This window comes from Daucus carota, chromosome 2 (assembly GCF_001625215.2).
Source record: "Daucus carota subsp. sativus chromosome 2, DH1 v3.0, whole genome shotgun sequence".
NCBI lineage: Eukaryota > Viridiplantae > Streptophyta > Magnoliopsida > Apiales > Apiaceae > Daucus > Daucus carota.
The window spans coordinates 50,686,362-50,813,026 of NC_030382.2; the positions used below are offsets into that span (position 1 = coordinate 50,686,362).

General features: G+C 34.6%; 13 protein-coding genes, 1 long non-coding RNA gene and 3 other non-coding genes across 22 annotated transcripts; 5 read left to right on the plus strand and 12 right to left on the minus strand.

Moving 5' to 3' along the window:
- Nucleotides 1-574: 574 nt before the first annotated feature.
- Nucleotides 575-1,717, minus strand: LOC108206917 (protein CDI-like). Its single transcript, XM_017377348.2, has 2 exons — nt 1,578-1,717; nt 575-1,492 (listed from the first exon to the last, which is right to left on the minus strand). Exons 1-2 carry the CDS (start codon nt 1,682-1,684, stop codon nt 700-702), a joined length of 900 nt encoding a protein of 299 aa, XP_017232837.2. The 5' UTR covers nt 1,685-1,717; the 3' UTR covers nt 575-699.
- A 6,580-nt stretch (nt 1,718-8,297) lies between these two features.
- Nucleotides 8,298-10,639, minus strand: LOC108206552 (auxin-responsive protein IAA1-like). Its single transcript, XM_017376888.2, has 4 exons — nt 10,245-10,639; nt 9,093-9,392; nt 8,687-8,748; nt 8,298-8,561 (listed from the first exon to the last, which is right to left on the minus strand). Exons 1-4 carry the CDS (start codon nt 10,457-10,459, stop codon nt 8,521-8,523), a joined length of 618 nt encoding a protein of 205 aa, XP_017232377.1. The 5' UTR covers nt 10,460-10,639; the 3' UTR covers nt 8,298-8,520.
- Nucleotides 10,640-14,591: 3,952 nt separating this feature from the next.
- TRNAY-GUA (transfer RNA tyrosine (anticodon GUA)) lies at nt 14,592-14,679 on the plus strand. Its single transcript is given in 2 exon segments — nt 14,592-14,628; nt 14,644-14,679. It is a non-coding gene; the product is annotated as a tRNA-Tyr (tRNA).
- Nucleotides 14,680-14,748: 69 nt separating this feature from the next.
- On the minus strand, nt 14,749-15,962 carry LOC108208379 (auxin-induced protein AUX22). Its single transcript, XM_017378909.2, has 3 exons — nt 15,458-15,962; nt 15,229-15,322; nt 14,749-15,059 (listed from the first exon to the last, which is right to left on the minus strand). The coding sequence occupies exons 1-3, from the start codon at nt 15,810-15,812 to the stop codon at nt 14,936-14,938; spliced, it is 573 nt and encodes a 190-aa protein (XP_017234398.1). The 5' UTR covers nt 15,813-15,962; the 3' UTR covers nt 14,749-14,935.
- Nucleotides 15,963-18,257: 2,295 nt separating this feature from the next.
- On the minus strand, nt 18,258-23,884 carry LOC108210216 (protein MLN51 homolog). Of its 2 annotated transcripts, XR_010289142.1 has the most exons (11): nt 23,109-23,884; nt 22,414-22,516; nt 22,035-22,315; nt 21,126-21,943; nt 20,874-20,982; nt 20,237-20,362; nt 19,467-19,522; nt 19,332-19,377; nt 19,007-19,226; nt 18,753-18,839; nt 18,258-18,611 (listed from the first exon to the last, which is right to left on the minus strand). XR_010289142.1 is itself a non-coding variant. In XM_017381513.2 (9 exons), exons 1-9 carry the CDS (start codon nt 23,645-23,647, stop codon nt 19,199-19,201), a joined length of 2,103 nt encoding a protein of 700 aa, XP_017237002.1. In that variant the 5' UTR covers nt 23,648-23,796; the 3' UTR covers nt 19,053-19,198. The 2 variants fall into 2 exon arrangements, 1 of the variants encoding a protein (XP_017237002.1); XM_017381513.2 differs by lacking the exons at nt 18,258-18,611; nt 18,753-18,839 and having other exon boundaries at nt 19,053-19,226; nt 19,467-19,519; nt 23,109-23,796.
- A 1,234-nt stretch (nt 23,885-25,118) lies between these two features.
- Nucleotides 25,119-28,336, minus strand: LOC108206035 (nuclear pore complex protein NUP50A-like). Its single transcript, XM_017376199.2, has 2 exons — nt 28,158-28,336; nt 25,119-26,861 (listed from the first exon to the last, which is right to left on the minus strand). The coding sequence occupies exon 2, from the start codon at nt 26,809-26,811 to the stop codon at nt 25,528-25,530; it is 1,284 nt and encodes a 427-aa protein (XP_017231688.1). The 5' UTR covers nt 26,812-26,861; nt 28,158-28,336; the 3' UTR covers nt 25,119-25,527.
- Nucleotides 28,337-29,082: 746 nt separating this feature from the next.
- On the minus strand, nt 29,083-40,139 carry LOC108208635 (coatomer subunit beta'-2). 2 transcript variants are annotated; one of them, XR_001804360.2, is made up of 26 exons: nt 39,995-40,139; nt 39,822-39,842; nt 39,657-39,718; nt 39,460-39,514; nt 39,350-39,386; nt 38,928-39,253; nt 38,715-38,846; nt 38,480-38,628; nt 37,659-37,727; nt 37,122-37,272; nt 36,957-37,022; nt 35,796-35,984; nt 35,224-35,364; nt 35,047-35,121; nt 34,753-34,929; nt 34,568-34,659; nt 34,364-34,480; nt 33,418-33,532; nt 33,184-33,255; nt 32,682-32,878; nt 32,506-32,599; nt 31,742-31,848; nt 31,334-31,463; nt 30,677-30,880; nt 30,219-30,285; nt 29,083-29,407 (listed from the first exon to the last, which is right to left on the minus strand). XR_001804360.2 is itself a non-coding variant. In XM_017379170.2 (26 exons), the coding sequence occupies exons 1-25, from the start codon at nt 39,995-39,997 to the stop codon at nt 30,257-30,259; spliced, it is 2,736 nt and encodes a 911-aa protein (XP_017234659.1). In that variant the 5' UTR covers nt 39,998-40,139; the 3' UTR covers nt 29,083-29,407; nt 30,219-30,256. The 2 variants fall into 2 exon arrangements, 1 of the variants encoding a protein (XP_017234659.1); XM_017379170.2 differs by having other exon boundaries at nt 30,751-30,880.
- Nucleotides 40,140-45,644: 5,505 nt separating this feature from the next.
- Nucleotides 45,645-48,801, plus strand: LOC108207717 (protein neprosin). Of its 3 annotated transcripts, none has more exons than XM_064088020.1 (6): nt 45,645-46,100; nt 46,620-46,721; nt 46,806-47,200; nt 47,459-47,512; nt 47,639-47,785; nt 48,457-48,801. In XM_064088020.1, exons 3-6 carry the CDS (start codon nt 47,027-47,029, stop codon nt 48,463-48,465), a joined length of 384 nt encoding a protein of 127 aa, XP_063944090.1. In that variant the 5' UTR covers nt 45,645-46,100; nt 46,620-46,721; nt 46,806-47,026; the 3' UTR covers nt 48,466-48,801. The 3 variants fall into 3 exon arrangements, with proteins under 3 accessions (XP_063944090.1, XP_063944089.1, XP_063944088.1); XM_064088019.1 differs by having other exon boundaries at nt 46,623-46,721; XM_064088018.1 differs by lacking the exon at nt 46,620-46,721.
- A 6,611-nt stretch (nt 48,802-55,412) lies between these two features.
- Nucleotides 55,413-59,320, plus strand: LOC108208637 (probable sulfate transporter 3.4). The gene is made up of 13 exons (XM_017379171.2): nt 55,413-55,871; nt 56,029-56,077; nt 56,182-56,389; nt 56,785-56,956; nt 57,046-57,111; nt 57,195-57,308; nt 57,399-57,515; nt 57,712-57,838; nt 57,956-58,242; nt 58,318-58,508; nt 58,620-58,705; nt 58,790-58,866; nt 58,995-59,320. Exons 1-13 carry the CDS (start codon nt 55,503-55,505, stop codon nt 59,136-59,138), a joined length of 2,007 nt encoding a protein of 668 aa, XP_017234660.1. The 5' UTR covers nt 55,413-55,502; the 3' UTR covers nt 59,139-59,320.
- Nucleotides 59,321-59,418: 98 nt separating this feature from the next.
- LOC108208639 (uncharacterized) lies at nt 59,419-62,979 on the minus strand. 2 transcript variants are annotated; one of them, XM_017379176.2, is made up of 3 exons: nt 62,292-62,979; nt 61,018-61,244; nt 59,419-59,844 (listed from the first exon to the last, which is right to left on the minus strand). In XM_017379176.2, exons 1-3 carry the CDS (start codon nt 62,513-62,515, stop codon nt 59,837-59,839), a joined length of 459 nt encoding a protein of 152 aa, XP_017234665.1. In that variant the 5' UTR covers nt 62,516-62,979; the 3' UTR covers nt 59,419-59,836. The 2 variants fall into 2 exon arrangements, with proteins under 2 accessions (XP_017234665.1, XP_017234663.1); XM_017379174.2 differs by having other exon boundaries at nt 59,520-59,816; nt 62,292-62,657.
- A 977-nt stretch (nt 62,980-63,956) lies between these two features.
- On the plus strand, nt 63,957-65,913 carry LOC108208638 (trihelix transcription factor ENAP1). Its single transcript, XM_017379173.2, has 2 exons — nt 63,957-64,181; nt 64,555-65,913. The coding sequence occupies exon 2, from the start codon at nt 64,610-64,612 to the stop codon at nt 65,759-65,761; it is 1,152 nt and encodes a 383-aa protein (XP_017234662.1). The 5' UTR covers nt 63,957-64,181; nt 64,555-64,609; the 3' UTR covers nt 65,762-65,913.
- A 187-nt stretch (nt 65,914-66,100) lies between these two features.
- Nucleotides 66,101-66,175, plus strand: TRNAI-UAU (transfer RNA isoleucine (anticodon UAU)). Its single transcript has one exon. It is a non-coding gene; the product is annotated as a tRNA-Ile (tRNA).
- Nucleotides 66,176-66,528: 353 nt separating this feature from the next.
- Nucleotides 66,529-66,612, minus strand: TRNAL-CAA (transfer RNA leucine (anticodon CAA)). Its single transcript has one exon. It is a non-coding gene; the product is annotated as a tRNA-Leu (tRNA).
- A 433-nt stretch (nt 66,613-67,045) lies between these two features.
- Nucleotides 67,046-72,812, minus strand: LOC108209143 (heat shock 70 kDa protein 14). The gene is made up of 10 exons (XM_017379904.2): nt 72,550-72,812; nt 71,128-72,302; nt 69,696-69,923; nt 69,479-69,574; nt 69,126-69,329; nt 68,508-68,702; nt 68,284-68,430; nt 68,068-68,217; nt 67,848-67,978; nt 67,046-67,491 (listed from the first exon to the last, which is right to left on the minus strand). Exons 2-10 carry the CDS (start codon nt 72,295-72,297, stop codon nt 67,284-67,286), a joined length of 2,529 nt encoding a protein of 842 aa, XP_017235393.1. The 5' UTR covers nt 72,298-72,302; nt 72,550-72,812; the 3' UTR covers nt 67,046-67,283.
- Nucleotides 72,813-76,460: 3,648 nt separating this feature from the next.
- LOC108209783 (protein ROLLING AND ERECT LEAF 2) lies at nt 76,461-81,272 on the minus strand. The gene is made up of 4 exons (XM_064088021.1): nt 79,830-81,272; nt 78,360-78,535; nt 77,654-77,877; nt 76,461-77,337 (listed from the first exon to the last, which is right to left on the minus strand). Exons 1-4 carry the CDS (start codon nt 80,878-80,880, stop codon nt 76,542-76,544), a joined length of 2,247 nt encoding a protein of 748 aa, XP_063944091.1. The 5' UTR covers nt 80,881-81,272; the 3' UTR covers nt 76,461-76,541.
- Nucleotides 81,273-82,006: 734 nt separating this feature from the next.
- On the minus strand, nt 82,007-85,637 carry LOC108205614 (uncharacterized). Its single transcript, XM_017375590.2, has 6 exons — nt 85,365-85,637; nt 85,125-85,257; nt 84,770-84,873; nt 83,983-84,127; nt 83,747-83,887; nt 82,007-83,203 (listed from the first exon to the last, which is right to left on the minus strand). The coding sequence occupies exons 1-6, from the start codon at nt 85,403-85,405 to the stop codon at nt 82,265-82,267; spliced, it is 1,503 nt and encodes a 500-aa protein (XP_017231079.1). The 5' UTR covers nt 85,406-85,637; the 3' UTR covers nt 82,007-82,264.
- A 1,671-nt stretch (nt 85,638-87,308) lies between these two features.
- On the minus strand, nt 87,309-97,987 carry LOC135150815 (uncharacterized). The gene is made up of 5 exons (XR_010289144.1): nt 96,869-97,987; nt 94,916-95,115; nt 90,501-93,993; nt 88,548-88,747; nt 87,309-87,625 (listed from the first exon to the last, which is right to left on the minus strand). It is a non-coding gene; the product is annotated as an uncharacterized LOC135150815 (long non-coding RNA).
- Nucleotides 97,988-126,665: the final 28,678 nt, after the last annotated feature.

Consider the following 126,665-nt stretch of genomic DNA (forward strand, 5'->3'; position numbering starts at 1 on the left):
AACATTTTATAATTAGTATCGGAATAACATTTTCTCTTGATTAATCATGGTGATAATCTGATGGCACTGACGTCAAAAAATCTCGTCGAAAAGACAAACGTATACTCTAATACTACCTGATAACCAATTAATAAGTCAGCTTAAATAATAAACTAAATAGAAACAAAAAAAAAATCCTGTGTAATTTAAAATACAACGCACTTGAGGAAGTAAAAGTAAATGAGAATATTCTAAAACAAAGTAAATATTCCAAAAGACTGAAAGAGTGGTTATATCATTATATGTCCGGACAGAAATGGACAATAAGTTCTGGTTTGGTGGGGACATTGACACCCTCAAGTCTTACTCGCTGTCCCCGTGCAGCAGTTGAGCTTGCACTTGCAATTACTCCCACTCTGGATGCAGCAATCAACAACACATCAATAAATTCATATATGTTGTCTGGAAACCCTGAACCAGCCAGATATTATCCAAAATCTGAGTCATTCATTCCCAAATCGGAAAATATTTGTAGCATAATGGATACTCCTCTGAACGATTTATTTCACCCAAAAAAAGGTATTATAGCAAGGCATAACAGGAAGCAACTGTATTATTATTCCTTGGTGTTTGGAACTGATATGGAAACAAATGTAAATGCATTACAACGATACTTAAGAATCACAAAGCATATGACTCTTGACATAAATTAATAATAAGCTAATATACAGTACTCTTCTCGGCCGCCTTCTGATACTCTTCCAATTCACTGAGCCACAAGTCCCCGAACTCACAGTCCTTCCAGTCCTCGAACCAAGGCCCTCCCAGCGTGTAATGTATGGCCTTCGGATACGTACTCTCACGATCATCCTCCACAACCTTGTTATGCCCTACAAGAAAATTCCACACAAAAGGAACGGATCCGATCTCGTGATCCTCCAGCCACTGGAACCTGTGAAGATACGCACCCGACTCCGAGTTAACAATCTCCGGAGTCAGAACCTTGTTCTTCGGATGCCCACAGTTGTACAAAACCATTGAGGACCAGTTCTTCCTCGGATAAGCTGTCTGCACAGCTCCGTCCATTTTAGTCGTCTCCTTGGGCGTGTAATCATGTTGAACGCACATTATAGCGTACTTATCATCGATCAAGTCAGCGAGTTCCTTCACATCCCCTAAGTATAAGACATCACAGTCAACGAACACGGCCCAGCCCTGGTAATTCGCCAGGTAGGGCGTTAAGAACCTGGTGAAGGAGAATTCAGTGCTCTCCACTTTTTCTCTCTCGCGCCAGTACAATCCCAGCTCCCTCATTTCGGTTTGCTTAATGGGGATCACCTCTACCGGTATCGAAGATCTTTTCTTGATCGAATACTCGCAGACTTGGTAAGCGAGATCTTCGCGGGAATCGTAGCCCACGAACACCTTGAATGTCTTTGGATTTGTTGAATGACCGTTGCCATTAGTTGTAGGCGCCATCACTGTGGGTGCCATTTGAGTGGGAGATCTGGTCCTGCACAAACAAAAACCAAATAAATTTTTAGTTAAAATTAAATATCAAGAAGAGGGAAAAAATGTGTCGTAGACAAATTGTTTACCTTTTCAAGAATAGATCTAGATACGGGGAGCAATGTATCAAGTTTTGTTTGTTGAGTGTGTGCATGTGCTTGCTTGCGTATATATAGGAGCAATGACTTTTATTCATTTCAAAATAATGAAAATGTCACTAATAGGAATTTAGATTGATGGACAATAAATATATAAGAAAATAAGATTTTTTTAATTTTATTCATATTAATTCTTTTGATTGAATGGGAAACGATTAATTCCAATATGATATATGGCCAATAATCTAATATTATATGAAATTTTATATTAAACTGGCCACCCATTACGTCAAAATATCTCATTTGACCCACTCATCTCACCGGGGACTCATTTAAGCCTCTGTAAACCAAATATATATCATTTTACCCACATCACTATTCATACCTTTTTACTTAATCATTTATCAAAAATTAACCGTTTAACTATTTACTACAAAATCACTTCGAGTACTTTCATAATTTTCTTTAGTATTTATCAAAATAATTTGAGAATTTATAAAGCAACATAGCTAAGGTGATCACATAAATATATATTTATAGCTATATATTTTTGTAACTACATAGTTATGTTGATTTAGAAATTTCCGAATTATTCTCATAAATACTAGAGACAATTATGAAAGTACTCGAAGTTGTTTTGTAGTAAAAAGTTAAACGGTTAATTTTTGATAAATGATTAAGTAAAGAGGTATGAATAGTGATGTGGGTAAAATGATATATATTTGGTTTATAGTGGCTTAAATGAGTCCCTGGTGAGATACATAACCAGTGGCTAGTTTGATATAAAACCCAAAAGATATTTATTCTTTGAAACAAGTAAACAAAGAAAAATAGTAAACATTGATTATATAAATTAACTATTAAAAATATATATATGAAAAAATGTTAAACGTTTCTCAGGCCATCTTCAGCAGTTCTGATTCAAAAATCCAAATTTGGATCATCAACTGATCCAAATTTCTAACCAACTCCAGCAGCGTGATCCAAATTCTGATCCAAATTACTTTTTGTATATTATATTACATAAATTTTACATTAAACTATATAATCTTAAATTTAATTTTTATTCATTATTAACTACTTATATCATATTTAATTAATTAATTTAATTATTTTTTTTAACATCGATCAAAGTATCTCTAAATCAAGGAAATGGATCTCAAAATGATATAAATAGTTACGGACAATATTTTGATTATCTCGGAGCTAACAGAAATAATATGTTCGACTAAATCAAAATTTATATTCATCGCACTGTTTTCTAGTCATTTCCCGGTATTGTAATTTTATTTTATGCATTTTATGTACTTTTGATTTTATGCATGTAATGTACTCTTTTTTAATTTCAATGAAATTTGTTTTCCTATTATTTTAAGTTTTTACTAAAACATTAATTATATTAATTATTAATTATAAACTATTATTAATTAAATATTAATAATCACAAATTAATTTTAAGTCGATAAACGAAAGATATAGAAATAATCATTATTTTATTTTATAATAAAGTAGGTGATCCAAACTTGGATCAGTGAACAGTGGTGATCCAAATTTGGATCAGTACTATTCACTGATCTAAATTTGAATTACTTTTTGGAAAGAGAATTTGGGGTAATCTGCCTCAAATTTGGATGTTTGCCCTCAAAGAGCAACGGGATGAAGGGAATACTGCTGCTCTGTTTCCGCAGCAGTCGGCGTATTAATTTAAGTTTTTTTTGGCAGCTAGGTCCCCCCTTAAGCTACTTTTCAAAAGATCTGATGAAAGCAATAATTGATGGAGATCATAACTCCGATATTTAATAAACACGGACCTTATTTTTGGCTTATTAAATTAAAGATTTATTAAACTAACTGTACTACACACCAAACATCACCTAATTAAATTGGACCCTTTTCACGATATCACACGTACCTACTACATACATAACGGATACTCCTTGTACTTGAGTTCGCGTACCTACTAGTCTGCTGCGCCTTCAGTGACATGGTAAGAAATACTACAGTATATACTACGTGTGCACTGTGCCTACTTGACACGTTTAATTGACATACATTTTGCAAAACTGCCAGTCGACCTTGAAATCTACAGTGACAGAAAACTAGAAATGAATAGCCACCTACCAGTCCCCTGTCCATGGTCTACTTTAACCTTTTCTTTTCCCCACTTACCATTTATGCTCTGTTTTCATAGACATATCAGTATGATTTAGCACTAGTATGATTCAGCACTAATATGGTACTCAGTACTCACTCATCTTTGCCGCTACCTATTTTTTTAAGTATATACTAGTTGTCAATTTCAAATAACAGGCTGTATTTGTGCAGCCATCAATCAGATTGATTTTGAGTCAAGCTAAAATCACTTAAAATTGATTAAAACTGAAAAAATGAAATTCTTAAAAATGAAATTCTAATTTCTTATCATTTCAGGTTAATCGGGTGATTTTAGAGTTTTGTCTCCGTAAATAAAGTTAGGGATTGAGTCGGATCTAATATTGCCGCTAGATATTACTGTGAGCTTCCTCCGTCATTAGTTAATATACTTTGATAACTATTCTAGAAAAAAATTATGGATTCTTAAAGATTTTAAAATCAAATATAACTTCTATACATATTCGTATTATTTGTTTTAGTTAAATGAGTATATAACGGATTTTAATACTCTATCTTCCTCATTTAAATTGCTTCAAAATTATTAACTGATACAGTATTATATATGATTCTGAATATAGCAATTATATTTTTATACATGTCAAAAAGTAAGTTACAGTCGAAATGAGAGCGCGAAACTTTGACTCAATTATGACTGAGAGTGCATAACTCGACTCATAAACAAATAAGGGTTTTATATCAAAGGGGTTGTCGGACTCGTTAAAATGTATCAAGTATGTACGACTCATTTAACATATTAAAATCAAATCATTACAGATGTCAGGCTGTTAATCTCTTATAATCTCTTAACAAAAAATGCTAAGTTCAAACTTTTACTATATGAAACTTTTGAAGACTATGGTTGTTGCCAACATTGTAAATCATCTTTTTAGATTTCAATGAATTTTATGATATATGATTATTAATTAGTGAGATCTTTTCGGAACGGGGAAAGCTTGGATGTGGAATGGGTTTGTAGGATATGTCATTTGAGTTTTGAGCAATCGCTTGAGAGTGCGAGTACTAGTAGTCAAAATTAATAGCGTCATATATAGGGCTGAGCAAAACCGAACCGGAACCGAAGAACCGAACCGAACTGTGAAAATTCGGTCCGGTTCGGTTCCAATTTTTTCAGAATTTCGGTCTATTCGGTTTTTCGGTCCGGACCGAATTAAATTTCGGTTCGGTCCGGTTCCTTTTAAAAAAATTCGGTCCGGACCGAATAGACCGAATTATTTATATTTAATATATTAAATATAATATATATTACTGATTTATGTTGTATCTCTTGTAATTGTAACCACATACTCCATTTTCGACTCCCAGATTCAATGACCCCGACTCATAAATCATAGATGGCAGAACAGACATACAGATTCAAGAATCAAGATTCACAAATCACAGTGAGTGTTGCAGATGTGTAGCAGCAGGCAGTAGCCATTGCAGATTGTGTCGAGTTATTGTTTTGCAAGTAACAATTGCACATCTGATATACTAACACAATCTTATGTGTTCTCTGATTTGTTTGTTCACTTTATGTTCACTAGCTGCGATATACATTTTTACTCGTTGAACTAATGCATCAGCTTGTTTAACATAATTACGGTTCTAAAGGGAAGAACCGAACCGAACCGAATTATTTCGGTTCGGTTCCGGTTCGGTCCATATGACAATTTCGGTCCGGTTCGGTCCGGGAAAATTTACAAATTCGGTTCTCGGTTCTTTCGGTTCGGTCCGGTTCTGGACCGAACCGACCGAATGCTCAGCCCTAGTCATATATATAACGATTTTAATATGTTAAAAGATTGAGTAGGTACCTTATACATTTTAACGAGTTCGGGGGGCAATTTGATATAAAACCCAAACAAATAATATACATTAAAAACTTTTTTTCGGAATAAGCATAAGTAGTGGATATTCAATTAGCAAAACTATATACAAAGTAAATACGAAAACCATCGTATTTTTTTTTGGAAAAAGGTCTCAACTCTACTCGGAGTTATTAAATCATGTGGGGCGTAATATTTAATTTGAATTTGTTACTTCACACATTTAAACCATTATATTAATATTTATCTATAAAATTATAAAACTACGGTAAATTATTCCAACCTTCTTCTATTATTCTCATAATTTGAGTTAATTTCTAACTTACTTATAAATTTGATAAGCCTTCTACAAACATCTTATTTAGTTAAAATCAAAAAATTATTTTAAAATCTAAGCTTAAATATCACGAATATGTTTGACAATAATTACTTTAATAAAAATAAAGTCTTATTTTAAAAAGGAAATCGCATAAAAAAATTTCTTATTTCCAAAACAGGTAATAGTAATAAATATTTTAAAATTTTGTACGCAATAGATTTTTAATATATTTTCTTTACTTAAAAAAGTCACTTTTTTTTAAAAGATACGTATTTTTTTTAAGATTAATAATTTATTTCTAAAAAAAAGAGATAAGCTGAACGGGACTCGTATAGGGCGGAAGTTAGGGCTGCTCATGGGTTGTCCAACCCGCTCAAACCAACCCAACCCAACCTTGAACTAGGCCGACTAACCCGTCTCATTCCAAACCGTGGGTTAATTAGGTTGATTTTTGGTTGAGCCGTTTATAATGGGTTGGGTCGAAATATGACTTTTAAAAACCTTAAACCAACCCAACCCGGTCAAAATATATCATTAACACTCTGATACTCCCTCCGTTTCTTTATTCTTTTCTCGTTTGATATGTCGGGACTGTGCATAACATGAGACTAATTACTAATTTACGTCTAATCTATAAGACTAAATGTAGTCGTGAGTGATCTTGTTGGATTCGTATTCACGAGTACTTTAATACAATGAAATTTTTATATTTAATACTAATACAAAATTAATGATATTAAGAATCAAAAGTGTGTATTGGCAAACATGCTAGAGAGAAACATGAAAAGTAATAAGAGACGGAGGGAGTAGAATATTTTTGGTTGCTCACGGAACTATATTTACTTATTTGATGATGGAATGTGCAGTGAGTGTAGTGCAGTGTGCAGAAACAATTAGAAATAAAGCTTTATAGTTCAAATCAAACGACTCACATTGCTAGTTCTTATGATTATATATCATGGCGGAAACATGATTTTTAATAGTTAGTAGTGTATTAAGATTCAGCTGCCCACCTTAGTATGAAGAGAATATCTGCATTCTAAAAGCACCTGATATTTTGTATCGGTGCAATGTCCTATGTTATTGCTAATTGTATACAACAAAATGGTGCAAAACATATTTTGGATTATGCTTATCTTGCAAATTTTTCAACCCGGTCAACCCTACCCTAACCAACCCAACCCGTCATACAATTAGTAGGGTTGGGTTTCTAATTCTTTTTATGATTAATGGGTTAAATTTTTTAACCCGTACTAAATGGGTTGGGTCGCTTGAATGGCCGAAACCGGCCCAACCCAGCCCATGTGCAGCCCTAGCGGAAGTTGCTCCTAAATGCAAAACAACCAACCCCAATTTAAAGATAAATATAGATAACCTCTAAAATTATCGAACTGATATTCATGTAAAATTTTCCAATCACACTCATATTTATTATCAGTGCAAGTCCAACAATATCATTTTTAGAATAAAAATAAAAAAAATCCAACAATGTCCTATTCTTATAGATATAATAAAAAAATAATTCAATTTTATCTTATTATTTAAGATAGTAATATATTTGAATTGTATATCTATCAGAATCATAAAAAGGGTCAGTGTTCTATTTCATAACTCGACCCAACCAAAACTTACAATTGATCATTGCGTGGAAATAAATTTCAATTAAATAATCAAACATCTAAAAATTTAGAATTTGTAAGTAAGTCATCACCGCTGGCCAGTCTTAATGTATTCTTGTTTGTCAATATTCTTACAATTTTTTGTCTTTATATTAAGCAACTCATTTATCTCGAATATACAACAAAAATAGCCTAATGTTCTTTTAATCGGATAATAAAAAACAGTATAATAAAAATAATAATCAATTTAATATGCAAAACAAGCTAATTCATAAAAATCAAATTAATTAAAAAATAAAAATTACATTGCGGAGCAGGAGGGCCGCGAAGTGGCGATAGAGCCGCGATTTTAGTTGCGCGACTTCTTAAGAACAGAGACAACAGAGGGGTTTACACTTTTAGTTGAGAATCGAGAAGCTGTGCTAGATTGTGGATTCATTAGGTATAAAGGTTTGGACTCCCCGGACTAAAACTTTATTGGGCCAACACATAGATATAATATTTTTATAAAAATCTTAGGTGGAGCTGGCTGCAGCCTCTTAATCACGGATACTTCCGCCTGGTGATACGGTGCGATTTGAACCATGCTAATAATATGTCAAGCTGCAACTCGCGTCGTGTCATATAGAAAATTCAAATCACAAACACATCAAAAAAATTAAAAACCATTTCTTGTGGTTCGATTTAATATAGTGCGGTCAAATTATGCTGTTTTTGTGACACCCGTGCGCATGGGTGAACACCGAACAAAGTGATGCAAGATACCAGTGTACTCTACTGGCTAAGAAAATAGTAATAGAAGAAGCATTGACTAATACTACTATGAAGTTAGAAGCAACTTATACTAATGGTAAAGGAAAATATTTATTGTATAGTTCTCCTTAATCAACCTCCTGCTCAAAATTCCTCTCCCTTAATACATACATACACACATATTATAGATCTATTAAATTGGAGCGTCTCGTCTACACCAAAAGCTACCTACATTTTCATATAGTAACATATACTTCTCCAGTTCAAGAACTTGAGCTTGAGCATTTCGTTTCTGGTCTCGGAGCTGCATTAAATAACCATACATTGACAAATCAAAACCTATGATATAATATAATCCCAAAAATAATATTGAAAATCTTAATAACAGTAACTATTATAATAAGCAAGCAGAGTGTATATAAGGCATACCTAAACCAATTGCCTCGGACCTTGTCATCAACCTCACTCGCTTGCACGATTCAGCAAACATTCTGATACAAATGCAAAAACGAAATAAATACGAATCCAACAACATCTCAAGTATAATCAAGCTGACATTCTGTCGGTAAGGGCTTGAAGTTTAAACTTTTTTCCCATGCATTTCTTCTTAATAATGTGAAACATCTCATCTATTTGCAAAAATTTGAGAAATCTGAAGTGTGTGTTTGTGAAATTTTCACATTCGGAGGTGGATGGTTCGTTTTTAGAAAACATTTAACATAATCAAGACTCAAGTAATCCAAAAATACTTCTCTTCATTTGTCCACTTTTGGAGTCCAGGAAAAAAACACATAAAAATCGGTAAAATAAAAAGGAGGGCAACACGAAAACTTACTTCCATGGAACATCTCCGACTAGCATCCAGTCTCCGTCCTTATCTTCGTAAGTTGGTACATATTCAACTCCATTAACAGGGTCCATTAGTTTCTTCTCATCCAGAACGGTACGAATCTTAAAACAAGTAAACAGTCCCTCTAGCGCGCTCAAGAATTGTTCATAACTGTTGTACAATTCCAGATCAACTTTTCTTAAATACGGAGCTCCGTCCACACCTACTTTCACGTATTTCCCACTTTTCACTGTCATTATGTTCTTCCTGTGGGCTCTCACCGGCGGCCAACCTACCAGTTTTCCCCTGCATTTATAAAAACATCTGTAAGTATCAAGTCTTATACAGAAATCCACCAACGCATGGAGCTAGAGCCGAACACTACAAAAAAAGACCAACCGTAGCAAAACAGAACTAAATATTTCAAGTTATAAAAACTAAAAACGCAACAAATAGGAAGTTCTGGACAAGAGTAACAATTTATTTTTCTTGATAAAATTGTTTCGAAAATATGAGCAACCTTGTACTACAGAGGGGGTATTTAGATGATTGATGATCTTAAATTTCGGACAAACATTTCGGGTTTTTTGACAATTCTTTTTTTTTTTTTGGTCAGGGGTTTTATGACAATTCTAATCAATCAAAATTTCATAAATTTGTTATACAGAGATAGTTTGAACTAAAAATTGTACAATTTCTATTCTGAAACACGGGTATCAGATTTAGTCGGTAAAGACACGAAAAAAGAATTAAACAAAAATCAATTGGCTTGACAGGATAAATATTTGAATAATCAACCAATTCGATGAATTCCGGAATATATATTTATCAATAACTAATCGGCGACTAATTACGCTTAATTAGAACAATGTTAATGCTACTCCATGATATACTTTATCGGTTTTTCTATGGTGTGCTCGTGGGCACATGCTAAACTCGGAAAATTTTGTACTTAGATCATTTTGATTGGCTCCTATCGCTTAATAATGGTGAACCCCCCTGCAAATACACCAACCACACCAATCAAAACCTCCCAAATACAAAAATTTTCGCGCTTAACATGTGCCCATGGGCACACACTAGACAAACCGATACTTTATTTCAGGGCAATTGTCACACATATGGCATACCTAACTAATGATTGAGCATGTAAGTTACCTTGATGTTGCAGACTCTTTCTTCATGGAACTTCCACTTCCCGATGAATCTTTCTTGCCGGAATTCCCTAATTCCAAATCAACCGTCTCGGAGAACACGCGCTTCATGCACGCCTTGCCAACACGTGGCTCCCCGGGTAACCCGAGGGTGAGCTCAGTCTCTTTCAAATTCATCCCGGATTTCCCTGATTCCGATAAATTATTCATCGATGACATACTTGAGGTTGGCTTTGTGTTTTTTTCCTCTTGGACTGCTTTGAGTTGTTGGAGAAGAAACAAGTTGATGGAAAGCGTGAACAAGTAAGTTGCTCCAATGTGTGCTGTCTTATATACGACATCCGAAAAGCGGCCGGCAACTAAGGCTGATCCAGTGGAAACACGACACGTATGTGGGGAAGAGTGGCTAGGATTGTTCCATGTCAGTCCGCTAAGATGAATGATGAAAAGCGTGTGTGTCCATTTTTGAGTGCTTTACGTCTGGGCCCTTTTGGTCGGTTCAAGTTGGTATCAAATGTGCTCTATTCTATACTATATGCGATTAGACACTCGTCCACCGTCTTACTCCGTCCCAATGAATTGTATACAGTTTTCTTTTTGGGACGTCCCATCAATTGTATACATTCCAAAAGTAGTAAATTTTTATAATATAAAACACTATTACACCCACTATTTTCTTCCACTATCTCTATTCTATAATAATATAAACACTATTACACCCACTACTTTTCTCCATTATCTCAAATTTATTATTAAATATAAATGAGTCCCATCACTATACCCATTTTTCATCCAACTTTACTCATTTCTTATCCAATTTCTTGGTCTCCGTGTCCCAGCCATTTGTATACAAATGACTGGGACGGAGGGAGTATGTTTCATTACACCTTTCTACTGTTCTAGAAATGCTTCCCGAATAAAAGATATTATTATTTATATCATCTTAAAACCTTTTTAAATTATTTCTCTGGAAATATATGTACAGCAAAGGCACAATCAGATCCTAATTCCGAAATAAACTTACAATAATATCTCTTGCTATAATACCTAAGTTATGATTCCTTCCTAATCACACGTCCAAAAGAAAAACTAGCTTGCTTACACTAAGCTTCTGGCTTAAAAAATTTCAAAAAAGCCCTACTACTCTTGTTTATTTGAGCATATCTAACAAGGGTTGTCAAAATAATTGTCAAGCTTGCTAAATTATCATATATATATATTAAAATTTAATATTCACTCAATTTTTTTTAATCGACTTGACAACATTCTACTCTAATAATTAGCAACCTTCAAAGTTGTCTATGTGGTCCGGAATTAAATTGTAAATCATGACACTTTTTGCACTTATATATGTATTTTAACTACTACATCCGTCCTTTTTTACTTGTCACTTTGACTTTTTGCACGTAAGTTAAGGTGAGTAAAAAACATAATTTCGCTTATTATTTTTAAAATTTCCTTTTTGTGAATAAAAATATAAACTATAAACTTTAATTTAGAAAAAGAAAATTTTAAAAATAATAAGTAGAAGTTTGTTCTTTAATCACCTTAAGTTACGTGCAAAAAATCAAAATGACAAATAAAAAAAGACAGAGGTAGTATTTTGGAAAGTTGTCACATTTTAACAATCCTGACTACAATCTCTCTACAACCATACAATTTCAACATGATGACAATCAAAATTATCATGTCACATGAGATTGGACACCTCCTGATAATTTCTATTGAAATTGCTCCTGGTACATAAAAAATAAAAACAAATTAAACCCTAAACATAATCACATTGGGGGTGTTTGTATAAAGGAAGTAGAAGCCGCTTCTGGCTTCTACTTTTCTTGACCTGTTTGTGTAAAGAAATAGAAGTATTTTTAAAAAGCTGAAAATACTTAGCTTCTCTCCCACAATTTCTACTTCTTTTCCAAACACTTTATTAATTTATTTATTTCTCACTTCTAATCAACTTCTTTACTTTAAGCATGGAATCACTTTTTTAAATTTGACAAACTATCCCATTATGTTTTAGGTTGACTTTGAGCCTAACACGACTAGTTCGAGACTTGTAAACGGGCTTTCAATCATCGAAAAGAAACATAATTATTGAGCGAGTGCGTAAAGTGGTTAGGTACGTGCGGGTGCATGATAGGAAGCATATGGAAGCCAGCTCAAATAATACTCGACTGCTTTGCATCTACTCCCTCCTTCCCATTTTAATTGCCCACTTAGCCAAAATCACACATATTAAGAAATCATAAATATAACTCATTTTGTCTACTATCATTGCACGGATTACACAAAAAAAGATAAAACTCATCTGCCATATTAATTACTTACTGAATACAATGTTAGACTTGTTCACATATACTCCAGCTTCACAGCCAGCTTTACGTACTGCAGTAGGAAATTTATGGGGATTGTGCATAAGGGGAGTAATAGTCAATTCTAATAGTCAATTCCTGAAACTACAATATTTGCTTTGAATGAAGAACTGGACTAATATTATGGAAATTTTTTTTTTTTACTAAGTGGAGTGGACAATTAAAATGAGAAGGAGGGAATACTGATTTCTTGAATATTGAAACCGCAAAATAATTAGTTTCCATCACTACCGAACAAAGATCGGAAAACAGTGAGATCTGTTTACGGTGAAATATTAAATCCTGGTGAATTACCTGGTTCGAAATCCGGTTGAAAAAAAGTTTATTATTAAAATTTAACCACTGAAATACAATTTATACCAATTTTATAAATCAGAGTAAATGATGTTTTTTTTTTCCGGTTCTTTATCTGAAATACTATATTTAAAATATATTTTTGTTGATGATAATAATGTCTAAATTTTGTTGGACCGCTTGATAATACTATTGTGAAAAGCCGGAGGTACATTACTATGAGGATTAATCTATCAATTAATCAGATTGATTAATTGAATTTTTAAGTGAACTTAATATAATAATTTTTATATAACTATATTATTATTTTGGTTAATATATAATCAATATATCTAGAAATATATAAATTATAAATGATTAAATTTTAAATATTGAGTTAAACATCAAAACTTATGACTTATTCATCTAAAATAATTATTAATTTCTTTTTAAATCAAATTTCTATCTTTACGGATGTAGTTTTTTCTCATTATATTTATTTAACTTTACGCACGATTAGAAAAACTTTTAAAAGAATTTGTTCAATCCTGCTCACGAAGTTGTCAAATAAATCGGGATCAATGGCCGCTTGCTTGCACATTCGGCGCAAGTAAAGTTGTAAACGAAAACATAAACTGATTAGGTTTTGTCCATGTGAATTTGTCTCCTCCGTCTCAATATTCTTCAGACATTTACTAGAACAAATCCCCACGGACACGGTTGCTACATATACTAAGTCGCCAGCCTTCTATTTTCACTTGTTCTACTCGCCATTTTCATCTTCTTACCACTCACCACGCACTGTGTCGAACATCATGGGAGTGATCAATATGTTTCTGCGAAAGTGCTTATTGCCTAACCGTGCATAACACTATCGATTCACTTCTCTACGCATATACTACACACATGTACAAAATCTCTGGTACATATTCAGTGTCTAGTCTATATTTATGTTTAAGTCTTATTGTTTGCTTAATTTGTTTAAACACTGCGTTATATCTTTATCATCAGAATCCACTGGCTGAAACTGACCATTCGAAACATGTGATTGTATTTGTCAACTATACTTATTTGACCTTTTTGTAAATTCATTAATGTTTTGTTAATTATGGAAATTTTTGTTTAGGCCACTCTTTCGTTGTTGGGTCTAATTCTTGCTGTTGTTTTCTGATGTCTCTTGCACAATTTTGATTTAGTGAATAGATTAGTCGTGAAATTGGCAGTTGAATAACTTCATTCACGCGTCAAAATAATTTTCATGTCGTTGGTGGAATATCTCTGGATCATATTAAAGCAGACCAATCTCAATATTTGCAGATGAAAGATGGTCATCTAAACCTTGATCCATCTAACTTGTAAAGGAAAATGAAATTAATATTATATATTCATGTTTTACATTTATAATGTTGTAAAAATTGTTATGTAAATTAATAATAAATAAAGCAATATGATAACAATTAATTGAGTAATTAGAATAAATCAAAATGATTTATTAGATGTCTTAAAATAATATAATAATATTTGGGATTGTTATGCTAATTAAATAAAACTACTTAACACTTAATCAAATTATGAAAACTGAAATGTACAGGAGATGAAATATTTTCAGAACATTAAGGAGTAATATCTGGAGAAGGTGAATATAGTAATATCTGGAGAAGGTTAAATATTCATTAGGTATTTCGAAGCCCAAATTTCAACATCCGACCTTAGCTCAGTTGGTAGAGCGGAAGACTGTAGTAGTTCTTGCAGAAAATCTTTAGGTCGCTGGTTCGAATCCGGCAGGTCGGATTTTTTTGTATTCATGCTTGAGCATAAGGCAGACGCATATCGATCTAATTAAGTTGGCACTGTAAAATCTTATATAAGAAAAATAAATTCGTTTTGGGTTCATATATATCACATCATACTACACAATTCAAGTCATTCGTTCGCAATTTCAGCTTCTGTAAAATGCATCAAGTATCATCATCCCAGCAATTAATTCTTAACAAGATTAAAAGATATTAATCTCTTGGTCTGGTATAAAGAAGTTGTGGACAGAAAGTTATCCATTAAGTTGTGATCGTTGTTTTGGTGAGGCATCATTCCGCATGATGAAATGAAGTCCAGTGTCCTTGATGTCTGCTCTCTTAATTATTCTTAATCTCTTGCATGATTTAGTAAACATCCTGCACCAAACCCACACAAAATAAAATAAGACACAGATGCATCCCGATGATCATAATGCATTTTTATTTACAGTACTTATATGGTATTCATCTATACTGAAAATCACAAAATCAAAATTTGAAATTTCGATCTTTTCTTTCGGTACGAGAAGAGAAATTAGAAACTTACTCCCAGGGGACATCTCCGACGAGCATCCAGTCCCCATCCCTGTCTTGATAAATAGTAACATATTCATTGCCGTCGCCATCCTTCAACTCGTCACCTGCACACCACTTCATATTTTTAATTTTATTTCGATTTACAGCTGAGAGCATGCCAAAAAATTTTACTTTAAATAATATTTATTAGGACTATTTATTTATACAGTATATGTACGTAATTTACGTAAAGTATTTACCGAGCCTAAAAGACGCAAAGAGCTTCTGAAGAGCCAAGCTAAGATGAGCGTAGTCTTTGTGTACACTCAAATCAATCTTTCGCAGAATGGGCGCACCATCCATGCCTACTTTAACGTACATTTTGCCCAAGCCGCTACTCACACTCACTCTCTTGCGGTATGAACACACGGGTGGCCATCCAACCACACCATCTTCACCACTCATTTTGCTAACATTATTAATAATCTCCGCAAAAGCCCTCTTCTTCTTCTTCTTCATCATCTTAGCATTACCATCACTACACTCACCGCGGTTTTTATCAGCACTCCACGGAATCAATCCTAACCTTAGCTCAAGCCCTACCGCTTCCGACATGGCCAATATCCCGAACTCACTCCGAGACTTACTAGTTAGTTATATGTGTTGGAAAATAATGTATCATGCAATATTGTTGCATTTATAAGGATGGAAATAGAAGAAGATAGGATCACAAAAACAACAATGTCAGTTGAAGAAATATATATAGGGTCAATGAGATTCGGGTCAATAGAAATCCGCTATTTATCTAAAATGTGGCGTGTAATGATCGATGAAATGAGTCACAATATTAAAGGCCGACAATGTTTAAACATGTACACATAACACTAGTATAAAATCACACAACCATATCCGTATGCTTTGCTACTGATCTTAAGGCCATTGATCTTTAAAGATTTTGGTGAATTTTCATCATGGCCGTTTGATACGGTGAGTGCAACATGGAACATACCATGTGCTATGTTTTATGAGCAATGCTAGAGACCCCAAATTTTTTCCCCAAAATTTGTTACCAAATGACGTGGATAACAAGTGGCGAAATTTGATTGGGTGATTGATGAATCTGCAGGGGGGCCTCATTATTATGGGAATGAATGCAACCAATAAAATTTCGCCACATCATTTGGGAAAATTTTTTGGGATAAATATTTGGGGTCTCTAGCATTTTCCATGTTTTATTCACCAAGTTTTAATATACGCGTGAATATAGTTATGCTACTTAATCATCATCAACAGTTTTTTATATTTTGCAACTAATATAGTTTCAAGATTCTAGTGTTCACTCATCGGCCATCATCTCTCAACGAAACCTATACAATATATGGGCGATTGGAAATATTCAGAGTGTAACTAGTTTTCAAAGGGAATAAAATCATTGTTAAGCACGTTCTCTTGATCCGAAACTTAATTTTTATATTCAGTTTCGTTTGTGAACTGTAGTGAAAATCTAACACTCCTAGCAGGCTAGCACCCGAATTTTCGCAAGATGGTTCCATTGCAACAACCTTCATGGGCCTATATTGATGTGCCCCAACAAAACATCTGGCTGTATTTGTTTTTCGTGTTCTGGATATTTGTGTTGTGGCCGTGGTTGGATCTGGGTATAACCAATGTGATCCACTATTTTGGATATTTTTCTTGAGGCCCATATCGTGACATTTGGGAAAGATTTTTAACATTGGAACAAATTGAAGAGGGCCCAGATGCGCATATGCTCCCCCCATTATCGTAAACAATGTGCTATGTACAGTTGTAAGGGCCCAGATTGCAGGAATTTATTAAGTTAATCATATATGATTTCTTTAAAGAAGCGAAAAAAAGTAAATACTCCCTCCGTCTCAATTTATAGATCCATTTTGGAATAAACACACATATAAAAGAAAAAATTGGTTATAAGAGTATATGATTTTATCTCATCTATCATTAATTAATGCATTGAGAAGTGAGAATAGAGTTGAGTTTCAAAAAAATCACAATAAATAAAGAGATTTAGTGCATTGAGAATTGAGAATAGAGTTGAATTTCAAAAAAATCACAATTAATATAGAGATAAATTTGTATTGAAAGAAGAGAGGGACAAGTATTTTGAGACAAATTTTTTTCTCAAAAGAGACCTATAAATTGAGACGGAGGGAGTAAAATTATATTTGAAAAAGTACTGCTACATAACAATCGGTGTGCAGTGCAAAAATTTCGGTCATTACTTTTTGGTCCGGGTCTTTTTATAACTAAAATATAGAGTTAAATTCTATGAAGTACACAAAAACATTGGAGTATTGGAGTACAAGTCTTAATTTTTTTAGTTTAATCATAAATAATATATTTGATTATACAAATTTATATACAATCTATCATTTATAAGTTGTCTTGCACATAATTGTCTATCAATCTTTAATATCCTTCAACTTTAACAAGTATTAACATTATTGTTCTGCTTATTAGTTATATTGCAGAACATAGAATCCTGTAATTTATAAAAGTCATTATTCTACTTTTTGATTACAATATTTATGTTGTGTAGAACATAATGTGCAGGTTATTAAATGTTTACGAATATTATTGAACAAAAAAATTGAAATTTAGATGAATAGATTACATTTTATCCAACTTTGTACTCCAATACTCCAATATATTGTGTACTCCATTGAACTTTACTACTCCTAAAATATATGTATGTATTTTATTAATTATTTTAAAAAAATCTAACTAAAAAACGCATATTGTTCCAATATGAAAAAAAACGCATATTATTCCAATATGAATATATGTTCACATAAAGTTAAATCTTGAAATGCACCCGTGCACCTAGTACTAAACTACTGCCCCCTTAAGGCGCATATAAAACATAATTCTATATCTTATTTTTGAAATTTTTATTCAGAAGAAAAAAAAGTTTAAAATAATTTATCGAACTACGTTTTATGAGAGTAATTAGAATGCGTCTCGAGCCCCCGTCTCCCGAGATAAACAATGAGGGGACGGAGGGAGTAATAAGCCAAGATATGAGCACCTCAGTAACTGTATTACAGGAACAACCCATTGAACAAATTTTTAATACAGCAACAAAGATTTAGATAACTTGTCGTTGTACACACTACACAGTACACAGTGAATAACTTTGGCAGGACCCGGAGAACGCCGAGTCGTAAGCAGAAGCAGTCATACCTTACTAATATACTAGTAGTTTCCTGGATATGGAATATCATCAGAAAGAAAATTTTAAGAAATAAACTTAATCAACTTCTTGTGCAAACAGCAGCTACTACGGTATAATTGTTTTATCTTTTTCCATGATTTGAGCACACAACCAAGAACCGGCCTACTGAATATGAAGCCAAGCTGCAAGCCAAAAGAAACCTGAAATATTATCAAGCAAAAACGAAAACTAAGAATTTGAATATATGTTTCAATCGACAAAAGTTCTCAATTTTATTTTTTTTGACACATAAAACCAATATACTGAAGAATCTATTGATAGGTGCTGGTACTTTTACTCACCACAAATTTGAACAAAGAACTGCCACCCGTCAAACTGCACAGCTTTCCCTTGGTAACTGCAGCATGAATGGGTGTTTGTTCACATACCTAAGATGACAAATCGATAAAACATATTTAGCATTAGAATTAATTGATATGGACTAATATCATGGACCAAACCAGATTGTCACACTTATTATTTAGTATCAACATGAAGCAATCAGGCATTAGCAGAGACTCTAAAATAACAAAAATAAAATAAAATGTGTGGTTACCTAATTATGATGGATAATAAATAGGCCCAAAGTGCTCCAGCCTAGATGCCAAAGATCACAAAGGGCCTCGGAGACATCTGTAGCACCAAGAGTACCACAAACCCATTTTAAAATGGAACAAGGTGAGAAGGTTGCTTCTGATCCTTTAAGCTATACTGGCTTACTTCAAAAGGTTCAAGCAATCTACGTCCTTTACTGGTCGAATTTCATCTCTGTATATCTACAGAACATCAAACAAACAATTAAAACTTAGTCTTCTGTTGAAGGTAACAACAGAGAGCACAAGCGGACAACTTGAACAACAAAATTATGAATATGAACTTGCCTTCGGGATTTGTTTTGTCGTTGCCCGAACTCATCATTTGCAGGCTCTGCAGATAAGAAAAGAAATAGTACATCACTGATGATGTCAATGCATACTATAACGACTCATCAATCCAAGAGTTCAATAGACACTTACCTGGTCTCTGAGAAGGCTTCAATCCATTACCAGGCTTAATCACATCGCTCTCTCTGCTACAAATGATTATTTAAAAAGAAAAGTCAACATATATTTTGACAAGAAACCTAAAAAGATTAACTCCTAAAATGACAAAACAGGATTCTAAATAGCAATATGAACCAGCACTAATAACATAAATTAAAAAAAAAGTTGTCAAATTTGGAATCTTAATAGACTCAAATTGGTTTGTAACTCCAAAGCAATATTCGCTATTCAAGATAGTCAATAACCAATTATCGAAGCTGCCACGAAAGGCTGAGTTACTGTGATTTATAATATTCAAGCCTACACGTAATCACAGGACATTAATCTATTATTGCACTCTCTTAGGCTGCATTCACTTGGATGAAATGGAATGACGTGAGAATGGATGAAATTTGTACTCTATTTGGGGGAGGTGTGAAAAATGTTCAGAATTTTTATTCCTTTCATCATTCCATTGTAAACTATCTGAATTAGAAATCTAAACCACATGTTTTGGAAGGATGCTCCATTTCTTCACCATTTTCACAACAATCTTCATCATACAAAATTTAGACTCTTTCATGCTCATTCACTATTATCTCATACATTCTTCTTTCTCCTTTAAATATATTTATAATTTTTCAGTCCATTCCATCCAAGTGAAAGCAGCCTTAGTCTCTAATTTAGTCAAACTGTTCATTCAAAGGAGGTATCTTATCGGTAGATTGTTCAAAAAACCATTCTGAGTCGACCACAGCACTGACCTCAAACCAGCTGCTATAGGAAGAGTTTGGCCTGATGGACGAGTATGATAAGCACTATCAACAGAAAGATATGGATTGCAATAACTTGCGCCCATAGCTCCTGCAGCCCCTGCCAAAACTGGTAACCTACAGATTACAAATCCATTATTAAGATTTCAATTTCAAATGGACAGTAAAGCAAAACACAAGATAACTACTAAAGTATACATATATGAAGAACATCAAAAGAAGGCAAATGTGAATTGTAAAAGGCAAAACAACTTCTCTTTTGAAAAACATTTAGGGCAGTCAGATAACATTTTATTTTCTTTTTACCCAACAAGGCAACTATAATGTACTATTAAGAACAAGAATAAATCTTGGCATACATTCTTATACACTACAAAAACTCACTACCATCAATTTAGGGATGATTTGTGGACCCACTGTTTTCAATATCATTCATTCTGTGATAATTTTATCATTTTTATAAAATATATAAATGGGTAGCGAGATTATAAATCATTCGTAAAATGAAGGTAGTGAGTTTTTGTGGTGAATAAGGATGTATGTCAAGATTTATTCTAAGAACGATCAGGCAACATCTTACAAATTCAAAACGGTTCATGCATATATCAATTTGTATACAATAACATACCAGGTCATCTCAGATTTTCCTGACTCCGGATTGCCAACATATCCAGGGAAGGCCATACCAACAGCAGGTACTCCCATCCTGCCAGGATGCTGGCCTCCAAATTGCATAACTACATGCAAAACAAAAACAGAGAGTACATATTAAAATTTAAAACGCTTATTTAAGAAAATCACTTGGTTATGCTATCCACCATATTATCCTGATAAATAAACCCACACAAATATATAATGCACTCTAGACATGTAATATTACCTGGCAAAAAAGTTGGAGTTGCAGAGAAATTTTGATCACCGGGACCACAACTAAAGTTTCCAGAGGCTCCCATAATTTGAACCCCATCATAAGGAAAGCTTCCCCTAACATGCTCTTTAATGCCGCCTTTACCTTTTTCAACCAATGCAGTTCTTGATTTACCTGATTCTAGCACAGAATCTATTTCCTCAGGTTCAATTGAATAAGAAGTTTGAATTCCACCACTTGGGTGTGGCTCAAACTGCTGACTTGAAGCTTGCGGGGCAATCTGACCTCGAGTTTGAACAGGGATTTGCTGGACATTACTAAGTGAGAATGAAGTAGAGACTCCTTTGACTTGGTTATGAGTAGCATTTGGTTGGTAAGAAATCTGCCTCATGTGAGCTTGATTACTTCCCTGAACCCTAGATTGAAGTGAATGAGAAGGATTGATTAATGATGACCCAGAATCTTGCAACTGCGAGTTAGTCAAAGACTTTGTAGAGTATAAACGTGAATCATCAATATAAAGTTTGTTCATGCCAACTAAATCCGCTACATTCTTCCCCTGCATTGTGTTAGACTGGGACATTATGAAACTTCCATCTCCAACAGATGACTGTTGGTTCTGGCGAGGTGGTGCAGATTGTTCATCAATTTTCTGCCCAAAACTTGTTTCTACATTGGAAGAGGCAGAGGGATAAAATGGAGGAGAAGCCGAATTTAAGCTTGAAAACACATGTCTTGTTACTGGGACAGAATCATTATCTGCACTTGGTTTATGACCAGATGTTCTACCAGCATTCACATGTGAGCTCCTCTCCGGTGACTTTTTACGCCTATTAAATTTTAAAAATTAAAAAAATATCAGTATATCCTGATGAGAAGGAAAAACTAACTGACAAAGAAAAATTAGGCTCTTATGCTCACTGTTTATTTTCTGCTGGAGACTCATGTTTCTTCCATGTAGGCTGATAACTTCTGGGCCCTCTCCCCCTCTCACCCTTGGGCGTGCTTTTCTGATAGTTGACTGCATTCCTTTGATTGTCAAGCGCATTATTGTGATTGTTCATTGTGTTGTCATTATTGTTAGGTTCATTATTTTGATTTTTGTTATGGAATGCCCTAGTCCTGCTTACTCTTGAAAAGACACGTTCTTCACCTCGACCTCTACCACGACCACGACTACGACCCCTAGAACCTCTTCGACCCTGACAGAGAATATAATGTTACCTAAAGCAGATCATAATACAAGGATTGACATGGATATCACTTTAATGTTTATCATTTAAAAGAGAGTTCAGGACACCTCATCGTAGTTCCTTGCTCGCATGGTCACCTCCTCAAATTTGTCATGCCCCCATCTTCTATCATCCTTTGATTCCCATAAACTCCTTCCACCAAAGGTGCGCCTAACATCACATGCATTACTTAACTGGTGATATAAAACAAACATGCTTTCTAAATAATGATGCCACAAGTCCATAACTAAAGGGTGCACCGTGATCATAGTTGTATCTGAAACGAAGATATAAAGGCAACAACACACACAGACGCGCACACACATATAATAGTAGATTCATAATATCAACACAGAACATATAACGGAACCAGAAAATAAGGATGGTGATTTCATATTTCACATATTTAATATGCATATATGTTAAACAATATCATAAGGCATAATATTTTGAAGCAGAACAGGTTAACAATTACACAACTTTTCTAGTGCTATTGTTGTAATTGGAATCATCACTGTAAAAGCATTAAGACAAAATAGAAGTAGAAATCAAGTGTTTATGGAAAGAACGGAACAAACAATACAAAACTCACACTGCTCTTATATGCCATTTGAGTTCCTTTATATGCATAAGAAATAACATCCACACTTTGAAATACAAATACAAGTACAGGATTATTATGTCAAGATGATATCTAAAACAATTATTTTTGCAGAAAAACCATATAGTGATATAGAGCAATGTGAAACTACAGAAACCACACCTGTGGCGCCCTCGTCCACCACCCCGACTCTCCCTAAACCGATCATCGTGCATATAGAATGCTCCAGCTGTTGGCACTGCAAAAGGCTCATTCTCTTTCTTCTCCCCTTCCACTCTTTCATTAACCACATTGTCACCAAACTGATCATATCCCTCAAAATAAACCCCACCATCATTCTCCTTTTCGCCCTCTTCAACCCGATTAATCCCCGGCACCTCATCTAATCCCAAAGCCACAACTGTTACATCACTCACACTCACTCTCTCCTCCACATACTCACCCTCAATTTCTCCATCCAATTCTTCTCCTTGAACCTCAAATTCCTCATCATTATACTCAGCAGGGGCACCCTCATCATCATATTCGCAATTCGAAACCCGAGAATCAACTCTTCTAACAGGCATTCCACTTCCATCAACTAAATCTTTCTCCTCATCTTCATCATCACTAGCTTCTCTCCTCCTCATCATTGTCAGTGACAATCTAGATTCCTCAGGATCACTCTCATACTCCAATTCTTGTTTCTCAACACTTGCCATCAATTCTTTAGCTGAAAAAACCTGAAATTTGATAATAAAAGACACCAAGAAATGCAAAGATCGAAACTTTATGAAATATATAGTGAATTAAGGAGATTAAATCAAAACCCAAGTTGGAAAATGATGAAAATTGGGTATTGAGTGAGATGTTAACAATGTGAAGAAGAAGAAGAAGAGATGGGGATTAGGTAGATAAATATTTCACATATTTATCGTGTGGGATCGGTGAACAACTCTAATCTGATGTACCCCTCTGTCTTATGTTTAAAGAGCCGTGGACTTTATCCTATACATCACTGCATGACAGCATAATAAAAGATTGATATTTCATTCAAAATTTGATTTTTTTTTTCTGAATTAAAAGATTAATTTATATAAAGCATTTTATACTTAAAAAAATAACGTGGATAAGATAATTTGCTGTATCATTCGTGAGTTTTAATAATATAAGTTTAGTAAAACAAATATTTTAAATTTTATTTCATTTTTTGAGGACACGCTTTTAAGTATTGTGAAATTGTGGTTTTTATGAAAGTTTGTGAACTCAGAACGTAAATATTGTTGGAGGAGAATTCAAATTTTTTATTTTAAAAATTCAAAATGCATTTTTTAGTTAACGTGGAGGTTGATCCAAATATCGCATGTAATTCGCGTGCAGACATGTTAATGCCAATGCTTAAATTTATGCCCGTTATATTTTTGATAAACGTTAATAAGCTGGCAACAGCAACACCGTGAAAAATAACTTTAAAATTTAAGGTTTTTAGTGTTAGCAGTTGCATGCTAACATATAAAGAATAAAGAGTCAATTTCCAGTTTTCCACGTTTGTATGGGCGAGGTTGTAAATTATTATGATAGAATCGGACACTCCGCTCACGTTTCATATTATTTTATTTTCGGTGGGTTGAGTTTTGAGTATTTGAGATTGTGTCTCAAATGAAATATGAGAGAGTACAAAAACCCACCTTAGCTCAAAATAACGTAATTTATGAAGTTCTACAATCTAGTTATTACTTTCTCTGTAATTTTTTGTAAGACAGGAAAATAAAAGGCATCCAGAAAGCCTACTTACTTGTGAAGCTTGACGATGAAGCTTCGGTTTTTAGGAGTGGTTCTTTGTAGGTGTTAAGGGTATACAATACATACCATGAGGAGATCTGAGTTTGAAGTCCTGACACTCAAGATTCTCGAAATTTAATTTATGATTGACTTTAAAAATTCGAAATTAAATGTCAAATGGGGATTTGACTTGGCAAAGAGAGTTAATATGAGATCTAACCTTCTCCTACAACCTTCTGGTTTTCCTGGGGAGAGTTTATCAATAAACAAGCTCTTTCCACTGGTTTATAAAAATAAATAAAATAAAGCCCCGACTTGATCTACTGGATACAAAAACATCAGAGGCAAAATAAAAGCAAAGCTAAACAGAGATAGAACTCAGAAATGAATTAACAGGAAATAACATGCAAAGGCAGAAAAAGCATACAACAGCTTAATAGGTTCGATTATATATCTGACATGCAACATTTTAATGTTTAGAACAGACCAACGTTCAATCTACGCATGGACAACATTTTAGGACACCTTAATTTTTCTTCAGTTCACATCTCCCAGGCAGCAAATTATGCAAACCGACTTTATACTGATGTGTTCTTTGAAGTCTACCTTAAAACCAACAGCAAAACAAATTTGCTCTACGAATTGGATTCAGAAGGGCTTACAAATAGCCAGTCCAGAATAATTCTCTCATAGTCATTTCCTCTTCTCAAGAAAATAACAAATGATACAAGGTCAATAAATTAAAGTTTTTTTTTTTTTTGCATTTAAGCACACCTTCGCATCAGTTGGTGCACTACAGGGAATTTTCTGGAGTCTTAAGTCAAGTAGTAGTCTTACATGTTTGTTCAGTGACCGCCTCTCGGAACTCTTCAACTATAGAAGCATCCTTAAACTTCAAAGCAAATGTTGAAAGTTCATCCTTCTTTCCTTCACCATTACTATTCATGCATGCAAAAGTTACTCCCTTCTTCTCCATAGCTGTCAGCTTCATGCCAGGATAAAGACTAGCATTTAAGATCAACCTATAATTTCCTTTTGCTCTCATAACAAGTCTAGCTTTTCCAGTCCCGACCGAGGAAACATTGACTTTGATTTCTCCCTTCCCTCGCTCCTTCCACCCTCCATCAAGAAACTCAAAGAGCACTGAATCAGCGGTGAAAATAGCCTTCTCATTTTCTTCCCCCGTCTCAACAGTAACCTCTTGCATGAATCCATTGCTCTCACCCCTGTTAATAACGGAGGAACCTAGACCACTAAAAAGGGCAGATATGCCAAAACCAGAATCAACAGAAGAACCATCTTTAGAAATTGGACCGAACGAAAATGTAGAGCTCGAAAACCCACTTCCTGCAACCCCAGTAAAAGCATTTTGGCTACTTGAAAGCTGTTGGAAAGAGCTAAATGGTGAAGCAGCATCATTTCGCACATGAACACCTTCACAGCTGTTTCTTTCTTCATTCTTACTCCTGTTATTATTAGCATCCTTTTTAGCCTCATTCTTAGACTCTTCAACTTCTTCTTTCTTCCCACCAGTTGATTCAGGTTTCGTCGGAGTAAGAGTATTATCTTTCCCTTTGGACACCGTGGGTTCAGTCTCTTGCTCACTGACACTGGTTTGCATTTTCTTATCATCATCAACATTCCCCTCAGTTTCAGTTCTCTCATCTTCTACAGTTGATTCAGTCCCTATCTCACCAGCACTGCTTTGCACTTTCTTATCATCTTCAACATTCCCCCCGGCTTTAGTTTTCCCATCTTCAACAGTTAATTCTGTCCCTTCTCCCCCTACCTTGCTTTCTGATTTCTTACCATTTTCATCTTTTATCTTTTCAGTTTCCTGATTTAAACCAATCTTTTCCCCTACATCGTCTGAAACTGATTTAACACTTTGGTCTGCAGAAGTAACCGCAACTGGAGCAGCACTTAAATCAGTAGGAGGGACAAGGCGAATCCCTGCAAAAACGTCATCACTTGCTCTCTTAAAGGTTCCAGTGTCTTGCCCAGAGGTATCTTCATCATCATCTAGACCAAGATTCTCTTTAGTTATTTGTCTTTCAGCCATTCTCTTTTTCAATGATGGAAGGGTATAATCTGCATCTCCCATCGCGCCGTGGAACAAAATATCTACAAAGTGACTGCCTCCTCAACAAGTAACTATAATAAAGATTTACGTCAAAAAAAAAAAAAACTATAATAAAGATTTGTGAAATGAGAATCTATAAACTTTAATGACTCTTTACAGTTTACAGTATCAAAATTCAACACATTATCATTTGAGATAATAACAAAAACATATGCACACAATTGAAGGAAGACATGAAAACTGCACAAAAAAAAAATAATGAAAAAATCTAAGAATAAGTTAGCACGGTTTCACGAAGCATGCATTATTAAATCTTTTTATAAATAAGTTAGCACAGTTTTAGAAAAGAATATAACAAGTTATCTTGAGGACATACTGGCATAAAAAAAAAAAAAATAATAATAATAATAATAAAAAGATGTTCATAACTGTACACATAAGCTACAACCTAGTCCTATCAAATCGCAAATCTTAAAATATACAGGATAACACAAGTACATAGCACAAGAGACAGGATAACAAAAACCTGCATGTAAAAAGCAAACTGAAAAAAGATTTTTTTTTTTTTTTTTTTTATAAACTTGAAGTGCAAATACTTTTATACTCGAACTACAATAACAACATGGTCTTTTATAAAAATAAATAAAAATGTAAGGTAATATTCATCGTAAGCAACCGACAGGCACAATTCCCTCAATTTTAATATAATGAATTCATCCTTTTCACTGATACTGAAGCAACCACTTTTTCCTACTCCAGAAATAAACCAAACTTAAATCAACATAAATTGCAAAGGATTTGGAAGGAACCTAAGTTAATAGTTGTTACAACAATTGTATCTCCTCCATGCTCCCGCTCCATCTCTTCATTATAAATCACCCTTCATTAGCACTCATAACTCGCGACCATATCAATTTCTTTGTATGATATCGTTACCCTTCACTAGAACTCCTGAGAGATGCTCACTCTTAAGTCGATAACTTTCCTAAACCGCACTCTATGAGCAGAATCAACACTAAGGTTTTTTTTGTGTGTGTTTCGAGTTTAAGGTAGCCAGCAATATTAAAATTGAAGCCACCTTGCACATACAGTCTACATGAATTAAACTACATCCCCAGAACAGAATTTATCCCCTAAATTCTAAGATAGACCCCGAAAGCTAATTTCATCTATCGAGAATTCTAAACAACTACCCGAAGACATATTAAGCAACAAACAATCGATGTTATACACACCAAGCTAAATAATAAGAAAATGAACTCATATATGCACCTTAATTGAAACTTAACATCAAATAAGACACAAAACATTTCATACATAATATATATATACATGGAAGTAGAGAGAGAAAGCTGTTACAAATATACCTGGAAATAGGTGAAGTACTGAAGTGTAGAAAACTACAAATGCACAAACATATAAACCCTAAGGCCTCGTAGTAATGATGCTGATTTTGCTTTGCCTTCTGAGTGTTCCGTTCGTAAAGCGAATATATTCAGTGGACCTCTATACCCTTGTAGACGTTTGAGTTTTGACAAGCTGCTGTGCTTTCTCGCGATGGTCCTGTTTGTCAATATATAATTCAAAATTTTATTTTTATAATTTTATTTTAATATTATTATATATGTTATTATAAATAAATTGAAATTAGATTAAAATTTAATAATAAATTAATTATGTTCTTTTAGAAATTTAGATTTCATGATATTTATTTATATATCAAATATGGGCAGTAAAAATAACATATATGTTTATCATCAATTCATAAGCACATTATTAATATAATATGTAATATTGATAGTAATTTTATTTTTTAAATTTGTAATTAATTATTAATTATTAATTATATGTTTCATATTTTTTATTTCTTCATTTGTAAGAAAAGATATTTACATTATAACTTCATATTTGTCGCAAAGATTCATGCTTATTTATTTATATAAATTTTTTGTTTAATTTCTAGTTTATCTTGGATTAGAGTACATTTAATTATAAATATTTTTTTATATTAATATATTTCAATAATAGTTATACTTTTTTCTACTATTTTAACTAATTATAAATAGTATATTTCAAATCTTGAATCTTGATACTTGTTGCGTTGATACAAGTTTCAACTTGCCAAATCCAAATCCGAGAATATGCAAGTGGTCATTGGAATCTTGATGGACCAAGTGCTCACTGCTAAATTATATTCAGGAATCTGGACTGGTTGGAATTCTTAAAAAACAACAGGCAGAGTATATTTATAACCACTGGAAAACTGGTACAAGTCATTGAAATGGATCGAGATGGTAAATGACTAAATGTCTACTGAAATCAGCAACATCAATTGCTATCAATTTACAATATTTGATTAATCTCGCACAAAATTTTCTTAAATATCATAGATATCAGTGACTCGCATTTAATCTGGCTTCTTAAATTTGACCAAAGAAATTGGCTTTAAAATATATAGTAAAAGAACTACCAGTAACTAAACTGGACATATAACTGATGCTGCACATATATATATAGTATGTATTCTGATGACAAAATTCAATCTGCTACAAATCACACCACCGCTGAAGTGACACTCGGTTCCATAATCAACTCTTGAGAACAACCTTTAAATAACCTGGAAAAGAAATAAGAGAACCTAAATACTTATGATTCTGGATAAGGCAGAGCATATCAAAGCGCAAATAAACTCCATGATGACACCAGAATTCTGGATAACCATGCATGAATTGAAAATTTGACAAAATGAATCAGCTCTCTTCCGATCTAAATATGGCTATACACTATTCTTAATTTCTTGGGGCCACAATATCAGCAAATCACAGGCATCACAACAATCTGCCCAAGCCAAAATTGTGTGTAAAACAAATTCAGATTATAACCATCTGTAAAAGAACATGTGGGCACACGTGCGGAAAGAAACCTAAGTAACTCAATTATACAGTTTACCAACAGGGATAGAAAAAAGAGTGAGCAAGAAAACTAATTGGTTTTAACTCGAAGTCGGGGATACAGTGAAATAAAGAAAAAGAGTTCAGACTGTTACAGATGATATAGAAAATATAAACTTAAACATACATAAAAATATTATACCGGGTGAACATCCTGAGGTATGCAGCCTTACTCTTATTTCTTTGTAAAGAGGCTGTTTCCGGGGGTTTAACCCTGTAACCTATGCCTAAAGGATAACAAGCAAGATCTTCAAACTGTATAAAATGAACACATTTGACTCAATATGCTCATCCCTAACAGATTATTAAACTACAACTACATTCATCATCATTATGCAAGCCATATATGCAGCTCTGGGAAGAGAACACCAATTTTTCTATGTTTGAAGACATTTTACTAGACTTGTAAAAAATACATTGCATGATGAAAAGAAGCAAATGAAAAAATCAGCCTATTTTTAAAAAAGAGAATCTCACCTCAAGAGAGAAATGAATACAACTGGAACCAAGCATCGTCACTGATCCTGGTGACGTGGTGTAAGCACTGTGAAGGGAGAAACCCGAAGTTAGACAATTCATATCAAATACAGCTTAAAAGATTCCTAAAGTCTAGCATCAGAACAAAAAAGTTGCAAAAATATATTAAATGAAAGCAATTGAAGGCTATTTTTATTGTGTCTCTGGTTTGGGAAAAGAGGGATCACAGGTGAAAGAACATTTTAGCACAAAACAAATGCCTGAAAGCTAGGTCGCTTCTAGTTTTAACTCTTCAATCGGGTACTTATGTTTAATCAAACAAAGGAACAAAGGAAGAGAGGTCAAGAAAAAGCTTGTATCTTTAGGTGATTCTTTTGAGTGACAACTTTAAGTGGATCAGACATTGGATTGTGGAATGTCATTCAGAGATGGCAGTTAAGGGAAATTCAATTAATCACCGGCAACAAAATTTGGGTTCACATTGGCCCAACCAATTTCTTTTAGGCTGGCGGGTTTCCTGCATTATTCGTACCCCACTGTTCTTCAGCTTCGTTGCCATTGACGAGTACTGCACCATCTGCAGAGTCAGCATCCAACACAACAGCCTCATCATGACCCTCTTTTAGATCTTCTTGCATCTCATTGACATTGTTTTCAGGATTCTGACCAAGTAAAATTAAAGAAAAGAAAACTCAGCATAAAATTCAAAATAATCGAACTAATCAAAAACAACAATAACACAAACTTAACCATTTGCCATTACAAGGCAAACAAACCAAATGACTATTTTTCCTTCTTTCTACTTGCCAATTTATTTCTATGCAAAAAAAGAAAATTCAGCACAAGAAAAGCTGAAAATCCAAGAAACATAAATGCTGACTATACAATACCCGTGTTTGACTCTTTATTATACCAGTGAATAGTTTATCTATACCATATATAAATATGTGATCTAACTGAGCTAGGTCTTAAGCACACTCAATACAAGCTGTAAAATTTTGAACCGCGCATACCAAATCCAGAATGTGTATTTGGCAAAAAAATTGGGAGCTGCTTTGAAGCAGTTTTAGAAAATAAATTCCCTAGGTCATACAAAGATATTTGCATAGAAATACCTCAACATCTGAGCCTCCATTTTCAAGTAGTTCCTCTTCGTCCACATGCATGTTTCTGAATGCCTCCACAAGATTGACATTTGATCTATTGATGTGGTTTATATACTCCACAGCCGGAGGATAATTATTCCTGCAAGGTAATCAGAGGAAAGTTTTTTCATAAATAAATTTTTATTCCTCCAAGAGAACTGATGTTCAGCTGTTTACAGCACTAACACTTCTCAATCATGAGCAAGTACAAATACTACCGGAAATAACCATATTACATGCAAAATATGAGAAATGGTTGCAATGGAGCTATCACTATCAGACTCAGACATGAGACACCCCATGAATACAATGAAATACAGGGAAATGTAGCAGTCATAAAAAATAAAGAAAAGGTAAAAGACATATGGTAGACTAAACCTCGTCTCTGCAACTTTTGATTCAACACCAAGTGCGACTTGCCAATCCTCAAACAAATTTGGATACTCTTCAGGATCAGCCAAAGATTCTGCAGCTTTTTTATTAACCTGAATCGTTTTTGATGAAGGATGGTCAAACATTAGAAAGTTCTACACTTCTATTGTGTGAAGAAATCCAAAACTAGACTAGATGCAATCATTTTCGATCATTTTTATTCACCAAATTGTATGATGCAAGTATGGGGATATAAAAAACAATATGTAAGTAGTTCTGATTTTGAAAAAACCTGAAAGCACATAAACAAACCAGTTCCTAAGAAAATCTACACACTAATCCTAATTACTTCAATTTGCAATTACCATGAAAGCAAATTACCCATAACAATTTATTGAGTAAACTTTACAATGCAATGGTAATATTGCGATCTGAACTTGAGAAATTCCGATTATTTAGATATGATGCCATATGCTTAGATCCATATTTTAATAAACAGTTTACATATTTAATTATTTACTCTCATGACATGTGTCTGCCTGTATCTTGATAAACAAACAATTTAAAAAATCTAATTCTAAATTGACATCATATTTCCAGATCTTCCACATATTCTAAAAATTCTGAGATATCCACATATTTACAACCACACATATAATATGTTATCTACATATAACTTTTAAACCATCTTCTCCATAATATTACTGGCACAGAGTTGGAGTTAAAAAGAAAATGATAAAATAAACAATAAGTAGTAGCACAAAAGTAACCTTGACAAGATCCTTCCTCCAAAGAGCAATTATTTCAGAAACCTTGCTAGGAAGATAAGATCTTGCCATTATAGCAGCTTCGGGTATGCGATTGCTGCCAAGAAATAACAGTTGAAATAATTTTCCCAAGCAGAGGCAAAATATGAAAAAGGAAATCTGCTTTTTTAATTACTAACCTTTCAATTAACAGCTGTAGACACTCTTCCACCTTACCCAACATGAATAAACAAAGAAATGCAACATTGTTTTTCCCAAGATCTTTGGCAAGCAAAGCAAGCTTAGATATTTCCTCAGAATCTCCTAAAGAAGAGTAGAGTAGCAATAAGCCACTCAAGTCATTTGCATGCCTTAAACAATCCTCAGCCATATCCATCTGAAATGAAAATGTAGGGTGATTAAAAGAGACGAAAAAGGCAAGCAATATAAACTATAAAGCAATTACCAACAAAAAAAAAATTACAAAGTGACGTGTAAAGCCTAATCTAATGAACCTTATTCATAAATTTATTACATCCAGATTAGAATATAAGTTTTCAAACTATTTTTCTTTTAGAATTCTCACAGCATCAAAAAAGAAACATTAGAAAATGAAGAAATGACTTTTTATTGCAGAAGCATTTGCTGATATCAACTAGATTAAGGATTAAAAAAATCAAGATTCAAATCTACTTAAAATACCATTCCAGCAGACATAGCTAATTCACCCAATTGCTTCCATTTGGATTCACTCTGTGCTACAGCGGCAATTTCCTGATAAAGTTCAAAGTATAATTTTATTAGGAATATCCAACATATGGAAATTCAAACTTGATAATAAGAAGCATAGTCCTCAAAGCTAAATAATGACTTAAAAATGTTTTTTTAAACTCTAAAAACTTAATTAAGATAAGATCACACAACCACAGCACTTACCTTAGCAATCTCAAGTTTGCCCAGCTGTATAGCTAGTTCAAATCTGTAGTCAGGATCTGTGGCAACTTCCAGGGCATCCTCTATCATTCCTCGTGATTCCAAGAAACGAGCCACACTAGAAAAGCATTCAGTTTGATCAATTACATGATTGAGCAGTATGATTATAGTCTACTACCACACAAAAAAATGGCTCGGATTGAAGTCATGTAGTATAATTCTGATGAATAAAATACCACAGTAAAGTGAGAGAAGGAATAAAGAGAACAAATGGAGCATTACACAGTAAACACAGACAAAGGGGTTGGATTATGGACTATCTATTATACAACAGGATCCACTTGAAGGGATCTCGGCCAACTCAAAGAAACAGTGTGCCATTGGCAGAGTTAACTTTTTGTAAAATGAAGCTATTGGAACAGTAATGGGTACTATATTGATTTAATTATTATTAACTGGTCTGCTGCTAGATGCCAGTAATTTCTAATCCTGGTGTTAAATGAGTAAAATTGGGGTCTGCAGACATTTATAATATATCCAAAGCCGAGGCACATTCCTGGAAAAAGGAAGAAAGAAATTTTTCGATGCCTAAGAAGTCACCAGTACTCTGTGACACAACCACCGACTCCGGTATTATAAATCTGATTGATGCCGACTCAGTATATTATAACAAATATTCTATGACACAACCACTGACTCCGCTATTATAAATCTGATTGATGCTGACTCAGTATTTTATAACAAATTTGCTTGCACTGCTCATACATTTTAAAAATAGAACTTCATATGAGATATAACTAAGGGTTAATTTTTTAAATATTGTCAAGAATTAGAAATATGTCAATTGCAAAGCAGTTTCACTGAGTGCAAAAATACATCATATTATTTTGGAACGAGTGTAAATAATAGTTAATCCACTTCCAAATTTGTTAAGTTAAGGTGAACATACCTATTAAGTTGCTCTTTTGGTATCGAAGGTAGAACCTGATTAGCTTGTTCCAGTTCACCACGCATCACTAGTGTCTTGTACTCAATCAAGCTAAGGAGCAACGTATATCCAATTACACTGCAACAGAAAGGTGTACAAAAAAGCTAAATACAAAATATTATAGCAGTTGGTGATTACAACAATGCTGCCAAATTTTGCTCTCACTTGAACTCTTTATCGATAAGATACACTCTACTTTGATTTGCAAGATATCCAAGCAGATACATAGGCCGGTCCAAATGATACATTGTCGTTACCTGAAAATAAATGTGAAAACTCAAAGTTCTCGACTTACATTTAATATAAGTATGACAACAAAGTCAGCGAAACATGTTTAAATTGTACAATACCTCTCCGCCGACACAGTAATTTAGCCTCCAAGAGGAGTTGTTATAAATGAAACAATCCCCAACCCAAACTCCTGTCCTGACTCGTTCATTTATCTCGTATAGGAGCTCAAAGGCATCTTCTACACCTTCTTCGTCCGCTGATCTTCCACTATCCAGATGAGCCGAAACTACATCTCTCTGCAACAAGACAGAAGTAAGAAGAATGCTACACTTTTCAGGATAAAAGGTAAGTGTATATAATAGAAAATGCCCCACGCCTTTACAAACATTAAATGAGGAATTGAGGATCCTCACATTAAACTTCAGCATGTAGAATGATGTATCACTGGCAATAGCCACCAGGTCGCCACTATCAGCCCAGTAAAGATTCTGAATAAAGACATTATTCAACAATAGAATTCAGGGAGAGTACAGACAGTTCCTCTATTAAGCAGAAGTTTTAACATATGACAGAAGGCACTGAATGATTACTTTGACCGTGACATCAATTCTTCGAATCAACCTGCACTCGGACCAATCATAAAAACAGATAAAATCGTTTGAACACATTGCCAATAAGGTTCCACCATATATGCGCTCAGCAGAAAATGTTGGCCGGATACTTTTCTTTTCCTGTGCAGGTAAACAACATAATTACTTTTCCATGATTATGTTTTACATTAATCTATAATCATGTGAGGCAGGGAGTCTTCTAATCAATTATGACACCAATGCAAATGGTCAACTGTTTAAGACTGTTTGATGAGGAATTGTAGAAGAATATTAAGCAACCCGATATGAGAAGAAAAATGTTGTACACACGAGAGCTACACATTTGGATAATGTTAGGAAGTAAATCTTTCTGCTGGATGTAATTGGTAATAAAATCTCCTCAAACATGCCAGAAAACAAGATTTACTGCATTTCTGCGTTCTATTTAACATTTCCCTCTCTTGGAACAGAATACGAATAGATATTAGATTGAATAATGGTATCAGACTATAGCCTATGCGCAACTGAGTACTGATAGAGAGATCCTAATAAAAGTAGATGAAGTTGCACACCTGGAAATTTTTGCTAAATATTTTGATTCTCGAAGTACTTTCCCTAACAGCATATTCTCCATCAGTTGACCAAACAATCTCCAGTGCTGAACCAAATGATCTATTTCTCCATGCCAGTGCTGTATATATGATGTATTCACCATCTCCACATGCAACAACAAACCGCCCATTGGGATTATGCTTCAAGCTCTGGGAGAAAAGATATAGTGTAAAACAATTATGCAAAGCTGTGAATAAAAGGTCTATATCAAGTAATATATTCATTCAAAACTTGTGACATGTCAGCATATTGCATATAAGTGAAAACATTCATTTCATATTTTTTTTAAATAGAAGAAATTAGATAATGAACGACTACTACCAGCCAAAGAAAGAGAATCTGTGATCCAAAAACAAATTACTGTTTTAAAGGCAGAATATGTACAAACTTCCTCTAAATTATTGTATTAACACAATAAGAATACAATCTTACTAATAAAGAATACTGCGTTAATACTACTTCGGGGAGCCTTATATTTAGAGGCGGTTCTCATATTCCAGCATAGTTGTCAAGGCTTCACCGAGGTGACAAAAGACGGATAGGCGTCCAGCCCAACTTGGCTTTTACGGAATAGGCGACAGTAAGGCCGCCTACTTTTGGTTCGACCAAGCCTCATATATTTTGCGTTAGGTCTAGCCATATTTGGATTATAAAGAATATATGTTGTGTTTAAACATTATGGCCATCTGGGCAAGCATCGCTAGGCGGTACACTGGTGCCCAGAATTGCCTTTACGCCTTGACAGGTATGTTCAGTATCTTCCCCATGCTCAGCATAATAACATCCGCACGAGGTGCAAATATGAAGAAACTTGTGCATTTGGTCTTATTCATTTTTGTATAAAGTTAAGAAATTGTCTATAATGTTCTGCTAAATAAGTCATCGCAAAGCAAATGTAACCAAACTCAAACACACCTAATGAGAGAATATAAAAAAGAACTTTAGAGTCAGTTGTATGGAAGTATCATAAATCTCATGATTAATACAAGTTTTGTTACACAACAGATATACTAAAATGGGGATTCTGCAAGTTTGCATAAATTAAACGTAATACAATTTCCTTTGCTACAATCAAAATCAACCAACATATCAAAAACCAAATAATCAAAGCAGCAACTCACTTGTGGATATAGATCACAGGTGCCCAACTCCTTGACTGCCAGAGGCAATCTTTCTCCATCAGAAACCTGTAATTAGAAGTGTGGAAACTCAAAATTTAGTAGGTTGCCTAATATAACATAGAAAGATATCCATCTCAAAAAGAGAAGACAAGGAGTGAGGCAGACCTCATACTCTGATCCCACGCTTCTAATGTTAACAGTTTGGATCTCGTTATGTTTTGCCCAAATAACTTTTCCGCTGCTATCCATACTAGCTACAGGTTCCTCTCGTCCAATTTTCACCATAATGGTCCCTTCATCATAACCAATTACAACCCTGTCGAGGATAGAGTTATACACAGATATTGTGTTGTTTATAAAGACAATAAAAAATTGGCATACAAAGAACTAAACATAATTCTCTTGCAGTTTTACTTCAACACTCGATCAAGCAAAGCAAACCACGGAGATCAACTGAACTCCAAAATTCAATCACTCGTCTCAAAAATTGACTTCTGTAATGCTCTTTAAGGAAATGCGGGCACTAGAATAGTAGAATTTGACCATACTTAAAAATAAGTAATAAAGATTAAAAAGAAAAAATGATTTGTGGTAAGAAATTAAATATTATAGGATTATAGAGTTTTTATAACATTTTAATGAGATCTGAATATCTGAAAACAATATTAATATGTACAATCATGACATATGAAACCTGATTACCTTCGTGAGCTTTTCATGTATCCAACGGCCCAAACTCTTTCAAGACCATAATTTAGGGTGTTCTCGAGCCTGCATGAGAATGACATTGTGTGATAAAGTTTAGACAAGAGAAGATATAAACCACAACGCTCTAATTTACTAATTACGAAACATCAGGACTAATAAAACAAAATTCTCTTACTGCAAACTAAAACATGAAAGAAACGTTGTGTTATATGAGTTTTTTTTATCTTTATAAATATTTTTCTCAAACCAAATATTTTGACAGAAATGCATACACTCTGCATAAGTTCTAGTATTTCAATATCTTATTGACTAGAATCATAAATTAAATGTGCAATTAGAATTACAATTGCCATACATAATAAATTTCTCCAGATAAACAATGCTATGCTGAATACTAAATAAAATTTACAATTATTTAATCTTGCGTGTTCGTTGGTGACTAAAAAGAAATATGTATAAGGCCAATACAGAAATATACACTAATATATAACAGCTATGCAGCATGAGCTTACCTGTCATCCTAAAGCTATACAATAAGAGTGATAGTAATCTACAGTAAAAATGACAAAAGAGCTGTACAAGGACTGTTCTTTCAGTCTATTATTAATAAAAACAGGGAAGGAATCAAGCTGAGACAAAGTAACTCACTTAACTGATGTTGAAACACTACATAGACCAGTAACACGATGTTTATAGCACTATAGCTAAGAAATTATAGTGAGTTTACACTGTTTTGATCCATCTGACTATTTATCACACAAGAAAAGAAATGGCAATTCCTAGGTGTTTTAGTTTTTAAAAATAAAAAGAATTACCTATAAGTGGTTGAGTGCCATATACGGACAGTACCATCCTCTGAACCTGTAATTATTATGGGAAGTTCAGGATGAAAACAAACAGCAGAAACATTGTGTGTATGGCCTTCTAGCGTCTGAACACAACTCTTGGTTTGGTAATCCCACACCTGTTTCATATAATTTGACCAGAAAATTACTATAGTTTAAAATCAGTAGAAATTAATGCAAAATTAGAAAGGAGAATGTGGGAAACCTTAGCAGTGTGATCATCAGAACCCGTGATGAGATAAGGCTTATCTCCACCAGTGAAATAATCTACACAATTGACACCTTTTAGATGGGCATCCAGTGTGAAATTTGGATCAGGAGATCCAAGATTCCAAATCTGCAGGAGTAAAAGTTACAATCACTTGAAAGCAAATTCAAAAATTAACTAGGTACCAATTACAGAGAGTGAGGTCCATACTTTTATGGTACGATCAAGGGAAGCACTTGCAAAAGTATTGGTGTCTTTCGGATTAAATGTAACTTGCATGACGTAATGTGAATGACCCTCAAAAATTTGAGTGCACACCCATCCCTTGTCCCAGTCCCAGAGCTTTATAAGCATGTCATCAGCTGAAGAGAGCACATAAGGAAGTGTTGGATGGACAGCAACACACCTAATATAGTCAGTATGCGCCTCAAACACTTTGACCTTGTCCATCGTATTGTAATTGTATACACGAATATACATATCATCTGCACCAGCAACAACCCACTGCTTGCGTGGTATAAACTTGGCCGATCTAACTGCAAAGACAATTAGTGGCATTCAATGTTACCAGTTTGATCAATAAGATATCCAGGCTGAAGAAACACACAAATTAATCGCATACATATAAGTACCTGGTAACTCTGTCACCTCGAATGATTTTGACATAGTCTGCAGCAATGAAAGACGAATAAGCAATAAACAAATACGAATATAATATCAGTCATAACAAGCCCATACATACCTGAGACTGGTAATTCCATATGCAAACAGTGCCAGAGTACAAACTCGCGAGAATCCTATAACAAAACCATAACAAAAATCATAGCTAACAAAGACTGGATTATAAACATCAACATTACACATTATTCCAGGTAACAAAGCAGTTGCACGATTAAAACCGCATCAAACTTAACGAAACACAGAAATCGGAATAATTACCATGGCTCAGTTGGATGTAGATCGACAGATTTAACTCTTTCAGACCTCTGAGCAAGTTTTCTCTGATCCAGTAATACTACTTATCAGTAATTTGTTCGAAACAACTAGAAGCATAGAACAAACATATATCTAATCTACACAAAATAATTCGTTCACAAATAGTACCTTGATTTCAAGTCTGAGAGGCTGATCCAAAGCAATGCCATAATTTAAATCGAAAATAGAAAACAATTACAAGTCAGATCTCAGAATAACAGACCGTTAATCATCAGATTCAAATTCGATACAATAGTAACAATAAAATTGAGCAGATCTAAGAAAGATAGGAATGCGCTCACCATTGTAACGAATTAGAATGTAGATCCGAGTGAGATAGGAAATGATCTCCCGTTGCAATTGCACACCGGGTGTTTGATACAACGGGACTCTGTGTAATGAGGAGATCGCTGCTTCTTAAGTTATATATCTCACCTGGAGTATTTGTGCAGTGTTTGTTATGTATTTCTAATTTTTATTTTGGGCTTTGCGTTAGATGGCTGGATTTATTTTCACCGTTTCTATTCGTTTCTTATTTTATTTTACGAATAGCAGCCGTTGTTACGGCGTACTGTGTCATTGAAATAATATAATTAAGTGTAAATGAGAAAAATATAATATTTTATTTTAAATCACACAGTTTTAAAAAATTTTAAGTGAATAATTAGAAATAACATATTATTTTATTTTTTAGGATGAGAATTTCATTAAACCTCCAGAACATTCGACAATATTGTCTCGAACAAATATGATGGAGGATGCGGAAAACAATAAAACAATTAGATTCACGACGAATCCTAACCAGATTACAAATAACATGATATTATAAGTCCTAATATAACCGGTTATATATACTTCTAATATGATAATTTTGTCAAATTAACTTAAAAATCAACAATAATCATTTGGTGAGCGATTTTTTAATTGTTTGATTTGTTTAGTATGGGGCAAAGAATGTTTATATGCAATATAATAAAATATTATGATTAAACATGTGATGACATTCAAATTATGTTTTATTAGATTTTTTACAACAATCAATTTACAAGACCTTGATGTTATGTCAGCGATAGATATGTGATGAATGTTCACTGTATTTTCAGTGTTTTTGGTAATGAATCACACTAAGTCCAAAAAAAGTTATTTTTTTGTATGTGTTTATCCTATCGAGTCAAGTTTTAATTAAAATCGAAAATGAATCGAGTCGGAAAGCTAAAGAACTTGGTTCAACTGGTCAAGTTTAACGTACAATCGTGTTTATTCTAACTCAAGCTTTTTAACAAATCGGATAAGTTGAACCGGATTTTTACTGAATCGAGTCGACATAATGACTGAGGTTCATCACACTCTCACGTAGACCCTATTTGGCAAGATTTAAATTCATATGTATATCATATTGTACGCGTATGATAATTTTATGGTCAATAAATGTGATTTATAGGATTATATATTTATTAAAAAAATTTACCATTAAGATATTTTTTAAAAAGAATATCAAATAATATTATTCATTCAAAATTCAGATATTTGATTCGTTCAAACTAGTCAGATACATTATTCATTCATATATTAATTGTTCAGATTTATCAAATAAGTCCAAGGTGATCTCCGTTACTACGTATCACATTTCAAATCATAAGAAGATTTTAGAAGTATAAAAAAATTTTGCTTGAGACAATATATATTTTAATATTTGATCATTGCGAATTGAACCCTATAGTAAAAATTTATATATTAACTATTAAATGTAAATTTAATAATAAAAATCACAAAAAAAAGAATCAGATCCCTTTTTTTTTAAGCCAGAATCAGATGTTTTGAATACCAATATGAGACATACTTTTGCGAGAAAATAAATCAGACACACACATCTGTGGGCTACTTTTTTCTTCCTTTTGAATTTTGAACAGTGTGACGTTTTTCTGCTTAGTGGACACAGGTAGCCCAGCCACCGTGTCCGGACGGCAAATTTGTATTTTCACGGGCTGTAGATAGATTTGCAAGTGATGGCCAGTATCTTTTACTGTCCATTGGGCAGTAATATATTCTCACGGCCCGTTTACAATAGATCACTGTTGTCTTTCTTTTTTACACAAATAACAGTAAAATTTGGTGGGAGGCCCGTATTTGGGCTTACAGGTGAAATAATTTTTTTGTTATAATTAAAATTTTAAAGAGGACATCACATAAAATGAATACACATTTAAAGTATCATCGGGGAAGTAGCTCAATGGTAGAGCACATAATCATATCAATTGTTTGGTACAATTTCGATAGTATTGTTTCATGCAGAAACAAGGATCGAGGTTCGAATCCTCGCTTCTCCATTGTTTTTTTAATACTATTTTCTAAATCATATTATTTTTTTATTACTATTTTCTAAATCATGTTGCAAGGATTCAACGATAGGCCTAAGTTCAGTGGAAACCTCAATTGTTTGGAGTATTGGAGTCCTCCATCATGACCCTCCATTCAGCTTTAATCCAATGACTGTTATAATTTCATTTTATAATTAAAAAAGAATCTCAATTATATACGTGTGTATCCTGTATTGCTTATATGCCGTATAAAATTTTTATAACCGTTGACAATGTCATTTTAGGAGAGGCAGTTTTTCCGGTAAGCCCGAGTTTAGCAACATGTGTATCTACGAACTGTTCCTCTTGTTCTGTGACTGACGGTAGTTGTTTTATTTCCGATTTGTCCCTCGACTTAATATCTTCTCAACGTTTTAGAAATGGCTATTTGAGAAGAACAATCATTTATGTGTATTAATCTCTTGTTCTTCAGGTTAATTTGTTAGTAATTTAATGCAGAACAATACAAAAAAAAAAAAAAAGCAGAATAACACTAGAGAAAGTGCATAACAACACCAGAAAATGCAGAACTCATCTTCCGTCTCCTGTAGCAATCAATACCAAGAAGACAATCAACCAATGCCCTTTAATCCTTTATCACAGTCCCATACTTATTTTCGAATTTCTTATTACTATCTTCCCCGATTTGATTAAATTTGGGGGAGAAAGTGCAGGACACTAATTAATCGGTAACAATCTACTAATAAGAGTAAAAAGTGGTGTAGTAATTGACAGATAGTATAATTCAATCTCCTGGTTTACATATACGATGGTTATTTTCAGTTTTAAAATTTATACATATCATCCACCTGACTATCGTATCCACCTTTCATTTTAATTTTAATCCAACAATTTGAGTATGGGTCTCCAAGTACTCCAAATTTTTTATATCCAAGGAGCCCAACTCTTAAAATAGGCCTTAAGATATAATTAAACAATTTGATTTTAATATATTTGGGACTAATTTCTAATTGGATTTCTGACAGATTTAATTATTAGAACTTAAATATCATGTTAAAAAAAAAGAACTTATTTACCACTCAACAGAAATGTATTAATTCAACGCCCATATGAATTTGTTTTTGGGCTGCTTCAAAACATTTCATGAGTTTTTTTAACTCTTATATCGAAAACAAATCTTCTCTATGTTTTTGATAGGGCACTTGTATTGACAACCACTCATTGACTATTAACTCAAGACTTCTAAAAATTATCATAAAAATAATAAACTGTTATGAAATTATAAGAAAGTGGAAGAGAATTTAGTTACATTTCTATGGGTAATGTAATTTTAGTAATTATAACATTAATTATCATATATATATATATATATAATATTTCTTATGTGAAATTTACGAAGGGTTAAAAATGGTTTGGATGGCGTTAAACTGAAAATAGTAGATTGAATGTTTCATAAAATATAGGCGCAGACCGCCGGATGTCAGGCGCAGACTGCCGGATGTCGTCGAACTCATGACCATTTATAAACAGGTATTATTACTAGGGTTTTGTCTAGTGTTCCTCTGGGACACATACTAAATACGAAAATTTATTTTTGGATAATTTTAATTAGTGTGTTTCTTGTAAAACTGTTTGGTAAATAGCTGATTGATTATTTTTTTTTCTAACACAAACCAAAACCGTTAATCCAAAAATCTCCCCAAAATAGCTTTTTCAAAGTTAGCTTTTTGGATGCAAACCTCTATTTCAATCCGCTAACTACCAAACACTAATATTAGCTTATATAGTGGTCAAACCTCTAAAACACCTCAAACCTCTAATTTTGCCCCAAACCTCTAATTTCTAAGTAAAGCAGGACCATTATGATTAAACCTATGTAAAATATTCAAAATATGTTTTATTAGAATTTTTACAAAAGTCAATTTACAAGACCGTGATGTTGCGTGAGCAATGGATATAGGATGGATGTTTATTGCATTTTCAGTGTTTTTGGTAATGGATCATACCAGTAGTATAAATTCGTTGCTAGTTGTAAAGAAAATTACTTTTTTATATTTATTTTATATAGCTACTAAATATAATTTTAATAATACGAAAAATAGAATCAGATCTTTTAAATGCCAATATTGAGACAGACTTTTGCGCGAAAAAGTAATTCAGAGTTCAGAATATCTTTGGGCTACTATTTTTTTCGAACACTGGGCTACGTTTCTCTGCCTGGTAGACGCTGGTAGCCCACCCACTGTCCACTGACACTGTGTCCGGACGGCAAATTTGTATCCTCACGGGCTGTAGATAGATTTGTAACTGATGGCCTTAATCTTACTGTCCATTGGCAGTAATATATTGTCACGGCCCGTTTACAATATGATCACCGTTGTGTTTCTTTTTTACACAAATAAATGAATAACACTGAAAATTTGGGGGGAGGCCCGTATTTGGACTTCCCACCAAATTAGCCTCAAATATGTTAAAATAAAATTATTTAAAAATTTTAATATAATAAAAAATCAGTCATGACTAACACGAATTGTAAGATAATATAGTAAAAAATATATTACATTATCAGCTGGAACTTCATCCGTTGATATGTGCTAGCTCCTTTGATCATCCTTCACTTAAATAAAATTACATGTTATTAAATATTTACAGTATTCTATATGTCTGTATCACATGCAGTGGCGGAAGCAGCCTAGTGGCTGGGGGTCCGCTGCCCCCGCTTAACTCGAATATTTTTTTTTATAGGTCTAATCTTGTGGATTAATGTTATTTGTTGCCCCTGCTTTAAAAAATAAAACTGACCCAGACCCTCTACACTCAGTGAAAAATGAACAATATACTGAAATATAAAAAGGTCGATTAATTAGTAGTATAAATATTCATGTAATGAAAATTAGACCATTATAATATTATGTTTCCTCCGTCCCAGATAGTTTATGTTTACCATTTGCATGTATTTTGAGTCTCTTATAAAGTTTAGTTTCATAAGGTTTTTCTAATTTATTTAATTTTTTTGAATAAAAGTTTAAATATCAAATTTTTATTCAAGGAAAAAAATTTAAAATATAATATTATAGAACTAACTTTATAAGTGCCTCAAAATATGTTCCAAAAAATAACGTAAAGAACGTGTCGGCATAGAGAGAGCATTTACATGACGCCCCCCCCCCCCCCCCCCCCCCGACATGAATTTCTAGTTCTGCCACTATTCACATGTCATCGAAATATTTACGATTGATCCCCCTATTTTTCATATTCATTCATGGATAATTGGACAAATACATTGAATTTATCCGTCGATAAAGTATCTAACTGAACATGCTTGTATTTACATATCATTAATGTAATCTATCAACAGATTAAGGTTATCCGTTGATATTTACCATACTTAGACAAAATGCTTAAAATATTATAAATATTATGTTATCATCAAAATTAAGTAACGGTACGTTACACTACACCATATTTGGTCTATCCTAACATTACAAAATGATGTTGCCACCAAAAATGTTGCCTTAGATGCTTAAAATTTGATTGAAGTGGGTGTATACCAACATCATATATCGGTGTTGCCATTGATAAGAAAATCGTTGCCTAAACCACAAAAAAAAACTCAATGCCAACACCTTGCCAACACCTTATTGGATGTTGCCTTACAGAAGAATGAAATTTAAGCGAGGGAAACCAACCCCGCTTTGTTACTCTGAAAATTTTAAATTAAATTTAACAACCGCCCACTAGCGCTCATAAAAAACATATCTCTCAGACAAATTAAAACAAAAACTAAAACCCCTCACTCAAACAAAATACACCTATCTCTCGACTCTCCCGTATCTCTCACTCTCTCTCCGGCATCTCTCTCCCATATCTCTCTTCCGCATCTCTTTCTCTCATCTTTCTCATCTCTCTCCCGTATCTCTCTTCCACATCTCTTTCTCTCATCTTTCCCATCTCTCGCTCTTTCATATCTTTCTCTCATCTCTCTCATCTCGCTCTTTCATCGAAGCTGGGATTTGCAAAAGGTTGGGAATATACAAGGAGCTCAGTTGCTTTTCTCGTAGCTTGCATTTGGTGTAACTGTAACTATAAGGTTTTTCTCTTAATTCATCTTGATAATTTGGGGGGGGGGGGGGGTTAAACCTTAATTTTAAATTGTTAATTTGGGGGGTTTTTTAAATGGGGGTTAATTGGGTGTTAATTAGGGTTCAATTTGCATGTTAATTGGGGGTTTCTTCGGGTGTATATGCTTATGTGAATTTTCCATGTTTTATATGCATATTAGTTGTCTTAACATTTGCTTATTGTTTACTTATTTTTGCAAGTGAATTAGTGTATATAACCTGTTGAAATGTCCTTATTTTCAAGTGAATAAGTATGTGTACAATCCTAAGAATGGCTTCATGTGAATTGTATGCAAAGTGTTTCCTGCACTATAATGAAATGTATGCAACCGAATTAGTGAATTTGTGTGGGGGTGCATATACATTCATCAACCATGGTGTCTTCTTCAATCAATTGCAAGATCTTACCGGCCATGATTCTTCTTTTCTTTCTTTATACTAGTTCCTCTGTTTCTATAGTTTTTTCTTCAAAACCTGACAATTTTCAGCAGTCCAACCAAACATTTAGACTGGGGAAAGAGTTGCATAAGTTGAAAATGATTAGAGCTTATCTTATTATGATTAATAAGCCTTCTGTCAAGACAATACAGGCATGTATTTCTTGACTTAAGCACTGTAAAAGTTCCGAATTTATTTTTTTTTCCACTTTTACTCACCCTTTTATGTTAATGCAGAGTCCAGATGGTGATTTGATAGATTGTGTTCCATCTCATCTGCAACCAGCTTTTGATCACCCTCATTTGGAAGGGCGACAAGCATCGGCACATATCGCGAAAATTGTACTGATAAATTCATATATGGTAGTGTAATAAGTAATAATAACAAAGTATTGTGCCTGTGGATCATTGATTTATAGGATCCACCGGAAAGACCAGAAGGCCGAAATCTAGTAGAGATGTCATCGGAGAATTATCAGTTATGGAGTGTTTCTGGGGAATTTTGTCCAGAAGGAACTGTTCCATTCAGAAGAACAACTGAAAAAGATGTTTTAAGAGCTAGTTCTGTTAGAAGATTCGGACGAAAATTTCAGAGGCCGGTTAGAAAAGATACTTCCAGCAGTGGCCATGAGGTTAGTATTTCCAAACCAGTGTAAAATGCAGAATCTTCGTAAAAGTATTAGTCATCGGAAACTGTTAGAATATACTGATCCTGATAAAAAGTCTATTCTTAACACGTTAAGGTTTTACGAGAACTGATCACTTAATACTCAGTTTGACTATTGTCTTTATAACCCTTTAAAGTAGCAATAACATCTCAACTACCTATGCAGCAGGGAATTTGTAATGTAGCCATTGAAGCTAACTCATTTATTGATGAAATTTCAAAGGTTAGCCCGGAATTGTACGGGGACATTTATCCTAGGTTCATCACCTACTGGACTGTAAGTTAGTAGTCCAATTACTTGTAACATGTACTAATGTGTAGCTCTGTCTGTGGTTTTCAGTTTTGTGTTTTTCCGGTTTTGTCATAACATGGTAACTGGTTCATAATTCAATATTGGTCGCAGGCAGATGCATATCATACTACGGGATGCTACAACTTACTATGTTCGGGGTTTGTACAAACTAACAATAGGATAACAATGGGAGCTGCAATTTCTCCAAGTTCATCTTACCAAGGTGGCCAATATGATATTAGCATTCTTGTATGGAAGGTAAAATTAGCTAGCATTTTAGCTTCTATTCTTCTATAATTTCTTTTAGTCTAATGAGCACACCTCTTCTCTTGATAACAAGAAATCGACCATAAAGTTTCAATTGACCTGAAATCGACCATTACCTAAGAATTAAGGAAATATAACCATGCTTCAAGTGTATATATAACAAGATATCAGAACCTGAAAGTTGCCAAAGGGTTCCCTTCAGTTCTTTCTCTGCTGTGCACATGTATTTTTGTTGCTAATATAACTTGCATTGTTGGTTTGTAGTTTTACCAGCACCACAAACAAATACAGAATCTGGAATTTGCTTGTAAAGAAATACAGATAATAAGAACAAGAAATTGCTTGTAAAGAAATACATATAATAAGAACAGATTTCTACTTGTAATGAAATACAGATAATAAGAACTTAAGAGAAATAACAATATATACGATGAATAGATGAAATTTTATATCAATAATGATGAGTAAATCATCCGTTCTGTAACGTACAATTATGTCTTCTGTTAGTTAGACTTTAGCTGGTAGAAACTAATACCCAAAAGAATGTATATTATGGACATAAAAGATTAACACCAATGACTATAAGTGTAAAAAACATGCATTTTCTTAGAACTCTTAGTGTTCAATCTTTTCTGAAAATCAGCATTGGGCTCTTTGTGCAGGTGATTTGATCCTCGAAACTTGGAATGGATGAGGGAGTCAACATGTAAGCTAGCCGCAGCGGCAACAGTTCTGCTCACCTCGTCCATCTTCGAGCACAAGCCCTTCTAGTGAAGCAAACTTGACTAATAAGGTCACATTGTCAAGATCATTCTCGATGCTAGTAACCAATAAACTTTGATCTATGGAATTTTAGTGTTGTGGTAAAATTTTAGTATCGATGGAACTTTAGTATTTTGTGGTAGAATTCTAGTATTTGCGGAATTTTAGTAATTTGTGATAAATTATGTGTAATAGGTATTGTGGAGTTTGGATTTAACTATGTTATGGTATGTTGGTTTAGTTAATATTGTTTGGTGTTTGGAGTTAGGTTTTGGAATGGATGATTGATTTTGGTTATTATATATACAAACAAAATCTTGCAATTATTTTTAATAAAATACATTGCCATAGATAGAAAAAATGTTGGCAAAAACATAAAATGTTACTTCAAATGTTGCAAAATTGTAAAAAAGATGTTGCCATATATTATACGGCAACACAAAGAAAGATGTTGCCATTATACAGAGATGTTGTCATATGATTTACAGCAACACACATCAGCCATGTTGCTGATGATAAAATAACGTTGGCATATGGTCTAAGGCAACATCAAAAACTGTGTTGTCAAAAAATGGAAAAAGTGTTGGCATAAACTCTATGGCCACATGGATTTTTCTAACACCTTTAAATTTGGACAAAATGTTGCCAAAAACCCAACGACAACATAAATTGCAGTTTTAGCAACTAATTTTGGATGTTAGGATAGACCATATATGGTGTAGTGTTATGATATTTCCATTCTGACAATGACTAAACCATATGAAACTGCTTCAAAATATTTTATGGAGTTTTTTTACTGCTTATATTGAAGACAAATTTTCTCTATGTTTCTCACAGGACATTTGGATTGACACGCACACCCACTCATTGACTATTAACTCATGACTTCTAAAAATTATCACATAAATAATAAAAATTTATGAAATTATAATAAAGTGGAAGAGAATTTAGTTACATTTTTATGTGTAATATTGTAATTTTAGTAATTATAATATTGATTACAGTGTAGAATGATATTATGCTACTCCAGTGTAGAATAATTACAGTGTAGAATACAACCAGTAAATCTTAAATATTATATCTACTTCTTTACATTTTTTGCTAAAAGCGGGCAATATATCGATTGGATAAATGGGAAGAAATTTCCTCCTGGCTCACTCTCCGCACAGTCAGCCAAGGCGGAAAAGAAACTAAAACCACGAGGTACTGAAAAAACGACACAAAATTATAATGTCTGCGAGAAAATGTTTACACATTCCACAGAGGAGTGGAAACGTGAAATTTCCATATCGATATGCATTTACAAGTGGAAACGTGCAGTACTGTTTTCAGGAACAATATTCTCCTACAGCAGCCCCGCCAATAATCTGACTGCCGTTTTTTACTGTGTTAATTCTGGGTGCTCGTTTTGCATTACTACGTACTAGCATAGTAACTTCAACTAAATAAATGTCAAGAGACTCAAGACAATAAAATATAAGCACAAATGTCAAACTATATATTAACCCGCAGACGGACAGTCCAATTCGGAGTCCAACTAAGCGTACAATATTTATCTGGATAGCTAGCTAGCTAATATGATCTAGGGTTGGTTTACAAGTACCCGCGTTTTAGGGTTTGAGTGTGTTCACCACCTTGACTTAAAAAATTAAGAAGATTCGTGGAGGGGGAGATCGATGGTATGCTGTTGAACAATCCATTCATATGTATATTTGAACATTCATGCTCACTTAAGTTGACTTCAAGTTGAAGTTTTCTGTAAAGATCATCAAACAATGAGTCAATAAAATCATGATTAGCGTCAAGGAACAATGGAACATGGATAGTATAAAGCTGGATGTGGATCGAATATTCCAAAGAATAAACTTCCCCACTAACCCCATTTATTTTCCTAATTTAAACAAATTATTTCTAACTACATTGTGATTAGCTTTATTTATTTTAAAAATTATATACCAGGAAGAGTGTAAATGATCGAAAGATTAATTTGGAGATATTATTTGTTTGGATATATAAACATTGATTTAAAGAAATTTTGTTATAATGTTTTTCTTAATTTGTGATAATATTTGTAAGAACAATATCATAGATATTAAGTGAAGTAGTTATTGTTGGACTCGGGTAGCATGTTATATAAATTAGAAAAGTTTATAATAATGTTTTACAGCTTCTTCGGATAATACTACTCTGTTCTGTTTGACTTTTAAATGATCAAATTGACCAAATTTTGACTGATATTTACACATAATATAATTTTTCAAAATAAAAAAAATTATGTCATTATAAAATACATACTACTATAAAATGTAATTTTTTAGTTTTTTAAAATAATGATGAATTTGTTCTTTATATTTAGTCAAAAGTTGATCAATTTGACAGTTGAAAATCAAAACAGGACACTTAAAATGGGACGGAGAGATTATTTGTTTTACTTGGTTAGTATCCTATGAGTCATAATTAGGTACTCCCTCCGTTTCTAAATACTTTTCGTGTTTGTACTTTTCACGTTTGCCAACACACACTTTTGATCGTTCATATCTTTCATTTCGTAGTAGCATTAAATATAAAAAATTTCACCGTATTAAAGTACTCGTGAATACGAATCTAACAAGATCACTCATGACTATATTTAGTTTTATAGATTAGATGTAAATTAGTAATATGTCTCATGTTATGAACAGTACCGACATCACAAACGGGAAAAGAAAAAAGAAACGGAGGGAGTATTTAATTGTAGCTCTATATTACCTCTCGGTCTCACATTGTGCGGGCACTTTAAATCATTTAATTTTATTGTTTACCTTGCTCAACACATACTTAATTTTCCCTAGAAAGTTGAAATCGACAATATTAATAATGCTTCAACCGGCTTTATTTCTCGCCGGAAAGGTGAGGTTTACAGCATGACACCGCAACATTTGTGTTTTTATATTTTAATATATTTATATTTATTTTTAAGTCTAGGAGTCAACTAGCCTTGTCTACTGTTTCATTTTAATTTTAATGATTTTCTTTTTGAAGATGACGAAAAGAGAAACACAAGCGAAAAACACACATGCCGTTCAAGATTGGTCGCCCGACTTTAATTGCACTACTTATACAATGAGCAAAGTATAAATGGATTTCCGACCGCCTCCCAAACTTATGTGTGACACATAAAAGAATCAATCATTTTTAATTTGTGACATTTTGTGGGTAAACATTTCTTTTTTCAGGTTTTCATGTCAAGTTTTAGCGGACATAAATTACGAAAAATACAAGGCTTAGTATTAGAATATATACAATATACTCTACTCCTAATAATTTGAGATTTAAAAGAAATAAAACTGCAACTGTAATAACATGTGGGATAACCATGTGTAAGTGTAAATTATTTGATGCTCTTATGGTATATATAATTCTATTTTATAAATAATGAATGACACAATATTGATCATCGTTATAAATCTGTGAACAATTATATAAACTCTACATTTATGAAAAATTAGATTTTAAAGCGAAAAAATGGGTTTGAAATTAAAACATGCACAGCATAGATAGTGGAATATAGAGCAGTGTACTGGAGATATCTACAGCAGGCTAGCTAGCGCATAACATTTATCTTGCTTGCTCCATGGCAGAGAAGAGATTAGAAGATCATGCAAGATAATATGGATGGCCAGTTCGATTGATGAGGCATAAAATTGATCTTGCACGCATGCTCACCATGCTTGCTTTGAATATATTCTACATTTCTACTCAACTGGCTCTACTAGTCTAGCTCCCTCCATGCATGCTTCCATCGCTCGATCTTAGCACTATAAAATATAATGTTTTAATTAATTCATCTCATTTTGTTTCCTATATTGCAACATTAATAAATAAACAATCTTAATGAGCCACTATGTACATAAATCACCCAAATCATCCCTCCACGTTATTTGATTAAAAGAAATTGATACAAATAAAATCTGGAAAACATTACTCATAAAATTTAAGTAAATAATGATTTTCTAATTAAACCCTAACCGCATCTATCAAACCTGCCGCTAAGTTTCACCAATCTCTTAATATTTTAATAACTAAGAATATTCTTGGCCACTTTAACATAAAAAATAAAAAAGAATTTCGGATATGATGTGGTTGCTGTATTTAAATGCAGGCCGTTGATGGTGGCGAGCAAGTGCATAATTTCTACAACTGTTTATAGCATGAAATAGCCATAGGTTAAAATGAAGCTACTCATCCACCACTACTCGCCGCGTATGATGAGATTCACTTGCACATATATTCTCCCTTTCTTTTCGCCGTATATTTATTTTTCAACGGTACGCCAAATATCGAAACACGGACAGCAAGAGGGTAGGGGAAAATGCTAAAAATCGAAAATATTCCTTTTTCAATAAATTACGGCCCTTGGTGGCAAGCTGCAGGTTGCGAATTATTTGATGGTGCAACATTTTGATTAGTGCATATGCTTTTTTGACTGCTGTGGATTCTCGCTTTCTCATTCAGGTTAACTACATTATTTTATTTTTTATTTTATTATAACCGTCAAGTAATAACTGGTTAATATCATAATACTATATATTTCAGTCCCGATAGACGATAGTAGGAGATTTTAATACTTAATCAGATACTTTTTTGAGAGGCTTCTTTTTGAAGTGATAATTTTAAAATTTTTATTCCATATAATTTAACATGTAACAGTGACTGTAAGCTCGTGGTAGAAAGAGGAAACAGTGACTAAGCTGTCTCTGTTATACCTGGCATGATTCGTTGGAGCGCTTGACGAGACATTTTTACTTGTGGTTGATTATATCGGGAAAAAGAAGTGACAAAATAATGGCTGGTGTAAGAAACCCGGTTGACTATATTCTATGGTATACACTTGGTACATTCTTTCGATCTTTTGTGAATAATAACAAAGCAAATAATAAAAATTGGCGGGTAAAGTGTGTTGCTGTTGTAAACAATTTGGGTGATAAAGTATTTTTGCAAATTGATTATATGGAGATTTGATTATGAATTTTATTACTATAATATATATTATAAAATATATTATTATCAAAACTCACTTGCATTGCATACTACATACTCTCCATAATCTCCGATCTTTTAATAAGATAGTGATGTTCATATAATATTTTAATTTTTCTCATATATTTTACGTACTCAACTAGAAACAAAGAGCCAAGAAAAATGACAGTAAAACTTTCAGTCTTTCAATAAATTGAGAGAGGAAAAAGTAAATATTCATTTAGTCAACTTATTTACTATATTTGTTATAAATAATTATATAATTTTTAAAATCATAACATTTCGTGTATTATAATATATATATATATATATATATATATATAGAGTCCTACTCCAATAGAAACCAAATTAGCATAAAAACTAAAAACCAGTTCCTGAACAGTTTTTTATCACTATTTTTAACTACAGAAATCACTAATTAGTATATAACATATCACTAATTTATATATAGCATATCTCGCGAATATAAATATATATATACACATATATGCAACGTATATGACCATCATCTTCACCCAGATCGTAATAATGGACCTCTTACCATCATTACTAGACGTTTCTATCACTTGCCACCACTGTCTATCATCACCAATAGTCATATACACTTTCCATCATAACTTACAAAATTAACGGACTACTTACCATCATCATACAACTTCTTTTGCGGCTTCCTACCGCCAATAACCTTCCTACGGATGAAATTGATCGTCTATAATCGATTATCAATAGTTTAGATAAGTAGATTATCTCAATTTTGATAATAAAAATCGCTGTTTACATATAGTGATACCCGTAGTTATAAATAGTGGTAGGGAAACTGGTTTCTAGTTTTTATTTTAAGAGTGGTTTCTATTTGATCATGAGCCTATATAGAGTTTTACTCCAATAGAAACCTCCTTATCCTAGAAACTAAAAACCAAACTGAAATATCACTAAATCCTAAAGCAAATACCACTAAATTTTTAAACAAGCCCATCTCCACCTCCATCTTCATCAAACCCACCTCCATCTTCACCAACCCCACCTCCACTACCACCACCTCCGTCGTCGCCTCCTTCATAACCACTACCACCTCTATGCCGCCCACCCCCTCCATAACCACCACCTCCATCTCCATCTCCACCTCCATTATTTCTTTAACAACACAACCTCCACACCTCCATCTTCACCAGGCCCATCTTAATCGCCGCTTCAACCTCCTTCAGATTCGTTCATACTTCTTTCTCCACCTCGACTCAACTTCAAAGGCGGAGCCGCCACTATTCCGGCAACGCTCCAACCCCCTACTTCAAGCCGCCCAAACCTCCGCTACAATCATCTTTCCTCCATCTCCACCTTCACCTCCACCATCTCCACCACTATCACCACCATCTGAATCGAAAACATGAACAGATCTGGAGATTCTAAGCTGGTTAATATCTGGAGATTGAGTTTTCACTAAATTCTGCAGCACAGATCACTAAATCCTAAAGAGATAATCACTAAATTGTACTGAGAATATCACTAACTTGTATTGGTTTCTAGTTTTTATTTTAAAATTGGTTTCTATTTGATCATGAGCCTATATATATATATTTATAAATAGAATAGTTTATCGATACAGTAAATAAATAAAGTGCAGACACACGTGTAAGATGGAAATAGAATAGAAGTAATAACAATGTCGTCCAATTAAAAAAAGAAAAGGTAATAATAATGTAGGGTGCAGCCATGTACATGTAAAATGAAAAAATATATATAGAAGAATTGCACCAGTATACTTGCACTATATTCGTTGGGTGGGGTATACAAATCGAAACTTTTGTTTTACAGTTTTGCTAAACTCCCCTATAAAAGAAACCTGACAGAGTGTTTGTTCCCTCATCAAACTCTCCCATAGTAAAGTTGAAATTTCAGAGTTTTTAGACACCAGGCTGCAAAACACAAAATGGTTGGGAACTCAAAGAGAGTAGAGCATTATGGAGGAACTGAGACAACCACAAACATTACTATATTTTCATCAGAAGCTGAGTACCTGGATGCAATGTCACAGCCACCCCCACCACCCCCGGAAGTTCATAAAGTTTGTTTGCCACCTTCCAGAACCACTTTCCAGAAACTTGTCCAACGACTCTCGGAGATTTTCTTCCCTGATGCACCACTTGACAGGTTCAAAAACCAGACCTGGTTCAGAAAACTTGTACTAGGCCTTCAGTTTTTCTTCCCTATTTTCGTGTGGGCGCCTAATTATAATCTTAAGCTTCTTCAGTCCGACGTCGTTTCTGGTCTTACTATTGCCAGCCTTGCTATCCCTCAGGTTCCATTTCTATCTGGCTAAATTAAAACAATTTATCTAATTTCAGTTAAACGTCGTGCATGCTGATCATATATCTTTTTATCAACCTTTTTTCCCTGTAAATTTTCGTGTGATAAATTTTATTGGAAAAATGTAATTGTGTTCTTTTGTTGTGCAGGGTATTAGCTATGCAAAACTTGCAAATCTGCCACCTATAGTTGGTCTTTGTAAGTCTCAATATACTCTACTAATGAAGTTTGTACTGTCTTTATAGTTGGCTTAACTTTTAGATTATGAAGACTCTAGACTAACCATAATTGAATTTTTACAGATTCAAGTTTTGTGCCACCTTTGATATACTCCGTTCTTGGGAGTTCTAGACATTTAGCCGTTGGTCCAGTTTCGATAGCATCTTTAGTGATGGGAACCATGCTCAGTGAGGAGGTTTCTTATACTGATCAGCCAATTCTTTATCTTCAACTGGCATTTACTGCAACTTTCTTTGCCGGAGTGTTTCAGGCTGCTCTTGGTCTGCTAAGGTAATCAGTCTTTATCATTATGAAAAAGCTTGAACTACTGCTGCTGCTGTATTTGGTAAATGAAAGTGAAAAGAATAATATACTTTAGGAAAATGACACTAATGTTAATGGAGTGGGAAAAAAGTTATTCCCCACAAGAATCTTATGTAATTGGGTGATAAAAGATAGTATTTTTTTACAGTTAATTTTTCCTGCTGTCTGCCTGGCCTGAGAAGCATATTTCTAGGATCAAAATGATTTAATCATGACACAATTATTATTTTTTAACATACAGTTATGGTATCTAATGACAATGATTATGCAGTGTCTTTGAGAAATTTGATGCATACATCATACATGTGTACATGATGAGCACTACCTTGGATCTCCTGTTGATAAAATTAGGTGTTTGACAGGTTGGGATTTGTAATTGATTTTTTATCAAAGGCAACTCTTGTTGGATTCATGGCTGGTGCAGCAATCATAGTATCACTGCAACAACTTAAAGGGCTTCTCGGAATAGTTCATTTCACAACTAAGATGCAAATAGTTCCTGTATTGACCTCTGTTTTTGAGCGAACAGACGAGGTAAGCAACTACCATAAATATTAAACAAAAAGGAAGTTTTTCAATTTTATTAAGGTGTTCTAATATAGATAGATGAATGTTTATTGCAGTGGTCCTGGCAAACCATTGCTATGGGGGCTAGTTTCCTGCTCATTCTACTAACAGCAAGAAAAGTGGTAAGTGGTTGCATGTGACTGGAAAATTTTAACTGATTTATTCTCATTTACTGAAATATTTCATTGTTGGTTAATTTATGCAGAGCATGAGAAATAAGAAGCTTTTTTGGGTTTCAGCAGCTGCCCCATTAACATCTGTTATTCTTTCAACCCTAATAGTCTTCCTCCTCAAATCAAAGCTCCCCATGGTCAAAACTGTAAGAAATTTTACTACTTTGTGCTTACTGTTTTGTTCAACACAACAATCTTGAAAAGACCTCATATTCTTATTCCTCGATTTGTAACAGATTGGACACTTGCCCAAGGGCTTGAATCCGCCATCATCAAACATGCTATATTTTCATGGCTCCTATCTGGGGCTTGCTATGAAAACCGGGATTGTAACAGGAATTTTATCTCTCACAGTAAGCACTTTTGAACTACCTCATCTATGAAACCATACTCTGTTGATCTTGCATCTTGTCATTAGTCATTTGTTAAGCGATATCCCATGTTCAGAAGTTTTCTGTTCACTTGTACAAATTTCATTCCATTCTCCACTCTTTCCATTCTATATAAGTGAACACAACCTAAATTTTTGCTTGTATGTCGGTGTTATAGGAAGGAATTGCTGTTGGGAGAACATTTGCTTCATTAAGAAACTACCAGGTTGATGGTAACCAAGAAATGATGGCTATTGGTTTCATGAACATGGCTGGCTCCTGCTCTTCATGTTATGTTACCACAGGTACTAATTGGTGATCCTTTTTTAATTTTTTATTTTTAAGGCTGGTTTCTGGTATTCGAGTGTACTAACTGTTCAGATAATGAATGTCTATAAAGAAAATTTTGATTGATGCTGCAGGATCCTTTTCTCGATCTGCTGTAAATTACAATGCTGGAGCACAAACAGTGGTTTCAAACGTAATAATGTCAACAACTGTGCTGATAACTTTGTTGTTTCTGATGCCGCTGTTTCATTATACTCCTAATGTCATCTTGGGGGCAATTATCATAACTGCTGTGATCGGGCTGATAGACTACGAGGCAGCATTAAAATTGTGGAAAGTAGACAAACTTGATTTCATCACTTGCTTATGTTCCTTCTTCGGTGTATTGTTCATCTCAGTGCCTCTTGGTCTTGCTATCGCAGTAAGTTGTTCATCATATGTTTGTTTAGTTAACTGCTCGAGTGGATTTATCTAAAATTTTCTTCACAAACATCAGGTTGGAGTTTCGGTTTTCAAAATCCTTCTGCATGTCACTAGGCCAAACACTGCTGCGCTGGGAAACATTCCAGGCACGCACATCTATCAAAGCCTCCGTAGATACAGAGAAGCCCTGAGAGTTCCGTCTTTTCTCATAGTTGCGGTTGAGGCTCCTATCTACTTTGCAAATTCTACTTATCTACAGGAAAGGTCGGTGCAGACTGCATTGTTTAGAATCTAAATTTTCCACTGCTTAACTTTCTTTCGCGCAACTCAATTGCTGAAATGCTCCTCCTGTTCTTACGAAATCTACAATTGCAGGATGCTAAGATGGATCAGAGAAGAGCAAGAGTGGATAAGCGCGAACAATGAAAGCACGTTGAAGTGTGTTATTCTGGATATGACAGGTATGCCAATTAATCATGTCTAAAACTTAGCTAGCTAACAAGAATCAGCTGTCCTCTAATGCCTCCTTTATATTTTTGTTTCAGCTGTAACAGCTATAGATACAAGCGGCGTTGACACAATTTGTGAAGTCGGAAAGATGCTACAGAAACAATCACTACAGGTATAACTTGTTCTCCGATTTCATTAGTTCCTTCCGTTCTCCCCAACCAAACACACAACATAACGAGTACTTGAACACGGCACATGATGATGATTGTTTCTTAACCAATGACCTCCTGGCATTTGTAGTTTGTATTGGCAAATCCAGCCGGAAATGTGATGGAAAAGCTGCACAACTCTAATGTTTTAGATTCGTTCGGGGTGAATGGAATGTATTTGTCTGTCAGTGAAGCTGTGGATGACATTTCATCGACATGGAAGTCTCAACCCTGAACCTAAATATCTGAATTGCAAGGTGAATTTAAGTAGCGAGTAATTATGTATGTAATTTGAGGGATGTGATATTTTGAAGTGCGAGGCCCGACAAATCTGATGGCCATCATGTTCCTGTTTTATTTCCTGTAGCCATTTATAATTTGTAAGTGGTCTTCATCATAAATGACGAGTTTTTCGCATCTTTCATCTTGCACAGAGCCCGACAGAGGGCAATCCTCTTTAAAACTGGGCCAATCCAGTATAATTTGTCTATTGAAATTAAGGAATTGGGCATGAATAATCAAAAATTGGAACATCGATAAGTTATAGGGTTTCATGATATATCTGATCATCGAGAACCCTAAAATATTACAAAGACAGATTCTTATGCATGTTGAATTGCCATTAGAAGAACTAGAAACATAATTGCCTGACAAGGGTTTCCAAAGCATTCACATAGCTGAGAAATAGAATAAAACTTTCAGAAAATTACAGAGTGATGCAACTATGTTCGTTGTTTCAAAAATTATATACCATCTCTAAGCATCTTGTTCAAGTGTCATCGCTTTCCTGCAGATCAGGACCCACAATAACAGACAGCTTCTATGATTGAATTTCTCCGAGAAAAGCAAGTAACGTCGGTATCTTATGACGTTTTCATCGTGAAGACAGCGGCCCGAGATAATCTTTTCTTGCCTGTTCAGGTCTCTGGTCAGTCAAACATCTGCATAAAATTAAATTATAAACAAATCAATATTAAAGGCGCCTGCCTATCAATCATAACGTATACTAACAAGCCAGAATAATAAGAGTTCCATTCAACTATGCCAGTTAATAATCAACTCATAACAGTCATTGATAGAAAGTGGTTTGCAGTATGCATCCCTATAGTTTGATGAAAAACCACTAAACTTTGGCGATTATCCTAAAAAATTAAATAACGTTCCCGAAGGAGTTGACCACATACATAATTAAAAAATTCCAGAGTATTTTGCAGTTACCTAAAGATTATACAAGCCATATGCAAGATTACTACATGTAAATCATCTAAAATAGATTGCTACAAGATCAAATCCATATTATATACGTAAAACTGCGAGGACCAGTCAAAATGAGGAATGAACCAGTAATCTAGACATGATTTACGCAGAGACAAGATATGTTTGAACTAACGAAGTAAGGCTCTGCTTTTGAGGATTCTGGTTTCCCAAATAACGATGCATCTCAAACATGGAAATTTAGCATATCAGTGTCACAAATGAACATATATAATTAAATATATAGTACACAGTAAACTGAAGCTTCATAGATATATTCAATGATAACCAGTCAAATATTCAAGAAATAAAAGTATTACAACTAATGTACTCAAAGCACTGAACAACAATGAATTATGAAAGACTTAATGTTTTCAAATAGATCAGAGTATGAGGTCATGTTAGGATGTCGCCCCAAAAATCTCAATTATCTAAAAATAAGATTAGATATTTCATGAAGACCTGTTCTGGGTCAAAGTTGTCAGTTAATTATTAAATGAACCCTTTCTATCATTTGCCAAGAAACACAAAACCCTTTCTTTACAGATCCACGCCTTCAGTTCAATAAGTAAAATGTACCACTCACGACCTCTATTGTGTTCAAGACAGAGAGGTAATGCTAATGCTTTATAACCAGTTCTTAATAGGAAACATTTCACAGACAATAGCAAGGCCGCCTTAAAATACAATATATTGTAATTTTAAACCAACAATTGATATATAAAAAGTTAAAGCAAAAACTTTGTAAGCTGCTTCCAGAAAGCATGCACTACAAAGCTGGAAGTTAAGTTGTGTCCAGTAGGAGAGAATGGAACGGAAATGGTGGAATGAAAAATTATGAAGAAAGGATTTTGGCTTACTTGATCGAAATCTGGTGATGGGAATTTCTCGGCGTTCACGTGTTATACATAAATACTCGCCTAGCAGCGCCATGACTGCAAGTCCAGTACCATTTACAGCCCACCACGTAATAGATGAAGGCCAGCCGCCATATGCAATGCATATAAAAAGATGAATAATATACAGAGTGGCTGAAAAATCTAAGCACTTCTTTGCCCTCTCAATTGAGTACACCAAATAAACAGCACTGCAAAAGCATGAGAATTTCAAAGAATATCAAGTTAATCAAGCACACTGATAAAGAACAGATACTTTGCAACTTTGTCATATATATGCTATAGTGTATAACACTAACTTTTGGATAAAGTATTTAGCTCAGCTTGCATGCTTACTCAGTGAATAAAAGGATACTAAGGCTCTGTTTGTTTTGTCGGAAATTATTTTTCTGGGAAATAAATTTCTCAAGAAATAATTTGCGTGAAAATATTCTCAGAAATGATTCCTGGAAAATATTTTACGCCATTTGACTATCCTGAAAAAAAATATGAAAATTTGGTGGAAGAGTGATCAATTTGGAAGATGTTTTTGTCGTTTGAAAAGGGCATTTTCCAGGACGTCATGCCATTTTTCGAAGAAATATTCTCCTTCAGAAAACATTTTATTTGTTGGAACCAAACAAATTCAAACGCAGGAAAATGTTTTCCAGAATTTCTGATTTTCCTCCATTTGTTTGAATTCTGGACTTCAGGGATGGTAAACAAATGTCAAAAGAGGAAAATATTTTCCTAGTAAAGTTTTCCGGCAAACAAACGGAACCCAAGTAATTTTAAATATTTTTGAGGAAAACTTTTTCTGGTAAGCAAATGGAACCTAAGTGTTCCTAAATTAATAAAAATATACCAGATTCGTCGCATTACCACAGACAGTGAATTGCATTTATCTACTTTAAAATAATCAAAGTTTCGCATATGCTAGCAAATCTCTCTGCTTATTACACAATATTGCACAATCAAAGAATTTTACTAATCCATGGTGAATACAGAGTGCCAACCATGTCAATAAACATAAGAGTACCACACTTCACACCAATTTTTCAATAAGAGAAATCATATAATTTGTCCATCTTAATTTAAAGTAAATGAAATGGAAATCACGGAATCCTGATGAGCAGCATTACCAAAATGAAGACATAATGCAAATTGCAACCACCCCCACTCCAACCCCGGAAATGAAGTGAAACAAACAAAACTGCATACAAATATGAACTATATACCAAGACAAGTAGTATTCTTACCCTGCTACAGCAGAGAGCAAAATTGAGACAATAACACACCAACCGGTAGCAGTGGAAGCAGTGACCGTTGCATAATCAAAGAAGTAAACTAGAGTCATTCGAGAAACCCGAGTCCCAACAAATATAGTCAAGAAAGCTCCTAGAGTAAGATAGTATAGACATTGTATACCAACAATCTGGGCAACAATGAGCCATGGATCCCACACCACTGTCCCATAGAACATGACTCACTTCTCCTAAATCAATCCGAATTTCTCGCAAACCAAAGAATTCCAAAATCCCCCAAATTATTCACAATTAGGGCCAATGATATATCTTCACTGGCACGCAATTTAATCATAAATTGGGACTTGGTTTGGTATACAAGTACAGACTGAGATAGATTCGATAAATATATGTATGTATATATAGTGATATTCTGCAAAATTACAGCGAATCCTAAATGAATATAGAGAGTATAGAGAATTCAAGAAACTGGAAGTGAGAAACAAAAGTGACACTTATAAGACGGATTGAGATTGACCCGAGAAACATTAAACCCGACCCATTTCAAGAAACGGCAGTCGGAGATGACCCGGAAACTCCTTTCCCAGCAGAGTCTCAACGAAATTCGATCGCTGATGAGCAGAGTCGTCGGATATGCTATAAAACTGCCGGTGTGTTTTGATTGGTTATTTGTTTCTTTGTTTCTTGCTTCATTTGAACTCATAAACAAATGTAAATGCTCTTTTTAATTTTATTTATTTCTTTGGCATTTGTAAATTGCACAAATATTCTATTTTTGATAACGAAAAATAATATTATTTTTGAAAAGTTAGAAAATTCTTCTTCAAAAAAGCAAAAAGAAAGAAAAAACTGAACTCTGTTGATTTTAAAAGTAGTTGTATATTTTTGCATCGAAAAGAAAAGTAGTTGTATATTTAGAAGGATATCCTCATTTATTTATTTGAATTGAAAAATATTTCAGTTATTTAATTTATCTTGAAGTATAATATTTTTCTCATTTTTCTACTTGGATAATATTGAGTTGTTAGTATTATACACAGTAAAAAAATTGAAAGAAATTTTTAAATAAAAAAAATCAAATATGATTATATTAGACCATGAAAAGATCAAATAATATTACTGTTATCTCAACTTTTTTAGTTTATTTTTATTAAAATACCTAGCATTTTTTTAAGACCAAACAACTAGAACGAACATATAAATATAAATTTTCACGTGAAGATACACAATAAATAATTAATTTAAAAATTTTATAAAATATATTTATTTGAAAAATTAATTTAACCTCTAGCTTTTGACCATCCTCTCTCATCTATATAGAAACTCCCTATCAAGTCCCTCAATTCATATAAAATGATACTGAATTATTTTGTGATTCCATCCAAGATTTTCTGATAAATAATTGATAAATAGATTAATTAACTAGTACTCAGTCACCGAAGAAGCGGCACATATTTTAATGTTTTTCTAAAGTTAGTTTTATAATTTATTTTTTGAAAGTTTTTTTCAGAATAAAATTTTATTAAAGAAGAAAAATTTTAAAATTAAATTATAGAATCATGTTTTAGGGAGGTATCAAAGTGATTACAGCTAAATTTTTGTTGTACGGTGTATACTTGAACAGTCTCTTGTGGGCCTTTTTTAAGTCGGATTTAGCACAAGTGAGACCACACCCTACCTCGCTTCCCTTGTACAAATCCCTAGACAGTCGCAGCCTCATCTCATTACCTCCTCAGACCCCAGATGTCTCAAACCACAACTTTTTTTTACTATAATTAGGCCGCTTCCAATTCTTACAATTTAGTGCCTTTTTCTCTACTTGTTTGCTCTTCTTTCTTGCAAAAGCTTGAAGAATTAGCAAATCTCATGCTTGTGTTCAAGAAGGTGAGAATCTTGGGCTTCTCTTTGAATTCATATTGATTACACACTGAAGGGGAAATCTTTATGATAAAATTTGATGCTTTTCCCTATTCAAGTAGTTCAGAATAACTAAGTAGTACTAATTTAGTTATTTTGTGGTACTAATTTGGTAGATCAGTGTTTATTATGATTCTTGTATTCTTTTTTAAGTAGGCTATGCAATTGTGTAACCCTTAGATGAATAATAATCATTGTTCATGGGATTGTGGCTGCATTAGAAACTATAAAGAAGGGAATAGTTAGTTATGAACTAAATTTTGATTTTTGTTGGGTATTGTTGCTTTGTTTGAGTAGATTACTCTATGGAGTAACTCATATGTTTTTGGGGGTTTCGTAGAATCGGGAATAGGAGTAAATTGTTTGTTTATAAATCACATCTTTGGAGTAGTTGAATGGATGAGACTGAGGACCCATATGCTGCAACTCAAGGTTTTGAGCCATCCCCTCGCTCAAAGCTTGCTGTCTGTGATGCATCTTATTCTCAGAATGTTGATGATCAATATGTGGAAGGTGATGATGATCCAGAAGTTGATGAGGAGGATGAGGAAGAAGGAATTGATGTTAATGAAGAAGCTACCATTCTGACGAATGCTAAGGTTGAGGATGTGAATGATGAAGATGATGTCGTAGATGAAGATGGAGATGAGCAAAGTGATGATGACAATTCTGATGATGATTACAGGAGAAGGATTGAAAGTAATGATCAACATAGACATCCCAAGAAAAGAAAGATGATGAGCTTGTTATCAAGTTATGAATTCGCTCCTCGAGTTACAGCTCCTTTAGCTCTGACTAGTGCAGCTTCAAAGCCTTCTCATGGTGGGCGGAATGCACTTTCAGACTGGACTGAACAGGAGACATTTGTTCTACTAGAGGCCTGGGGTGATAGGTTTATTCAGCGTGGGAGGAAGAGCCTTCGGTCTGAAGAATGGCAAGAAGTTGCAGACAAGGTTTCACAGAGGTCAAAACTTGAAAGGTCAGATACTCAGTGTCGTAACCGTTTGGATACATTGAAGAAGAAGTACAAAAAGGAGACGGCGAAGATACATGAAATGGGGGGTACAACTAGTCAATGGGTGTACTTTGAGAAGATGGACATGTTATTGTCACTAACCCCTCAGCAACTAAGACTTTCACGTGAAGTAAATACTCTGAACTCCAAAAAGCATGTCCAAAACCCCGGGGTGTATTTAAATCGTGCCTGTAGATCAGATGAAATGAGTGACAGTTCAGAAAATTCAGACTCTGTTGAGGCTGAGGAAAATGGTTCAAATTTCCGTCCACCAAAGCAAACAAACAGATCTGTTGGAGCTTCTTTTAGATTGATTGCTGAATCTATAACAAAATTTAGTGATATTTATGTCAAGGTTGAAAATAATAAAAGGAAGCAGATGTTAGAGTTGGAGATGATGAGGATGAACTTTCATCGGGACTTGGAAATGCAGAAGAGGCAGATATTGGAGAAAGCAAGGGCTGAAATTGCAAATATTTGGCGAGAAGATGACAACTGGAATAGTGGTTCTGCCGAGAATTTGAGTGGGTGAATTTTTTCTTTTCAAGTGTTGTATTAAAAATCCATGGATGATTCCTTTTATGGATATCTTATATATGAGGAAATAAAGTTGATGGCATAAATGATGAATTGATTGATGTAACAATGAAACTTTTGAATGTAATTTATACTCATTGCAATTTCCGCGTTGTTGATCTATTCTGGAGAGAAGAACAAAAGTTGATTCTGTAAAATATAATATTCTTTTGCAGTTTGCACTATTTACCTCACCCTCACTAGTATGAAAATTGGCAAGTTAATTTGTTTGCATTTTTATCCTCACAAGGTAAGCACATCCCCAATTACAGTAACGTGCAAAATCTGAACAAAAGGTCCCGTAGCTCAGTTTGGTTAGAGCGTTGGTCTTATGAGCCGAAGGTCGCGGGTTCGAGCCCCGCCGGGACCAAGTTTATATTATTTTTTACCCCCAGAATTTGGAGGTTCTCTCTTCTAAATTTCAGATCTATCCTCATCTCTTCTAAATTTCAGCTCCATCCAGGAAAAAGGACCGACTCCTGTAAAACAAAAGCTTCAAATTACTGTTCACTTAAGCTCAAAAACGACTCACATATTACACTAACATTCCTGTAAACCAGAGAGTGGACTGTGGTAAGATCTGATCAGGCCCCTGTACACCGTCTTAAGTTTAAAATACAAGTATACTTTTCGCTGTTCATGCTGACAAATTCTGTCGCTCTATCAGCATTCAGCAACGGAACATGTTTTCTTCGTACAAGGCAGAAAGTTTAGAAAAAATAATGTCAGAAGTGGGATTTGAACCCACGCTCTCTCACGAGAACCAGAACTTGAGTCTGGCGCCTTAGACCACTCGGCCATCCTGACTTCTGTTAGAGATTGCCGTTTTTTCATATTCAACCCCAACCAGTATCTGCAGTGTTTGTGTTTTATACCCGTTTAACGATCTGAAGTTTTACAATTGATTTTGGGCCACCTCGTTAGTCTGTAAACCCCTCGTTTTTAAGATGTACAAGTAAGAACCATCATTGTGCAAATTTATCAGCGCAAGCTATTCGACCCCAGAAAACTAGCATATAGTAACGTCACAAAGATAAAAAAAACTTCATGAGAACTGTTCTTTACGCTAGAATGTGCTTCTTTAGGCCATGACCCAATCATATATATCATGTATCAACCCACTGATGCGGCCATGCCAAACAATTGGCAAAAGACAAAAACATAAATAAATTCTTACAAAAACACTATCAGTTGGTGTCATATCCATTTGCCATACTCCACGGAAGAAAAACAAATGAGGGAAGATTCAAACAAAATTTCTTACATTAACAGAAGTAAATAACGTATTCAGAAAAATGTTTCCGTACGCCTATATTATAGTATATAGGAGTCACAGAGGCTCAACCATCCTAAAAAAATGGACGGCTTTACAGACCATTGTAAAACCCACTCATTCTCAGTTCTCACCCCCGATAGAATCTCAGATTACTTTTACACAACAATGATCACATCTTAAACAAAGAGCAAAAACCACCAGATTATGCTGCAGTCTCTGGTTTTTCAGTTTCCATTGGCTCCTCAGAGGCCAGTGGAACCTCACTTCCAGAAGTACTCTCGCTGCTGTCCTTGCTGGGACCATCAGCATTCTCAGCACCATGGGACTGATCACTGCTTGGGGATGAAACATCAGGTGTGGCTGGCTTAGCCGGCTTTGGTTTTGGCTTTGTCATTATTGGTCTGCAAAGCCTGGAACAAGCAAAAAGCAATTGATGAATGATGAAACTATATATACATAACCCTGCCAACAGTAAACAGGAACAAGAACAGAGTTGTGAATCAGAAGATCATTCTTTGCATTGCATATCCCTGGCAAGCCTTTTTAATTCATTAAATAATGGTTGAACATAAAAGGAATACAGCATATATGGTCAAGTAGGCTGCCCAACAAAAGCCTGGCTCGGACATTCCATCAAAAAATAAGTAGTGGAAAAAAATACGCAGTCATACAAGGCCAACCGATCAATATACGATATACTCTAATATGAAGCCACATGGTATAGAACTTGTATGTGAAGCATTTTCCATAAATAAAGGGACTCTACCTGTCAACAGCTTCAGCTTTCCCTCTCACATCAGCTAACAAAAGAACTGGAGTTGAATGTTTTGGTAATGAATCCTGTTGCTGCTTCTTCTCTCTTAACCATGCTTCGGCTTCAACACATTCAGTCAAAACCTACACATCCAGACAAGTATGAGCTATATGGACTTTGGTTCATTACTCTTTTAATCATTAGAAAGGCAAAAAAAACTATATATAATTACCTTCTGCTTATCAGCAACATCAATGTGATCAAACTTGGAATCATTCGAATTCGCTGCTTCTCTGTAGCTATTAATACAGTAAACTAGTTGATCTATAACAGTTCCTCTCTCTGAGTGTTCCTTGTAGCGGAACTCAATGGGATCACCTCTCTGCAAGTAACATAAATTCAGATACAGAACACAACTGAAGAAAAAGGACTTGGTACAACAACAAACCTTCTTAAGCTCTTCAAGCTTGGCAACATACACACCCTTCGTTTCATCCTCACCATCTTCATACAACCAATCTTCCACCTGCTGAAGGATGGCAGTAAACTCTTCTCTCTCTGGATCGGTTACGAAATCATGGTATTTGTCATTCAGCTGGGGACAAAGCACAAAAGTCAGACTCAATGTCCATGCATACCTCATATTCAGTGTAAAGCAAGACTAGAGCACACCTTGTTTCTCATGTCATAAACATAAGCCTCTACAGCATTCTTTTTGTCTTTAGTTTCTTCCATAACTCTGTCTTGCAGCGCCATTTCAAATTCCTTTTCCACTGCTTTCTGTACATCTGCAGGTGGCATTCCTCCATAAACCAGCTCCTTCAGTGGTATGTTGGTCTTCTTTACCTTTTTCTTTGGGACCTCAACCTATATAAGAAAATATTAATCCACGCACTGGTTGACAATATTTGTATATGTTTTTGTTCTTTTGTGAGTTTTAGAGTAAAAACGGGACAGATATTAAAGATAACAGGTAGATAAACAGTGAGAATCAAGAGAGATTTGACCAGAATTGTAGAGATAGAACACAGAAATCAGATTTATGGGCAGTAACTTGCACAAAAAGATAGAGTTTAGAGGGGGAAATTTAGTTGGGGACTAAAGACAGAAAGATTGGTGGAAAATATTTTACTTCCTTCATATTCAAATTATAACAGAAAGTACAACTCAGACTTCTATTTATAAACTTCTTATTCTGTAAGCAAGATGTAAGTACTGACTGCCCTTCCCTGGTACTATACTACTAATACTGAACTCAACAGCATTTGTACTAATACAATTTATTCATACCTTAGCATCTGTTTCCATTTGGGCAGGGAGATCACCTTGAGCATCATTTTCAGACCCAGGAGCATCAGCAGCACTCTTGGCATCAGGCATATTGACATCACTTTCAGTTGCACTCGAAGGAGCAGCTGCAGATGGAACTTCATCGGTATCCATTTTTGTTGACTGTTTAACAACAGGAATCTCAACTTCTTCTTCTTCCAGTAGCTGAAAAATTTAATAGTAGAAATAAGCTGCTGAACTTCGTTGTCTTTGATTTATAGAATAATAGCAAGACATGCAAAAAAAAAGAGGCGCTTCCTGGAAGTTATAATCAAATCCATAATTAATAAAGCTAGTTAGTGAGTAGAACTTACTGTTGCCGACTCAACTGACACAACACCGTGTAGATTTAGGCGAACTTTAACCTTAACTTTGGCCCGTTCACTCTTTGTCGATTGAAATGGACCAATCTGACCATAACATAAGAATAATATGAGTAAAAATGTAACAACTAATGCTAATTTCAAAAAGAAGAATTCTGTCTGAATCATCCGATACTGCAGTCCAAAAGAACCTGAAATACATTCTTACTGTGTAGGTGCTGATCTTTGCTGGTGCTTGAAGTTCGGTTACATCAGCATAGTGTACATCTACTGCAAATGTCCCAGACCTGTAGAATGTTAGAGCCTTCACACTAGGAATTGAGTTTCCTTTTGGGAAAACAATGGTACTCTGTTGATTATCAGCAGTTCCATTTTGAGCATCTTGAGCAGCGCCTTTCCATGACAACGCAATTGTGAACGGAAAGCTCTCATTAACCTTTGAAACCAAAATCATATTAATGAAGATGCATAATTATTAGACCGACTACAAATTAGCACAAAATACTGAGTGTAGTGCAAGAGGAATTGACTTCAGTTCATTTGCACTCTGAAGCTCAATATTTAGATTTATGCCCCTCGAGAAACTATAACCACTAGCTCAAATAACCAAATGAATGAAGAGTAGTACATTAGCAGACATAAAATATACATTATTTAGGACTCAAAACTTTAACAATAGCAGGTAATAACAATAACATTTTCTAACAACATCAGCAAACAGCATAAGCACGCCCATACAACCTATGTTACCCCAACTCTTCTGTTCGGGTATGCCAAGGTATGCCTAGACACTTGGACACAACACTTATTCCGTGGGGGATCTTTTGACTAAAATGTTACTCACTCCATCCCACTTATTTCTGAACATTTTTTTTTTTTGCATTGTTTGGCACACATTTTAATGCCTTTATAAAGTATATAGTTCTTTATAACTTATTTTTAAATTTTTTTGTTTCTGAATAAAAATTTAAACATTAAATTTTTATTCAAAAGAAAAAAAAATTAAAATAATTTATGGAACTATATTTTAAAGGGGTCTTAAAATGCATGTCAAGCCTCCGTCCCAAATGTATACTTTCTGTGGGGACGGAGGTAGTGACACTTTGACCAACTTTAAAGACCAAATATAAGTTGAATATACAATACAAACAACAACAAAAAATGAGCTGAAATAAAGAAGCAAATATTAAGAAAAAACCAATTGAGATTATCCCTAATTTGAAAAATTCTCTACAAAATTGTATTTAATCTGTATCTGATTGTTACATTTTGCAAAGGGTATTAACTAGCCAGACTTTTTTATTAATGTATTATGTCGTGTCCCGCACCCGTATCCAAAAATAAGACAGTTCCATGTAGCCCCACTTTCAGATCTTTCGAGTTTGTCACTCGGATACGTGTAATGTCTGACACTTCATTATGGAGTCGGAGTAACATAGCATACAAATGAAAAATGCAAGTAAACAACAAGAAACAAAAGGGAAAGAAAAGAAGACACAGATTGCAAAATCTTAATATGCTATAAATGCAGGTTTTCTTGATCGTCTAAGGAAAACAGAACTAGAAGAGAAACGCAAAAAACTCCTCCCTCTTTTGTGTTTCAAGAGAACCCGACAGAATGAATTAGAAGAACTAATTACCTGGAATTCTCGCACTTTGAAAGTGGGGCTAAGAATAGCACATTCCAATGCACAGCCTTTTGCAACGCACTCACTGGCATTCATTGTACGCCTGGGCTCCTTACCAAAGAATTCGGTCAAAATCTTCATGATTGCAGGTACACGGGAGCCTGAACCAACCACCTCTACAGCATAAATGTTTTCTACTGTTAACCCAGCCTCTGAAAGAGCTTTCTCCAATGGCTTCTTAACTCGTTCCAGTATGGGGATGCTGATTTGCTCAAACTCGTCCCTTTTAATAAAACTTCTAACATCCTTATCATCCATCAAGCACTCTATATTCAAAGGTGCCTCTGGATTTGCACTAAGAACCTTCTTGAGCTTCTCACACCCAGCCCGAAGCCTCAGACAAGCCCTTGCATTTTGGTAAACATCAATCTTGTAATCAGTTCTGAATTTTTCGGCGAAGTGCTGAAAGAGCACCTCATCAAAGTCTCTTCCACCAAGAGACCGGTCAAAGGTGTGTGCTAATATTTTTAGCTGACCTTTCTTCAGACTAGCAATACACACCTGCATACTAGCATGACCAATGTCAACAAATGCAACATTGAGTGGGTCATTCTCCGGCAAATCTGTCTTGTAGATACCATATGCAAGAGCAGTTGCCGTCGTTTCATGAATAAGTCTGAGTGGGTGCAACCCCGCAATTGTAGCTGCATCCAAAACCGCCCGTCTCTGAAGATCGGTAAAATAAACAGGAATCCCAATGCAGCAATCCACCACAGCAGCATTCAAATTTTTCTCAGCTATAATTTTCAGATCCGAGAAAACCATTCCCAACACCTGCGTAGGTGTAAAACTCCTCATTTCTCCAAGATACCGTGCATTAATCAACGGATATCCATCAGGCCCTTCAGTAACAGAAAACGGCAACGACTTGATATCCCTCTGCAGCTCAGGATCCGAATACAGCCGTCCAATCAATCGCTTAATCTGAGAAATCGTGTTCTTGGGATTCATCATACTGGAAGCAGCACCAGCTGTTCCAAGAAAACGTTGCTTGTCCCCGAAGCAAACAAGAGCAGGTGTCTCCCTCTTGGACTCATCATTCAGAACAACATCAATCCCCCGTTGCCTCGCAACAGCCACAACACCACTCTCATTCCCAAAATCAAAACCCACAACACTCATATTTCCTAAAGCACATCACATAAACATTCAGAGCCAATTAAAACTAATTAATTCAATCAAATCAGCTTCAAATTTAAATCTACTACAATGTGACAAAATTTAAACACGAGGACTACACAGTATCAATCAATCAGGTTGAATTCAGTATAAATCGATCCAACTTTACACATGATTATATGATTTAAAGAGTTAATTCAAGCAAATAGATTGTAGATCTGAGAAAAAAAGAAAGCAAGTGAGTAAGGATCGAACCTTTAGTTAGCGACGATCTATTTGGCGGCTGCGAGAGAGGAAGCTACAAAATCTCTCTGTACCAGAGAGATGTATAAATAAGACGAAGATTATTAGGAATAATATATGGAGAGGAGGAGAATGAAGAGAAGAAATAGAGGGGGGTTATATAAAGTGGTAATTTCTGAGGAAAAAACAAGTTAAAAAAGGCAGGCAAGAAGTGGTCATAGATATTATTATAGTTGGTTTGGTATACATGGAATTCTAGAAGCGTCTAATAGGGCACAGATCTTACTCTTTGCCTCGCCTGATATAGATCCGCCTTAAAATCAATGAAAAACTAGCATAAAAGCCCGTGCGAGGCACGGGGCTATAGTTTTTGCTGTATTTTAAATAATATTCATATGTCATTATATTGTTCTTGTACGGATCTTGAGTTTGTATTATGTTTTAAATAATATCCGTGTGTCATCATATTGTTTCGAGCGTAACTATTACGTTTTACTTTTTGACAAAATATGTAAACATGAAAAATGTAATATATGTAAGCTAATAGCATTAATAGTAATAATAAGTACTATTCCCTCCATTCCATTTTATATGACCCTTATTCTTTTTTGAGACATCTCTAAAATAATGAACTTACTATACTTACTATTTTTAAACACTACTTATCACTATTACACACACTACTTCTCTATTTTATACTCTTTTATATTAAATAAACACTATTACACTCACTACTTACCATCACTATCTCAAATCTATTATTAAATTTTGATATATTCCACCACTTTACCCACTTTCCAACTAAATTTCCTCTTTTTTACTACTTTTTTCTTAATCTCCGTGAAAGTCAAATAAGGTCACCTAAAATAGGACGAAGGGAGTATATTTTTAAAAAAAATTATAGATCAAAAACTACATTTGAACTGATATTTCTATATTCAAATTCGTTAGGATATAGAGACCATCATCATATTATCAATGTTCAAAATTATATTCGAAACTAATACTGAAATTTTAAATTTTAAATATATTATACCTCATTAAAAGAATCTGTAATTTATTGTTGAAATTATTAAATTATTTCAACTAATATACCATGATTTTGATAAAAACCTGTTTTTGATATGTGAATTACGATATCCTAAATCATGATTAAATGAAGATGTGTGGTCCGCGTTGCCCTACATTTATTTCTTCTTTTTTGAGCGTACGTTTGCATAATTATTAAAGTGATACATGATGGAGCAGATCATCAACAAATTCTTTTTAACATATGTTGCACACATTTTGTATAAATAGAAATTGAAACATATGTTGTATGTAAAAAGACACATACCTTGTTTTATTATAAAAGACACATACCTTGTTTTATTATAAAAGCATCAAACAAATGATTTTATGGAATTTCAAATAGCAAAAAGAGAGTAGATATGAGTTAGGCATCATGAAGTTCATAAAACCATAAAATATTTAGTTCAATTAGTCGTGTAGTTACTTTTTTAGCTTTGTGCAAACTCACATTTTTAATATTTTGATACTCGTATTTATTAGGAGTGATCAATGTCGCATATCATGTTCAATTGTTAAAGATCAAGTTATATATTCGATATTTTGAATCATGAAAAAACTATTCTTGTTCTAGTCCCGTTTAACCAGATATTAGTTTCACCGTATCGCATCAGATTATCCGGTTCAGAATTAATTATATTTTATTAGTTTAATTTGTAAATGATTAATTTAACTGTAGTTTGAATCATTTTATTTAACTGGTATGTTATATATTAGATGATGGCATATTAAAAATTATAGTTTTAAGACTTTAATATATATAACTTATTTCTCTGCGTTATTTTATTTAACAAAGTAAAATTTATAACTCAAATCTTTTTAGTAGTTCTCGTAAACGCGTTTTATTATTATGTGGTTGACTTTTGATTAACAATATAAAATTTCCTTAAATTCACCTTCATATCACAAGTTATAGTATTTCAAATACATATATCATCAAAATTATATCATTTAGATATATTTTCCGACACCAAATTTGATGTATTGTCACTATCCTTATATCTATAATTTTCTTAAAAAAAGATTTAGTTACACATCAAATTCTGAATTCATAAGTTTAAAATAAAAAAATATTCTACATAGGAATATTCTTTCAGTCACCTTATTTCGTGTTCTCCGAAATATTGTAATCTCTTTGTAAATTGCCTTTTATAATAAAAGAAATTAATATGACATAGCCCATGTTGAAAGCCCATCAATTTTTCCTTTCAAAGATGCTCGCTTAAACCTCAGTTTTTGTACTTATTTCTCACATTCATGACTTAAAAATTTCTATAATATTGTATCGGTGCTCGTTTAAACTATTAAGTTAGATTTGAATTCGAATACGAATTATATCTATTTTTTGAAATCCGAATCATGGCACGAACCCGATTATTCATATTTTTTTTAATTTTAAATTTATTTATGTAAATAATTAATTTATAGATATTAATCTATCATGTAAACAATATATGAGACTTAACTGAAATAATAACTCATCTCAAATAAATAAGATATTGAGACGAATATAAATACAAAAGTTTTAAAGTATGTGATTAATGCTTTTGAGTAATAAACTAATTGTTTGCGTAGCTCAAGTGGTTTGAGTGATGTGGTTGTATTGGAGAGATCCCGAGTTCGAGCCTCATGAATAACATCTTTTTTTGGTAATTTATTTGCTCAGGAGGGAGGTTTGACACGAACCTGTTGGGCTACTATATATATAAGTAGATATTCTAAATTTATTCTTCAGAATTTGTTTTTAAATTTTTTATTCAGCTTAATAAATAAATCTAGAAATCTAGCTTCAAATGTTTTTCACCAATTCAGAATTTATCTATATTTTTAATAGTTAAATTGATTTTTAATAGCTAGTAAAATTATTCTTTGGTAAATTTGAAAATTGTAAAAAAATATATTTTAAAATTGATCAAACATGCCTTTTAGACTTTTAGTGATAAAAAATTTAAAATTTTCTTAGATATAAAATATATGTAATTATTGGCTAATATCAGTCAATTTGACCGAGACAAATAAAAACATATATTATTTTGAGATGCAGTTATTATATTGTTAATTTTATTTTTATAATTATTTTGTTATATATTTTCCTAGAACTAACATAAAAGTACTGGTTTGATGATTTGGCATGTGTTTTCTCTGCAACTGTGTTTTTTCATTAATACGGATGAATATAATACATGGGTTTTGGTCCTGACAAGTCGAGGAAGGTTTATCTACGTTACCATCAGATCGTATTTCAAGGGTCCAAATAGAAAACATTTTTTTTAAGTATCCGTTATAATTTTCCTCGGATAGAAATTTTTCCTTTCTCTTAAAATATAGATCCGATACCCCTCGAAATATGTGTTAAATAACCTGTCCCTGACAACCAGTTGTCAAAGAGCAGGACCCATAATATATAAGACATTTTTTTCTGTCAATGTTCCTGGACCCATAATATATAAATAAGACATTTTTTTTTTTCTATCAATGTTCTTTTTGAAACATGACCCAAGATAAGTATTAAATGTAATTCGATTTGTATGTTATATTAGAAGCAACATAATACCATTATAGGGAAATCCAGTTTAAATATTGGTGGTTGCTGACCATTATCCGGGTTGAGCGATTTGGTGGCAAGCTTTAGAGCAGGAGAATGGGAAAGACTAAAGAGCAACAGGCCAGGAAAACATACAAATAACTGAATAAGCAGTGAAGGACAAAGTTTACGTTGTCTTAGGGTATAGGAAGCTTACTCTTGTACAGCTTCTCAAATCATCTTGTCAAAAAACAAAAATTATTGATCAGCTAATACTTACCATTACTATTTTTCCTCAATATTGTACCGCAGATATTGGATACTGTACACATCAAGAACATGTAGTTCAAAAATTATACAGTATATGAGAGATTATATTGAACATAAAATACAAAAAACCTACAGTCTTACACTATGAAATCCCGTTTAAATTGCGAGCAATGGACACCGATCTCAAGTTTCTGTACATTTCTGAACAGGAATAAGAAAACTCTGTCATTGACCTGAATAACTCTGGCAAACGAGTTTTTAGACTTGTTAGAGACTTTTCTCGGACTTGAATACACAGTTTCCTGTATTCTTCCTCCTCGTCTTCCAGCCTCTTCTTTACTACATCTACAGCAAACTGCCGCTCTGCAATGTGATCTCTATCTATTCCACTATCTGCATCCATTTCATCTGGCGCTGTTCTCCGCTGCATTTGCTTGTTATACCAATCCTCTAACTGTTGCTGTTTGCGAGATAGTTCCTTTCGTGAGTCCTCACATCTGTCCCTTTGTTTCATCTCTTCTTCTTGATACTGCATTATAGTGTTCACTACAGCTGCAAAGTTAAATATAGCAGTTCTTGCAAGCTCCTCTGGTAGCTTGTCAAGGTGATCATGCCAGACGTGGAGGAGATTCTGAATTGGAGGATTTTGGGGCCTTTGAGGAGATGAAACCTTCTCCCTCAAGTTGTTATCTATAGGAATGAGATTTATTCCCAGCCAGTTGCTTAATTCTTTAATGTATCGTTTTTGTTGTCCCATAAGCTTCTCAAACTGTAAATGCCACTCTTGACAAACTCCCCACAGCTGGACTGTACGTTCATGGTGGTGATCGCTTGTTTCTTTTGCAGCCTCCTCGGAGATGAACAGAGACTGTAGGGCCTGTACAATTCTTAGCTGGCTTTGGTGATGCATTTGCATTGTCTCCCACATTGTAGCCATCCTACACTAGCACAAAAAATGGTCATGCTTCAAGGTTTTAAAGAAAAAGGGCACATGGTTTTTATTCCTGCTATACAAAACTATATAGATGTCATCGACAAGAAGTGCACCATCATCTACACCAAAAAACAAGATCAAGCACATGATAAAAAGTGCAAAAGTCATTTATAAAAGTATATGGTTTCTCTTCCTCATACTACTAGATGGTACAAACTACACTGTCTAAAAAATGTTGACTACAATAATATGTCTAAATACATATTAAAAACAGTAATCTGCCTACATATGTACCAAAAAAATTGCAGGACATAACTTACCCATCAACAAGTGCTACAAGTTTTGGGTAGAGTTGCTCATCACGAAGACGATTTATCTCCGAAACGGTTGAATCCATCGATTGCATATCAACAATATATCTTGTATGCAGATGACTGACTGATGCTTTTGCTCTTTCCAGTGATTCAGTACTGGCACCACGTTTCTTTAATTTGTTCAGTGAAGCAACTTTTTTTTGATAGTCAAGTTTCATCTGCTCTCCTGCCTGTGGAATATCAGTCAGCATGCAAGAGTAAGCTCTTTTGTAGAAATTCTATTGTTATGATTCTGGCATTTTACATACCAAAGTAAACAAGACACTCTAAGTTACATATATAAAAGCCAAGAGAGGAGAGACGAAGAGCACACTTATCAATGAATGTTGCACATCAAGAAAAGTTAATCAAACAAGATGCTACACATGCACCTTAAGATAACTACTCATCAAAGATGGATAGCTTATACCTAACTATAAGAAATAGGTATTTCACCTTTCTCTATCTAAGTCTATCCACAGTTCAAACTACACCTTATCCACTGTGTGAAGACTGGTAAAAGTTTGTATTCAGATGATTGCCAACTTTAATAACAAAAACAAATATTATATACTAACCCCTAATTTAGGAGATTTCCAGATAAAAGGAAGGAACTAGCATAACGCCATAAACCTCCAAGTAGGTAAGTATGCCTAAAGAAGAATTATCATACCTTGACTTCATCATAAAGTTTTTTTTCCCATGCTAGCATCTTGTCCAAGACTGTAGCATGTGTTTCATGCTCTTCAGAATCAAAGTCATCATCCTTCTCCTCGGTATTTATTAAACCTCGAAAAGACCTATTCCACGTGATGACACGCATGACCCTCGCAGAATGATCAATGTGACCTAAAAAAAATTACCATATTGACATGAATATGAAATTTAGAATTGAAAGATATGCACTACTCATCAACATTATCTATGATATAATACAAGATGTTCTATAGAGCAAATTTGGTTTTAATGGTGGCAAAATGTGGATTGGTTTGGTTTTGGTTCTCATAAAATGGATTTAGTTTGGATAGATGAACCAAAACCAATTTCAAACCATATATTAATAAATGTGGTTATGGTTTTAGTTTGAATTATGGGTAAACTAGTTTAATAATATCAATAGGCCACAGCTTACTCGTCATACAATAAGAATACATGTACATGACAAAACGCGGGAGTGATTTAGGCCCAATAGTCTGGTTTTAATGATTATAAACAGAAGAGTTTAACCAATGGGCAAGTTAATTATAACCAAGTACTGAACCGATCTGTGAGTTTGTGAAGGTGATGAAGGAGTTCGCATTCGGAACAAGTAATAAAAAGCAGCATGCTGGAGTGAGTGGAGTGTGACACAGCGTTGATTGGTGATTGGTGACCACAGGCTGCCTAGAGGCTGGAACTTCATATTTCTTTAAAAATGTGGTTAGATCCATATTTTATGAGAAATGTGAGACTAGAAACCAAACCAAATCCATTTTCCTAAATGTGATTTTATATTGATTCAAATTTATAAATTTGGTTTGGTTTGGATTCGTTTAATGGTTTTAGAACCATATTGCCACCTCTAGTTTTATACAACTCTGCCAGGCACAGAAAAACTAAGGTCTTTTCAGCATTCTTGATCATCAGCAGTGTATAACATTTACAGCTTTGACATCATTACAAATTGTTTTTTGTTGTTCATACGGTTGAGATTAATGTTATTGTCCGACAATTTTGAATTCGTAGTTTGTCACTTGTGAATTCATCCGTCCTAATCTGGAGACCGGTTTAATTAATTGTATATGGACATGTAAGTATGCAACACTGGCCAAGAAGAAATGATAGCCATTTTTAAAATATCAATATCTATATAGAATTGTAAGAAACAGGGTGTCTCATCAATCTACACAACGAGGGTATCACCTTAGGGGGACATGAAGTTTCATATGGATTATTCAAACAAAAATTCTTAAACATGCAACCATTAAGTTTTCAAGACTCAAGGGGTGTCGAATTTTTAATCTATTTTATTTATAGAAGCTTACATAGGCTATGTCCGCAACATAGTAAAGTACTACTACTGTAATGAAAATTACTGGAAAAAGCAAAACAAAACAGCACAAGTCCGGCATTTCAAGTTCAAGTAAAATCAAACTTTGTTTACCTCTATTATCAGCAAAATTAGAGTGGTAATGCAACCTATTGGCCTCCAACATCTTGGAAACCTCATGGGCACTCTCAAAGGCCTTTAGAAAACAATCATCAATATCACTAAAAACCTGCAACAAATTCACACCTCCACCACCACCCTTCCCACTTCTCTTCACGTCCATTGGAGCCGCCACATGCCTCACTTTCTTCACCACCTTAGCAGCTGCCTCTGGTGGAGGTGGCTGCGGTGGCAACTCCAGCTCCCTCTCCCTCTCTCTTTCCCTCTCCTTTTCCCTTTCCCTCTCTTTGGCCGCCTTTTCGGCAGCAGCCTCCTTAGCTTTCCTCTCAGCTGCCTCAGCCATCCTAGCCCTTTCCTCAAAAGCCCTCCTCTCCATCTCCTCCCTCTCAATTCTCCCCTCATCCACCTCCGCTAAGCTCGGATTAGGCACATTCTCCATCGGCGCGAAGAAAAAGTCCCACGACATCCCATTCATCTCAGGGCTCGGCGGCGGCGGAGGCTCCCGGTTCCTCACCGCCACCGGCGGATTCACCGGCAATTCAACACCACTACTCTTCCCACTCTGGACCCCACCCCCAGCACTCCTCGTACTCCGATGCTTCAAATCATGACCACTCTCCTCGTACAAATTCTCCTCCTCCTCGTCCTCCTCATCCTCCTCACCTTCCTCAATAATCGGGTCGGATCTCGGCAAATCCGGTTTCGGTATCGAAAACTCCGGCATCGTCGCCGCCCTCTGGAGCGGAGCAGGCGGGAAATTCGGCAGCGGCGGCGGCGGCGGAGGAAGAGAATCATACGACGGCTGCGAAACCGGCGGAATCACACCGGCAGCGACGGCCGGACCCGAGGATGACGTGGACAACTGAAACTCCCCGTTGGCGTAGTCACTGAGAGCAGCGCCGGTGTTCTTCAACGCCATGGTGTAGAGAGAATGAGCGGCGGCGAAGGCGTTGCGTGCCGCGACAGCTTCTTTCATATGGTGCTTCCGATCCTTGCATCTCGTCACCGTCTCCTCTTTCTCGATCTTGGATTGCGTGCATCCCATGATGCGGAAGAAGCTTCTAGTATTTTTCTGTTTGCTCAATGAAATAAACCAAGTAAAAAAAAAGGAAAGAGGGGATTAAGAATAAAGAAAGTGAGCTTGAGTCTAACGCTACTTTCAATGTGGATCTATCTATCTGAATGTGTCAGTACTGCATTCTACATGTATGTGTGTCTGTACTAATTCCAGCGTCATTCGCTTTGGATGATCAAATTTGTTTATGGCTAATATTATTGTTAAATACTAATAATTTTGAAATTGCAGTTTTTTAAATTAAAAAAAGTGTAATAATATGAGGGAATTAGGGTGGAGAAAGTAAGTAATGAATAGAACACGAAATGGGAAGAGCAGGGGAATAAAGGGGAAATGTGGATTCCACAGCGATAAGAAGGAATGGAATAGAAAAAGAGGGGTTTGCAGCACCGACTAAAGAGGGGGAATACACCACTTTTCTTGGCATTTTGCTATTCGGTGATTAGACACACAGCTGCACTTGTTTTTTATTGTCCTACTCTCTCCGTCTCAAAAAACTTCTCTCGTTTGATATGTCGGAATTATGTATAATATGAGACACATTGTTAATTTATGTCTAATTTATAAGACTAAATATAGTGTGATCTTATTGGATTCATATTTACGAGTACTTTAATATGATGAAGATTTTATATTTAATACTAATACGAAACTAAAGATATTAACGATCAAAAATGTATATTGACAAACGTGAAAAAGAGAAATAGGAAAAATATTATGGGACGGAGGAGTATCACTTGTTAAACAATCTTCATTGGCAATTAATTAGTAATATTTGTTTCTAAAACCTCGAAATTGCAGTTATTTTAGTTTTTTTGTTTTATGAGAAGATAAGAGTGGAAAACCCGAAATTGAAAAGGATAACATTTGCATCACAGAGGGTTGTTTTCGGTGTAAATGTGAGGTGGTCTCAAATTCTGATAAAGCTAAACTAGGGTTGGCCTATAGAAATGTTCTAAAGGTGTTAAAGGTGATTGCATTCAAAGTTATTGACTTGAAAACATTCAAGCAAGTTTTTCAATGGTATCAATTCTTGCATGTCACATTAAGAAACAGACTGAATAATGCTTGTCACCAGACTCTCAAAAATCAAATATGGCATGAAACAGAAGAAATCAAAGAATCAATAACTTGCAGCACAGTATTTGGATAAAACAACACCTTGATTAATCTGTCACAGCTATATGCTACACAATGAGAGTATATATTTTCCAATCACATCATCTGTTTAACAATAAGGCTATAGTTTGTTAAAACTTAAGAACTACAGAAACTAGCAGTTTACTATGGCATGACTATTATGACATTAAAGAATAAGTTTTTGTTTGTAAGTAATAAGAATGTAATAAATACTTCATTTTCCCTCCCCTCTGAAAGCAGCAAGTCGTGCTACGAAATCATCATAGTCCGGTAGCTTAGGATGAATGTGGCAGTTAGCATTCATGTCTGTCTCATAAGAAGTAGCACGAGCGTGTCCCCTTTTGGTCTCTACTGGACTTGTTGTCTCAAGGGGGAGTGAGGCAGCTCGGCTTTCAAGACTGAATTCTCTGTGTCTGGATTTTGGTTCTTTGCTTGCTTCAGGAGCGACGTTTTTGTTACTGTAAAGCATCAGAAGCTTATCCATCTTTCTTTCCTCTTCATCTGACAGGTCATGACCAATTTGGTTTGCATCTTCTTCTGTTGTTCCATCGGAATTCGTCGCTGTTTCATCGCCTTTCAAACTACCGATGTAGTCTTGGCCTGGTGGAGGATTTGGGAGTTTTGCAGGTTTTCTCCTTACTGACTTTGGCTTTGGCTTTGATTCTTTATCCGGTTGAGCATCCAGCTTCCTTGATTCTTCCCCTCTGACATCAGAACCACCAGAAGGAACGTCCAAGATGGGATCAGTTTTGCTAACAGGTTGTCTAGTATAAGGAGGGGGGATCGAACTATAACTGGAGGCAGTCTTGCCACCATCTAATTTTTCCTTGGAAGAACTCCTTACAGGATCACTCGGCCTGACATCTTGATCCATCTTCTTTGCCTGAAAACCGTTCCTGGGAGTTCTCCTGCTTTTTGTAACTTTTTTATCATCATATGTCACTTCTTCTTTTTTGTCAGAACAAATGTCCTGCTCTTTTACTCCTGAAGTTACCCTTTGATCGTTTTGCTTGTTTCTGTCTACAGCACTGGTGTTCTTTGACACATTCACTTCTTTTTTATCAGAACAAATGTCCTGCTCTTTTGCTCCTGAAGTTACCCTTTGATCGTTTTGCTTGTTTCTGTCTACAGCACTGGTGTTCTTAGACACATTCTGCAAAAGTGGTACATAGTTGCATTAGTTTAGCTTGGCGAATATATCATCAACCGCAGAGATCATATCAGATTCATCTTTAACTTCTTATTAAAAACGAACAGTTCAATTGACTCTTAATATCTATCACAAAACTTTTCAGAGGCAATCATGAGGCCTTTGGTTCATGGTTAATTAGAGCGGTTAAAAGAAGCGGAACCTTTATCCCATGTGTTAGTGTTTGGGTTAGGAATTTAGTTGCTGGGATACTCATTCCCATTAAATGGGCAAATCATTCCCTAACAGCACCTTGGGATTTCATATCATTCCCATTAATCCCAATTCCCATACCCTTCATTCCTATGAAGGATCTAAACGCACCCGATATTTAATATTTCCAAATGCAAAAATTGAATTAATAAATAAGGAATGCTTTTCAAGGCACAAAAGAAAATTTTCCTGAAGTTCAAGCCTGATATTGTTGCAATTTTTACCATTCAAAGTTCCCAGTGTTTAGGCTTAGAAGTTTATGATTAAAAAAAATAAGATAAGGGGAAAAATTACCTCCTCAACTGCAGGTGGCTTATACAGCTTCTGCTCTAGAGCCTTCGAATTCCACTCAATGCCAGATTCATGTGCGATATCTTGCAACAACTGTAACTTCTTATCCTTTGAATGAGGCAACAACTTCAGCTTTGCAACAAACTGGAACATGGAAATTGACCTTTTAGTTTTACTTCATAGAAAAATTGGCATTTCTATCTTATGGAGCATGTAATCTGCACTTAAAGGACAATCACCTCTTTATTAGCATAACCATCAACTGACTTCCCATATCTATGCGTAAATAAGCTTCTGAGTTCACGTAGCTCTGGCAAATCAGCAAATCTCGCAGCTGCAAACATCAAAGATGCTACAGCCTCTCTGCAATCCTCAGGGCATTCCCTACAAAAAGAAGAAGAAAAAAGATTGCGTACATTAAGTAATCGGACTTGCAATAAACTGTAGCACGAAGGAAAGCAAACCAAACCAAGAGCATAATGTCATATGACGTGCACGCATCTGTGAGAATTTCCTCAATTATTAAAGGTTTCTCCTTTAGTAACTCTATATTCAGCACTATTTTTTTACAATTTCAAAAAATATATCTTGTTTTGAACATAATGAACCAGCAATAGTAAGGACATTTCATATGGCTGAATGCTTATTGCTATCTCAGGGATTCACAGTCTAAATCAAATATGCAATTATAAACAAAACACCAATAGCAATCTAACTATGATTTGTTTCTGGAACAAAGAATAATATTGAAAATCATACTACTATCAATTCCAATAGATGGTACAATACAAGCAGCACAGCTAATACAGCCTGTCGAAGATAAGAAATAATAAAATAGGTTGTCTAATACCAAGCAAGAACACTTTCTCTTTAATAAAACACATGGATACACAATAAATAAATTCAAAATATGGCCTGCGTCAAAAAAAATTAAGGATTTATATGCTTCAACTAACTAGCATGAAGCAAGTTTAAGAATGAATAATAGAAAATTTTCAAAAAAAAAAAAGTGAAATAAGGTTTTACCTATTCTTACTCATGGCAGCAAGATGAGTAGAGATGCAGGAACAGGCCAACTCAACATACTCATAACAGGATGACAGCTTCATCTCCTTCAAAAACCCTTCAGCCTAAAATCATCATTTATAAGAATACAAATCTACAAATATAATTTGGTGGTGGTACATATATAAATACAAACTATATATTTACATCAAAAACAGAAACACAGAAAAAGTTCTTGAAATTCAAGAACATTCGTGACTCGATGATCAAGTGTCTACTTCCCCAATATTGTCATGTCAAAAGCCTTGTGCAATTAATACACTTTGTAATTGTAATTATAATAGAAACAAGGCTAAACATGAAGAAATAATATTACCCTGGAATAGGCATTAGAATCAAGACCATTTTGAAGAAGATCAGCAATATCATTCTTCAAATACTTCTGCATTGCACTTCTCTTCTTCTTTATCATCTCAAGTCTTGTCTTTGTCATCTTAACTAAAGACTTGCTGCATCAAAAAAAACACCAAGTTAATCACAAAAAAAACTCAAACTTTACATAAATTCACATCAAGAAAAGAAAAACAAATCATGGGCTCAAGCTTTATGCTCTCACCATTTGGTCTGAAACTTGCTTTTCAACAACCCATCAAACATCTTGCCAATTTCTGAGAAATCTTGAAATATGACAACTTTGTTTAATAAGTAAAGAAAATAAACAGAGAGTTGGTTTTAATGAAAAGAATGTGAAAGGAGCAAAATGTTCCTAAAATGTAAAATCAAGGTACGTCAAGAATCAAGCATTGAAGAGCATCAAGAAAAGGAAGGCTTTTCAGAGAAAAAACCCAAAAAAGAAAACCAAGAATCTAAATCTATAGATTAAGAATATAATACAAAACCACCAAGAAAATACATTGCATTTATACAAAACTTATGCTAGAAATGATTGCATGTATTAATCAATACATGTTTTATATGTATGTGTTGATTCGTTTACTAGTGATAAAGAGACAGTTAGCTTAGCTACAATTGGACTCTATTTCTCTTGCTAAGGAAGAATAAAATTTGTTGTTTGACGAAAAAGGACACGGTTTTGTGGAGTAGATTGGGAGAGACGGCGGGAAAGGTGGGGGTAAAATGGGGAAAGAGAAATGATTGTTTAACCCGGGAATATAGGGGCCCAGTGAAAAGAAACGTAAATCTAGCTAAGTATTAGACGGACAATGACATATGGCTCACACAGACCACGAGAAGTTTTCGCTGGAGACAAACGGTTGACGTTCCGGCCGCTTTTAATTTTGATATTTAGTGTCGATTATTTAAAAAATTCTTGATATTATTATTGATATATAAATTAAAAAATTAGTGGATGCGAGCTCCGGTACAAAATACTAGCATTCTAAGATTGTGTTTTACATGTCAAGCAGGTATCTGAAATATTGTATCGAAAATGGTTTCTGTTTTTGGAATGTTAGATGAACCAAGAGTTATGAGATAAATATAAAAAATCAGGTGATGCGATTATCTGTTGGGGATTTATGAGTGAAGATAAGTTGATAAGAACAAGAGTTTGTTCGGTGCATGAGCTTACCCAGGTTACAGGGCCGGCTCAAGACTCTTGGTGGCCTTAGGCGAATCAAATTTTTGAGGCCTATTTTTGCAAAAAATAAAATAAAATTTGACATATGCTTTTCCTTTTAACAATATTATCCTATAGTTTTTTAATATTTCATAATTCTTTGTTTCATCCTAAATTTTTTTATTAAAACAATTGTTTATAAATTGGTAGAAAATATATTGTGTAAATAATTGATATATCTAATTAAATATGAAGATAAATATTTAACTATTTAAATAATTTCACTGTAGATAGTTATGTAGTTATAATGAAATTTGTGAATTTAATTTAATTTTGATATTTATTGACATTTTAGCAAAATATAGAAGTTAAATTTTCAAACAAGTACAGAAATTATAAAATTAACTATTAATTAGTTTTAATAAATAGTAATTAGAATTTTACAAATATATTATAATAAAGCAAATTAAGTAATTTTAATTCTATGTTTTATAAATTTAAAATAGCAATAAAACTACAAATATTGAAAACTGAAAAATTGATAATTCATAAATACAATTATATAATTGAAAGTACAACTACAATAGAAAAACCGAACTTAAGAAATTATAATTAGTCACATTAATATAAAAATTTTATTTTTGTAAATCTCATTCATAAATAAAATCATTATTTTTTTATAATAAAATATAATTTTAATTATATATATATAACTAGAGGCCTTATGTAACCAAAATTATATTTTTTGGAGTTTTCAAATATAAGCATATATATTTTTTTCCAATTTTGAAATTACAATGAAAATATATATATAATTTTTGGTGTGACGGTCCAGGAATCCGGGGGTCTGGATTCTGACGTCACCACACAAAACCCATTTTTAAAACACTTTCGAAAACCTGTAAATTTTTTTTTTTTTAAAAGATAATGAATCCAAATAATTTAAAACCTGAAAACATTTAATAAAAGATTTGAAAGACGTTAAATAAAAGATTTAAAAGAGAACCTCTTCACCCCCAAAACAACAGGATCGCATCCAGGTTACAGTATTGAAATTAGAATCAACCACTAACTATTACACAACATCTCTTACCAATCAGATCATCTTCGATAAGAAGAATCACTGTCAACTATTCCAGCTATGACTTACACTTGAATCTCCATAGCACAGTTCTAGCTTGCACCAACCTCATCAACTTTCCTGAACACTCCTCGACCACTGGATCCTCAACTCTGTCTCCTCGCCTAGCATTAGCCTTATTCACAATCTCAATCAATCATCTCATCTTTAAGCCTTTCTGAAATGGTTAGAAAGGAATAGCAAGGGTGAGCAACAATGCTCAGCAAGTAATAATAAACAATGATAGTTCTGAAATGATATAACAGAAGATCACGAGTTCAAGATATAAGAGGATTCAACCTGAGTTCATGAGTTCATGGTATTGTATAGAATGATTTACAATACCTTGCAGCATTTAAACTGAGAAATTCAATCTTTCCAAAGAATTATTGAATTGGACTATCACATTTTAATTAAAACCAAGGTTAGGCAGCTGATCAGTTCCGCACTAACCCCGAGCAGGCCCCGCCATGCTCTATCACTGGATCCAAGGCACTCATTGGCCTAACATGACCACGAATCTGGTCCACAGGTTTATATAAAAACAATAATCCAATTCTCTAATTCAATTCAAGAAGCCAATATAAATTAGCAGAATATCATCATAAATATCATCAACAACAGAATAATTCCAATTCAAACTTTGATAATAATCTATTCATAAATCATGATCCATCATTTCATAAATCACAGTTCAGGAAATCCTCGACTATTCAGTATCCTCCATTATCGGCTAAGCAACTGAATTTAGCCTGCTAAACCAGCATGACAATGGCGGGTTGAATAATCAAGAAGATCCCAATTCATTCAAAGCTCTAACTATCACTGAGCAACACATGCTTCAATGACAATCTGAACTTCGAATTAATTTGTAAAACGGAAATTCTTTAGAAACTTGAAGATTAGAAAGAATGGGTTAGAATACTCGCACTTTCGAACTTTGAAAAGAAAGGTATGAATACTTGAAACATATACCAAAGGAATGGATCAGAATATTTGCAATATATTCAAGAGAAAGGTTTAGGATACTTGCAACATATGTAAGAAGAATAAATCAGAATATTAGCAATATATCCAAAAGCAGGGTGTAGGATACTTGCCTTAAATCTGACTCCCGTCTCACAGCTCATTCTCATCTTTCCACTTTCACAATCTATGCATATCATAGTTTCTAGACCATCTCTGGCTATACTCTATCTACCGTACACCTTCGCTTCGCTTACTCGATTCATCCCTTATTCGCTTTGCAATACCATTCTGACTTTCTGATGTCTTCAAGCGTACTCGTCACGTCCAAATCCTTTACGAGAATAAAATAATACTATAGTCACTAAACAATATATCGCATATACATATCACGTATATCGATACCCACTTATATACCCCTTTAAACTTATCACATATCACTTAACACGTAATCATGCTTTGACTCTACCATATAGTCAAGTCATATTCCACATAACATATTACCAATCACTTATCATATAAATCCTATCGATAATCTGACATCGTCTCGTCTATTTATTAGACTATCCTCCGATCAACCTATTTCAATCAACAACCAATCAATCAACTCCAGTCACCATAATCCATATATCCTTATCCAATATCAGTCCTACGAATCATTTATCACTTTTATAATATCAGGAATAGACATATATATCACGTAATCATCAATTAATAACAATCCAATAACATATAATCACATTCGGCACATTTAACAACAATTATCACATTCTTGACTCAATCATATTATTATGTCATATCAAACTAGACTTTATAAGCTTTCATCTCTCTTTCGTTTCACTTGATTCCGACTTACGGATCAAAAGTTATGACCAAAACCGTTTTCTGACTCCGCTCTCAACATATAATACCTTACACTGATAGCAGACAACACATTACACATTAAGTCTCCCATCCCAATTGATTTCAAATCAATTCCTGGGTTTAAAATGATTTTTCGGGAATTTTCTGGAATTTTTAAACATTTTTCGGAATTAAAATCGATAAAAGAATCACTTTTCGGATAAATAATCAAGTCCCAAATACTTGAAATTGGACTTGAAATCATTCATAAACAATTATCGAGCCTTGAAAATAATTTGGAAGAATATTTTAAAGCTCGAAACTATTTTTCGGAATTTTTAAATCAAAAAGGATTAATTAAATCCAATTAATTAATCAATTAAAATCAATTAATAATTAATTAAAATAATTAATCAATTAATATTTAAATTAATTGACCAATTAAATAATTAATTACTAATTAAAATTAATTAATAAACTAATTTAGATTTATTTTTGAATAAAGAAATAATTAAAAACTATTTTTGGAATTTAAAATAATTAAATAAAACAATTTTAGAAAATTAAATTAAAAGGTTTATTTTGTAAACTTTTGAAAGTTTTGTCCAGGGTTTAAAGTGTAACTTTTCAAAGTTACAGGGGGTAATTCACAAGTTTCAAAACCTGAGTACAAAAACTTCATCATCTTCAAAACTTCGGTGACCAAACAGCAATAAGCCGCCGGCCACCACACTAACTCGCCGGAAATTCGTTTCCAGGCGTCCTCCACTCACCATCTACTCCAGATCAGTAGTACATACACTCATAAATCAATCCCCCATCTTTAATTAGGCAGAAGTCGCGCGAATTCGCCGGAAAATCCGGCCGAAGTCGGCGACTTTCCGCCGCCGATGGCGGCGATTCGAGCCACCTCCGCTCAAACCAAGCACACCAGCATACTCCCCTTTCTCTCCTCTTTCTATTCATATATACCACCACTGCCCAGATTTAGCGGAACCCATTTTCCGGCCAAAATTCAAACTTTTCCGGCAACAAGCTCAAGAACACCAAGAACACAGTTTCAATAATCAAACTGACTTTTCTACATGTTATTGAACTCCGTTTTTGACATATAATATACCAAAACGACGAGAAAAACATGCTCTACATCATAGAATCATCAAATCACATAAACGGAATCGTTTGCAAAAATTCATCATTTAAATCATATAAACTCGAATTTTAGAAAAATAATCTAAAATCACCTGTTGAATCTGCATATAAACGGGTGATTAAACTTGATTCTACGCGTCGATAGCTTCGTTTTGACTATTTATACGCCTCCATCGGATTCCAATAACACCTTCAAATCTTCGTTTGATTACGAAGAACACGAAGAACGCAGCTCGGTTTCTCTCGGTATTCGTGAAAAGAAACTGGTGAAATGATTTTACGGGTGAAAATCAGCTATAGAAAAGTCTATTTATATTTACAAATAATTGGTACCCCTTTGGATCGTTTATGACATGAAAATACGTATTTAGTAGCTTTATATTAATAAAGCAGGGTCCAATGGGTACTGGTTTTCAAGATAATCATCAGAACGGGGCTTTTTAATCAGTCATTAGTATGCGGGTCCCACTGCAATTATTACAAGATAAGGATGAATCAAAATATCTAGTTTCACGTATATCGAGACAAACTGGATAATTATCAACAATTAAAATACCCGAAAAACTCCGCCGGACCGACTACGGGGAAAACCGTACTCCGGATCGAAAAAGTCAAAACACGAAAAATGTCCGGAATATTGAAATTAGGCTAAAGGTGAGTTTTGTTGAAACTTCCGGGAAGAAAATTTGCTACCTCGTTACGAGTGGACGGTTTTACGGAAGTCAAATAATCAATAATTAAATATAAATATACGCAATTAAATCCGTAAATCGATTATAAAATCATCTAACATTCCATAAATCGAAATGAAAATATCCAAATAAACTATATTTTCTCCTGAGCATATAGAAATTGAAATCTCGCGAATACGAACACATACGAGCATTCAGCTCAATAAACTAGATAACACAAAATTCACAAAATTCATATATTAATCATATAATAATCGTAACTCACCATAATTAATTAAACTAGCAAAACCACAAGTAACACTTAGTCACATACCACATATATTCACATAATATTCATCTAGAATTTTCAAAACAATATATGAAAATCAGTTTTGAAAATACAATTATTTATCAATAACACAATAACCCGAGGTTTAAATATAAAACCTTGAAAACTCATTAAACTGGAATAAAATATTAAATCTTATTCCTCTCTTTTTAAGAAAATCATTTATAATATTAATAAAAATATTTTTAAAATCCGGGTTATTACAATCTACCCTCCTTATAGGGATTCCGTCCTCGGAATCAGAGAAAGAAGGAGAACGCAAAATCCGTAAAATCCATATCAATCCACAGAACAAGTATAATCACATAAAACTATTCACATAATCAATTCGCTTTTCAACTACAGCCAACAATAATATTTAGACAAATAGATTTATAATAATCACATCTAAATTTAATAATATGGGATATTACATTCTACCCCCTTTATAAGGATTCCGTCCCCGGAATCCCCCGAAGAAAACTAAAACGTACACGCTTCGTAATATCACATGCTCATCCTCCTTTGATCAACCTTGGCATACCTTCAATTTTGAAGAAATAGGAATATCAACACTTTCATAATTACAGAATTCATTTTCCAAGAATCAATCTTTGGGAATTTTCGAATAGAACTAGGTGTTTTCAAAATAGGTCACATTGGAATACAAGGGTGACTGGGAGATCAATACGATCAATTGAACTTAATGTTGCGTGTCCATATTAGACACTACTAAAGGTTGTTAACCTTCTTGTAATCACAACACACACAAGTGATGGCGTCCCATCCAACTCCTATCACACAGACAGGTATACCTTGTGTCCCCTATAAATAGGGTTGTTCATCCCAATCAGATTAAAGAAATATCAAAGAATATCAGAGATTGTCAAGGAATATCAAATATCGTGAAGGAATGTTAAAGGATATCAAGAAGTATCAAGGGATATCAAAAATATGAAAGTATATCAAGGAATGTCATGGAATATCAAACAATATCAAGGGACATCACTGTCTTTTTCACATCAAACCTTTATCACCCATCAAATCAATACCAACTCACACCAATAGTCAATATCAATGTCATCTTAGAATTTGAGAAATTGAATATCTCATTTATCAAAACTTTTGTAGAAAAGATATCATGATAATATCTCACTGATGAGAAAACAATCAAAAGAATCTTTAGTTGAAGAGAGGTATTGCCAAGGTCTTCTCAGATTTTTGCTCTGCTTCAATAAATCGTTGTTCGTCATATGTCTTCTTTTTAACGTTCTTGATAATCACTCAATGTTGACTCGTAATAGCCTCGTAAAATTCATCGTCGACATTATCGTTCGTAATAACTCTCGCCCATGTAGTCCACGTTCTTATGCTTCATCCAGTTGCCTTTGAAGTCCATAACACAACACATAGCATATCTTCGATTTTCTGAATTGTCGCCCTGTGGGTTATGGGCCCACCTTGTCCCGCTTAACTTAAAGCGTCGTTGTCGAGGACTAACGTTCTAACTTACTCGCAGACATCACCTCTAATAACTGGACTCAACCCCACATACTTTCTATCATGCACTTCTCATCTATCAACCTCTATCTACCAAATTCTCCTTCTAATCCAACACAACTCATATTCTACATTCACTTTTCATAATTCAATCAAATCGATAAACCATTTCCAGATATACACATAGTCAGGATACTCCGAACTATGCATCTTTATCATTCTCAAATCAATACAATAAACCATTTTCAACTATGCAGTATAGTCAGAATACTCTGAACTCTGCATTTTCACCATTCTCAACTCAATCATTCACTATCAAACTCTTCTATCTAGGTCTAATCTTGACCTTTCGCACAATTCATCATCTCAATTAGTCAACATACTAGAAATCCTATGTCTAAACTTAAGAATCAAAATCTCTCTAAACCTATACACTCAACTTAATCGTCTAACCAGATTCTATACCTCTATCGCATCTCTAGACTATTTTTAAATAGTCTCACAATACCTCTATATGAGGTCACACAATATTCCTCATCAATAGAACTTAAAACTAAAATCTATATTCTAATTTCAAGTACTTATAACCTGTTGCTCTGATACCAACTGTGACGGTCCAGGAATCCGGGGGTCTGGATTCTGACGTCACCACACAAAACCCATTTTTAAAACACTTTCGAAAACCTGTAAATTTTTTTTTTTTTTTTAAAAGATAATGAATCCAAATAATTTAAAACCTGAAAACATTTAATAAAAGATTTGAAAGACGTTAAATAAAAGATTTAAAAGAGAACCTCTTCACCCCCAAAACAACAGGATCGCATCCAGGTTACAGTATTGAAATTAGAATCAACCACTAACTATTACACAACATCTCTTACCAATCAGATCATCTTCGATAAGAAGAATCACTGTCAACTATTCCAGCTATGACTTACACTTGAATCTCCATAGCACAGTTCTAGCTTGCACCAACCTCATCAACTTTCCTGAACACTCCTCGACCACTGGATCCTCAACTCTGTCTCCTCGCCTAGCATTAGCCTTATTCACAATCTCAATCAATCATCTCATCTTTAAGCCTTTCTGAAATGGTTAGAAAGGAATAGCAAGGGTGAGCAACAATGCTCAGCAAGTAATAATAAACAATGATAGTTCTGAAATGATATAACAGAAGATCACGAGTTCAAGATATAAGAGGATTCAACCTGAGTTCATGAGTTCATGGTATTGTATAGAATGATTTACAATACCTTGCAGCATTTAAACTGAGAAATTCAATCTTTCCAAAGAATTATTGAATTGGACTATCACATTTTAATTAAAACCAAGGTTAGGCAGCTGATCAGTTCCGCACTAACCCCGAGCAGGCCCCGCCATGCTCTATCACTGGATCCAAGGCACTCATTGGCCTAACATGACCACGAATCTGGTCCACAGGTTTATATAAAAACAATAATCCAATTCTCTAATTCAATTCAAGAAGCCAATATAAATTAGCAGAATATCATCATAAATATCATCAACAACAGAATAATTCCAATTCAAACTTTGATAATAATCTATTCATAAATCATGATCCATCATTTCATAAATCACAGTTCAGGAAATCCTCGACTATTCAGTATCCTCCATTATCGGCTAAGCAACTGAATTTAGCCTGCTAAACCAGCATGACAATGGCGGGTTGAATAATCAAGAAGATCCCAATTCATTCAAAGCTCTAACTATCACTGAGCAACACATGCTTCAATGACAATCTGAACTTCGAATTAATTTGTAAAACGGAAATTCTTTAGAAACTTGAAGATTAGAAAGAATGGGTTAGAATACTCGCACTTTCGAACTTTGAAAAGAAAGGTATGAATACTTGAAACATATACCAAAGGAATGGATCAGAATATTTGCAATATATTCAAGAGAAAGGTTTAGGATACTTGCAACATATGTAAGAAGAATAAATCAGAATATTAGCAATATATCCAAAAGCAGGGTGTAGGATACTTGCCTTAAATCTGACTCCCGTCTCACAGCTCATTCTCATCTTTCCACTTTCACAATCTATGCATATCATAGTTTCTAGACCATCTCTGGCTATACTCTATCTACCGTACACCTTCGCTTCGCTTACTCGATTCATCCCTTATTCGCTTTGCAATACCATTCTGACTTTCTGATGTCTTCAAGCGTACTCGTCACGTCCAAATCCTTTACGAGAATAAAATAATACTATAGTCACTAAACAATATATCGCATATACATATCACGTATATCGATACCCACTTATATACCCCTTTAAACTTATCACATATCACTTAACACGTAATCATGCTTTGACTCTACCATATAGTCAAGTCATATTCCACATAACATATTACCAATCACTTATCATATAAATCCTATCGATAATCTGACATCGTCTCGTCTATTTATTAGACTATCCTCCGATCAACCTATTTCAATCAACAACCAATCAATCAACTCCAGTCACCATAATCCATATATCCTTATCCAATATCAGTCCTACGAATCATTTATCACTTTTATAATATCAGGAATAGACATATATATCACGTAATCATCAATTAATAACAATCCAATAACATATAATCACATTCGGCACATTTAACAACAATTATCACATTCTTGACTCAATCATATTATTATGTCATATCAAACTAGACTTTATAAGCTTTCATCTCTCTTTCGTTTCACTTGATTCCGACTTACGGATCAAAAGTTATGACCAAAACCGTTTTCTGACTCCGCTCTCAACATATAATACCTTACACTGATAGCAGACAACACATTACACATTAAGTCTCCCATCCCAATTGATTTCAAATCAATTCCTGGGTTTAAAATGATTTTTCGGGAATTTTCTGGAATTTTTAAACATTTTTCGGAATTAAAATCGATAAAAGAATCACTTTTCGGATAAATAATCAAGTCCCAAATACTTGAAATTGGACTTGAAATCATTCATAAACAATTATCGAGCCTTGAAAATAATTTGGAAGAATATTTTAAAGCTCGAAACTATTTTTCGGAATTTTTAAATCAAAAAGGATTAATTAAATCCAATTAATTAATCAATTAAAATCAATTAATAATTAATTAAAATAATTAATCAATTAATATTTAAATTAATTGACCAATTAAATAATTAATTACTAATTAAAATTAATTAATAAACTAATTTAGATTTATTTTTGAATAAAGAAATAATTAAAAACTATTTTTGGAATTTAAAATAATTAAATAAAACAATTTTAGAAAATTAAATTAAAAGGTTTATTTTGTAAACTTTTGAAAGTTTTGTCCAGGGTTTAAAGTGTAACTTTTCAAAGTTACAGGGGGTAATTCACAAGTTTCAAAACCTGAGTACAAAAACTTCATCATCTTCAAAACTTCGGTGACCAAACAGCAATAAGCCGCCGGCCACCACACTAACTCGCCGGAAATTCGTTTCCAGGCGTCCTCCACTCACCATCTACTCCAGATCAGTAGTACATACACTCATAAATCAATCCCCCATCTTTAATTAGGCAGAAGTCGCGCGAATTCGCCGGAAAATCCGGCCGAAGTCGGCGACTTTCCGCCGCCGATGGCGGCGATTCGAGCCACCTCCGCTCAAACCAAGCACACCAGCATACTCCCCTTTCTCTCCTCTTTCTATTCATATATACCACCACTGCCCAGATTTAGCGGAACCCATTTTCCGGCCAAAATTCAAACTTTTCCGGCAACAAGCTCAAGAACACCAAGAACACAGTTTCAATAATCAAACTGACTTTTCTACATGTTATTGAACTCCGTTTTTGACATATAATATACCAAAACGACGAGAAAAACATGCTCTACATCATAGAATCATCAAATCACATAAACGGAATCGTTTGCAAAAATTCATCATTTAAATCATATAAACTCGAATTTTAGAAAAATAATCTAAAATCACCTGTTGAATCTGCATATAAACGGGTGATTAAACTTGATTCTACGCGTCGATAGCTTCGTTTTGACTATTTATACGCCTCCATCGGATTCCAATAACACCTTCAAATCTTCGTTTGATTACGAAGAACACGAAGAACGCAGCTCGGTTTCTCTCGGTATTCGTGAAAAGAAACTGGTGAAATGATTTTACGGGTGAAAATCAGCTATAGAAAAGTCTATTTATATTTACAAATAATTGGTACCCCTTTGGATCGTTTATGACATGAAAATACGTATTTAGTAGCTTTATATTAATAAAGCAGGGTCCAATGGGTACTGGTTTTCAAGATAATCATCAGAACGGGGCTTTTTAATCAGTCATTAGTATGCGGGTCCCACTGCAATTATTACAAGATAAGGATGAATCAAAATATCTAGTTTCACGTATATCGAGACAAACTGGATAATTATCAACAATTAAAATACCCGAAAAACTCCGCCGGACCGACTACGGGGAAAACCGTACTCCGGATCGAAAAAGTCAAAACACGAAAAATGTCCGGAATATTGAAATTAGGCTAAAGGTGAGTTTTGTTGAAACTTCCGGGAAGAAAATTTGCTACCTCGTTACGAGTGGACGGTTTTACGGAAGTCAAATAATCAATAATTAAATATAAATATACGCAATTAAATCCGTAAATCGATTATAAAATCATCTAACATTCCATAAATCGAAATGAAAATATCCAAATAAACTATATTTTCTCCTGAGCATATAGAAATTGAAATCTCGCGAATACGAACACATACGAGCATTCAGCTCAATAAACTAGATAACACAAAATTCACAAAATTCATATATTAATCATATAATAATCGTAACTCACCATAATTAATTAAACTAGCAAAACCACAAGTAACACTTAGTCACATACCACATATATTCACATAATATTCATCTAGAATTTTCAAAACAATATATGAAAATCAGTTTTGAAAATACAATTATTTATCAATAACACAATAACCCGAGGTTTAAATATAAAACCTTGAAAACTCATTAAACTGGAATAAAATATTAAATCTTATTCCTCTCTTTTTAAGAAAATCATTTATAATATTAATAAAAATATTTTTAAAATCCGGGTTATTACATTTGGGGCCTTCAAATATTGGGGGCCTTAGGCCACCGCCTAAATGGCCTGTATGGTGCGCCGGCCCTGTGACGTTACAACGGGCTGGAGTATATGGAAAATTGTTCATACACAAATTCGGTAAAATTTATAAATAATACTCTTTCTGTCCCATTTAATTGTATACGTTTCTTTTCAACTGCTCGACACGCATTTCAATGCTCTTATAAAACATAGTTCCGTAATTTATTTTTCAGATTTTCTTTTTCTGAATAAAAATATAACATCCAAACTTTAATTCAGAAAAAGAAAATTTCAAAAATAAATTACACAACTACACTCTACAGGAGCATTAAAGTCCGTGCCGCGTCCCCGTTCCCCAATGTATACAACTCAGGGGGACGGAGGGAGTATATGTTAAAATTTTGATTGAAATTAATTTTGTATATTTATATAATTAATATTATTAAAATATCACAATTCAGTTATCAAATTATATTTTATAAATACAAGTAACTACTAAAAAATATTTATTCTTATCAATCTATCCTCCAGAAACACTAGTTTTCTATCCTCCATCATTTTCCTTTGATTAGCGACGGCTGGGGCTTCCACCGGATCTCTACAGCCGGAAAGCCCCGAATTTTTTTTATTTCATTTTTTTTTTGGTGTTTTCTTCCCTTTTTCAATAAAATTTTTTTGACATTAGTTTGTTTTTTCAGATCTAAGGATTTAAAGTCATTTCCGATTTGATCTTCTGTTCTTAGATCTTAATTCCACGGAGTTACGGATTTCTCGTTCTTCCTCATGCTTTTATCCTCGAAAGTGGTCCGAATTTTTTAATTTTTTTTTGCAGGTTTGTTCCCCGTATATAAGGATTGTCTTCGTTTAGCTAGTATTTCATTTACGCATTTGGTTGTTAGATTATCACGTTTGGTTTTGATTTTTTTGCCGTCTCACCGTTTTGTATGAGTTTGGTTATTTTCTCACCGTTTGCGTGAGTATGGTGCTTGATTTAGTCATAGAAATTGTTAGGAAACTGTATTCTCAGTCGATAGCTCAAACTATTTGTGGCGAAGTATGTGTATATATCATTTTTAACAAATCACGTGATTTAATCTCCAAGAAAAATGGTTGTTCTTCTCTTTTGTTTGTTCGACGCGATTGTTTATGTAGATACAGTCTGGCTTTATATTATTGAATTAATTGATTTATAAAAAAAAACTACTGAAATATATTTCGTAAAAGAAATGTTGTGTAAGGAGTAGTGGCAGAAGGCAAAATTCTAGTTCTACGTGGAATTGCACCTTGCATCAATTAAATAACCACACACACTTGAACAATTACCATATTGAAAAGGAACAACAAAGTATAGTGGGTGTTTGGGAAATTAGTTTTCCAGCTTTTTCAACGCAGAAGTTGGCTTCTGTTTCACGGCGTGCGTTTGGCTAAACATTTGAAGCACTTATATTATGCTTGAGAAGTTCAGAAAAAAAAGCTACGTTTTGCAGCTTTTTTTCCACTGCAGCTTCTTCTATATTATGATTATGAACTATGTACCAAAAATGTATGTACAGGCAAGATGTACTATCTCCCACAGAACACAAGTATTTTTATCTTAAGATATTATTAAATTAAAGTTGGCATTGTGTCTTGAGTCAATATATTCTAATCATATTTTCTTTTTCTCATAAAGTTAATTATAAGAAATTTAAATAATAAATATATTATTGTAATTTAAATAGTAAAAATCTTTTATTATTGTAATTTATTTTTTTAATACAATAAAACAATTTTATATTACAAATTTATCCGACTATACTAACTTACAAGTTAAGTTACCCAAACACTAAATAATTTATAAGTTAGAGTATCCAAACACTTTTAATAACTTATAAGTTCAAACCGACTTCTCACTTATAATCCACTTCTTCACTTTAAGCAATAAGTCACTTCTTTTAAGTCTAGCCAAACGGCCCATAGATATAGGATATTTTAAGTAAAGGGGTGTTTTTACTCGTAATGCCATTACCAGATTAATGAATAATAATATAATAACCAATAGTTATATACCAGCTCTGAGTTTGACACTAGACTTATCACATAAATCATAATTTCCATTTTTGAAAAAAAAGGATTATTTAAATATAAAATTACTCATTTCAGGTTATTGTTCCAAACCAAACATAACACACCTGACAAAAAAAAAAACATAACACAGTAATAATATGTGAATTTGCAACTTGATTGAAATAATTTAAAAAGAACCCGTAAAAGAACAAGAAGCAGGGCAGGGGGAGTGAATGAGTGGAAAATGAATTAGTAAAAGACTTTTTGCTCCCATCTTCTGTTAAGGAAAAGAAAGGGTGATTACCAGAATACAGCTGTCTGTGACTCACGATTAACGTGGCCGTCACTAAACATTGAATTAAACTACTGTTGTTTTTAATAGTCACTACTCACTAGTCAGCATCACCGCTTGAAAATCTATAATCAAATAATTAAACCCCGGATTTAACTCAAAAAGGTCGTATAACTTTGCCACTTGTTTGTGTCAGAGTATGTTATTATCTTTTGATAAATAATACTCCCTCCGTCCCCCTGAATTGTATACATTGGGGGACGGGGACGCGGCACGGACTTTAATGCTCCTGTAAAGTGTAGTTGTGTAATTTATTTTTAAATTTTTTTTTTCTGAATTAAAGTTTGGATGTTCTATTTTTATTCAGAAAAAGAAAATCTAAAAAATAAGTTACGGAGCTATATTTTATAAGAGCATTGAAATGCGTGTCGAACAGTTGAAAAGAAACGTATACAATTAAATGGGACAGAGGGAGTAATAGTTGTGCCAATTAGCTATTCGATTTGTTATGGGGGGTGAGACCTCACGTAGTCTTGTCAAGATTTCAGGGAAAAGATAACATGGAAGAATCTATTTGGTGGGTTTTTTTATATCATATACTCCGTAACTTACAGTTAAATGGAGTCCATGAAGATTTCACAGATTGAGAGAAAAACTCATATATTGAAGAAAAAAAATGTATGTACAAAAATTAAAAATAAAGCTAGACTATCAGATGGTTTTTATACTAAACCACTAATCTCTGACTAACTTCTAACAACCCTAAGCAAGCCAAAAACACCCTTAATGATTACACATATTTATAAATATTGACATCCCCCCTCAAGCTTGATCCGGATGATGCACTACCAAACCAAGCTTGGAAGACAGAAATCTCAATTGAGTTGATCCTAAAGATTTAGTCATCATATCAGCTAGCTGCATAGAGGACTGTACATGAGCCAACTGAATGAAATTCTGATCAATGTAGTCACGGATAAAGTGACAGTCAATGCGGAGGTGTTTAGTTCTTTCTTGAAACACCTGATTCTCTGCAATATACTGTGCTGAAGTGTTGTCACAGCACAACTTGATAGGCTGAGGAACATTGATATGAAGATCTGCCAGCAAACCATGAAGCCATATCAACTCACTTGTAGCATAACTCATGCTACGATATTCAGCCTCACATGTACTCTTAGAAGTAGTCTTCTTCTTCTTGGTTTTCCAAGAAATTAAAGATTCACCAAGGAACATAGCATAACCAGACAAAGATTTTGCAGTAAAAGCACAAGAACCCCAATTAGCATCACAAAAACCAGTGAGAATAAGATCTGTAGAAACAGGATAAAATAATCCAATATTCACTGTGCCCTTTAGATACTGCAGAACATGAACAGCAGCCTGATAATGTGATAATGCAGGAGCTTGAAGAAACTGGCTTAATTGCTGAACCACATAGGACACATCTGGCCTTGTCATATTCAAATAAAGTAACTTGCCAACAATTCTTCTGTAAGATTCAGGATCCTGTAACAGAGGTGAGTCCTTCACACTTAAATAAAGACCAGCAGGAAATGGAGTAGACACTGTCTTGCAAGATTGAAGTTCACAATCTTGTAAAAGATCAAGAATATATTTCCTTTGGTTTAGCAAAATTCCAGCAGCAGACCTTGAAACCTCAATGCCCAAGAAATATGCCATCTCACCCAACTCTTTAATAGTAAAAGCTCTATGAAGAGAATCTTTAACAATTTGAATGTTTGACAGTAAATTGCCAGTCAAAAGTAAGTCATCAACATAGGCCACCACAACAGTAAAGTTACCATAAGATGAAACCTTGATAAACAGAGAATAATCCTGTTTGGACTGCATAAAACCAAGATTGATCAAATGCTTGCTTAGCTCCACATTCCATTGTCTAGCTGCCTGTCTCAGGCCATATATAGAACGCTTGAGTTAGGCCATATATAGAACGCTTGAGTTACACACCATGCCAGGAGGAACATTATACCCAAGAGGAGGCTGCATATATAATTCCTCATCCACAAAACCATGAAGGAAGGCATTGTTTATATCAAACTGATGTAAAGGCCATGATTTTGCTACAGCAAGTGCAACAACAGTTCGAACTGTAGTAAAATGAGCAACTGGACTAAAAGTATGTTTATAGTCTTTGCCTTTAATCTGCTTATCTCCTCTAGCAACTAGTCTGGCCTTACATTTGTTTAAGCTGCCATCAGGATTGAACTTAGCTTTAAAAACCCATTTACATCCAATTGCAGATTTTCTTGGAGGTAAAGCCACCAATTCCCAAGTTTCATTGCTCTCTAAAGCCTGCAATTCTGCTTCCATAGCAGCCACCCATTTAGGGTCATTTTTAGCTTGATAGTAACTTGTAGGTTCATGTATAGACAAGACCTTGTCCAAAGTAGCTAAATAGGCAGAACTGAAAGTTGACAAATCAGTCTCAGTATAGACATTAAAAGCTTGACAGAAATGTGTTGATTTTGTTCCTTGAGTAATAACAAAATCATCAAACTTCTTAGGAATAACTGATATCCTTGAAGATTTTCTAACTGGCATGACAACATTATCAGATGCCTCAGAAACAGCTTCTGTAATAGGTGGAGATACCACATGGTCATTTGAATCATCATGTGAAGAAGATGATGCAGGAGTGTCATGTTGTGAACCATCACAAGGACTGGAAGATGGAATTTTCTCCAGAAAATCATCTGAAAAATCAACAACAGGCATGGCAGAAGTTGAAGCTTGATTAGACAAATCAGGCTGTTTATAAGGCAGAATATGTTCTTTGAACACAACATCTCTACTCAAAACCACCTTATGATTATCCAAATCATACAATTTATAGCCTTTTTGAGCATAAGGATAACCCAAGAAAATGCATCTTAATGCTCTTGAAGCAAATTTGTCTGTAGACTTAACTGCTGCATAGCACAGGCATCCAATGGTTCTGAGTTGAGCATAATCAGGTTCAGAATCCATTAGAACTTGATAAGGAGATTTCCAGGACAACACAGAAGAAGGCATTAGATTAATCAGAAAAGTAGATGCCATAACACAATATCCCCAGAATTTTAAAGGCAAATTAGCATGAATTCTAATGGCTCTTGCAGTGTCAAGCAAGTGTCTGTGTTTTCTTTCAACACGGCCATTCTGCTGAGGGTTTCCAGGAATACTCCTTTGATGTATAATACCAAGGGAATTAAACAAGGATGTGCAGGACTGTTGCACAATTTCTGTGCCATTATCACTTCTAATGGTCTTAACAGAAGTACCAAACTGTTTAGTGACATAAGCCAAAAAACCAGAAATCACTTGGAAAACCTGAGTCTTTGAATGAAGCAATGTAGTCCAAGTAGTCCTAGAATGATCATCAAGGATAGTTAAGAAATATGTAGCTCCAGACAGAGAAGGAGTTTTATAAGGCCCCTATAGGTCTATATGAATCAAATCAAACTTCTTGACTGCAGTAGACAATGAGTCTGAAAAAGCAAGCTTGTGATGCTTAGCTAACATACAGGCTTCACAATGAAACTCTGTACCTAATTTTGCTACAGAATAGCCAGTCAAATGTGAAAACTTAGACAAAGACATATGTCCAAGTCTAGCATGAAAAGTCTCCAAAGAAATTTCAGGATTATGAACCAGAGAACAACTAGGAGTAACAGCTGTAATAGTTTCTTCTAAGGATGCAGCCAATGACACAAAAAATGTATAAGTTGTAGAATCATCAGTAGAAATGAGTTTATACAAACCTCCATTTCTAATTCCAGAAGCTTTGATCTCATTTGAATTCAAATCCTTGAAAACACAAGTAGATGAATGAAAATGTCCAATCAAATTGTGTTGATCCAGAAGTCTTGCCACAGACAAGTAGATGAATGAAAATGTCCAATCAAACCTCCATCTGGTAAAGCAATGTGGAAAGGATGCTGCAACTGTTGTGTGGCAGAAAATACATCCAAAGAAACAGCCATATGATCACTGACACCAGTATCAATGATCCAAACTTCTTTGTTTGCACACTGATCTGTAGATATAGCATTGAATGCTGAACAAGTTTCAACAAAATTAACTGCAGACTGAGGATCATGACTAGTACTACCAGATTGACTTCCAGACTGATTCATTTGCATAAAACGAAGGAAATCCTTATATAAAGCAGCATTTCCATCATCAATAGGAAAAGAAGAATCCTGAATAGGAAAGTCTAATGGAGACTCTTGAACATTTGCTGCAAATCTTGTATTAGCAGTACGATTACCAGAAGTACTAGTATTCTGTTTACCTTTGTACCACTCCGGATATCCTACTAACTTGAAGCACTGATCCTTCAAGTGTCCCTTCACCTTACAAAAATTACAAAATCTATTAGGCTTCTGCCTCTTACCTGATGCATCCTTTACCTCTCTTCTATGATTTTGAGAAAAACCTGAACTCGCAGAATTGACATTGCTGCTCTTAACAGATAATAAAACACTCATCTCTATAGACTGTGAAGCTGCCAAAGCATTCTGTCGCTCAATCTGTTGCAACATATGATAAACTCTATTGACAGGAGGTAACGGATCCATACTTAGGATGTTTATTTTAGCCTGATCATAAGAGCTATTTAATCCAGCAATAAACTGAATCAACTGCTTTAGTTGAGCAGCATCTTTCAGTTTCTTAACAAAGCCACAGGAACACTTAAGGATTATACCACAAGTACATTCAGGTAAAGGATCTAAAACATGTAACTGATCCCACACTTTCTTAAGCTTGTTATAGTACTCAACAATTGAATCATCATTCTGAACAATTTTCATCAAATTCTTATGAATATCATACAACTGAGGAGCATTAGCATGTCCATACCTCTCCTGAATCTCAAGCCATAATCACGAGCAGAAGGAGTGAAAATGAAGCTCTCAGAGATTGAAGCATCGATTGAATTAATCAACCACACCGTTACCATGTAATCATTGCGGATCCACTTCTGGAGATCATCAGAATCATCAGGAGGACGAAGCAGAGTTCCATTAGCAAATCCGAGCTTGTTCTTAGCTCCAAGAGCTGAAGTAACACTATGACTCCAAGTCACATAATTGTTGCCATTGAAAACCACAGCTCCTAACCGAGCGTTCGAATTATCATTTGAAGACAAGAAATACGGATCATTGCAATTAATTGCAGTATTCGAACCAAGAGGAACCGAAGATGAATCAGATTGAACCATATCTACCTCAAATCAACGAAAAACAAACGATTGAATCTGATATTGATGCAAACTCAATCGAAACAACAACAACAAAAAACACAACTAATCACGAAAAACAGAACCGAAACAAAGCTTAAAGCGAGGAACAATGACGGAAACTAGCTCGTCGCTCTGATATCATATGAAGATTTCACAGATTGAGAGAAAAACTCATATATTGAAGAAAGAAAATGTATGTACAAAAATTTGAAAATAAAGCTAGACTATCAGATGGTTTTTTAGGCTCTGATACCATATGAAGATTTCACAGATTGAGAGAAAAACTCATATATTGAAGAAAGAAAATATATGTACAAAAATTGAAAATAAAGCTAGACTATCAGATGGTTTTTTATACTAAACCACTAATCTCTAACTAACTTCTAACAACCACTAATTCTCTCTATATTTTAAAATATAATTTCTTTATCTTTCTAATACGCATTTTTAAGTTTTCCAATTGTATTGTTAATTTTTTTTATTTTTTTCCCAATATTATAATTAAAAATGAGAATTCATCAAAAATACCAATTTTTCCTAACATTTTTTGCGATTTTACTATATTTGAAAAAAGTTGCAAAAATACTAACTTTTTAAAAAATATTTGCAAAAATACTGTCTGCAACTATATGCAACTTTTGTTGATTAGCCCCGCAGAAGTTGCAAATATGGTTGCATCTGGTTGCAAGTGGTTGCAACGAATTGTATACAGTATTTTTGTAAATATTTTCAGAAGTATAATTTTTTGTAAAATATTTAAAAAAAATATAGTATTTTTGCAAAACAATTTTACACTTAGATATTTATGAAAAAACCATATTAAAAAATATGTATTAAAAAACCAAACGATTTATATTTAAAATAGAAATATTATACGAGAAAAGGAATCCTCCTATCATGGAGATCATGAATATTTTATGTAATACATAACTAAATTAATAAAGATAGTGTATGCATTAGCCCGCATAAACTTCACAGAAGTCATTTGTTAAATCTGAACAAATTTTGCTAAATGATTGAGAATCTGGATGAACGGTGAACAAAATTTGTTATTTGTTAATTCATTTTATCTGAATGGTAAGATTTACAAATAAAAATATTTTTTTATCAAACAAATTCAACTTATTGATTATTATGCATAATATACATAATTTAATTTAAATAACTTGTCTATTTAGAAATAAAACATAATTTTATAAATCATGACTATTTTTTACACAAAATTTATTATATCATATAATATAAAATTCTATTCTATTATATAACATAAAATATTTTTATAATTTAAGAAATATATTTCTATAACATTGTCAATGGAAGATATATTTAAAAAATAGTGGGAACATATATAAATAAATGTAACTAATAAATAAATAATCATAACAATAATGAATATAATTTGCACAATAATAGACATGCTATTATAGATATATAAAGCTCACGGTGAAAATCTCCATCTCTTGGATGATTGAGATAGAATTTTTAACGTGAGCCGTCCAGACTGGAGAAAATGCCCAAAATGTCGTAATTTGATAACTGAAATGCCCGAAATATCAATTAGCGGGATTACTGTCTTTTTTACCCATTCAAGCGCGCATACTTGAAATGCGTGTATGAGAATTCATAAACATGCGAAACTATCCTGTGTTTCATAAATTCATTCATCTGCTCACTCTCTTTCTCTTAAGACTCCTCGGGAGTCGAGTCTTATAGTGCATATAGAGCACTTTGCTTCACCTATTTTCTTTCCAAAAGTTTAAAGATGATGACATAAGGAAAGCTTAAAATGAAGCATCATGTACGCATCTCACGTGTGCGCTTGCAAGTTGTAAGTGGTGTGTGTAGTAACCTGCGGTACAACACCCGCGCATGAGCCACATGCGTGTGTGCACTTGCGCATCTGAAGTATGCGTGCACAGTCTATGTGTATATATTCCAAATTCATGTGTGTTTAATCCAAGTCCATGTGCGTATTTACGGTACACGCATTCCTTGTGTGCGTGTTTGAATAGGTATTTTGGGCACGTTCTGAACATATAGTTATTTTGGGCATCAGTACATGAAAAGTTGTTAGTTAGGGCTTTCACTCTCCAGACTGTCATCAAGCACGTATTTGCAATCTCAAACAGTCTAGATGAACAAAAATGGACTGATTTTAGTTCAGATGGGCTCATTCACTCGTTAATAAACCAGCCCTTAGTGTTAATATAACGATGAGACAGATAATTTAGAAGTTAATACGCTTGAGGGAAGTCGAATATATTAGTTCTTTTTTATTTATTTTGATTTACGGAATTGAATTTTTAATTATATATATACTTATTTAAAATAATTTGCGATTTAGTTTATCAAATTATTAATTTTATATCTGACAAATAATAAATCGTCCCTCTTTATTCTATTGAATAGAAATTTAATTCTTATTTTTTCTTTTAATTTTTAAAAATAAGTTGAAAAATTATGCTTAATATACAACTTAAATAATGATTTTTTTTATAAAAAATGAAAATGACGAAAAGAAATTCACTTAAATAACCTTTTATGTAAAAATACTAAAATAGTAAACTCTTTCTTTCAGACTAAACAAAACAATCCCACTTCAAGCTACTTCATCGATCATTATCCACTCCTGCATGTTCCATCATCTTAATCACCCAATATCGTACCTACTTTCTTCTTCAACACCATCACTAAAGTGGATATATATACATGAATTCGGTGGTACGTTGATCATTTTCCCAACAAATCGGTTGTCAAGTAAAATCGAATTGAAAGAAAAACCGTGTGTTTGTCGCGTGTGTCAAATTCTGCCAGCTTATTACTATTAGCAACTAGACAACCAGCTCTTGTATCTTTTCTTTGCCCCGCCTTGCTTAAAAGTCTCTGAAAAAGCAGCGATCCAGCAGAAGTTCTTTTTATTAATTCCAGCTATTCTACTGCGTGATATTAACAGGGCCGGCTCTACCCTAAAGCAAACTAAGCCACTGCTTAGGGCCCCCAAATATAAAAAGGCCCCCAAAACTTTAACCCTTTTATATATGCGTATAAACATTAGTATTTGTTTTTATTAAAAAAAAACAACAAAATTTTACCAAACTTTTTTATTTTTTTAATATATTTAATAGATATAAAAAAATTGGGTTATTATTTGAAAATGAGTATAATTAAATAATTTAACATTTTTTGGAAGATTTTTGAAATATAAATTATATTTATTATGTTACTATAAATAATATGATATCATATTTATATTAATATTTGTTTAAAAAATTTAAAATATTTATCACGAATAATTGTGATGAAAAATATTATTACATTAATTAATATGTATCATGTATAAAATGTGTAGAATCAAATGTAAAAAAAAAGAAGAAGATAATAACACACGTAAAAGAAGTCAGAAAGACGAGTATGTGTCATAAATACTTGTTTAGGTAAATGTAATATCAAGTTCATTAACCTAATTAATATTAATTAAATCTACTAACGTCTTTTTTTTTCCTTTATCTATATAAATGATCAAATACTAAAAACAGACTCCTTCAGCTTGTCTTTTCACCTTTCACTCATGTGTGTGCATTTATTCATCTCTCTTCCTCTACTGTAAACTACTAAATAATTATAATATTTACCGGTGAGATCTATCCCGTAATCTTTTCTTGTTTTAATGTATCAAGTTGGAGATTGAAGAAAAAGTTGGGATCTTTAGTTATTACTAGCTTATAGCCCGTGCAAGGCACGGGAGCTTTTTAATTATTTATAAATTTTTTAAATATATTATAAATGGTGTGAAAGAATTTAATTTATAAATAATAAATTAAAATTTTCAAATAAATAAAATTTGAAATTATGATTTTTTTTAAGTTAGAATTATTGTAAAAATATATAGGTTCTACTTTTCAGACTTGTTTCTGTAAAAAAAAAAAAAAACTGGTCACACATGTTGGATCATCCGACAGCGGCGATGCAGTATAAAATATACTGTCACAACCATTAGTGGCTTCAAATAAACTATTGTAATCAATCAATTCCTTTTCTCCTATGTATCATGCTAAGGTATTAAATTTTTTCTATCAAATTTTAATATATATTGAGTAGAATATGTGACATCAACTTCCATTAGATTATATATATAAATGTATTTTATATTAGAATTATTATAATATGATTTAAATTTGGCTTACTAAGTTTAAAATATATTAGATAAAAACAATTTTGTGACGGGGCGATTTATATGATTCTACAATTAAAACTGGTAGGAAATATTTATTTGGGATTAAAATATCAGACTTATTAATTTTAAAATATATTAGATAAAAATAATTTTGTGACGGTGCGATTTATATGATTATACAATTAAAGCCGGTAGGAAATATTTATTTTGAATTAAAAAAATCATAAACATGTGAAAGACAGAATTTGTTTTGGATTCGGAAAAGAAATTATAAACATGCAGGTAGATATCAGTTGCCTTATAGAATTAGAAGTTAATTTTGTTTAAATTTAACGGTGCTTATTTGTTCAATATACGATCCAACGGATGATAAAGTTTTGGATCATGACCATGCGACCAAATTATCTCCCTTACGCTTATTATATATAAGTATATAATAGTTTTATTGTCAAAATTAGTTTAAATTTTGTATTTTATAAGGATTTTTTTATTAATAAATTTATATTATATTAAAAAGAATTAAATATACAAGGGCCTCATTTTTTTAAGTCTTGCTTAAGGCCCCAAATTTGGTTGAGCCGGCCCTGGATATTAACGAGCACCAACTAGCATAATTTATAGTTCCATACAGCACTGCGTGATATCTGTAACAAAAGGATGATACTAAGATTCTAGTATAGTGTAGTTTATTTATTTAGTGCAGTTGGAAATAATAAATAAATAAACGTGAACAACTTTTACGGGTAGTGGAGTTGGGAATGTATAATTGCGTTGTTAGTAAGTAAACTCTGTTTCTGTTGACTCCATCGACCTAATTGCTTTACATTATTAAATCTGTAAATCTATTTTAATCATTTGTTTTAGGTAAGAAGATTCGAATGAGACGATGATTGACTGATATTTTTATTATGACCTACATTCACTACGGTTAACGGAGAAAACTGGTAGGTTAACAAAGGTGAGGTTCGCGGCGTGGATCAAGATTTCTGTTGGCGAGAATATTGGAGATGGTTGATTGTTTGTTATGGAGGTGGCTGCAATTGTAAGCAAAGGGTTCTAGATTGCTAACTGGAATAGCTCTCAAGAATGATCGATGCCTACAATCTGCCTACGTACCCCTATTTATAGGGGATCAAGCCGTTACGTAGTTCTTTCTCCTAAGAGACCCATGTGGGCTGGGCCTCCCCTTCTAGAATCTTCCTCCTGGAAGGGGCCCAATACGATGAGGCCTAGCCCTTTGGCTTACCCCAAATGCAAGGGCACTCTCCTACTCCCCGACAGGGACAACCCGCCAGACTACAGAGATAGGACCTCCCAGGGCGTCTTCCTCTCTATCCTCTACCTCCCAAGGAGGACAACTCCCTAGACTACAAGGTAGGGTCTTCTTCATACAACAATGAGATCTACTCATGCTCAAGGGCGTCCCCCTAAACACAAGGTACCTCTCACTGCCCTTCAGAATTATGACAAAAATGAACTTTCCCGGGCATGTGGGCGCGCCTAAAGATAGGGCGCGCCCTAGCTTTTGACAGGGTTACTCTGAGACTGAAGTGATCTTGACTTTCTTGGGCTGAACAAACCTCCTTTGATGGGCTCGGCCCATTTAGCTGATCTTGACAAATTCGCATATAACAACTACCCCCCAGATCTTGGTAATATTGAAAATGTGGGCGAGATCTTTCTGTCTTCTGTGAACATCTTTCCTCTTCCTATTTAACTCTTCTTCCCTTTACTTTTGTACGTCTTCTAACAAATTTGGGCGTGACCAGATTGGGCGCGCCTTGTGTTACCGACCGTTTAAGCCCTAACGTGAACAGCTGTTTTCCACTATTTTCTGCTATTTTTGATTTATTTTAATGCTCCCTTTTTACCCGAGTATAAATACGGGTTTTCTTTTTTTACTTCTTCATTTTCATCTCACTTTCTTTTACTTTATAACCATCTCCCGTCGCCGTCGGTCTTCACCGAGCTACTCAGGTCGCATCCGTGCTCCATTTCAAATTTCGAGACCAGCCCAGTGTTCCTCTCTTCATAAGGTACCTTCTCATACCTGCATCTTCTTATTTCGCCGAGTATTTTAGCAGATTCAAGCATGTGACTCTTCATTTGCTTTGTTGTTCTTCGTATGTTTTTTGTATATATATGTATGTATATGTGTTTGATCCTGTTTCAATACTCTTTGATTTTGAATATCTGTTCGTGATACCCTGATGGCTTGATGTAGACTAGACGCGCCCTGTAGTGGTAGTATACACCTATTGACTCTTTATTATATAAATGCATGTCATATGATTAGATCTTTCTGTTTTGTCAAACTCCCCCTTTTCTCCTCCTGGCGCGCCCTATCTCTAGGCGCGCCCATTATCTTTAGCTATTCCTTGATCACCTCTGTTCTGTGCTTATGCATAGTCTCTGTTTGCGTTGTTGCGGCTAAAGGTAAAAGCTTTCCTGTGTTTTCTATTCATTCTTCCTTCTTCTCTTTCCTTATGCTTCACTTCTTTTAAGACATTCATTCAACAGATGTTTTCTTCTCCTATTTTCTTTATCCTGGCGCGCCCAGTTGTCACAATCTGTTCCTTTTTTTGCAGCTGGCTATCTTGGGCGCGCCAGATCCTCTTTCACCTGTTCCCCTGCGTTCTTTTCCATCTCAATTTACCACAATTATGGCCGAAAGTGGGATTCCCTCCCCTGAGTTGTTAAATACCAGCCAAGTTGACATAGACGATCTGCTAGACCAAGATGAGCAAGACCTTCGTAATTTTTCTGGGAAGGATCAGACTGGTGAATTTGATGGTAATCAACCGGATAATTCTGGAGAGGAGGAGGCGAAAGATGATAATGATGATACTGAGGAAGATTCTGACGAGGCTGCAGCCGAGGAGGAGGCCAGAAACTTCTATCATGCCATGACCGAAGATAACTCATCTGATGAGGCGCGCCCTACTTCTCCACTTCCATCTCCTAATCCCTATGCTCATCCCCAGATACTGGATAGTAAATTAGATTTCGACTGGGAAGAGGAAGAAGAGGTTCGTGAGGCATTGAAGGCGAAAAGACGTAAGAGAGCGGGCAAGTTGGCTTGTGTTGGTTTGTCTTCTACTGCATCTAAGGCAGAAATTGAATGGTGCCTTAGATATTACGATAAAGGTTGCATCTGGGCGCGCCCTCACCCATGGATGAGGCCCCACATTTTTGATTATAATCCTCGACTACGCATCCCCAGGATGGTACTTACTCCCAAGTTGGTGAGGCTTGGCGTTGGCCCCCCACTTCATCCTTATTTTAAATCTATCATAGAGTGGTTTGATATTGCTCCGATCCAACTATCTCCTAACGGATGGAAGTTAGCGATTGCTTTATACATGCTCTATCGTGACCATAACAACCGCGCCCCCACCATGGAAGATTTAAGTTATTTCTTTAGATTGGGCGCGTCCAGCCTGGGCTATTATTATTTAGTGGTTTGGAAGACTCATAATTCTACAGGCTGGTCTGAAGGAAAAACTAGCAATGAGAAGAAATGGAAGGAGCCATTCTTCTACACTTGGCCGGATGAGAGAGTTAGAACTCAGTTCAACACACAACCCAGTAAGCCTTTCTTTCCTTATCTAGGCGCGCCTTATTTTCTATATTCTTTTTCTTTATAACTTATGTACTTAAGTATTCTTCCCCCTTTTATGTCTAGTTGAGAGAAAACAGTCTGTTCTGTCTGGGCGCGCCAAGAGGCGTGCTGAAAATATTATTAATCTCCCTTATGAGGCCAAGGTAATCAACCATTTGGTAACCACTGATCGTCTAATAGAATATGGGTTCTTGAGTGAAGCGGTAGGGAATATTTGCTCATACCAAGATTTTTATGGGGGTCGCCCCATAAAAAGAAAAGCTAGAACGGTTGAGGAACCTGAAGTTGAGGAAGAGGAAGAATCCGATGAGGTCGTAGATCAGGGCGCGCCTGATTATGGTTACCCTTTCTCTCCTTATATTCTTTCATGTTCTCTACTATGCATATCCCCATATTTGCCTTACTTGTCAAACATGTTCATATCTATGCTTTACTCTATGCTGTTACTGATAATGCTCTTCTTTATTTATTATTCCTTCAGATATGTCTCTTCCTGCCGGGTTTGGTGTAAAGGGTGGGCGCGCCTCCAATGTTGGCGCGTCCAGTTCTAAACAGGTACCTAAAGTATCTGTCAGCCAGCAAGTCACCAAACCTCCCTCTCCTAAGAAGAAAGGTGTCGACAAGAGGAAGAGTCAGGAAGGGGATACACATAACCCGAAGAAGCTAAGAATGCAATCATCATCATCTGGGTTCCCTTATGAAGCACCAGTAACAGCTGCAGGGGACTGGTTTGCCAAAGTTGCAGATGGCTACATTGAACCGTCCAAATTTAGCAACTGGCAACAAAGGAATGGTGATCAGGCGGCTGACGCATGTAGGCGCGCCGCAGCTGAGCTTTTCTTTCACTTAACTTGTAATCCATCTGATACAGAGATGCTCAGGGCGCGCCTAGATGCTGCAAACGAAGAAACTGCTAAGCTGAAAGCTCAACTATCTGAAGCTGAGAAGGAGAAGGCGGAGTTGGAGAAGTTTAAGAGCAGAGCCGAGAAGGATATCTCCAGGCTGCAGACAGATGCAAACAATCTCAGGATAGAGCTTAACCATACTGCTGGAGAACTGTCCTCGTCTAGCGAGAAGGTGGTCTCCTTGGAGGGTCAAGTTGCTGACTTGCAGAGCCGACTGGCGACAGTGGAGACCTCTTCTTTTGCTTCAGGCTTCAGAAGCTATGTTACTGGATTCTTGGTTGTCGATCCAGAGTATGATTGGAGCAAGTTCCTTCCTGCTACCAAAGCTTGGATTGAAGAGTTCAAGGTTGAAGAGGCCAAAGCCATAGAAGAGAAGAGGCTTGAGATTGAACTGGAAGCTGCAGGTGCTTCTGCTAGCAAATTTCTTCAACAGCCTTCACCACAGAGGGCGCGCCTTGAAGACGAAGTCCTCCAGCTGGAACAAGCTGTAGATGAAACTCCTCTTCAGACCAATTCAGTTTCTGAAGCTGTTCTGTCTCAGCAAGGCAACCTAGACTCTTCCCAAGATCCTTGATTATTATGATTGTTTACTTTGAATACTCTTAGGGTGCGGGTCCCTGTAACCCTGCAAGTTGTTTTAACTTATAACTTTCATAATTCGCTTTTCTGATATTTGGGGCGCGCCCTTCCGTAATGATCCTTTAGTTATTACCTGTCGGTTGTCAAGTATCTTTCCCCTTGATTTGTCTGTTCCTTTTACTCTATCTTGTATATGGAAGTACTCCTCACTCATGCTGTGTTATAAAGTATTTATAAATAACAATGTGGCGCGCCGTATGACTTGGCGCGCCTAATCTGGATGCTTATATTTATTTGATAGGTGATGATCGTTTTATTGGACTGTTCCACCTGCAAACGTTTCTTTAGTACTTAACCTCCCTTATTATTAGGATCTGGTGCGCCATGCTTTGTCTGGTGTTTTAAGTATCAGTTTTCCTGTTGACTTGTCTTGTCTTTTAATTTCTTTTGTTTGAAAATACTGAGTGACCAAGTTGATAACAGTAGGGGCGCGCCTTAAGATGAGGCGCGCCGTATGTTTGCAAATGGCAGAATCAAGCAAACTACACTAGTTTTATCATTTCATCAAAGGATCAGCAAATACATTCCATCTTCTATTGTTCTCAACAATTACAGGTTGCTTCTACTGATAGTATTTCTTTAAGTGCTCAGCATTCCATGCCTTAGAGATGGGCTCCCCCTGCATGTCCTCCAAGTAATATGCTCCTCCAAAAATCTCAGCTCGAACACGGTAGGGTCCTTCCCAATTTGCTCCGAACACTCCGTGACCTGGCACTTTCATTCCTGGCATCATCTTGCGCAGTACCAGATCTCCTACTTTGAATGGTCTGGGCTTGACTCGACTGTTGTAGAACCGGGCTGTCCTTTGTTGATATGCTGCCAACCTAACTTGCGCCTCTCTTCTAACTTCTTCCAACATATCTAGATGTAGCCTCTGGTTGACAACATTGTCCTCTTCCTGGTAGTGGTCTCTCCTGAAGGAACCTGCTCCGACCTCTACTGGCACCATTGCTTCACAGCCATAGGTCAACATGAATGGCGACTCTCCAGTGGTGGTCCTTGGCGTAGTGTTGTATGACCATAGTACCATTGGAAGTTCCTCCGGCCAATCACCTTTCTTTTCTTCCAACTTGGCCTTTAGCGTGTGTTTGATGATCTTGTTGATTGCTTCAGTCTGTCCATTGCTTTGTGGATGGTACACAGCTGCAAAATTCCTCCTTATATTCAAGTCATCACATAACTTCTTCAATTCTTTGCTATCAAATTGTTTCCCATTATCAGATATCAACTTGTACGGGATACCAAATCTGCACACGATTTGTCACATCCTGGTCCAAAAAAAAAAAAAAAATGCTTATATAATATTTTTGAATGTATTAAAATAGTTTTCGGGATTTTTAGATTTAACAAAAATATTTTGTTTTAGGATTTATAAGGAATTTGCGAATAGTAAGGTGACCCTATAAAGGAGAAAGGACATGAAGGGGTAAAAATAAAAGTCTCAGAATAATTTTTAGATATTTTATAAATTACCGGAGCGGAGAAATAGTGAACAGAAGTACGGTCAGAATTGTATGATTTTGCACCGAACTGTGATTATAAAATCCAGTTATTAGAAAATAGGTGAAAATAGAAAAGACACAAAATGAGCCAAGAATTTTCCTAGAGTATCTAAATAAATTGTGGAACTCATTTATGAATTTTCGGAAATTTTACGAAGCTCAAGGAAGTTATAATGAAAAGGAATAAAGGAGCCGGATACCCAAGATTTCCGAACTGCAAAATGACCTTTAAACTAAACCAGCAGAATTTCAGAAGGAATACTGAAGAGAAGGTTAGTACGTTTATGATCTTTGGAGTCTCTAGAACATTCCTATATTGAGTTTGAAGAAAAATCTCGGGATTAAGACTGGACAGGGATCAGTGGAATAATATCAGACCGATACATCCCTAAGAAAAAGTGAAATATTTTCGGACTCCAAATGAGCTCATTTTATAGTCAAAAATTCCCAAATAATATACTAGGAATTATTATATCATCAGAATTCGTCAACGAGATCAAGAATGGGGAGATTTAAATTAAGATTTTAACAGAAGTAATTAGCTTAAATGGATAATCATCCAGAATTCTCCCGAATGCATGTTGGCCAAGTCAGGAGGTGACACATGGCAATTACTTAAAGATAACTAACATTTAACTTTCTAAAACACCGCCCCATCATCAGCTTTCATTTCATTTGGTCGAAGCAAGCAGTGAAGATAAAGAAAAAGAAAAAGAATTCAAGAAAAATTCATAGAAAAAGATTTCTAGCTCAGATTTTCGTGTTCTATAGCTTGTTGGAAAGATATCTTCAAGACCTTTAATTCAAGAGGTATGCTTCTTATTTTTGTAATCATTAGCGTGTTCAAAAAGATGGTTGATTCTAGCTATGAATAGTGATGTTCTTGGTGGAAGAATTTCTTTAAATCCTAAAATAAGTACTAGGAGATTATGGTGTTATAATAAGCATGTTTACATGTTTGGATTATTGTTTAAGCTTGTAAAGTGGTTGTTCTTGATTGGGTTTGGAAGGAGGATCTGGTATAAGTATTATATGGTGATTTGGAGGTTGTATAATTGTTTGGGCTGATGATTAACATAAGTTTAATTAGGGAAACGTTAAGATTATAGCCGTTATCATGGCCAAGTTGAAATAACAGCCGCTGTTACTGTTCATCCGAACAGTTTAGTTTCTACTTTAAGAGGTTTATTTATATGGATGGCTAGAGTTTGATTAGTAGATCGCGTGAGCGCTTGAAGCATGCAAAACGGATTTACGGTTTAGAAGTTATGGCCATTTTAGTACAGGACGCGCAGAATCCTAGTTTCCGTAAGAAAATGAACTTTGAGGTTACAATTCGGCTAGTTCAAAGATGATATAAATCATGGAATAATTTGAGTAAATACTAGGGACAAATTGGGAGGTATATGAGTTGGTTTCGTAAGAAAAACTCGAATGATTTATAAGTGAAAAGTGTCAGAACCTAAAGGTGTAAATAGTAACAATAATACGTGAGACGAGAAACAGTTAGTACCAAATCTCTTTAAAATGAAAGGATTGATAATAAGACTGATTAGAAGGGACTTTAAGGGTAGGTAACACGTACACACACTATGATATAGAGTTATAAAGGATTTTAATGATTAATTATGTCCCTTATAGGTGCACAGAAAGGTGCAGAAGAACTTTAAGGACCAGGAAGTTGTAACTGAGTTGCTGAAGTAAGGTGAGTATACATCAACACTACTTATATTTGTCTGATATGTGAATTACGTGCTTTTATATGTTGAGAGTAATATATTAGAATATTGATTTGACTATGTAATTCTATACATGACTGAAGTTCTTTGATGTCAAGGTAGTGTGATGATATATCAAAGTACATGTATATATGGAATGTGTATTGACCTGTGATTTCACGAATGATACATTAGCATAGAGTCTGCATATAGAATAGGTCATATGCACGTCCTACATTCATTTGACAGTTACAAATTAAAAAGTCAAAGTGACAGTCACTTGTGTAATGGCCACCTTTATATATGGAACCTACGGGTAATTACGGAGCAGACTATATGTCAGCCATAGACGGGGCCGACTTGTGTCGGACATAGACGGAGCCGATTTCCATAGTCGGACATAGACGGAGCTGGCCAGACACACATGGATCCTTTGAGGACATGTGGAAACACGGGCATTATACAGTGAACTGTTCACAATAGCAAAAGAAAGAGAAACAGAGATGCATGCATGCATAGATACAAGTTCATACTTTCATGGCATATATGATTAACATATGTCAGTGATTTATAATTAAGTAAAATATATATATGTGATGATGTTATATCTTGGTGTGATTTGGGATGATGATAATATTATGAATGAAAGATATTAATTGCTCTCATATATACGAACAGGAAATATATATTAAAATGAATATTTTCTTACAATTGTTTCGAGAACCTTACTTTCTTTTATGTTCTGGAAGATTTTTCAAAGACGCTACAAGTTATTTTCAGACAATCTCAGTATCTTTTAAAAACTAAAGTTGATGTATATTCATTGAGCTGCGACTCATGGAAATCGCTCATTTTTCCAGGATATGAATAGTTAGTAGTGTGTTTTGTATGAGTGCTCAGTGGAGATTGTAGATAGTGCCTAAGAGACGGTGGTCCAGCAGGATGCTCCAGACTCCTCCATCAGCCGATGCACATATATGTAGTTTGAGAGATTGTGTTTATGTACTCTAGACTTACTAAGTGTGCAAGAAATCACGAAAATAAATTTATGTTTAAATTCTGAATATGTGGGGTGAATATGGATGATGGAAATGTATTGAAATGTTATGTTGCTTGGTAAATGTTGTTGAAGTAGTTGAGATTTTCTGTTCTGGTGGAGATCAAGATATAGCCAAGCAATAGCTGATGGTTATATTATCCACTTATACAGGATAAGATATTTCATAATATTATTAAATTACATGATTTTGCTAGAAGTGCGTGAAAATGATTATATGGTACAAGGGTGTTACATTTAGTTGGTATCAGAGCGAGGTTATGACCTCTAGGGCATAGAAGTACGGTTAGGATTTTTGAGTGATATAGTATCTAAGATATGTTTATATGTGCAGAAGGCGATGGAAGGAGCATCCAATGAACAGGCTGCACAAAGGAGTCCAGCTGACCACCAACCATCTGGTAGTGGATCACATACTCCACATGAGTCTAGACACGAGGAGTCTATACCTATTCCACAAGAATCTAGGCATGAGGCCACTGTAGAAGTAGAAAGACAAGTACCTGAGCAGCAAGCTATGTCAGAACCCCAAGTTGTACGTAGGAATGCACCAGTTAAACGGAATTATAAAGAACTTAGGAAATTGGGGGCGACTGATTTCTATGGTACTGTAGATCCAACTGAAGCTGAGTCATGGTTAAAAAGGACAAAGAGAGTGTTTAATATGATGCATTGCGGAGACGAAGAGAAGTTTGATTATGCAGTATCCTTACTCCAAGATGATGCTTATGACTGGTGGGAGACTGTTCCTGACTCAGATGCTCAACCACCAAAACTTACTTGGGATGATTTTCAGCGAGAGTTTAAAGATAAGTATATGCCAGAGATCTATAGGGATGAGAAACAAAGAGAGTTTTTGGATTTGAAGCAAGGAAATATGACGGTAGCTGAGTACGAAGTCAAGTTCACCCAATTGTCTCGATATGCCTCATCAATGGTGGCAACTGAGAGGGACAAATGTAGACGTTTTGAGGAAGGTCTCAAGTATGAGATCAGGAGTAAAATTACTATTGGAGAACTTAGGAGTTATACAGATTTGAGGGCTGCAGCGATTCGAGCTGAACGCTTGATTAAAGAGAAGCCTGTTTTCTTCTCAAAGTCAAAGAGAGAAGAAACAAGATTTGCTGGAGAGGCTGGTGGAAGGCCTAAGAAGCGTCCAAATGTTAGTGCACCCACTAAATCTATTACAAGAGGAGGTTTTTCTGGAGCTCAAGGCGGGAGATTGAATAACCCTCGATCAAATCCAACTCTTAGCCGAGGTTCAAATGTACAAGTGAAGCCTACATGTCAAACTTGCGGAAGGCAACATTTTGGGCAATGTAGAGCTCAAACGGGAGGATGTTATTTGTGTGGGGAACAAGGCCATTTCATTAGAGACTGTCCCAACAAAAGGGAAAATGTACGGGCTGTATCTGAACCGAGTGTTCAGAATGTAGAAGTGAAAGGAGTTGGTACATCTTTTGGAAGAGGTAGAGGCAAGAAGGGTACAGGTAGCACTGGGGGAGGCATTGGAAGATCACAGGCTCAAAGTTCAAATCCACCAACCCAGGCACGAGTCTTTGCATTAACGAGAGGAGAGGCAGAAGCTGCACCTGAGGTTATAACGGGTAAAGTTCTCTTATATCAATTAGATGCGTATGCTCTTATCGACCCTGGTTCAACACATTCATTCATATCATCTAAAATGACATCTCACTTGCATAGAAGTCATGAAATACTAGATCTCAAAGTAAATGTTCATACACCACTAGGAGAAGTGGAAGTAGTAGATCAAATATATAGAGACTGTCCTATCGAAATAGGAAATACGGAATTAAAAGCAGACTTGATAGTATTGCCTTTTCAAGAGTTTGATATCATACTAGGCATGGATTGGTTGACAAGACATCATGCTAAAGTTGATTGTTACGCTAAAGAAGTTACGATCGAGTCACCAGGACAAGGGAGAGTCGTATTTCAAGGAGAATGTAGGATGATACTTAGTTGTTTAATTTCGGCTATGAGTGCTTTTAAGATGATTAGAAAGGGCTGTGAAGCGTATTTAGCACACGTGGTAGACCCGAACACTAACTCAACTAAACTTGAGACTATTCCAATAGTTCGAGAATTCCCAGATGTGTTTCCAGATGATTTGCCAGGAATGCCGCCGGATAGAGACATAGAGTTTAGTATTGAGACAGTTCCTGGTAGTACCCCTATTTCTATTCCTCCTTACCGAATGGCACCCGTAGAGTTAAAAGAGTTAAAGAAGCAGTTGATAGAATTATTGGAAAAAGGTTTTATCCGCCCAAGTGTTTCACCATGGGGAGCGCCAGTATTATTTGTCAAAAAGAAGGATGGAACTATGAGGCTATGTATCGATTATCGAAAATTAAATCAAGTCACGGTTAAGAACAAATATCCATTACCAAGAATAGATGACTTATTTGATCAATTACAAGGGGCTCAAGTGTTTTCAAAGATTGATTTGAGATCAGGATATCATCAATTGAAGATTGCCAAGGAAGATATCCCAAAGACTGCTTTCCGAACTAGATATGGTCACTTTGAATTTCTAGTTATGCCGTTTGGGTTAACAAATGCTCCAGCTGTGTTTATGGCACTTATGAACAAAGTGTTTCAACCTTTTCTGGATAAATTTGTTATAGTATTCATCGATGACATATTGGTATATTCAAAGAGTAAATCTGAGCATGAAGAGCATTTAAGAACAGCTTTACAAATCTTAAGAGAAAACCAATTATATGCTAAGCTGAGTAAATGTGAGTTTTGGTTGGACCATGTCGTATTCCTAGGACATGTTATTTCTAGTAAAGGAATTGAAGTGGACCCAAAGAAAATAGAGGCTATATGGAATTGGGAAGTACCCAAGAATGTTACAGAAGTGAGGAGTTTCCTAGGAATGGCTGGTTATTACAGACGTTTTGTTGAAGGATTTTCTAGGATTGCCGGACCAATGACCAAATTACTCAGAAAGAATGTTCCTTTTCAATGGACTGAAGAAGCTCAACAAAGTTTTGATGAATTAAAGCGAAGATTGACATCCGCTCCAGTGTTGACTACACCAACAGGACAAGGTGGTTTTGTAGTATATAGTGATGCGTCACAACAAGGCTTAGGATGTGTCCTTATGCAATATGGAAAAGTTATAGCTTATGCTTCAAGACAGCTCAGACCGCATGAAAAGTCATATCCTGTACATGATCTAGAATTGGCAGCAATTGTTTTTGCATTGAAAATTTGGAGGCATTACTTATACGGGGAAACATTTCAGATTTTTACAGACCATAAGAGTCTAAAGTATTTAATGAGTCAGAAAGAGTTGAATATGAGACAGAGAAGATGGGTGGAACTTTTAAAGGATTATGATTGTACGTTAGAATATCACCCAGGAAAGGCCAATATAGTGGCAGACGCTTTAAGTCGGAAATGTAGTAGCGTAGCAAATCTTCAAGGATCGACGTTCCCATCTTTAGTTGAACTAAGAAAGATGAATATTGGGTTAGAGGTTGACACCTGTGGAGTTTTATTAGCTACACTAAATATCCGACCGGTGTTGAAGGAAAGGATCCAGAAGGCACAAATAAATGATCCTAAATTAAGAGACGCAGTCGAGAGAGTAAGAAAAGGTCAAGAAACTCAGTTCACGTTATATGAGGATACTTTAATGTTAGGAAACAGAATTTGTGTTCCAAATGACGAAGACTTAAGACGGGAAATTCTAGATGAAGCTCATAATTCTCCATATGCAATGCATCCCGGAGCAACAAAAATGTATAATACGATGAAATCTCATTATTGGTGGTCGGGAATGAAAAGAGATGTGGCAGAGTTTACAGCCAAATGTTTAACGTGTCAACAAGTGAAAGTGGAACATCAAGCTCCAGCTGGGAAGTTACATCCGTTGTCGATTCCTGAGTGGAAGTGGGAAAAGATCACTATGGATTTTGTAACAAATCTACCCAAGACAAGGAAGGGAAATGATGCAATATGGATCATTGTTGATCGACTTACCAAATCAGCTCATTTTCTACCAATACGTTGGGGTTGCACACTAGATCATTTAGCTCAAAGGTATGTGAATGAGATTGTACGATTACATGGAGTACCAATATCCATTGTTTCAGATAGAGATCCAAGATTTACTTCTAGATTTTGGAAAAGTTTACAAGAAGCAATGGGTACAAGATTGAATTTTAGTACAGCCTTTCATCCTCAGACTGATGGGCAATCTGAAAGAACCATTCAAACGTTGGAGGAAATGTTAAGAGCGTGTGTGATTGAGTTTAAAGGTTCATGGGATGAATATATTGCTTTGATGGAATTCGCCTACAACAATCATTTCCATAGCAGTATTGGAATGGCACCTTATGAAGCCTTGTATGGACGGAAGTGCAGAAGTCCCTTGTACTGGGATAAAGAAGGTACTATCATTTTAGAAGGGCCAGAACTTGTCCAGAATGCAGTAGATAAGGTAAACATGGTAAAAGCAAAGTTGAAGGCTACCCAAGATCGACAGAAAAGTTATGTGGACCAAAATAGAAGAGAGATGGAATATCAAGTAGGTGATAAAGTATTTCTGAAAGTATCGCCATGGAGAGGGGTGATGAGATTCAGCAATAAGGGAAAGTTGAGTCCTAGGTATATTGGACCATATGAAATAATTGAAAAGATAGGACCACTTGCCTATAGGTTAGCATTGCCCCCAGAACTTTCTCAAATCCATGATGTATTTCATGTAAGCATGTTACGAAGATATAGGTCAGATCCTACACACGTTTTGAAGGACCCCGGGATAGAAATCAATGACAATTTGAGTTACATTGAAGAACCTGTCAAGATAATAGGGCACAAGACCAAACAACTGAGGAATAGAGAAATACCGCTAGTCAAAGTACTATGGAGAAACCACGCAGTGGAAGAAGCCACATGGGAGACAGAGGAGCATATGAGAAGCAAGTATCCTCACCTATTCGACAATCCAGGTACATTTTTGAATTTTGAGGACAAAATTCTTTAAAGGGGGGAATAGTTGTCACATCCTGGTCCAAAAAAAAAAAAAAAAAATGCTTATATAATATTTTTGAATGTATTAAAATAGTTTTCGGGATTTTTAGATTTAACAAAAATATTTTGTTTTAGGATTTATAAGGAATTTGCGAATAGTAAGGTGACCCTATAAAGGAGAAAGGACATGAAGGGGTAAAAATAAAAGTCTCAGAATAATTTTTAGATATTTTATAAATTACCGGAGCGGAGAAATAGTGAACAGAAGTACGGTCAGAATTGTATGATTTTGCACCGAACTGTGATTATAAAATCCAGTTATTAGAAAATAGGTGAAAATAGAAAAGACACAAAATGAGCCAAGAATTTTCCTAGAGTATCTAAATAAATTGTGGAACTCATTTATGAATTTTCGGAAATTTTACGAAGCTCAAGGAAGTTATAATGAAAAGGAATAAAGGAGCCGGATACCCAAGATTTCCGGACTGCAAAATGACCTTTAAACTAAACCAGCAGAATTTCAGAAGGAATACTGAAGAGAAGGTTAGTACGTTTATGATCTTTGGAGTCTCTAGAACATTCCTATATTGAGTTTGAAGAAAAATCTCGGGATTAAGACTGGACAGGGATCAGTGGAATAATATCAGACCGATACATCCCTAAGAAAAAGTGAAATATTTTCGGACTCCAAATGAGCTCATTTTATAGTCAAAAATTCCCAAATAATATACTAGGAATTATTATATCATCAGAATTCGTCAACGAGATCAAGAATGGGGAGATTTAAATTAAGATTTTAACAGAAGTAATTAGCTTAAATGGATAATCATCCAGAATTCTCCCGAATGCATGTTGGCCAAGTCAGGAGGTGACACATGGCAATTACTTAAAGATAACTAACATTTAACTTTCTAAAACACCGCCCCATCATCAGCTTTCATTTCATTTGGTCGAAGCAAGCAGTGAAGATAAAGAAAAAGAAAAAGAATTCAAGAAAAATTCATAGAAAAAGATTTCTAGCTCAGATTTTCGTGTTCTATAGCTTGTTGGAAAGATATCTTCAAGACCTTTAATTCAAGAGGTATGCTTCTTATTTTTGTAATCATTAGCGTGTTCAAAAAGATGGTTGATTCTAGCTATGAATAGTGATGTTCTTGGTGGAAGAATTTCTTTAAATCCTAAAATAAGTACTAGGAGATTATGGTGTTATAATAAGCATGTTTACATGTTTGGATTATTGTTTAAGCTTGTAAAGTGGTTGTTCTTGATTGGGTTTGGAAGGAGGATCTGGTATAAGTATTATATGGTGATTTGGAGGTTGTATAATTGTTTGGGCTGATGATTAACATAAGTTTAATTAGGGAAACGTTAAGATTATAGCCGTTATCATGGCCAAGTTGAAATAACAGCCGCTGTTACTGTTCATCCGAACAGTTTAGTTTCTACTTTAAGAGGTTTATTTATATGGATGGCTAGAGTTTGATTAGTAGATCGCGTGAGCGCTTGAAGCATGCAAAACGGATTTACGGTTTAGAAGTTATGGCCATTTTAGTACAGGACGCGCAGAATCCTAGTTTCCGTAAGAAAATGAACTTTGAGGTTACAATTCGGCTAGTTCAAAGATGATATAAATCATGGAATAATTTGAGTAAATACTAGGGACAAATTGGGAGGTATATGAGTTGGTTTCGTAAGAAAAACTCGAATGATTTATAAGTGAAAAGTGTCAGAACCTAAAGGTGTAAATAGTAACAATAATACGTGAGACGAGAAACAGTTAGTACCAAATCTCTTTAAAATGAAAGGATTGATAATAAGACTGATTAGAAGGGACTTTAAGGGTAGGTAACACGTACACACACTATGATATAGAGTTATAAAGGATTTTAATGATTAATTATGTCCCTTATAGGTGCACAGAAAGGTGCAGAAGAACTTTAAGGACCAGGAAGTTGTAACTGAGTTGCTGAAGTAAGGTGAGTATACATCAACACTACTTATATTTGTCTGATATGTGAATTACGTGCTTTTATATGTTGAGAGTAATATATTAGAATATTGATTTGACTATGTAATTCTATACATGACTGAAGTTCTTTGATGTCAAGGTAGTGTGATGATATATCAAAGTACATGTATATATGGAATGTGTATTGACCTGTGATTTCACGAATGATACATTAGCATAGAGTCTGCATATAGAATAGGTCATATGCACGTCCTACATTCATTTGACAGTTACAAATTAAAAAGTCAAAGTGACAGTCACTTGTGTAATGGCCACCTTTATATATGGAACCTACGGGTAATTACGGAGCAGACTATATGTCAGCCATAGACGGGGCCGACTTGTGTCGGACATAGACGGAGCCGATTTCCATAGTCGGACATAGACGGAGCTGGCCAGACACACATGGATCCTTTGAGGACATGTGGAAACACGGGCATTATA

Bases quoted from the DNA above. Each gene is read 5' to 3' on its own strand.
- LOC108206917 (XM_017377348.2), bottom strand. From the start codon at position 1,684: ATGAATAAAAGTCATTGCTCCTATATATACGCAAGCAAGCACATGCAC. The intron at 1,493-1,577 runs GTAAACAATTTG...TTGTTTGTGCAG, and splicing joins CTAGATCTATTCTTGAAAAG to GACCAGATCTCCCACTCAAA.
- LOC108208638 (XM_017379173.2), top strand. From the start codon at position 64,610: ATGGATGAGACTGAGGACCCATATGCTGCAACTCAAGGTTTTGAGCCA.
- LOC108207717 (XM_064088020.1), top strand. From the start codon at position 47,027: ATGTCATCGGAGAATTATCAGTTATGGAGTGTTTCTGGGGAATTTTGT. The intron at 47,201-47,458 runs GTTAGTATTTCC...GAAATTTCAAAG, and splicing joins CTTCCAGCAGTGGCCATGAG to GTTAGCCCGGAATTGTACGG. The intron at 47,513-47,638 runs GTAAGTTAGTAG...TATTGGTCGCAG, and splicing joins GGTTCATCACCTACTGGACT to GCAGATGCATATCATACTAC.
- LOC108210216 (XM_017381513.2), bottom strand. From the start codon at position 23,647: ATGGCAAGTGTTGAGAAACAAGAATTGGAGTATGAGAGTGATCCTGAG. The intron at 22,316-22,413 runs GTGTCCTGAACT...ATTCTCTGTCAG, and splicing joins GAGCAAGGAACTACGATGAG to GGTCGAAGAGGTTCTAGGGG. The intron at 20,983-21,125 runs GTAATATTACAT...TTTTGCATGTAG, and splicing joins AACTCCAACTTTTTTGCCAG to TTATGCAATTTGGAGGCCAG.
- LOC108208639 (XM_017379174.2), bottom strand. From the start codon at position 62,515: ATGTTCTATGGGACAGTGGTGTGGGATCCATGGCTCATTGTTGCCCAG. The intron at 61,245-62,291 runs GTAAGAATACTA...ATGCTTTTGCAG, and splicing joins TTGCTCTCTGCTGTAGCAGG to TGCTGTTTATTTGGTGTACT. The intron at 59,817-61,017 runs GTAAGCCAAAAT...AGACCTGAACAG, and splicing joins CATCACCAGATTTCGATCAA to GCAAGAAAAGATTATCTCGG.
- LOC108209783 (XM_064088021.1), bottom strand. From the start codon at position 80,880: ATGGGATGCACGCAATCCAAGATCGAGAAAGAGGAGACGGTGACGAGA. The intron at 78,536-79,829 runs GTAAACAAAGTT...AATTTTTTTTAG, and splicing joins TAATTTTGCTGATAATAGAG to GTCACATTGATCATTCTGCG. The intron at 77,878-78,359 runs GTATGATAATTC...GATATTCCACAG, and splicing joins AACTTTATGATGAAGTCAAG to GCAGGAGAGCAGATGAAACT.
- LOC108208635 (XM_017379170.2), bottom strand. The intron at 39,254-39,349 runs GTACTTATATGT...TTGTCTTTGCAG, and splicing joins CGAGGTGACAGAGTTACCAG to TTAGATCGGCCAAGTTTATA. The intron at 32,879-33,183 runs GTATTTTAAGTA...TTTTCATTTCAG, and splicing joins TAGCTATGTCTGCTGGAATG to ATGGATATGGCTGAGGATTG.
- LOC108208637 (XM_017379171.2), top strand. From the start codon at position 55,503: ATGGTTGGGAACTCAAAGAGAGTAGAGCATTATGGAGGAACTGAGACA. The intron at 56,078-56,181 runs GTAAGTCTCAAT...GAATTTTTACAG, and splicing joins GCCACCTATAGTTGGTCTTT to ATTCAAGTTTTGTGCCACCT. The intron at 57,516-57,711 runs GTAAGCACTTTT...TCGGTGTTATAG, and splicing joins CAGGAATTTTATCTCTCACA to GAAGGAATTGCTGTTGGGAG.
- LOC108209143 (XM_017379904.2), bottom strand. From the start codon at position 72,297: ATGAGTGTTGTGGGTTTTGATTTTGGGAATGAGAGTGGTGTTGTGGCT. The intron at 68,703-69,125 runs GTATGAATAAAT...TTTCTTATATAG, and splicing joins AAATGGAAACAGATGCTAAG to GTTGAGGTCCCAAAGAAAAA. The intron at 67,979-68,067 runs GTAATTATATAT...CTGGATGTGTAG, and splicing joins ATGTTGCTGATAAGCAGAAG to GTTTTGACTGAATGTGTTGA.
- LOC108206552 (XM_017376888.2), bottom strand. From the start codon at position 10,459: ATGTCATCGATGAATAATTTATCGGAATCAGGGAAATCCGGGATGAAT. The intron at 9,393-10,244 runs GTAACTTACATG...TTATAAATGCAG, and splicing joins AAAGAGTCTGCAACATCAAG to GGGAAAACTGGTAGGTTGGC. The intron at 8,749-9,092 runs GTAAGTTTTCGT...CATTTGTATCAG, and splicing joins GTCGGAGATGTTCCATGGAA to AATGTTTGCTGAATCGTGCA.
- LOC108205614 (XM_017375590.2), bottom strand. From the start codon at position 85,405: ATGTTTGATGGGTTGTTGAAAAGCAAGTTTCAGACCAAATG. The intron at 85,258-85,364 runs GTGAGAGCATAA...TTTTTGATGCAG, and splicing joins AGCAAGTTTCAGACCAAATG to CAAGTCTTTAGTTAAGATGA. The intron at 84,128-84,769 runs GTAAAACCTTAT...TTCTTTTTGTAG, and splicing joins GCTGCCATGAGTAAGAATAG to GGAATGCCCTGAGGATTGCA.
- LOC108206035 (XM_017376199.2), bottom strand. From the start codon at position 26,811: ATGGGAGATGCAGATTATACCCTTCCATCATTGAAAAAGAGAATGGCT.
- LOC108208379 (XM_017378909.2), bottom strand. From the start codon at position 15,812: ATGTCGGAAGCGGTAGGGCTTGAGCTAAGGTTAGGATTGATTCCGTGG. The intron at 15,323-15,457 runs GTAAATACTTTA...AGTGGTGTGCAG, and splicing joins CTTTGCGTCTTTTAGGCTCG to GTGACGAGTTGAAGGATGGC. The intron at 15,060-15,228 runs GTAAGTTTCTAA...GGTTTGGTGCAG, and splicing joins GTCGGAGATGTCCCCTGGGA to GATGTTTACTAAATCATGCA.